This window comes from Pecten maximus, chromosome 8, assembly GCF_902652985.1.
Source record: "Pecten maximus chromosome 8, xPecMax1.1, whole genome shotgun sequence".
Classification (NCBI taxonomy): domain Eukaryota; kingdom Metazoa; phylum Mollusca; class Bivalvia; order Pectinida; family Pectinidae; genus Pecten; species Pecten maximus.
This window is the reverse complement of record NC_047022.1, coordinates 3,725,031-3,869,209: the sequence shown is the minus strand read 5'-3', so window position 1 is coordinate 3,869,209 and position 144,179 is coordinate 3,725,031. Positions and strand designations below refer to the sequence as shown.

The 144,179-nt window shown below is 36.8% G+C and overlaps 3 protein-coding genes across 4 annotated transcripts; 2 read left to right on the top strand and 1 right to left on the bottom strand.

Annotated features, from left to right (window-relative positions):
* The first annotated feature begins 30,896 nt into the window (after positions 1 to 30,896).
* LOC117332375 lies at positions 30,897 to 32,573 on the top strand. The gene has a single exon (XM_033891262.1). It carries the CDS (start codon positions 30,949 to 30,951, stop codon positions 32,521 to 32,523), a length of 1,575 nt encoding a protein of 524 aa, XP_033747153.1. The 5' UTR covers positions 30,897 to 30,948; the 3' UTR covers positions 32,524 to 32,573.
* Positions 32,574 to 70,069: 37,496 nt separating this feature from the next.
* LOC117332623 (beta-glucuronidase-like) lies at positions 70,070 to 96,043 on the top strand. 2 transcript variants are annotated; one of them, XM_033891599.1, is made up of 12 exons: positions 70,070 to 70,326; positions 75,320 to 75,496; positions 75,826 to 76,010; positions 82,258 to 82,400; positions 84,657 to 84,850; positions 87,155 to 87,301; positions 89,227 to 89,402; positions 89,738 to 89,887; positions 90,742 to 90,826; positions 92,769 to 92,945; positions 93,291 to 93,426; positions 94,713 to 96,043. In XM_033891599.1, the coding sequence occupies exons 1-12, from the start codon at positions 70,114 to 70,116 to the stop codon at positions 94,829 to 94,831; spliced, it is 1,902 nt and encodes a 633-aa protein (XP_033747490.1). In that variant the 5' UTR covers positions 70,070 to 70,113; the 3' UTR covers positions 94,832 to 96,043. The 2 variants fall into 2 exon arrangements, with proteins under 2 accessions (XP_033747490.1, XP_033747491.1); XM_033891600.1 differs by lacking the exon at positions 70,070 to 70,326 and adding an exon at positions 71,956 to 72,391 and having other exon boundaries at positions 74,126 to 75,496.
* Positions 96,044 to 96,674: 631 nt separating this feature from the next.
* Positions 96,675 to 102,409, bottom strand: LOC117333745. Its single transcript, XM_033893169.1, has 2 exons — positions 102,232 to 102,409; positions 96,675 to 97,924 (listed from the first exon to the last, which is right to left on the bottom strand). The coding sequence occupies exon 2, from the start codon at positions 97,746 to 97,748 to the stop codon at positions 96,906 to 96,908; it is 843 nt and encodes a 280-aa protein (XP_033749060.1). The 5' UTR covers positions 97,749 to 97,924; positions 102,232 to 102,409; the 3' UTR covers positions 96,675 to 96,905.
* Between the last annotated feature and the right edge of the window lie 41,770 nt (positions 102,410 to 144,179).

The window sequence follows — 144,179 nt, the reverse complement described above, 5'->3', positions numbered from 1 at the left end:
GTCAAGGCTACATTAATTTACATCCAACATATTTAGATGTGGTGACCTTGATAGGAAGATTCCAACACAGATAAATAGCATAGGGTATCATATATTAACGTGTCTTTTCAAGAAAAAGTTTGTTTAGAATAGACAAAATGCCCATTTCATTCGTCATAATTGAAATTCTGCCACCTTGTCGTGGAATCATTCAGATGCACACATAATGTAGGATACTGAGTCCCTTTCCCTATTGATTTCCATTGCTACTGTTTTTATTGACAATTTACCGTCATATAAAACATGGAGGACAGTTCATAAATGCTTGACACAGAATCATTACATTAAGCGGTAATATGTATATACCCGACACATACTTTATATCACGCCCATTTTTATTGATTTTTTATTCTTGTCAATTTACCGTATTTTAACACATAAACGGCAGTGTGTAAATACGCGACACATATTTTTTATCACGTATGTTGTGGCTGATTGGTTGTCAATTCACCGTAGTAAACACTAAAATAATCGTGTATATATAGCGTACATATATTTTAATTCATGATTTGATTTAAACATATTTTATTGTATCTTAATATATACATGGGAATTGGGCACAAGTTATCAAACTTATATTAAGCCCTTTCCCTATATAATTTTACATACATATAATACATTTATTTTTACAAGATTACATATATTTACATATTTGAGAGAGAGAGAGAGAGAGAGAGAGAGAGAGAGAGAGAGAGAGAGAGAGAGAGAGAGAGAGAGAGAGAGAGAGAGAGAGGGGGGGGGGGAGGGAGAGAGATAATGAAGATATAATTTAAAAAAATAATAATAATTATGACTATAGATTATCAAATGAATAAACAATTCAAGTGAACTATTCCAATAAACTATTCCGATGCAGATATCCGATAGGCGATTTAATTCATGTTAATTTTTACTGATCGACGAGTCGCTTTACAGTAATAGAACACATATATCACTGTGTATACACCAGACAAATACTTTATCATCATGGCTATAGTTATTGAACGTCTTGGTAGTTTTCATTAATTTAAAAATGAGTCGGCGATGTGTTTTATGGAGTTATGAATGCTTTACTAGTTTACATTGCTATAGTCAACAGTTTTGTATTTGGAAAGGGAGTTATCGTTGCCAATCTTAAATGTCTTGCACTGTTTAAGCGTTATAGAAATGCTTGTGAATCGTAGGTTTTTCGGCATAACCGTATAATATTCTTTTGGCCCCGGATATAACGCGACAGGTGGCGTTACTGGTCAAGATCAAGTATGTGATTGGTCAATGTAGCGGTAAATGCAAAATGCAGATATACAGTTAAAAACGAAACAAAGTTAAGATGGAATGCAGGCTGAATAAGTGGATGTATCTTTTCATATGGCACATTAATAATATTATATTCCTGATTCAAATGCTTATTAATTCTGATTATCACCAAAAATGATTCAAACTGATCTCATGTTGTTATCTGTGCTGAAAAGCATGAGTTCGTTGATTTGTTTCGCCAGCAGTTTTGCATTATAACCACCAGCATTAAAACTATGCCGTTTTTTTTAAAGATATTTCTTGTTTTCGTGTATTTATTGTTGACGATATGTGCAAAAGCAACATGTAAAGGAGAGCTGAATGAATTCCGTTGAATTATTAATTGCTGTTATAAGATCAGTAGTTGACAGTGTTGATCTTGTTCACCACTTAATTTTAATTGTGCATTATCTCTCTACGTTTCCTTTATCAATAAATAATGTTTTGAACTTTGCTACAATGTTTTCATCTTTCTGTTACACCTATATCATGGTTTATTCATGGTTCAGGAGACATGGTATAATTGATTATAACGTAGGCGATATTTAAGCAATGAACAGTGGTTTTAATGTTGTTATAGTCGATATGGCAGCAAGATGTATGGTGGGCAAATTGCATGGGAACCCGTTAGGGTTTCCATGCTACATTATATCGGAATATATATCGGGAATCAAACATTTAATATTGTATCTAAAAGCTATTATAGTAAATGTAAAAAGCTATCAATTAATATTCTTAATTTAACCAATCGTATCATGTTTGAATTTTGTCAAGGAAGAAAGTCTCAATTCTACTTGCAAATTTATTCCAAGTCTGGCTTCCTTGAACATAAAAGTGCTTGGACTAAATTGTGGTATGGTGTCTCGGTACCCTGATAGAATATCTGGACGCTTGTCTAGTACATGTATTACATCAGATTGATTACAGAGATATTCTGGAACAAATTTGTGTATACATTTGTACAAAATAACACCAATTTTGAATTTAATTTAATCACTAATTGGTAACCGCCTTAGAAATTAGAACAGTTTTGCGCATGTTTTATCATACAGAGTATTCCAACAGTGATCTTGGAGCTTGATTCAGTGCTTTTAACAGTTTTGCATAATATTTAATGACCAGCCTCTCCACCCTGTACATAAAGCGGATAAAAATGCATTGATGGAAAATTAGTCTCGCTGAAAGTGGTAAATTTTGTCAAATACATCGAAGTCAACCGAAACCACTGTTAATCTTAAAGATACCAGGAGTAAAGACAATTTCACTCTTAGAGAATTATTAGTTTCTGTTTTTTTCGGCAATCATCATTTTGTTTTATTCATATGTAGAGCCATTTTGTGTTCATTACAACAGTTTTGAACTTTACTCAGATCGGTTTGTAAAAATAATCATATAAGAGTTTTCGATTCCATATACAATTCGACATTAATGTATTATTCAACATTGGATAATCTTATATATATATATATAATTGGATTTCTATTTATATATATGTATGCATTTTCTTATTAAAATGCATCGTACATGCGTATCTAATTATTATATGTAACAGTCATTTCGTCTTAATATATATACATAGAAAATGCACTGCCCTCCAATAGATCAGTTACATTTGGAACACTTAAATTGAATGTCTAGCCAACAAAATTTTAGAAAAAGTGCTGTAATATCCGTAAGATAGTCCATAAATACCTCACTAATATTATGTGTAGCTTATGTACATGGACATAGCATCGTGACTAATCATAATCATACTAAAACTTATAAACTCGCAATGGTTTTCGTGTATGATTTTTTCAAATATTCATATATTACTTGTTGCTATTATTATTATCATTATTTTTGTAATTGTGTCATTATCTTGAAGTGATTGAGATCCTTGTGGTTTTACTTTCCATCAGTGTGCCGCCAGTCATATCTTCACTTAAAACAGGACTTCAAAAATATATAAACACGTTTGGAGAATTACGAATTTTCAAGCTTGAGTAGGTTAGTATACCGCTAAACAATTACCAGGTGTGAATTTACGGTCCACAAGCTCGTCACACCTGTCACTGCACCACAGATGTCTGATTTCTGGTGTTCTAATCGGCACACGCCGATAATTGCCTGTGGGTTGACGCGTTTGGTTTCCATGCACTTCACTTATACATACATATGACAACATTTTACATGTGTGCAAGACGGCGAAGAGCACAGCCAATGAAACACAAAGTATTATTCATTTCAATAAAGCATGTGTTAATATTTTTTGCCATCACAAAAAAAGTGTATATCATATAATTACAATATTATAATTGCAATTTTAAACTACACGAAGTGTTAAGACATAAAAAGACAATCACTTACTTGAAATTATATTCCTAGACATATTTTCTCTAGAAGGTTCTGATAAAGAAAAAACTGTTGTGCAATTACTAAGTAATTAACTATTAATAACATATATAAATACTTATTAACTAAGTAACAGTGACTTCCTTTTAGCCGTTGCCTGAATTAAATATTTTCCAAAATTTCTTAAAGTTTTTACATTGGTACTATAGGACAATTCAGTCATTTTGAAAACAGATGGACGGCGATAAAAATATGGTTTTAAATACTTCACCCTTAAATCCTAATAATACTTTCGACATAACAAAATAAATTGGACTTCATCCTTAACTTTAGATTATCACACAAAGTACACTGCCTTTGAGGTCTAGGGATACCACTGTATCTACCAATTTCAATATTCAACAAATGAGCATTTAATCTGTATTTGGATAGTATTCGTTTTATTTTGAAAGTTAATGGTTTACTGAGATAGTCCTGTATGATAAACGTATCAACGATGTGTTTATATATGATGCACTTAGAAGAGCTTTCTAAACTAGCTCTCATTTCTTGGATAAAAATATCTTGTAACCGTTGTTTATACAATAACAAAAATATGTTTTTATTTGGTACGTTCTGTGCATACCATATATCGCCAAAACCATGTGAACATAAGTCATTTTTCAAATGATGAACCCAATTTGCTTTGCTATTAGGCTTTTTAATGTTAAGTTCGAATAGCTCATTATAGCAAGCCCTCAATATACAGTTTTCAGTCTTCAATAGTTGTAGCCAATATTTAACAATAAAATCTTTCTCGTTATATAAAAAGGAAAACCTCCTAGTTCAAAATAAACCATATAATTGTTAACAGATCTTTTAACGCCCAAAATCGACTTTAAAACCATCAAGTGTAGTGTTGTGTACATGTATATGGTAGTATGGGCGTGATGAGATTACATAATTGTAAGAGTGTGGTCTAGGGGGAGATAATTTGTAACTCGTATTGTATGAGTTATCCCCCTTGCTAGACTTCTCTAAATAAAAAAAAGATATATTTGTCAGTCAATACAAGGACATGGAACAGAAAACATGTGTTTGCGTTGTATATAGGTATCTGATGATGTGAATCATAAACGAGTTCCCCACTCACCTCCCACATTGACATAACAGTAGCTTTTCAACCTGTGGCGCAGTGTTATAACCCCACACCTCACAAGCGTAATTCAAAATGCATGATACGTATGTATCAAACAGTGACAGTTTTGTATTTTCATTTAATATAAACTTTTTCATTTTATGATTAAGAAGATAATATGATTTTCTGCCTTGTATAGCAATATTATTTTGTGCTATTGTAAACTTACCGTTGTAATTAAAAACTAAACCCAAATAACAAAACTGGTCAACTACCTCAATAACTTTACCATCATATTTCCATTGTTCTTCGGAAACAAACGCTTATTTTTTCTAAATACCACAATCTTTGTTTTATCTACATTGACGGACACATTCCATCGATCAGAATATCGTTTCAAGAAGACTATAAGACTCTTTCATATGTGTATATGTAGGATAGGGATATTCCACCCGAGGGGTCACAAAATGTGGTGAAACCCGAGGCTTGCCGAGGGTTTTAACCACATTTTGTGATCCCGAGGGTGGAATATCCCTATCCTACATACACACATAATGAAAGAGTCTTTTTCTCTCATATCATTACCGAATTTCTGGCGAAAGTGTCCCTCAGCCATCCATTTTCTTCAATTTTTTAATTTCTTTATTTGACGTTTTTACTAAATATACTTGTGATATTCTGAAAGATCATACCCTATTTTGCCAAACTATGTTTGAACACAAATTTCATTCATTTTGTGGTTAAGTGATGAACGAATGAACTATTCGCCGATAAAAATTACCGTAACTTGACCGACTTTTACGTGGCCGTGATCAAATTGTCAACATCCGAGAAAAAGAAGTTCTATCAACAATACTGAAAGCCAACGCTGAAATGAGTTTTCCAACTTCACATATAATTTGATTTGCACCTCGACATATTTAATCATTTCACAGAACACACTGTACTTTTAAATGTCAAGTCAAATTTTTTTTTTTATAAAATACTACGTCACTGCATGACGTCACGACTGTCATTGGAATTCCATTCATGGTTCAAGGATATTGAGAGTGATGTCGATCTCGATCGCCATGACGCGGCGATGTTTCGTGGCTGGTAATTTTAAATTCACTGTGATTTTGGCAACTTCGTGTGTGAACCAGCGAACAGTGACTCTATACGAGTATTCGATCTTTTCTGTGACATAGGATTATATGTGTTTAACCGGTTGTCTTGATGGAATGACGAAGGTAGGTCAGTCGATAGGCTAACGATGATCATATTGAAAGGCTAGGATGGCAGTTAGTTTCATGGTTACTCTACACAAATGTAGACTCTGAGTTACAATTAAAATAAATATTTTTATATGAACATCGAGGGGTGTCATTTTTACCGAATGTTCGTTCATTTAAGAGCCAATTCCCAACTTCCAAATACACAGGTTACTGAGTAGGCCTAACAGTTACTGACAGTACAGTACAGTAGAGTAAACAAATTCCAGGGCCCCCTGCTGACGCAAACGGAATCATTTCATAGGTTGTGACGTTTGACATTTTCTTTTTTATATTTTTTTATGTATGGCTTTTATTTTACTTCCTGTCATTGCCAGGTGATTGTGTGTGTTTACATGTTTTTAATGACAAATGACAATTCTGTCGGGTAGGCAAGTCTGTATTGTACTGTAACTGTTACAACAGGCCTGTATGCGTAGTCTAACTGTTTGTTACAGTAACGGAGTTATGTGTTCGCTCAGATGAAATGTCTAATCGTTTAACCGTGTAGCCCTATTGATTTACTGCTGATATGATATATATTTATCTAAGAATGTATGTAGTTTTATAGTTAAGTCCAACGTTTCAAAACCGACACCGACGAAAAGGACTGTCGGATGTGAACACAAGCAGACGACGTTGTGAGAGTTGTCCCCCTTGAACGCAGATTAATCCGCGCGCGTGAAATGCTATGTAAGATCGATTTATCTTACATAGCTATCTTACATGGGCAAACTCTATCCAACATGGCGAGATATGAGAGAAAAGCATATTTTGAAGGTCATCAATATCCTCAGAGAACAAAATAGTATCGTCTGCGTACATGATCAAGAAAAGGTTAAGCATCTGTATTTGATAACTTTGACAATTAGATTCAATAAGTTCTGATTCCATATCGTTTACAAACAGGGAAAACATTATCGGCGACAAAGATTCTCCTTGTAATACACCGACCTCTAGGTCATACATAGGAGATATCTCGCCATGTAATTTTGCGCAAGATTTGATACTGCTATTATATACAGATTTAATAACATTTAACAAACGTCCTCTCACCCCAGATTTCCAAAGCTTTAGCCATAAATTACCATGTGATATACTATCAAACGCTTTTCTGTAATCAACGATGGCGTCTCTGGTACCACTTCCTGGCTTAAACCCGAATTGAGCATCGGATAATGACGCCCTCGCTCTTACTCCACTCTAACAAACGCTAATTCAAAAGTGATGTAAATAGTTTTGCTATATGACTAATCAAAGTGATGCATATAATTATTAACGTCATTTTTATCTCCTTTCTTGTGCAAAGGGATGATAACTCCTTCAGACCAAGCTTTAGGAAAATAACCAACGTGTAAAATCGTATTAAATAGTTTCAATAAAACTGGTGCAAAACACACTGTACTCAATGAAATATTCATTAAGAATCCCGTCTAGCCCTGGAGACTTACCTCCAGACAACCCCTTAATTGCAGCTAATAATTCTTCAAGTCTAAAAGCATTGTTAAGTTCAGGATATACACACTTATAATCTCCTATTTGATCCAAATTTACTTCAGAACCCTCAACTGTATTACTAGCGATACCTTTAAAATAATCATAAAACTGGTCCAGACATAAATTTCCTTCATTTTGACACTTTCTTTTTGAAAAATGCTTATAAAACGATTTGGGGTAATTTGTCTTTAATATGTTTAACATATCTCCTTCCATTTGGAGATAATTACGTTTTACCTTTGATTCGTAAACATACGTTTTATTTTGACGAACTAATATTTCTCTGTTGCCAGGGGATCTACAATATCAAACCACGGCTTATTTGGCTCTTGAACCTTACGTTTAGTCATCTGGTGGCATGAACAATCACATTTACACACAAATTTGTCATTGACACGAAATTCTTCAAAAACAGAATGTATATTGTTCGTCAACAATTCTAAGCATAAATCAATACTTTCTGCAGAATTCTCTAATTAATTGAATGAGGCAGTTATTAAAGATTTATTCTCATCAATTTTTCCAGCAGATTTATATTTTGCCTCTTCTGTCCATAATACTGAACTGACTTTACACCGCTCACTAGTGCCACAACAATTACAAGTATTACTTAAAGATGCCGACAAGTTGAAAAACAACGGGGCATGATAAGAAAAGTCACTGAAGTTTCCAACTTTAAAATCCCTCAAATCATCCATATGATCGCTATGAGAAAGTAAATAATCTATGGTGCTTGTACCTAAAGCGTTATAAAATGTTATTTTACCATTGCTGTCACCCGGTGTTCGCCCATTCATGATTCTAAAATCAGTTGATCTGCACATCTCTAGTAAGCGACGCCCAAATTGATTGACAACTGCATCTTCAGAATTACGAATAAGACTGCAATTTCCATCGTCATATGAGATAAAGCTCTCTAAAATGTTATGTATAGTATTCGGCATACTGTTAAAATTCCCTGTAACATAAACGTTACATAACCCAAACCCTAACATCAAGGGTCTTTGACCTGTTAGAAGGTGAGATTGCCAGATCTAATAATAAAAGTTGATCAAAAGTATTGCAGTATTTTTGGATGGATATTATATATTTTCTATATATTTTTTTTCATTACAGATTTGGGAATTGAAGGAAAGGCTTATGTTTCATTAGATCCAAGAGATATAACAAAAACAGTGTATTAATTGTCAAATAAAGATGTCAACAAACAATATGATATGGAGAAAATTGGATGATGAAAGCTTAATTCCTGCTCTGTAGTCAAGTTGTCAAGAATCAGATCATTTTACATACAATGTATAAATATATATTCGACTTAATAGTTGTAATAGTCGAGGATTTATAATCAAAGTACTGAAAGTACTGTAGGAGGCGTTAGTCAGATGTAAAAGGAGATATTTGAAATAAAGCAAGAATACAAATTAAACTGATATCAACATGACTAAACATTTCCACTTAAGTGTGTCAAACCAACCCGACATAATGGTTTTCACAGTCCTGATGAATGTAATGGTTTAGACTGTTCCGATATACATAATGGTTTTAACCATCTTAAAGTTTCAAACCTACTTCTAAAAGTAGTTAAACATTTCTTATTTCAATCAAACCTTTACTTAAGAAGTCAAACATTTTAAAAATTTTTCAAATCAACTTCTACTTAGGTACATGTCATTAACATTCATACTTTAAACCATCTTTTATACTTAAGTAGTTCAAAATTTGCATTTATGTGTTTAAAACAAACTTATATTTTATAGGCCTGGGTATTAGAAATGTCGAAACAATATGATATGCATTTCGATAAGTTATAACAATACACGATATGTATTGAAAATACAGGGAGTGTCTAATACTTTTTTTGTTGAAAGTGTGCAATGTCTTTCAATATCTTGTAAACAAAATTGTTTATTCCTTTCTATTTTGATCTTAGAATAATATCAAAATTAGATTGACGGCTTTTAAAAGTTATTAAACTTTTTTTTCAACAAAGACCTCATTTGTTAAGGACAATTATTTTTAAATTAGATATCAATTCCATCTATTTTAATAGATCCAATGTCAATATTAACAATAAACTGTGATTTGTGATTTGTTGCTTTTTAATTTACCACCAAGATGTAGATAATAGCCTAGTAGCTATAGGTACTTATATAAATATACAGCGTTTTACATGCAAAATATTGAAGAAAACTTTCATATTTGATATCAATTCAATATGATTGTATAAGTCCCTTGGGGTGGGGAAAGAACCCTGGGCCTATTTTTACATCAGGATTGTGTTCATCTCTTGGTCACTTTGGCTTAATTGACATAAATAACTTCTTCTCTGAAACTAAGCAATCGATATAGCTCATACTTGACTGGTAGCATCATTTTGGGTAGGGATTCAAAATTGTAACAAGAGATCCCAGAGGGATCTTGGCGCCCACCATTGAATGATCTTTATAGGTTCCATGTCAGATTGATCTTTTCTCTACTTTTCCCTTCCTCTAAGTCTTACTAATCTGTGTAAATTCAGAAACAGCCCTCTAGTACTTTTCAAACAAGGGGAACCTATATATAAAATTTAAGATTTAGCGATAATGGCTGTCTGTCAGCCATGTTGTTTTCGGATTGGTCCAAACATGCAACACCAGGGACCAAGGGGAACGTACATATGAAATTTGAGAAAGATTCCTTCAGTACCTTCTGTAAAATAGCGATAACAAACTTCAATTGTTAAAATACAAGATGGCTGCCTGTCAGCCAGGTTGTTTTCTGACTTGTCTCAAAATCCAATATGCATAACTAGGCACAGAGGGCAACCTACAAATGAAATTTCAGAAAGATCCTTTCAGCAATTTCTGACGAATAGTGATAACAAACTTCAATTGTCAAAATCAAAGATGGCTGCCTGTCGGCCATGTTGTTTTCCTATTGGTCTCAAAATGCAATGTGCATAACTAGGCACCGAGGGGAACCTACATATGAAATTTGAGAAAGATCCCTTCAGCACTTTCTGAGAAATAGCGATAACAAACTTTGATTGTCAAAATCCAAGATGGCTGCCTGTCGGCCATGTTATTTCCCGATTGGTCTCAAAATGCAATATGCATAACTAGGCACCAATGGGAACCTATAAAAGAAATTTGAGAAAGATCCCTTCAGTACTTTCTGAGAAATAGCGATAACAAAACTTCAATTGTCAAAATCCAAGATGGCTGCCAGTCGGCCATGTTGTTTTCCGATTAGTCTCAAAATGCAATATGCATAACTAGGCACCAGGAGGAACCTACATATGAAATTTGAGAAAGATCCCTTCAGTACTTTCTGAGAAATAGCGATAACAAACTTCAATTGTCAAAATCCAAGATGGCTGCCTGTCAGCCATGTTGTTTTCCTATTGGTCTCAAAATACAATATGCATAACAAGGCACCAAGGGGAACCTATATATGAAATTTGAGAAAGATCCCTTCAGTACTTTCTGAGAAATAGCGATAACAAACTTCAATTGTCAAAATCCAAGATGGCTGCCTGTCGGCCATGTTGTTTTCCGATTAGTCTCAAAATGCAATATGCATAGCTAGGCACCGAGGGGAGCCTACATATGAAATTTGAGAAAGATCCCTTCATCAGTTTCTGAGAAATAGCGATAACAAACTTCAATTGTCAAAATCCAAGAAGGCTGCCTGTCGGCCATGTTGTTTTCCGATTAGTCTCAAAATGCAATATGCATAACAAGGCACCAGGAGGAACCTACATATGAAATTTGAGAAAGATCCCTTCAGTACTTTCTGAGAAATAGGGATAACAAACTTCAATTGTCAAAATCCAAGATGGCTGCCTGTCGGCCATGTTGTTTTCCTATTGGTCTTAAAATGCAATATGCATCACTAAGCACCAAGGGGAACCTATATATGAAATTTGAGAAAGATCCCTTCAGTACTTTCTGAGAAATAGCGATAACAAACTTCAATTGTCAAAATCCAATATGGCTGCCTGTCGGCCATGTTGTTTTCCTATTGGTCTTAAAATGCAATATGCATAACAAGGCACCAAGGGGAACCTATATATGAAATTTGAGAAAGATCCCTTCAGTACTTTCTGAGAAATAGTGATAACAAACTTCAATTGTCAAAATCCAAGATGGCTGCCTGTCGGCCATGTTGTTTTCTGATTGGTCTCAAAATGCAATATGCATAACTAGGCACCGAGAGGAGCCTACATATGAAATTTCAGAAAGATCCCTTCTCCTTTTTCTGAGAAATAGCGATAACAAACTTAAATTGTCAAAATCCAAGATGGCTTCCTGTCGGCCATGTTGTTTTCCGATTTGTCTCAAAATGCAATATGCATAACTAGGCACCCAGGGGAACCTACATATGAAATTTCAGAAAAATCCCTTCAGTGCTTTCTAAGAAATACCGATAACAAACTTCAATTGTCAAAATCCAAGATGGCTGCCTGTCGGCCATGTTGTTTTCCGATAGGTCTCAAAATGCAATATGCATAACTAGGCACCAAGGGGAACCTACATATGAAATTTGAGAAAGATCCCTTAGGTACTTTCTGAGAAATAGCGATAACAAGAATTGTTTACGGAGGGACGGACGGACCACGGACCACGGACGCAGGGCGATTTGAATAGCCCACCATCTGATGATGGTGGGCTAAAAATGGTGGTGTTGACCCCTGGGGGCAGGGTCAAAAGGGGTCAATTGGTTTCTCTGAAACTAAGTTATGGATATAACTCACATTGGTGTGGTAGCAATCCCTATGGGGTTGTACCCAAAGTCAATTTCATTTCCTGGATTAATTGCACAATTTGGTATAAAACCTACATTTGTATGGTAGCATGGTTATGGGGTGGGTATTCAAAATTGTACGAATGTTGGGGCTAACCTCCCGGGGGATGAAGGATGGGACCAAAATAGGTCTGACATTTTTAGAATAACAATAAACCAATGTACATGTACCCATATAAAATGCTTATGATATATTGACATAGAAATACCAGCGACAAATAAACTTAAGCATCATTCTTGTTTCATATCTCATAAAACCAGGTGAGCAATACAGGCCCTCTGGGCCTCTTGTTTTATCTGTGAAACCATTCAGATCCCAACTCCATAATCTTGCTGGACACCCCTTTTGAGCCAACAATTGAATTGCAATTATGGATAATTTTTAATTTTGGCAAGAAAACATTCTTTAAAGGGCATGTCTGCATCATTTTTAATAATTTGCCCTTGAAACTTCGCACACACCTTCATAAGAGCCGGTTCTTTAAAATGTGAATGAAGGTCAAGTTCAGAGAGATAAACTCAATATTTGTAGCCAGTCACACATGTTACATGTATCTGTTTGCCAAATATCCAGCCTTCATGTGTATGTGCAGTTTTGGGTCATTTTTTCATTTTGGTAGGAATTTCTTGTTAAAAGTGCCATATCTGCGTCATTTTGATTATTTGACCTTGATACATTGCACACACCTTTAAAAGGGCCGATTATTTAAAATCTGACCCAAATTAATAATTTTGAAAGAACTTTGAATTTTTTTCATCATTTGACCCCCGTGACCTTGAATGAAGGTCAAGGTCAAATATAAGTATAACATTTGTAGCCAGCCATACGTTATCGATGCGCCAAACATCAAGCCTTCATGTGTATATAGATAAAAGAGCAGAAACCTTTATTCTGCAATTTTGGATTATTTTTTAATTTTGGCTGGAGAAAATAGCTTTATGATTCTTTTCCAAGTGCCATATCTTTCTGCCTTATTTTTATCTGATGACAATAAAATATGCACATTCTGTTTTAGTGGACTATGTTCTTTCATATGAAATGAAAAAAATAATCAATTTGAGATTTTTATTTTTGACATTCGAACCCATAACAAGTCGTTGGCCTTGACATTCTCTGACAATATGTCATTGAGAAAAGTTTGCCCTAACCACGTGCTAACCAATTTCCAATGAAAATGAAACAAATTATGCTAAAATATGTGTGATGAGTTTCCTATATAAACTATAGTAAAATGTATCCTCTCCCCAGGGAGAATGCGACACATAGGGGGCCATGAAATTAACAATTTTGATAACACAGCTTAAGAACCTTTTGTACACCATTCTGCGATATCTTGGTCTTAAGAAGACCGACGCATGACGACAGATCAAATTATAATGGTGTATATTATGAGCTGAATGTCAAAGGATTGTAAACTCTGTACAAATTGTATTATATTATCAGGCAGTCAGCCTAAATATATGTTTCATATCTACCATATTAGAAGTTTGATGTTTTGTACGATATATATATATATACTTAATTTTTACACATACATTAAATGAGTTAGCTACTTTCATAAATTAAGATGTTTTTTCTAGAGTTTACTAGGCCGGATGAAATATGATCATGAGCAATCAGTATGGTCAATATGAGATTTGATAAAATGCCTCTCGTAGGTCAACCACTCATGATCACTCAACTTCTTTTTGTAGGAGTCAATATTATATGTACGAGAATTAAACTCTCGCGATGTCTGTTGCACATAAGTACAAAGAAATACATTATCACTTAAGCCTAAAAAATTCACACTTAAGTAGCAATAACACATAATAGTCGAAAACCCAATATATGTGATCAGTGATAAGAAACAGTACTTATAAGCATTTTTGGCAATTTATCCTGAAACCAGCTATAGCCTTCCATATTTGACATCCCAGATTGTTGCTTGTATATATATAGTTTTAAAGGTCAACATTGGAAAAAACCTAAATGTTTATACATGAATTCATAATAAATAGAATTATTTACAAAAAAGTTTCATTTATTTTCACACTTTCTGGAGACCAATAAGGAGATTGATGATTATTTTAAGGGATATGTTCGCGACATGAAAATCAAACATTTTTAATTAAATTTCAAAAGCAAATAGAGATTTATTTTGAAAGTTATGAGGAATATTGATATTTGAGAAAGTCTTATATTATATGGATTTGATATCGATTGCCAATAGATATACATGTATTTATCATTTTACATGAAAACAACAAAAAGTTATATTACATGAAAACAACAAAAAGTTGTACTAATAGGTTAAAATGCAATTGGTATACATTTTGTTAATCTACAATTACTTTGTATTGTTTAAATATTCTATGTAATACAAACATTTCACAGCTTGGTGCATACAAATGTTTATATATATTACATGAAAACATTTGAAAAGGTTGAATCGTGAGCTGAATAATATATAAATAAGACAAGCTGGTTCAATAATAATTTAGCATTTTCATATATATTACGAGTGCGAGTAGCTACTGCAGTAAACCTTATCACAGAAATCCAGATTCTGTATATTGTCTCTGTCGGGGAAGGTACAGCACAAATGACCACCACGACAGATACGTGTCAGTTTTCTTAGTTTAAAAAAATAAACGATCGAATTCCATCACGCCATCACGTAGGTCTACCGATTCATGGATTTGAAACACAGGGACTTCGATCAGTTATCGCAGTAATCCGAAGGGTTCTGGGGTTGATATCGCCTTAAAGCTGATTAAAGTTTGCATATAGTATATAGCAGGATCGTCACAAAATTCGGACTATAATCGCAGTAGATATTGTGATTTTGTGGTCTGGCCAGGCTTGAACAACTTATCGTAAACAGTTCCGTCCTAAATAAACAAACACTTATTTCAGTGGGTCAACAAACAGATTTAAACTTTGTAAGCAACTTGCCTTTAATTCATGTTGATAGATATTCATTTCTAGCGACAAACATCATTTTAATGCTTCGTGTGAAGCCCGTGTCCACGTGCCTCCATTTTGACAGAGTGCTCACTCACGTAAACAGACGAAACACGTGATCGCTAAATATCGGACTAAATCTCATAAAATCTCGTGAACAAACTACCAAGTTGTAAACAAAAGAAATGTTGTTAGCCAAAACCTGGAGGGTATTATGAAAATCAGGAATTTGTTTGCGCTTGGTTGTTATGCCATCTTTATTTCTAGTAGTTAAACAAGTGTCCTCTGTAAGGTAACGTCAGAATCTCGCAGTTATCTCCCTTCAAACAGTATTTTCAATATAGATTTGCAAAAATCGATGCAGGTGTAGATATTTACAAGACATTATTCTTATTGTTTATTTAAAATAGTTCCTGAAATGTTCAAAACATTATCAGCATAGTTAATACATTTCTGTGCACATCTACTTTGAATGACGGACTACAATGACGTGCCTCATACTTGGAACTAATTATAAGCGAATCATTACCCCTAGTTACAGAAACTACCACCAGAGGTCTCAAATTCCGGGCTTCCGCCGAAGAGAAATTTATACTGAATATACCTTTTTTCATGTAATAGCACTTTACTTGTAGTCTTGATAGTTTTCATAAATGTATATATAGTTCAACTACATCATATATGAACTGAAAGAAACTACAAAATGAACTGTGAAAGGAAATATAACGAAAATGAAAGCGAGAGATTGTGACGTCACAACTCGTAGGTGATTGTAATATGGACTAAGACCACAATTAGCTTCGCTATATGTTTCATTGTAACATTAAAATTCATAATAAATTCCCAACATCTCATATGCAACTTTCCATCTCACCTGGCCAAGACCAACATCTGAGAAGCAAAATATAAAAGTTTCAACCCAGCATGTTGGGCATTTTCTGGAGATAGCTGTCAAAATGTGTCACCAACGTGGATTATATACATCCGGGTCAGGGGTAGAGGTCAAATCAGGACTCATCACACAGGGTCCTGGAGCACATAATAAATGATCAATATTATTATTTTACATCACAAAACATAGATTGACATCTCTGCTATAAATCCACATTAAATTCATCAACAGAAATCAAGTTCAAAGAGGCATTTGATTGGTTTTCCTGAGATACATACATTTTTGAGGGGACTTCATTCGTGGGGCCTGAACCCGGAAGTACTTAATTGTGGTCTTAGTCCTATTATAGGACACTATTTTTGTCAAAAACTTAAAATAATTATTTTCATAAACTTTGAGCTATTTGAAATCATGCTGTGAAAACAGAATTACTCTATGACACATAAAACAGGAATTACAGAGATCTAAAAACACCCTATTGACACTGAAAATCAAGACACAATTCTACACACAGCTACTATGTATATTTCTGATATCATCTGATAGATAAAATGAAACAGTTTTTTCAATAATTGAGATATTTCAATTCTGTAAACTGGTTTAGAAACTTTGATATTCACTGCATATAACTATATATAGTTTGCTCCCAATTTCAAATTTTAACTTTAATTTTTAAAGAATTTAAAATTTTGCTTCAAAATATTTTAATTTTGTTATCAGACTGATATCATAACTGTTTCAAAGCATTAATCAGGTCTCATAAGGACATGAAATAATCTAAATGCAACAATAAAGACTTGCAGTGACCAACCACAGTGAGTTACCACCAATAGACACACTAGCCAGCACTTGTTTACAATTACAACACCAATCTTGTACCCAAATACTGAGTTTCATTGTATATATACTGGTAGTAATGATGTTGAAGTCATTGGTTACCATGACATATTTAATTGTATACAAGTGGTCAGACAGTGAATACCTTATACCTTATACCTAATCATGATAATGGCAACATTATAAAGAAATATACAGCTAACAACAAAATTGTTATTATACAATAGATTGATAACCGATACATGCACAATATGATTAAATTCAGTACAATATTTATCAGTTCTGCATGTTTGTTTATACAAAACAAACTCATCTTACAAGCATATTTTGTATAATTAAGGCAGCTAATATTACAAGCAAGTCATAGTCCTCAAATTTGGACAAACTTTTTAAAAAATAAACGAAGAGCTTACAATATATGCGGCACACAATATTTCTCACGTATGTATGTATGGTTCCAGTGGAGGCCTAAATAAATACCTACAGTCAATTACTTTTAATAGTGTTCTAGGAGATTAGGCGGAATTGATATGAACTTGTTGTTTCCAATCTTCATCAGCACAAATTTCTTGATAATGTCATTCGCTGGTATTACACAGTGGACATCCATAACCACTTGTCTAATGTGATCACACAAAGCTTTTCCATAAGATTTATCTTTGACTAATGTGGCATTTTTCATAGATTCCTGAAATGCAACAACTACACCAACACTTTTGTACTTTTTCATTAAAGCAAAATTTTGCTCTTCACATTGCATGAAAAATAGGATTTCTCCAAGACACATCCTCTGCTCATGTTGAAATAGAACTGTGCTGTTGTTCCTGGTTTTGCTGGTATCAAATTGGGAAGATTTAAGGTGTTTATGTCCATAGCTATATCGTGGAAATTGATAGACTTCTTTTCCTACCATATTGCTATCCGCAATGCCTCCTGTACAATAATGCTGTGATTGTTGACAGGATAAATGGTTTTCTTGCCCAAAACAGCAATTGGCTCTTCATCGGCTGATCACCATCGTCCCTATTGTATATGAAAGTGTAAGTTACTTTGGTTTCAATGGATTGTTAACAGAACAGATCATTTCTTTAAATTATTATATATTACAAGGTAAATGTTGTGTTCAGAAATAAAAAAAAAATACATTGAATATCAGTGTTTCAGGTATGTTTTTTATATCTAGAAAAATAAGGCTAAATAATGTAAATACTGAAGGACAAGCAAATACTGTAAGCTTCAAACCTTGATGTTTTAGAAGACAATTGTTTAAGTAATCCCTGCCGACTGTCATCTGTGCTCTTGTCCCTTATTCGTTTTACAAGACATGGGAGAAACTTTGTCATTGCTACTGCAAAGGTGATCTGAAAAACATTTTTTTATCTTTATTATGCTAATTTAAAAATTTTCCAAAGTACAATATAATTATATTGTAATTCATGCGCCTATTATAAATCAGGCTGATAACAACTCTTTTTGTCATGAAATATTTCAGTGTAGAGATGATTTGTTTATCAAAAACAAAGTTCTTTGAACTCAAATATTACACTCAATCTCTAAATGCTGTGTTCACCTAAAACTATGCTTCATTTAACAGAATTCACAGAATTTAACCGAACTCTAACCTGACTGTTCACAAATTGAGTGCCATAGAAAATGCTTTTCAGAGGGGAGTTCATGGATTCAAAGCCAAAACAAGAGAAATAAAATAATGGTCCATTAAATGACCTCACACAGTCTGGCAAATGTCTTAGGAGGTGAAGGTTCATGGTTTGTTTCTTTACACCTGAAATGCAAATATGTTTATATGATCCAGCTATATCATATAAAGCATTAGATATGTTAAAAAATTAGTGTATTTCAGATATAAAACTATTAAAAATGTGTTTGAAAACTGCTCCTTATTGTATATACACTGTACCCGATATATTTGTTTTTTAATGATTGCTCCTGTGAAACCCATAAATGGTAGGGGAAATCCTGCAAAAGTCCAGAAGCAATTCTTCCGCAAAAAGTAAATCTTCTGAAGTTACACTCGCCTTAGTTAACAGGGCCATTGCTGATACTAGCACGGTGGTCGGGTGGCACAGTGGTAACACACCTGCCTTTCACCAAGGCGGCCGGGGTTTGATTCAATGATCGGACGTGAAAAGGTATGGGGTCACCTGCCCGACCACATGGGTTTTCCCCGGGTACTCCGGTTTCCTCCCACAGTAAGACCCCTCGCTCGCTTCCATCCGGGCCAACAAGCGTGATTAATATAAGTTAATATAACTTGTTTCTCAATTGTTGTAAAATAAATAAAGTTTACATTTTTTACTAGCAGACAGTAGTGAACAAAGGCTTCGGATTCCAGTATCCCTTTGAACACTGGCAAATCAAATCAAGTTCAAAAAGGCATTTGATTTGTTTTCCTGAAATACATACATTTTTGAGGGGTTTTGAGGGGGCTTCATTCATGGGGCCTGAACCCGGAAGTACTTATTGGGGTCTCAGTTCTATTATAGGACATTATTTTTGTCAAAAACTTCAAATAATTTTTTTCATAAACTGTGAGCTATTTGAAATCATGCAGTGAAAACAGAATTACTCTATGACACATAAATTTGAAACAGGAATTAGAGAGGTCTAAAAACACCCCATTGACACTGAAAATCAAGACACAATTCTACATACAGCTACTATGTATATTTCTGATACCATGTGATAGATAAAATGAAACAGATTTTTTAATAATTGCGATATTTCAATTCTGTAACCTGGTTTTTAAACTTTAATTTTCCCCACATATAGCTATATATAGTTCACTTCCAATTTCAAATTCTAACTTTATTTTTTAAAGAATTAAAAATTTTGTTTTAAAACACTCTAATTTTGCTATGAGATTGATATTATAAGTGCTTCGAAGCATTAATCAGGTCTCACATGAAATAATCTAAATGCAACAATAAAGACTTGCAGTGACCAACCACAGTGAGTGACCACCCATAGACAAACAAATCATCACTAGTTTACATGTACATGTACTGTTAGGCTGTCCAGCCATAGGCAGGGGAGGGGGATGGAGGGAAGTGAAACATAAGCTGGAATAACTGAGCTCAGAAGAACTATACAACACAGTATAAACCTGAAGTGAAGAAGAGAACTTTTATCACTATATACTAGCAGTACAGCACAAAGATCATGTGGAAGTGTCCAAGTCTGCTCGGAAGTCCGACTACAGGAGAGAGCAGCTAGATCCAGGAAATGCAGGGAGACAACCAGCTTCAGGATCATCTATGTTGAGAAGCAAAAACAAATTGAGTAAGAGACATTCAGAAACCTGAAAAAAAGGCATTGAATTCAAAATTCAAAAACAAATACGTAACAACAAAATAGATACATATACAAATATATATGACTACCTAAAGAGGGAGCCTCCCCGTGGCGGTGGTCGGGAATGTTGTGTCTGTAGATACAATAGCTAATACCCTCAACAAAAATTTTCTTAAATAAAAATAGATATATCTTAAATGTATTTAAAATTTTCAAATCCAACATTTATTTAACAGCCCCTGAAACATATATGACCATGTCAAACAAACAAAAATAAAAAAATTAATTTCAAAATTTAATTTAAAGTTAACTTAATGCTGATTTTGAAAAATAGCTTTACTAACAAACTAATTATACAACTGTCAATAAGCGTGTCAAATTGTATGAGAATCAATCAATTAATGTGGATTTGACAAAGGAAAACATGGATTTCAGAGCCTATCATATTAGGACTGAGACCACAATTAGCTTCGCTACATGTTTCATTGTAACATTAAAATCCATAAAATTTCCCAAAATCTCATATGCAGCTTTCCATCTCACCTGGCCAAGACCAACATCTGAGAAGCAAAATGTAAAAGTTTCAACACAGCATGTTGGGCATTTTCTGGAGATATATAGCTGTCAAGGTGCCCTCTCTTACTCTACATATACAGCTATTTTGTTTGCTTGGTTTATCAACCTGTGCACAGCTAGAGTCAGTTTGTGGCCCGAGTCCCTTTGTAGTAGTTAGTGAATACATCAATGAACAACATGCAGGAGGTCCTTCGCATGCCATCCAGAACACAACCACAACAGCAGTGAAAATAAGTGGCAAATATTTGCTTTGTTATTTTGGTTTGGATAAACACCCCGTGAACAGCCAGGGTCATTTTGAGGTGAAGAAGTGAAGTCTTGTCAAGATCAATAAAGCGTCTTGTTGCCAAAGGAAACAAGTGCAATCAATTATTGCGAAAGCTCACCGGCGGCAGCAATCACACTATGCATTCATTTTTTATGTATGTATAAGCATGTCATTTTGAAATTGTATGTCACATAATATCGCTCCTAGACCTCTAATGGATGCATAAACCAAATAAGAAAGGTGTGGACTTAAAAGCTTTTCAAAACTAACCCACAAAATCTTTAAAGTGAGTTACAGTCTGTAAGTCCACTAAATAGTAAAATGCCAAAATGCCAATTTGTTTCTGCATGATTTGCCACAGCATCACTCCTGGATCTCTAATGAATGTATAAACCAATTATAAGGGTGATAGGTGTATACTTTTGGACTTACCCCAAAAACTTTAAAGTGAGTTTTGGTTCCAAAAAAGTTAAGTCCACAAAATGGTAAAATGCGAAAAAATCACATTTTTTCTGCATAATTTTGCCATAACATCATTCCTAGACCTCTAATGAATGCATAAACCAACTTAGAAGGGCCTGGGGTGTATGCTTTTTGACTTACAAGCTTTCCAAAAACTTACTCCAAAAACTTTAAAGTTTTATGGTGGGACGCGGACGCCGGGGTGACAGCATTAGCTCTCGGTTACTTGTAACCGGTGAGCTAAAAACCACTTAAGCATAGACTGGTCTGTTTCTCAGCTTCTATTCCCTTACTTATGTAAACATCTGCAGAATAACTGTTCAAACTTTTAAATATTTCTGTATTTATATATTATGAAATGAGAACCATATTTTGTGAAAAGTTTGAAGATGTTTAAATATAATTTTTCTTAAGTAGAACATCAAGGGAAAATAACTGTAGTCTTTGGCCTTCAATTAAAATGCACTTCCTTATATATATATATATGCAAATATTTGTCCATTGTGGTGTGGGCCTCAAAATCGAAACATACAATAAACATTCCAAACTGTCCCTATGCAACTGTATTTTACCTGTGTACGGATGTCACATTTCGAAGAAAATCCTGATCATTGTTTGAATTTGTCAAACAATTTTCTATAATACCTATTGCAATAAGTTGAAATCAATTTCAATTGAAAAAAAAAATGAATATGACCTGTCTTGTTGCGAAATAAAGTTTGCATTTATATGTAAGACTACCTCAATTAACAACATACAGGAGGCCTGTTGCATGCCATATGTAGACAGCTGCAGGAAAACTGTTCAAATTTTCTAATATTTCTTGTAAATGAATTAATAGCAATCTCACAATTGCATTGATCAAACAAGAGGCCCGATGGACCTGTCTTACTCACCTAGCTCAAATTTGATCATTTGAAGTTGATTGAGGTCATTTCTACAGATACTATGCTGATCAACTCTTTATTCAAATATCAGAGTAAGCTAGGTTTACTCATATCAATAAATGTTCTAGTCCTTCATTCCAGCATACTATTGGCTTAATATCAGGTCTCAGAGACTCTTGGCTATTGCAAAATTATTGTTTACAGATTTAACCAGATTTCACCTTGAATGTAGGTCGAGGTCATTCATTTGAACAAACTTGGTAGCCCTTCACGCCAGCACGCTACAGGCTCAATATTAAGTCCCTGGCCCTTTTGGTTATCAAGAAGTTGTTTGAAGATTATAGCCTATATAACCCATGTATCCTTGAATGAAGGTCAAGGTCATTTATTTGAACAAACCTGGCAGCCCTTCACCCAGCATGCTACAGGCCCAATATCAAGTCCCTGGGCCTCTTGCTTATTGAAAAGTTGTTTGAAGATTATAGCCTATTTGACCCATGTGACCTTGAATATATTTCTCAAACCCTATTGTGACCGTTCTATGATAGATATCGAAAGATCGAAGATACTGTTTTCTTCATAATTCCTTCTACTTTTTATGTTTGGAATTTCAGTTTGTCAGCTTAAAGATTGAAATCTCCAGGCTGTGTTATACAGAAACCAACATCAAAGTGTCGATTTCGGCCTGTTTGACCCAAAATATCTCCTTAATTAGATTTATCCCAGATGTACTGGAAATGTCAGTGTGGAAAGTTTCATCAAAATATATGGAGCCATTTTCTTTGTGCCCAAATGTGCAGTAATCTGTGGCAAAGTTCGCAGAATTAGCTATGAATACATTTTGTTCCATAAGGAACGCTAACTCCAAAGAGTTATGGCAACTCGCTACACTTCATTCCACCCCGGGGGCCTGAGGGATGGGGCTAAATTGATATAAATGCCTTCTCTGAAACTAAGCAATGAATATCGCTCATATTTGACGGGTGTTACCCCGCCATTTTAACAACTTTAAATCCCCAACTCATAATGATGCTACCAGACAAATATGCGCAATACCCGTTGCTCAGTTTCAGAGCAGGAGTCGCTTATATCAATTTAGCTAAATTGACCAATTCTGATATCTGGGGTATTACAGTTATAGGCATGTTATAGTAGAGGTATTTATGTGTATAAACGAGGTGGGAAAGGGGAGGATATTTTTGATATGAAATATATGGGCCGGACGCACGGTTCATTACATTAGCAATGTGTGTATTTCATCATCATATTTCACCTTCTCATCACTATTACATTTTGAGTGTAATAAAATAAACTTTATCAGCAGCCAGCCATAAACGTTGAGACAGAACCACAGAGTTAGAGACAGAACCACAGAGTTAGAGACAGAACCACAGAGTTAGAGACAGAACCACAGAGTTAGAGACAGAACCACAGAGTTAGAGACAGAACCACAGAGATAGAGACAGAACCACAGAGTTAGAGACAGAACCACAGAGATAGAGACAGAACCACAGAGTTAGAGACAGAACCACAGAGTTAGAGACAGAACCACAGAGTTAGAGACAGAACCACAGAGATAGAGACAGAACCACAGAGTTAGAGACAGAACCACAGAGTTAGAGACAGAACCACAGAGTTAGAGACAGAACCACAGAGTTAGAGACAGAACCACAGAGTTAGAGACAGAACCACAGAGTTAGAGACAGAACCACAGAGTTAGAGACAGAACCACAGAGATAGAGACAGAACCACAGAGTTAGAGACAGAACCACAGAGTTAGAGACAGAACCACAGAGTTAGAGACAGAACCACAGAGTTAGAGACAGAACCACAGAGTTAGAGACAGAACCACAGAGTTAGAGACAGAACCACAGAGATAGAGACAGAACCACAGAGATAGAGACAGAACCGCAGAGTTAGAGACAATGTTTTCAGATTGGTCCAAAAATGCATCACAACGCACCAAGGGGAACCTACATATGAAAATTGAGAAAGATCTCTTCAGTACCTTCTGTAAAATAGAAATAACAAACTCCAGTTGTCAAAATCCAAGATGACTGTCTGTTAGCCATGTTGTTATCTGACTAGTTCCAAAATGAAATATGCATAACTAGGGACCAAGGGCAACAGATATATCAAATATGATAAAGATCCCTTCAGTTCTTTCTTAGAAATAGCGATAACAAACTTCAATTGTCAAAATCCAAGATGGCTGCCTGTCGGCCATGTTGTTTTCCGATCGGTCCCAAAATGTAATATGCATAACTAGGCACCAGGGGGAACCTACATACGAAATTTGAGAAAGATCCCTTCAGTAGTTTCTCAGAAATAGCGATAACAAACTTCAATTGTCAAAATCCAAGATGGCTGCCTTCCGGATCCATGTGTGTTATCATCCTCAACGTCAGAATCTTGCGGTTCACGTGATTTGGCATCATCTATTATTTTTGTTTCCCAATCACCGTTGTGTACTGTTTTGTCTGTGCGTTCTTACGCTTGTAACTTGTTACTATTTATAGTTCTGTCCATGTCTTACACGTGTCGTGTTAGTACGTACATGTGTTTGGTGGTTCGTGTCCTTATTTGGTGTTGTTTTCGAATTATATGTAAATGAGCGTGTGAGTTTGTAAGAAACATGAAAATGTGAGTGTGAGTTTCATAAAAACTAGGGTTAAACCGTGCCCGGATGCAGTTCGCCAGAAACAGTAGAAAGCAACATATCCTCTGGGGTTGCCCTACGTCTTACAATAGTCATGCACCGCTACATAAGAATACTACATTTTACCTGACTTAATTGAGTCATGGAAGGTATGTGACTTGACATTTATTTAATAATAATTATAATGACTATATTGAAATTATCATCTTTAAATTAGATGTCGGACGTACGTCATACATACTGTTCTTGTATTCACGGCTATGTATAATAACTAGGATATTTGTATTCTATTTGTAGGGTTGAAACTCTATAAAATATTCCTTTGTGGAACTGCTCCGGTGTAATAAACGACTTAAAAAGAACCAGCAGGTGTCAGTCATTTTTCTGTGTTTCTCCTGTGACATAAGGATTCTTTTTTATCACTTTTTAATGGAAAAAGGAAGAGAAGCAACCAAAGGTTTTTATTAACAAGAGGCCAAGGGCCACATAGTTCTCTGGGCATGGTATTAGTATTCAATTTACTGTTGTCAATTTTCTTTCATTTGGTAATTATAGTTTGTTTGTCTGAACGCTGCAGCCTTATAGTTGACCAATGAAGAGGCCATTGTATAGATACTTTTGTAATTGGACTTTAATCCAGCATTTATTATAATTTCATTGAAGGCATATATGCGGGTCAAAATGGCCACATAAATCGACAAGCCTTTAAACAATTTTGTTTTAATGCGCAACGAGGGCTTGTCATTGCTTCTTTACTCATTTTCCTCCCCTGTAGGTACATACATTTAGCTATATAGGGCGTGAGAATTAACATTGTGTCCCCTGCTAACATCACATGATTGTACGGTATCTCTGCCGTAGACCGTGAGTTCGAGGCCTGGTCAGGGCACGAGTCAGAAAGTTGTCTTCCTTATATAGATACATGTATATATATTTCTTATGATTTTAATTTTAATTCAAAATTCAAAATTCCAGCAGAGACATATTGGGAAATATATTCCAGTGATTAGTATTTCAAATGTATAATTTCTTCTTAAAATAACCTGTCCAATTTGATCCCTAATTTCACTTGGCAAACAACAATCAAAATGAACATTTCGAAGGCTTCCATTCTTTTAATGATTACGAGAATGTGAAACAGATATATCCACCTCACCAACTGATCATGATTGTCTTTTAGCTTTTTGTTGTAAATAATTAATTGTTTTGTATATATATCATCTCTTTTTCGTCCTGTATATTGTGAGAGTGACGAAGTACACAATTGGAATTAATTAGTTTTTAGGCCATATTGTTTTATCTGAACACAAACCAAACAAGTCAAGCTCCAGTATCCTGGCTGGTATGTGTCAGTCAACGCTGGGGCAGAGTAAGGGTAGAGTTTAGGTCACTAGAGGTCAATTTAAACAGCTTTAGTGTGATTAAGACCCAGAGTAATATGGCAGTTGATTTAGTTAATTTTAGATTAATATGTTTTTAGGTGGCCTGCGAGTGGGAGACAATGATGGTTTGGTGAGCTGGTGTTTCTATTTAAGGTGTACATACATGTTATGGAGTCTCTGATTTGGTGACCATATAGTACGAAGTTTTGTATGTTTTGATGTTCTGATGTTCTGATTTAGGACTTGTTGATGTGCGCACTCCGGCGAATGTGGATATGTACTAAATGTCTGTAAATAAACTGTAAATAGTGCATTAACATGTACATTTGTTTGTGGTTTGAACCCGGTGACAACAATACTAGGACACTAGGACAGGGATCATTTTGGAGGGGGCCATAAGGCCTTTGGCCCACAATTTTCCTGAATGACCCACGCACATGATTCAGATAATTCATTTAAAATTTCTATAAAAGGCCCATCAATTTCATTACAGATACATGTAGTTCTTTTTCTTGAAAATGACCCATCCATTTGGTAATCCAAAATAATCCCTGCTAGGAGTTAAATAACAATTAAAAGTATGTACATCTCCTGTTATATTTCCCTCACAAATTGTAGTAAACATGTATATGTGGTCTAGATTTAGTCTCAGTTTTCAATTAAATTTTTATCATCACATCTGGTATAATAGGTAATATATAATGTATGACACAATAAAATAAACATTCTCATACAATATCACAGCCAATAGCTAAAGTTTATAAATTTGAGTCTTGTATTCGACAGCCATGCTTTTCAAACTTTTTAAAGGTACAGTTTGTATGTACTAATCAGTTAATCTCTTGATAATCACGAAGTACGGCGGAAGTAGTACTACAGTATGGTGTTGTAAAAATCACATCTGTCAATGTATTTTATCAAATGGCATGCTCTGTTTGTATCATAAAGATGCACAAATGATGAAATCATGAAGATGCAAACTTCTCTTTAATCACTAGCCCAGGCCATGACTAGTAGTCCGACATAAAAAAAATGTACTCACCTAAACGTTAAATCTACCAGTCCACCAATTAATGAAAAATAAGAATTACGCGTAATTATATATTGCCTGTCCTGCTTTGTCAATATATTAAGCATTTTACATGGGTACTCAAGGATATATTTGAGGAAACTAATGAAATTCATTGATTTTCGTCATAAGTCCAGAAACTTTTTTTTTACCCAAAAATATAACAATGGTAGAAATGCTGGTAAATAGTGTACTGCATTCAGCTATACAACGCATGACACACCTACCGTATAACCCAAGCTTGTCGCAAACAGCCTAATACGTAAGAGCTAAACACAAAACCTTAGGGTACACCTCAACAAAAGGTAATCATTGTATAACATTTTTGAAAACAAAAAGCCAGGAATATTACCCAACAATTGCAGAAATCCAAGATTCCTGGAGCTGCAGCTGGAGTTGGATAATTTCGCAACTTTGAAATTGCCTTCCACTATTCTGCTAAAACAAGGAATTCAAGGAAAAGAATTCCTCAATAACTCACTTTCTATGTCTTTAAAATATCTATTTTTCTAAGTCGGAAGATGTTACCAAATCACTAAATCCTGTTGGGTTGGACAATTCAAAACACACTTTTTTAAAGGTCTGAAGAAGTCACTAAACTCTTTCTGGCCTGAACGTCAAAAGTATCCATGTAAAACTTACCCTAGTATTTTTGCACAGTCATCATAATACTTTATGGAGTTTTTCACGAGGCTGAATCTGTTAACATCACAGACATAAGATTTGCTGCTGGCCCCGAGATCAAATCCACACACATTTTGCTGTAACAGAAAAAATTCCCTGTGTTGGTGTCATCACTGATTGATCTAGTTGTGGTCATTACTGACTTCTAAACGTTAAACAAGGCACTGAATTCCAACCTAAACACTCAACTCAAAACATGAGGCGGCCCAGAGGGCCTGTATCGCTCATCTGGTTTCATGAGATATGAAACAAGAATGATGCTTGAGTATATTTGTCTCTGGTATTGCTATGTCAATATATATCATCAGCATTTTATATGGGTACATGTACATTGGTTTTATTTTAATACTAAAAATGCCACAAAGTGCATTAATCCATGAAATGAAATTGACTTTTGGCGCAACCCCAAAGGGATGCTACCACACAAATGTGAGTGATATCCATTGCTTAGTTTCAGAGATGAACTTGTTTAGAGTAGACCAATTGACCCCCTTTGACCCTGCCCTCTGGGGGGTCAGCTCCTTCTTTTATACAATTTTGAATCCCTACCCTACCCCAATAGGATGCTACCAGTCAAACCATTGCTAAGTTTCAAAGAATAAGTTGATAAGCAGAGGTTGTTTATATCGATTCTGCAAACCTGACCCCTTTTGGCCCCCCTCCTTAGCCCCGTCATTTGTACAATTTCGAATTCCTACCCCAAGGTGATGCTACCAGTAAAATATATGAGATATCCATTGCTTAGTTTCAGAAAAGAAGTCAATTATATGAATATAGCCGGATTGACCACATTTGGCCCCGCCCCTCAGGCCCCTGGGGGTCAGCCCCATCATTTGTACAATTTTGAATCCCCACCCCATAGTGATGCTACCAGGCAAATATGAGCGATAGCCATTGCTTGGTTTCAGAGAAGTCGTTTATATCAATAGCGCCAAATTGACCCCTTTTGGCCCCGCCCCAGAGGCCCCCAGGGGGTCAGCCCCATTATTTGTACAATTTTGAGTCCCCTTCCCATAGGGATGATTCTGCCCAAATTTGTTCAAATTCTGATCAACGGTTATGAAGAAGAAGTCAAATAAGTCAATTGTTGACGGACAGACAGACGGACGACGGACGCCACGTTATGGCATAAGCTCACCTTGGTCCTTTGGACTAGGTAAGCTAAAAACCTTGGACAGTTTTAATCTCCCCATAGTTTCTGAGTGGATCATTATTGTTTGTTGGGATATATCACATAACACCCAGGATCATCTGGAGTCAGTGTCTCTTTGTAGTAGATGGAGGCTACATCACTGTACAGAGGAAAACAACATATTAAATTTGAAATTTACTGCACAATGATGAACAAATTAGAGTCATAACTACCAAGGCATTGGGATACTAGACAAAATCTCAATTTGACACATGAAAGAGCACTGCACAGTTCTTATTGCCCAATACACTGGTGTATCTACCCACAGTACAGGTATGTCTTATTACCCAATACACAGGTGTATCTACCCACAGTACAGGTATGTCTTATTACACAATACACAGGTGTATCTACCCACAGTACAGGTATGTCTTATTACTTAATACACATGTGTATCTACCCACAGTACAGGTATGTCTTATTACCCCATACACAGGTGTATCTACCTACAGTACAGGTACATCTTATTACCCAATACACATGTGTATCTACCCACAGTACAGGTATGTCTTATTACCCAACACACAGGTGTATATACCTACAGTACAGGTATGTCTTATTACCCAATACACAGGTGTATCTACCCACAGTACAGGTATGTATTATTACTTAATACACATGTGTATCTACCTACAGTACAGGTATGTCTTATTACCCCATACACAGGTGTATCTACCTACAGTACAGGTACATCTTATTACCCAATACACATGTGTATCTACCCACAGTACAGGTATATCTTCTTACCTAATACACAGGTATATATACCCACAGTACAGGCATATCTTATTACCCAATACACATACCTATATAGCTAAGAGACAATACATCCCAGGTGAACCGTTGATAAACATGACCTACAATGGCCTACTACCTTTATTTCTATACAATTGTATGTCTGTCGGTTACCTCACACAACCAGGAAGTATATTAGATAACGCCAGAACAGGTAGATCTACACATTCCTGTGGGCGTTTATCACGAGATCCCACGTTTGTTTACATTAGTTACCAATCAGAAGGATTGTTCAATTCAGTTGATTTCAGTTTTGATGAAAAACTGGTATTGTCAGGATGAAAATAACATTGATGGAGTTTAAATTCTGGTTCAAACTTGAAATATTTAGTCATAAAGTCACAGATTTATCAAAAAGGAAGTTTATCAGTGTGGCTGTGAATTCTGAAGGTAGAGAAATATGGACAACGTTAATTAGTGTGACTGTGAATTCTGAAGGTAGAGAAATATGGACAGTGTAAATTAACATTCTGATGCTGTGGATGGACAACTTGGATCATCACAGTAACCCTGTGACATCATGAGGTAGTTATTCTCTTGTGTTTTTACGTTACTGATTGTTTAACATAAACATATACTGGACGGGACAGTATAACCAGGATTTCATTCAAATACATCAAACAAAACTCCAATATATTTGATAATAAAACAATAGTGCTATAACAACTAAAATTGTAATTTTCATCAAAATGGCAACAGCTAAAATACCTATCCGTACAAAAGGTCAGACAACCTGTGTTCATCACAAGGGGAAACAACTGGAATTCTATTGTGAAAAATGTCAAGAATTGGTTTGTCCAAAATGCCTTTCCTCTATTCACAAAAGCCATCCAGTTTGTGAGCTCAGTGAAATCACTCCTCAGAAGAAACAAGACATTAAAAACTTTATTGACAGAACAGAACAAAATGACCTGGTACAAATTGCTAACTACATCACCTCTACTGGTACACTCCTCAATGAAAATGACAACACATTTGAGAAACTGTCACATCAGTTGAGGATGCAAACAGACAAATTAAAACAAGATCTTGACATGCTCACAGCTGAGACACTCTCTCTTTATCAGGAAATGAAAGAGGACAATTCAAAGCTGATACAGAAATACAAACAAGACCTGGAGATGTACGACAAACAACTCAAACAACAAATACAGGAATGTAAGACAGCACTTCAGCAGGGTTCTGACTTAAACATTTACGATACAAGATGTGAAATAGATTCCCAAATACATTTCCCTGTAAAACCTGTCCTGGGTACTGCAAGCTTCACTCCAAACAAAAATCCTCAAGGTCACCTGACGCTTGCTTTAGGGAAAGTTATCATCTCAGGTCAAGGTCAAACATCAACTGACCAGGATCGGTCAGTCTCAACATCAGATGGTCAGGGACAGTCCTCTTCACAACAACAGTCAGGAGATAAAGGGAAGAAAGCAGTGACAAGGTATAAACTCCTGTCAGAGACCAAGGTGGTGGAGGAGTGGAAGTCTCCATGTTACATTAATTCTATATGTCCGACCACTGATGACCAGGCCTGGACCAGGTACTATAAAACATTAACTCTCCTGGACAGAAAGGGTACAGTAATACAGAACATCACACACAAGGCTGATATCAATGACATCAGTCTGTCACCAACAACATACAGACTGTGGGTCTGCGACACAAAACACAACATCCTGGAGCTGGTATCAGGACAACTAACACATAGATTCAGAACCAAGGGGAAACCCGAGGGTTTATGTGTCACAGCCAGTAACCATGTCATTGTGGGCATGCCCAAACACATCTCTAAATTTACCACACAAGGTCAGAAGGTGCTCACTACAAAGGCTGCTGGGACTGGAAAACCATTAGTGTGTACACCATGGAGGATAACAGAATGTCCTGTCACTCACAATGTTGCAGTGATTGATTTCAGTAATAAAATTAATGGTGGTGATGGGAACAAGCATGTTGTTGTCATGGATACAGACTTCCAGGAACTGTTTGTATACAGAGGTGACATCCCCAGTACATATAAAACACCACAAACAGGAAGTGAAACATTTTACCCCTGGAGTGTGGTGTATGATAGTGTGGGGAACCTCATCATAGGGGACTGTAACAACTACAGGGTCCTACTCCTCAGTGGAGGTGGTGAGTTCCTCAGGATCATATACACAGACATATACTGGACATGGGCTGTAGGTGTAGACAGGAAGGATGTCCTGTGGGCAGTGATTGGTGGTGACAATGTAAAACTACTACAGTACAGCAGTATGTGATAGCTATAATAAAACTACTACAGTACAGCAGTTTGTGATAGCTATAAACTACTACAGTAGAGCAGTATGTGATAGCTATAAACTACTACAGTACGGCAGTATGTGACAGCTATAATAAAACTACTACAGTACAGCAGTTTGTGATAGCTATAAACTACTACAGTACAGCAGTATGTGATAGCTATAAACTACTACAGTACAACAGTATGTGATAGCTATAATAAAACTACTACAATACATCACTATGTGATAGCTATGAACTACTATATTACAGCACTATGTGATAACTATAAACTACTACAGTACAGCAGTATGTGATAGCTATAAACTACTACAGTACAGTAGTGTGTGATAGCTATAATAAAACTACTACAGTACATCACTATGTGATAGCTATGAACTACTATATTACAGCACTATGTGATAGCTATAAACTACTACAGTACAGCAGTATGTGATAGCTATAAACTACTACAGTACAGTAGTGTGTGATAGCTATAATAAAACTACTACAGTACAGCACTATGTGATAGCTATAAACTACTACAGTAGAGCAGTATGTGATAGCTATAAACTACTACAGTACAGCAGTATGTAATAGCTATAAACTACTACAGTACGGCAGTATGTGACAGCTATAATAAAACTACTACAGTACAGCACTATGTGATAGCTTTAAACTACTACAGTACAGCAGTATGTGATAGCTATAAACTACTACAGTACGGCAGTAGGTGATAGCTATAAACTACTACAGTACGGCAGTATGTGATAGCTATAAACTACTACAGTACGGCAGTTTGTGATAGCTATAAACAACTACAGTACAGCAGTATGTGATAGCTATAAACTACTACAGTACAGCAGTATGTGATAGCTATAAACAACTACAGTACAGCAGTATGTGATAGCTATAAACTACTACAGTACAGCAGTATGTGATAGCTATAAACTACTACAGTACAGCAGTATGTGATAGCTATAAACTACTACAGTACAGCAGTATGTGATAGCTATAAACTACTACAGTACAGCAGTATGTGATAGCTATAAACAACTACAGTACAGCAGTATGTGATAGCTATAAACTACTACAGTACAGCGGTATGTGATAGCTATAAACTACTACAGTACAGCAGTATGTGATAGCTATAAACAACTACAGTACAGCAGTATGCGACAGTTATACACTACTACAGTACAGCAGTATGTGATAGCTATAAACAACTACAGTACAGCAGTATGCGACAGTTATACACTACTACAGTACAGCAGTATGTAATAGCTATAATAACATTACAACAGTACAGCAGTATGCGACAGTTATACACTACTACAGTACAGCAGTATGTGATAGCTGGACAATGACTGAATAATTGACCTGTGACATGCGCTGTCCAATTCTTTATTTTGGACACTATACAGATTTGTAAAATTTTCTTACAAAGAGTTAATGTCCTTTCTGCCATACACAAGATAAATCTTTGAAATTATATTTCAAACATGTCTATGTTGATGTAAATTGTTTATAAAGATAATTTATTCCAAATAAGTAATTTAACTGTAGTGTCAGATCAATCTCTGAAATACCCAGTAATAAATATAATTGGTCTCAGTCTTTCATGTTTAATCTATATTTATGTATTTAAGTAATGTATAGCATATGTATACAAAAGCTATACAGTATTTTTACCTTTTGTTTTCTTGTGAAACAGATACGTATTGTCTGTAGTGTTACTGAGTATTTTGTAAGTGTGTAATTGATTTAGACGTGTTCGATTGTGAATTTTATCATTAAGCTGTAGTAAAAAGTATTATTTGTATATCTTAGGGACTTAATTTGGTTAACTTTTGCCTCATATTGGTCACTATGAATTGAAAAATAAATATTCAAAAATAACTTCACATGGTTGGTTGTTTTGTCGGCTGGTCGACGATAAGAACCTGTGACTTCACCTAGTTGGTTGTTTGTCAGCTGGTTGACGATGAGAACCTGTGACTTCACCTAGTTGGTCGTTTGTCAGCTGGTCGACGATTAGAACTCATGACTTCACCAAGTTGGTCATTTGTCAGCTGGTCGACGATGAGAACCCATGACTTCACCTAGTTGGTTGTTTTGTCAGCTGGTCGACGATGAGAACCTGTGACTTCACCTGGTTGGTCGTTTGTCAGCTGGTCGACGATGAGAACTCATGACTTCACCAAGTTGGTCATTTGTCAGCTGGTCGACGATGAGAACCCATGACTTCACCTAGTTGGTTGTTTGTCAGCTGGTCGACAATGAGAACCCATGATTTCACCTAGTTGGTCGTTTGTCAGCTGGTCGACGATGAGAACTCATGACTTCACCAAGTTGGTCATTTGTCAGTTGGTCGACGATGAGAACCCATGACTTCACCTAGTTGGTTGTTTGTCAGCTGGTCGACAATGAGAACCCATGATTTCACCTAGTTGGTCGTTTGTCAGCTGGTCGAATAGATATATCGAAAGACAAATCACCAACATGTCTTTTCTATGACAGCTAGTCATTTTTATCAACATGCCATATATCCGATATATATAACAAGACAAGTCATCAACAATACGTTGTGAATTAATTGACGACGCTAAAAACTCCTAGATATTCATTGATAACTGAAAGCTTTTTTTCTGCATTGAAGTGAAATGATGACATGTGTATACACCAAAACTAGCTATCATTTTCATTCTGTGTGTTCTTATAATCTTTTACTACAGTAACTTACAGTAACTCACGATAATATTTAAATATGTATTATTGTATTATTAATCATCAGATATCTTTGTCTCATTGCCTTGGGAAATAGTTAATGTCTCGGGGGATAATAAAAGTGCTATTTCCCTCACACTTTTTTAACAAGAGATCCCAGAGGGATCTTGGCGCCCACCATTGAATGATCTTTGTAGGTTCCATGTCAGATTGATCTTTTCTCTACTTTTCCCTTCCTCTAAGTCTTACTAATCTGTGTAAATTCAGAAACAGCCCTCTAGTACTTTTCAAACAAGGGCAACCTATATATAAAATTTAAGATTTAGCAATAATGGCTGTCTGTCGGCCATGTTGTTTTCCGATTGGTCCCAAAATGCAATACCAGGGACTAAGGGGAACCTACATATGAAATTTGAGAAAAATCCCTTCAGTACCTTCAATTTTCAAAATACAAGATGGCTGCCTGTCAGCCAGGTTGTTTTCTGACTGGTCTCAAAATCCAATATGCATAACTAAGACACAGAGGGCAACCTACAAATGAAATTCAGAAAGATCCTTTCAGCATTTTCTGATAAATAGCGATAACAATCTTCAATTGTCAAAATCCAAGATGGCTGCCTGTCGGCCATGTTGTTTTTCGATTGGTCTCAAAATGCAATATGCATAACTACGCACTGAGGGAAACCTACATATGAAATTTGAGAAAGATCCCTTCAGTACTTTCTGAGAAATAGCGATAACAAACTTCAATTGTCAAAATCCAAGATGACTGCCTGTCGGCCATGTTGTTTCCCGAATAGTCTCAAAATGCAATATGCATAACTAGGCGCCAAGGCAAACCTACAATTGAAATTTCAGAAAGATCCCTTCATAAGTTTCTGAGAAATAGCTATAACAAACTTCAATTGTCAAAATCCAAGATGGCTGCCTGTCGGCCATGTTGTTTTCAGATTAGTCTCAAAATGCAATATGCATAACTAGTCACTGAGGGAAACCTACATATGAAATTTCAGAAAGATCCCTTCATAAGTTTCTGAGAAATAGCTATAACAAACTTCAATTGTCAAAATCCAAGATGGCTGCCTGTCGGCCATGTTGTTTTCCAATTGGTCTCAAAATGCAATATGCATAACTATGCACCAAGAGGAACCTTTATATGGAATTTCAGAAAGATCCCTTCATAAGTTTCTGAGAAATAGTGATAACAATCTTCAATTGTCAAAATCCAAGATGGCTGCCTGTCGGCCATGTTGTTTTCCGATTAGTCTCAAAATTCAATGTGCATAACTAGTCACTGAGAGGAACCTACATATGAAATTTCAGAAAGATCCCTTCATTAGTTTCTGAGAAATAGCGATAACAAACTTCAATTGTCAAAATCCAAGATGGCTGCCTGTCGGCCATGTTGTTTTCCTATTGGTCTCAAAATGCAATATGCATAACTAGGCACCAAGAGGAACCTTTATATGAAATTTGAGAAAGATCCCTTCAGTGCTTACTCAGAAATAGCGATAACAAACTTCAATTGTCAAAATCCAAGATGGCTGCCTGTCGGCCATGTTGTTTTTCGATTGGTCTCAAAATGCAATATGCATAACTACGCACTGAGGGAAACCTACATATGAAATTTGAGAAAGATCCCTTCAGTACTTTCTGAGAAAGAGCGATAACAAACTTCAATTGTCAAAATCCAAGATGACTGCCTGTCGGCCATGTTGTTTCCCGAATAGTCTCAAAATGCAATATGCATAACTAGGCGCCAAGGCAAACCTACAATTGAAATTTCAGAAAGATCCCTTCATAAGTTTCTGAGAAATAGCTATAACAAACTTCAATTGTCAAAATCCAAGATGGCTGCCTGTCGGCCATGTTGTTTTCAGATTAGTCTCAAAATGCAATATGCATAACTAGTCACTGAGGGAAACCTACATATGAAATTTCAGAAAGATCCCTTCATAAGTTTCTGAGAAATAGCTATAACAAACTTCAATTGTCAAAATCCAAGATGGCTGCCTGTCGGCCATGTTGTTTTCCAATTGGTCTCAAAATGCAATATGCATAACTAGGCACCAAGAGGAACCTTTATATGGAATTTCAGAAAGATCCCTTCATAAGTTTCTGAGAAATAGTGATAACAATCTTCAATTGTCAAAATCCAAGATGGCTGCCTGTCGGCCATGTTGTTTTCCGATTAGTCTCAAAATTCAATGTGCATAACTAGTCACTGAGAGGAACCTACATATGAAATTTCAGAAAGATCCCTTCATTAGTTTCTGAGAAATAGCGATAACAAACTTCAATTGTCAAAATCCAAGATGGCTGCCTGTCGGCCATGTTGTTTTCCAATTGGTCTCAAAATGCAATATGCATAACTAGGCACCAAGAGGAACCTTTATATGAAATTTGAGAAAGATCCCTTCAGTGCTTACTCAGAAATAGCGATAACAAACTTCAATTGTCAAAATCCAAGATGGCTGCCTGTCGGCCATGTTGTTTTCCGATTAGTCTCAAAATACAATATGCATAACTACGCACTGAGGGGGACCTACATATGAAATTTCAGAAAGATCCCCTTATTAGTTTCTGAGAAATAGCTATAACAAACTTCAATTGTCAAATTCCAAGATGGCTGCCTGTCGGCCATGTTGTTTTCCAATTGGTCTCAAAATGCAATATGCATAACTAGGCACCAAGAGGAACCTTTATATGAAATTTCAGAAAGATCCCCTCATTAGTTTCTGAGAAATAGCTATAACAAACTTCAATTGTCAAAATCCAAGATGGCTGCCTGTCGGCCATGTTGTTTTCAGATTGGTCTCAAAATGCAATATGCATAACTAGGCACCAAGGGGAACCTAAATATGAAATTTGAGAAAGATCCTGTCAGTACTTTCTGAGAAATAGCGATAACAAGAATTGTTTACGGACGGAGGGACGGAGGGAGGGAGGGACGGACGGACGGACGACGGACGCAGGGCGATTTGAATAGCCCACCATCTGATGATGGTGGGCTAAAAATGTGAAAGCATGTAAATATAGAGCAACTGAATTTAAATATGTATGCAATATCATAAATTGTCAATGGAATTATAAACCTACTAAAGTGATTAAAATATCAAATGTTCACTCACCTTTAACACACTGATAAATGTTTAGTTTAGTAAAAGCCAGCTTCCCTTTGTTCTCGGGGCCGCGGTGGCAGAGTGGTTAAGGTGTACCGACACTTTATCACTAGCCCTTCACCACTGGTACTCTGGCTTTCCTCCACCTCCAAAACCTGGCACGTCCTTAAATGACCCTGGCTGTTAATAGGACGTTAAACAAAAACAAACCAAACCAAAATTGTTCTCCATCATGGTGAAATGAGTCATGACTTCATTTGTCAACAGCCTGACAATTATTCATATCATAATGTAAATAATGAAATATTTAAGTCAATTATATATTCATAATATAATTCCAACAGGTTCATCAACTTATGAATACAGCACCTTTACAAATACACCCAATACATTGGTTTAATTGCTTCAATAATGTTCATTGAAACAGTTACAGGTACATGAATGGTTTTTATTTGCTTCATAACATGCAAATTAGCTAATTTTTAATAGAATAACAGTTGAAAGATTGCAATAATAGAGGTGAATGCATTATGAAAACTTTCTGGCACTTATTTACTCCAACAAGTTTTCTGACAATTGGTCCTTTGCATTGATGCCCCTACTGTGCTGATGTATATATATTGTATCTGAAACATCAAATTTAAATCCAGTAATTATAATAGAGCAAATATTCTGCCATGTACATTTTCCCCAAAGTTGTCAAAAATTTATGGACAGCAGAGAGCAGTATGCCATTTTTTATCAATTTTAATCAATATAAAGCAGTTTAAGTTTGAGAGCGATTCCCTTTTAGATTATGCAAAGAAGATTTAAATTTTGAAATTTCAGTGCATGTTCAGTACATCCTTGTTAGCCGATCCTAGAGCCTACAATCATAGTTTTGGAGAGTGGTAAAGTCCTTTGCTACCCTTTCTAATCTGATTGTTAATGAAACTTATTTCTACACACTACAGTCGAACCTGTCTATAAAGGACACCTAAGGGACAAGACAAAAGTGTCCTTTATAGAGAGGTGTCCTTTATATAGAGGTTCAACAAGTTATGTCCCTTATAAACGAAGAAACAAACCAAAGTCTGTTTATAGTACACTATATGTATATATGTTGAACAGGTAAAAAGTATTCCTAATCCACAAAACAACAAATGATTGTAACAGTCTGTTAGATTAGAGACATATATATACACAGAGATTGGTAACTCTCTATATGCCCTTGTGTTAACATAGTGGCCCCTGACCTTCCCACAATCCTTTCCGGTCGCTCGGTTCAGTCTTCACTTGACGCCATATAAGAGAAATCGTGAAAACCACACACACAATTATCGATAATTGCTATTTGAAATCATCACCAAGATCCAATTATGTGCTTTAATTTTATTAATATCAAAGTGCAGAAGTGTCATCAATATGAAATTTATCACAATTTGCTGTCCAAGTGTTTGTATTTTGAGTATGAAAGTCAAGCACACCGCAGGACAGATCGGCGGGAATCTCCAATTTTCGAAAAGTCCCTATGGGGTTTTCGAGAATACGGATAAATGACAACAATGTGCATGATAAACAAGGCCATATTCCATAAGTATGATAGTTTTTGGTTAATGTGGTAACTTTTGTAGTGGCCTAAATAAAACAATGTGCTTTTTGTGTGCGTTTAAAATTGACGATGTTTTGGTCTGACGTAATGGCTGCTTAATTACAAACTTGGACATGTCGAATAGGACCCAACGGATTTTCGAAAATACGGATAAATGACAACAATGTGCATGATCAATAAGACTCTATCCCATAAGTTTGATAGTTTTTGGTTAATGTGTTAACTTTTGTAGTGGCCAAAATAAAACGATGTGCTTTTTGTGTGTATTTAAAATGACGATGTTTTGGTCTGACGTAATGGCGGATTAACCAGAACATGTCGAATAAGTTCCAGTACATCGATACACACATGCGCAAAGCCCGATTTACCTGTGCTCGCGTATGTGTGATATTTTGTTTGAAATCCCGATGACCCCGACAACTACAGGGCTATTACTTTGATAAGCTGCCTAGGAAAACTATTTACATGTATAATCAATAACAGACTTTATATTTACGCCGACTCAGTTGGTTTGATATCTAAAAATCAGGCGGGGTTCCGAAAAAGGTAAATGTTTTAAAATAATATATAATATGTACCATGATATTAAATCTTGTGTAAACTTCCATTTGGAAACCTCAGACTTTTCCCCTTGCTTGGTCGGGGTCCGGCAAGGGGAAAATCTCTCCCCATTTTTGTTTTCCGTATTTCTTAATGACCTTGAAGAATTTATGATGTCAATAGGCAGTGTTCCCCTTCAAAATTTAAGTGATGAGATTACCAGAAAACTCCATATTTTTATTGAGGTATTTGTATTATTATACGCAGATGATACTGTTATTTTCTCTGAAACAACGGAAGGTATGCAAGCTGCTCTAAATAATTTTAATGAATATTGTAAATTATGGAAACTTGAAGTTAATATAAAGAAAACTAAGGTGATGATCTTTAGCAAAAGAAAAACTTAACGGCGACATAATTTCACGCTTAACGATCAAATACTAGAAACTGTAGATCTGCTTCACATATTTAGGTGTTGCTTTTAAATCGAACGGAAATTTTGCAAATGCTAGACGTAAGCTTATCGAACAAGCACAAAAGTCAATATTCTCAATTTTTTTTTTTATGGCGCGGGAAGGATGTCATAATTAAATATATTTGCCTAGGCAAAATTAATTTTGCCTAGGCAGAAGTCGAATTTTGCCTAGGCAGAAGAAGTCGAATTTTGCCTAGGCAGAAGTCGAATTTTGCCTAGGCAAAATTATTTTTGCTTAGGCAATATTATTTTTGCCTAGGCAATATTCGATTTCTGCCTAGGCAAAAATATTTAATTATGACATCCTTCCCGCGCCATATAAATCAGGCAATTCCTATTGATTTGCAACTCAAACTTTTCGATTCTCTAGTTGAACCGATTCTGTTATATGGAGCAGAAATCTGGGGATACGAAGATCTCAAGTCTCTAGAAATAATTTTGTACAAGAATACTAAATGTTATAGATCTAATACACCAAACTATATGATTTATGGGGAGTTGGGAAGATACCCATTAGAACTTAAAGTCAAGATAAGAATGTTAAATTTTTGGAATCAACTTCTGACAAATGAAAATAAATTAAGCAATATATATTATATAGGCTAATGTCGAGTTTGAACCGCCGCGGTCAAATGAGATTCAAGTGGCTAGATCATGTGAAACAGATTTTTAATGATACTGGATATACATATATATTTGACAATGAACTACTCATGAATACAAGTTTTTATAAGTATGATGTCAAACAACGTTTACGTGATATATTAATACAAAAATGGTTTTCGGACCTAGAATCTTATTCAAAAGGTCAGTTTTATTCACAATTAAAAAAAGAATTTACATTTGAAAGTTATTTAACAAAGCTGTCAGATCAGAATAGAATCACTATCACAAAATTGCGTACTTCAAATATCAAATTCCCCATTGAAACTGGACGATGGCATGACATTCCGAGGGAAAATAGGATGTGTAATTTATGTTTTAGTAGTATCGGGGACGAATTCCACTATCTGTTTAAATGTCCAAATGAAGAAATCACTTGTATTAGGAAAAAAACATGTACCTCACTACTTTCTCAAAAATCCAACTATGCTAAAATTAGAACGTCTGCTGAAAAATTGCAATATCCAAATTATGAACAAACTGGCACTGTTTCTAAGAAAGGTGATGCTTTTGATTTGAATGTATATCTATATTTACATACGTGTGTAGAGCACACTGGGGTATTATCGACCACTGGGTATTATCGACCATTTGTCTTATTAAAGCTTGATATAAGTCGTAAGAAGCTTTGTCTTGTCATTCAATCGCTTCTATCACTTAGAATACTCCCTTCGGAATAACTTGAGGTTTTCCTTAGATTTCTGAGAGCCTTTAAATTCCTAATGGATGACATTGTTGAAACTGGCAAGCGCGGGTCTTTCAAAACAACGTAACGTTACGGGATAATTTAACTGGAAAGAGAAAATGAAAGTGTATCTGGTTAGATCAAAATATGTACCAATTCTTGTTGTTCATCCAACGACTTCAGTTTATCGTCAAATCCATGAACTTCCTGCAACGTTGAAGCAACAACAGGAATTGTCTCACAGCCTGAAGCTGACGGTGCCAATACTTCGGGTGACCTTGACATCAATGTCTGAAGGTCCGACTTGATGTCAACCCACGGCTATTGTGGTCTAGTCTAGTCAACCCAGAGACCTATATACTAAGTAAAATATCGAAATACACAAAAATATTTGGCAAAAATGTAAACCAACAATTCATGAACAAATCTACCTGCATTTAAAGACTTGATTACATACCTTAAACTCTTAAACTTACCAGCAAAGAACGATTTAGGTACCCAGCTCAAAAACAGGTGAACGAGATGAAACGGTCTACCCGGATCTGCGCACGCATCAATGCTGCATCCTCAACCCTGAACTGAGAGTTATCTCGCTTGACGCAGTACCCGTACCCAACATTTGATAGACATAAATGGGTATCCATATTTCTAAAATACCTAGACTACTTTACATCAGCTTGTACAGTCGGTTCCAGGAACTGATGTACCGAGGGTGCACAGATTAAAAAAAAACATATCTGAAGCCAGCTTGTTTCTACTCTTGGCATGGGATCTGATGGCGAAAACACTCTTACCATTCTCTATATGCATCCCTACATCTATGAACCTGAAACAACTACATATGGACAGTATTTATTTATCACTTTTAAGTTCCATTTGTAAATGTAAGAATTTAGATGCAGACGACTTACTATGTTCGATTATATACAATTAACACCAATTGTACACTGTACCGTACACGATTACCTCAAAGTTTAGCCTTAAAAAACATGTAAACCCATGCCAACCCCCGACCCCCCCCCCCCCCCCCCCCCCAAAGTATTGCAAAATTAGCTTATAATAATTCATTTTCCGATTTTTTTCAAATTCCTGGAACCGCGCCTGTAAGCTAAGTCTTGTAATACAATATTTCAAAATATAGAGTACTGACAGGTCACCGGATGTCTCGTCATGTGGTAAGATATTATAATCATCTTGAACGCTGCTGAAGTTGACATTTGACGTTTGGACTTTAGAAACTTTAAAAAGGAAAGAAAACATCCATTATACATGTACTATCATATGACTTGTTCTTAGGGAAATGAAAATGTCGATGTAAAACTCTTGTATTGGCTCTGATCATTAAGATTTTTTCTTAATTTTTTGACCTTGCCCTCTGACCGAGTGACCTGAATCTTTGATAAGTTGACTTCTTGTATGTTTTGATACAACAATATGAAACAAATACCGTGATGGAAATTAATGTAACTAACAGTTTTGTAAAACTGAGGACTCTGACTTTAAAGAAGATTTCTATGAAATATTTTCAGTGTCAAAAATGTCATCTCCTTCACTTTTTAAATGTTCAATGATTAAAATGTATTGCTGTTGCTGTGATATAACTATTACTGCTGTGGCCCCCTGTAGCTCCCCTCCCCCCCCCCCCCCCCCCCCCCCCCCCCCCCCAGATGTTCTCAGATGTTGGTCTTGGCCAGGTGAGATGGAAAGCTGCATATGAGATGTTGGGAGTTTATTATGAATTTTAATGTTACAATGAAACATATAGCGAAGCTAATTGTGGTCTCGGTCCTAACACAGGGGCATGTCTAGTTTTATATTACAAAAAATAGTCATCAATACCTTTCAATATATATAGGTATTTATGACTATTTTTTGTAATATAAAACTAGACATGCCCCTGTGGTACGGTATACACAATACACTGTACAGTATACACGATACACGATACAGTATACACGATACACGATACAGTATACACGATACACGATACAGTATACACGATACACGATACAGTATACACGATACACGGTACAGTATACACGATACACTGTATAGTATACACGATACACGGTACAGTATACACGATACAGTATACACGATACAGTATACACGATACACGGTACAGTATACACGATACACGATAAACGGTACAGTATACACGATACACTGTACAGTATACACGATACACGATACAGTATACACGATACAGTATACACGATACACTGTACAGTATACACGATACGCTGTACAGTATACACGATACACGATACAGTATACACGATACACGATACAGTATACACGATACACTGTACGGTATACACGATATACTGTACGTTATATACGATACACGGTACAGAATACACGATACAGTATATACGATACACTATACGGTATACACGATACAGTATACACGATACAGTATACACGATACACTGTACGGAATACACGATACAGTATACACGATACACTGTACGGTATACACGATACAGTATACACGATACACTGTACGGTATACACGATACAGTATACACGATACAGTATACACGATACACGGTACAGTATACACGATACAGTATACACGATACAGTATACACGATACACGATACAGTATACACGATACAGTATACACGATACAGTATACACAATACACGATACAGTATACACGATACAGTATACACGATACACGATACAGTATACACGATACAGTATACACGATACACTGTACACGATACAGTATACACGATACACTGTACAGTATACACGATACACGATACAGTATACACGATACGGTATACACGATACACGATACACGATACAGTATACACGATACAGTATACACGATACACAATACACGATACAGTATACACGATACACGATACAGTATACACGATACACTGTATGGTATATACGATACACTGTAGGGTATACACGATACAGTATACACGATACAATATACACGATACAGTATAGACGATACAGTATACACGATACAGTATACACGATACACGATACAGTATACACGATACAGGACACAGTATACACGATACACGATACAGTATACACAATACACGATACAGTATACACGGTACAGTATACACGATACAGTATACACGATACACAATACACGATACAGTATACACGATACAATATACACGATACAGTATACACGATACACGATACAGTATACACGATACAGTATACACGATACACGATACAGTATACACGATACAGGACACAGTATACACGATACACGATACAGTATACACAATACACGATACAGTATACACGGTACAGTATACACGATACAGTATACACGATACACAATACACGATACAGTATACAGTATACACAATACACTGTACGCTATACACGATACACGATACAGTATACACGATACGGTATACACGATACACGATACACGATACAGTATACACGATACAGTATACACGATACACAATACACGATACAGTATACACGATACACGATACAGTATACACGATACACGATACACTGTACGGTAAATACGATACACTGTACGGTATACACGATACAGTATACACGATACAATATACACGATACAGTATACACGATACACGATACAGCATACACGATACACTGTACAGTATACACGATACACAATACACGATACAATATACACGATACACGATACAGTATACACGATACACGATACACTGTACGGTATATACGATACACTGTACAGTATACACGATACAGTATACACGATACAGTATACACGATACAGTATACACGATACAGTATACACGATACACAATACACGATACAGTATACACGATACACGATACAGTATACACGATACACGATACACTGTACGGTATATACGATACACTGTACGGTATACACGATACAGTATACACGATACACAATACACGATACAGTATACACGATACACGATACAGTATACACGATACACGATACACTGTACGGTATATACGATACACTGTACGGTATACACGATACAGTATACACGATACACGATACAGCATACACGATACACTGTACAGTATACACGATACACAATACACGATACCGTATACACGATACACGATACAGTATACACGATACACGATACACTGTACGGTATATACGATACACTGTACGGTATACACGATACAGTATACACGATACAGTATACAAGATACACGATACACGGTACAGTATACACGATACACTGTACGGTATACACGATACATTATACAGTATACACGATACAGTATACACGATACACGATACAGTATACACGATACGGTATACACGATACAGTATACACAATACACGATACAGTATACACAATACACGATACAGTATACACGATACACGATACAGTATACACAATACACGATACAGTATACACGATACACTGTACGTTATACACGATACACGATACAGTATACACGATACAGTATACACGATACACTGTACGTTATACACGATACACGATACAGTATACACGATACACTGTACGGTATACACGATACAGTATACACGATACACGATACAGTATACACGATACACGATACAGTATACACGATACACTGTACGGTATACACGATACATGATACAGTATACAGTATACACGATACACGATACACTATACACGATACACTATACACGATACACGATACATTATGCACGATACACTATACACGATACATGATACAGTATACACGATACACGATACACTATACACGATACACGATACACTGTATGGTATACACGATACACTGTATGGCATACACGATACACTATACACGATACACGATACAGTATACACGATACACGATACAGTATACACAATACACGATACAGTATACACGGTACAGTATACACGATACAGTATACACGATACACAATACACGATACAGTATACAGTATACACAATACACTGTACGGTATACACGATACACGATACAGTATACACGATACGGTATACACGATACACGATACAAGATACAGTATACACGATACACAATACACGATACAGTATACACGATACAGTATACACGATACACGATACACTGTACGGTATATACGATACACTGTACGGTATACACGATACAGTATACACGATACAGTATACACGATACACGATACAGTATACACGATACACGATACAGCATACACGATACACTGTACAGTATACACGATACACAATACACGATACAGTATACACGATACACGATACAGTATACACGATACACGATACACTGTACGGTATATACGATACACTGTACGGTATACACGATACAGTATACACGATACAGTATACACGATACACTGAACGGTTTACACGATACATTATACAGTATACACGATACAGTATACACGATACACGATACAGTATACACGATACGGTATACACGATACAGTATACACAATACAGTATACACGATACACTGTACGGTATACACGGTACAGTATACACAATACACGATACAGTATACACGGTACAGTATACACAATACACGATACAGTATACACGATATAGTATACACGTTATAGTATACACGACACACGATACAGTATACAGAATACACGATACATTATACACGATACACTGTACGGTATACACGATACAGTATACACGATACACGATACAGTATACACAATACACGATACAGTATACACGATACACTGTACGTTATACACGATACACGATACAGTATACACGATACAGTATACACGATACACTGTACGTTATACACGATACACGATACAGTATACACGATACACTGTACGGTATACACGATACACTATACACGATACAGTATACACGATACACGATACAGTATACACGATACACTGTACAGTATGCACGATACAGTATACACGATACACGATACAGTATACACGATACACTGTACGGTATACACGATACATGATACAGTATACAGTATACACGATACTCGATACACTATACACGATACACTATACACGATACACTATACACGATACACGATACATTATGCACGATACACTATACACGATACATGATACAGTATACACGATACACGATACACTATACACGATACACTGTATGGTATACACGATACACTGTATGGTATACACGATACACTGTATGGCATACACGATACACTATACACGATACACGATACACTATACACTATACACGATGCACGATACATTATACACGATACACTATACACGATACACGATACATTATACACACGATAAAGAAGCACATGTTCAAAATACCTGATACATATATACTGTACACCCTTCGATATACACGATACACGAATCTCGCTACAGAATACAAGCTCTCGAAGAAATGGTGCAAATACATGTGTTCTAAGTCTTCAGATTGTTTCGAGATAGAAACCAAGGTTTTCAATGTCAATGAGGAATGCCGGCAAAATACTCATAGTCGTACACGATACAGTATTCACGATACAGTATACACGATACACGATACAGTATACACGATACGGTATACACGATACAGTATACACAATACACGATACAGTATACACGGTACAGTATACACAATACACGATACAGTATACACGATATAGTATACACGATATAGTATACACGACACACGATACAGTATACAGAATACACGATACAGTATACACGATACACTGTACGGTATACACGATACAGTATACACGATACACGATACAGTATACACGATACAGTATACACGATACACTTTACGTTATACACGATACACGATACAGTATACACGATACAGTATACACGATACACTGTACGTTATACACGATACACGATACAGTATACACGATACACTGTACGGTATACACGATACACTATACACGATACAGTATACACGATACACGATACAGTATACACGATACACTGTACAGTATACACGATACAGTATACACGATACACGATACAGTATACACGATACACTGTACGGTATACACGATACATGATACAGTATACAGTATACACGATACACTATACACGATACACTATACACGATACACGATACATTATGCACGATACACTATACACGATACATGATACAGTATACACGATAAACGATACACTATACACGATACACGATACACTGTATGGTATACACGATACACTGTATGGCATACACGATACACTATACACGATACACGATACAGTATACACGATACACGATACAGTATACACAATACACGATACAGTATACACGGTACAGTATACACGATACAGTATACACGATACACAATACACGATACAGTATACAGTATACACAATACACTGTACGGTATACACGATACACGATACAGTATACACGATACGGTATACACGATACACGATACAAGATACAGTATACACGATACACAATACACGATACAGTATACACGATACACGATACAGTATACACGATACACGATACACTGTACGGTATATACGATACACTGTACGGTATACACGATACAGTATACACGATACAGTATACACGATACACGATACAGTATACACGATACACGATACAGCATACACGATACACTGTACAGTATACACGATACACAATACACGATACAGTATACACGATACACGATACAGTATACACGATACACGATACACTGTACGGTATATACGATACACTGTACGGTATACACGATACAGTATACACGATACAGTATACAAGATACACGATACACGGTACAGTATACACGATACACTGAACGGTTTACACGATACATTATACAGTATACACGATACAGTATACACGATACGGTATACACGATACAGTATACACAATACAGTATACACGATACACTGTACGGTATACACGGTACAGTATACACAATACACGATACAGTATACACGGTACAGTATACACAATACACGATACAGTATACACGATATAGTATACACGATATAGTATACACGACACACGATACAGTATACAGAATACACGATACATTATACACGATACACTGTACGGTATACACGATACAGTATACACGATACACGATACAGTATACACAATACACGATACAGTATACACGATACACTGTACGTTATACACGATACACGATACAGTATACACGATACAGTATACACGATACACTGTACGTTATACACGATACACGATACAGTATACACGATACACTGTACGGTATACACGATACACTATACACGATACAGTATACACGATACACGATACACTATACACGATACACGATACATTATGCACGATACACTACACACGATACATGATACAGTATACACGATACACGATACACTATACACGATACACTGTATGGTATACACGATACACTGTATGGCATACACGATACACTATACACGATACACGATACACTATACACTATACACGATGCACGATACATTATACACGATACACTATACACGATACACGATACATTATACACACGATAAAGAAGCACATGTTCAAAATACCTGATACATATATACTGTACACCCTTCGATATACACGATACACGAATCTCGCTACAGAATACAAGCTCTCGAAGAAATGGTGCAAATACATGTGTTCTAAGTCTTCAGATTGTTTCGAGATAGAAACCAAGGTTTTCAATGTCAATGAGGAATGCCGGCAAAATACTCATAGTCGTACACGATACAGTATTCACGATACAGTATACACGATACACGATACAGTATACACGATACGGTATACACGATACAGTATACACAATACAGTATACACGATACACTGTACGGTATACACGGTACAGTATACACAATACACGATACAGTATACACGGTACAGTATACACAATACACGATACAGTATACACGATATAGTATACACGATATAGTATACACGACACACGATACAGTATACAGAATACACGATACAGTATACACGATACACTGTACGGTATACACGATACAGTATACACGATACACGATACAGTATACACGATACAGTATACACGATACACTTTACGTTATACACGATACACGATACAGTATACACGATACAGTATACACGATACACTGTACGTTATACACGATACACGATACAGTATACACGATACACTGTACGGTATACACGATACACTATACACGATACAGTATACACGATACACGATACAGTATACACGATACACTGTACAGTATACACGATACAGTATACACGATACACGATACAGTATACACGATACACTGTACGGTATACACGATACATGATACAGTATACAGTATACACGATACACGATACACGATACACTATACACTATACACGATACACTATACACGATACACGATACATTATGCACGATACACTATACACGATACATGATACAGTATACACGATACACGATACACTATACACGATACACGATACACTGTATGGTATACACGATACACTGTATGGCATACACGGTACACTATACACGATACACGATACAGTATACACGATACACGATACAGTATACACAATACACGATACAGTATACACGGTACAGTATACACGATACAGTATACACGATACACAATACACGATACAGTATACAGTATACACAATACACTGTACGGTATACACGATACACGATACAGTATACACGATACGGTATACACGATACACGATACAAGATACAGTATACACGATACACAATACACGATACAGTATACACGATACACGATACACTGTACGGTATATACGATACACTGTACGGTATACACGATACAGTATACACGATACAGTATACACGATACACGATACAGTATACACGATACACGATACAGCATACACGATACACTGTACAGTATACACGATACACAATACACGATACAGTATACACGATACACGATACAGTATACACGATACACGATACACTGTACGGTATATACGATACACTGTACGGTATACACGATACAGTATACACGATACAGTATACAAGATACACGATACACGGTACAGTATACACGATACACTGAACGGTTTACACGATACATTATACAGTATACACGATACAGTATACACGATACACGATACAGTATACACGATACAGTATACACAATACAGTATACACGATACACTGTACGGTATACACGGTACAGTATACACAATACACGATACAGTATACACGGTACAGTATACACAATACACGATACAGTATACACGATATAGTATACACGATATAGTATACACGACACACGATACAGTATACAGAATACACGATACATTATACACGATACACTGTACGGTATACACGATACAGTATACACGATACACGATACAGTATACACAATACACGATACAGTATACACGATACACTGTACGTTATACACGATACACGATACAGTATACACGATACAGTATACACGATACACTGTACGTTATACACGATACACGATACAGTATACACGATACACTGTACGGTATACACGATACACTATACACGATACAGTATACACGATACAGTATACACGATACAGTATACACGATACACTGTACAGTATGCACGATACAGTATACACGATACACGATACACGATACAGTATACACGATACACTGTACAGTATACACGATACATGATACAGTATACAGTATACACGATACACGATACACTGTACACGATACTCGATACACTATACACGATACACTATACACGATACACTATACACGATACACGATACATTATGCACGATACACTATACACGATACATGATACAGTATACACGATACACGATACACTATACACGATACACTGTATGGTATACACGATACACTGTATGGTATACACGATACACTGTATGGCATACACGATACACTATACACGATACACGATACACTATACACTATACACGATGCACGATACATTATACACGATACACTATACACGATACACGATACATTATACACACGATAAAGAAGCACATGTTCAAAATACCTGATACATATATACTGTACACCCTTCGATATACACGATACACGAATCTCGCTACAGAATACAAGCTCTCGAAGAAATGGTGCAAATACATGTGTTCTAAGTCTTCAGATTGTTTCGAGATAGAAACCAAGGTTTTCAATATCGAGGAGAAATGCCGGCAAAATACTCATAGTCGTGCAAATAATTGTACATATATTTGTAGACAACGCCAACAGTTAGTCTATTTTAAGAGCATTACGAACACCTTTGTAAAATGCACTCACGAACTTCGTAAGTTTAGCGTAATTTTTTCATAAAATATTTTCAAAAAATTGTATGTTACGACGTTTGTGAAACGGTACCCTGTCTGGTGTTTCATGAGAGTTGTCTCCCTTGGTCCAGAATTAGTGGGGTCTCGTAACAGGAAACCAAAACTGAAAAAATGAATTTGGTTTGTAACAATAATACAAGCTGGATCAAGGGTTGTTAGTGATTACAATAATAATTAAAAATATATTTTAATTCTGATGATCTATCATCTTCTTTGGGAAATCAATTGATGTACATAATACTATTTGTAAACTAGTGCCCCTTAAAAAAGAACTTCCCTTATATTATTTTCTCTGTCTTTTCTCATTAAAGAAGATTCTATAAATGGAGTAACGTAGTTACAATAGTGAACAGGATATTTGATATAAATATACTGTTGTACATGTACAGTATAGAATATAACAACAATAAGAACACAACAATATCAATCAGAAGACTTGTTTAAAGAAAGCTTTAAATATAGCGCCTTGGGTTTATCTTAAACAATTTACTGAAAATTTAACATAAATCTTGAAATCAGGATCACTACTTATTCTCCTCATGCTTTTTCTTTTTATGAATTTACATTATCTTTTACTTTCGCTTTCCATTTACTTTTCACTGTAAATACTCCCTCTGATAAGTATTCTTGTAGGAATTTGTATAAATCGGATTTCTTTAGAATTATTATTATATCACTTGTAAACCCGTTATTGTACATATTTGTATCCATACACCAGGTATGCCATTGAAAGTTCACTGTTCGAAAGACACCTAAATTCACACCAATAATCTGTGCGTTCGACACTATAAACAATATTGTTTGACTTGAGTTATTTCTTTAACCACCGAGAGAAGATGCCCGTAAATGCTCGCATCAAGTTTACAATTCTTTTTTCTAGAGAAACACATTATTTTAATTTTTACCGAAGAAAAAGTGAAGCGGCACGCTTTACTTTCTCGAGCATATTCTGTAGGCTTTGTGAACTGACCAAACATATACCATCAGCTTGTGGTGGTATGTCGATTCTTAACTCGACAATAAGTGCATCATTTGCACATTTTTCAATCGTATGTAATAAACTGTTTATGAATACAAGATACATTTTTGCAGACAACCTACCCCCTTCAAAATCTCTCCATACAGATCCATCTTGAATTGAAACCATTAAATAAATACTACTTGTTATATCTGTATATATTGCTTTCAAAATATGCCATGACTTTGAAGTAATACCGATATCCTTTTGGAGAGCTTTAAAGCTTTAAAAAGGGCCACTCACATCACACATTTCACCATTTGAGGTTGGTAACGAAACCATACGTTCCCCTGTGTGGCTAATATGTGTCATTTCGTTATTTCGCCCAGCTAATCATCGTCTTTTCGCGGCGACAGAACGAAATAACAAAAAACGTAACGCGAACTAACGAACTGTTAAGGTCGCTGTTTAGGGACCCGAAATACTTCACCTCGCTGTTTATCGTATATCGCCCCACTAATAATCGTGTTTTCGCGGCGACAGAACGAAATAAAGAACAAAAGTAACGCGAAATAACGAAATTTTAAGGTCGCTGTTTAGTATGGTGGCTCGTTAGGTCCAAGTATCAAATCTCGCATTCTCGCACTCTCGCTCCCTCGCGTAAGGAACCTACATAATGATATACATTACGTTGGTTATATCCATATATATATATATATATGCGAGGAAGCGCGAGTGCGAGGGAGACCGTTATGGCATAACCTCGCATTCTCGCACTCTCGACCTCAGGTCGAAAACGCGAGAATGCGAAAACGCGACGGCGAGGGAGCGACCTCGCCGTCGAGTTTTCGCATTCCGTGTTTTCGACCTGTTTTTCCAAGATTTTATTTTTAATTTTTGTACATGTACTTTATGATTGTGTTAATCTTCATGATTTAACTAGTGATAATTTAGTGTGTAATTAATTCATGAAATTTATGGTATGAATTCAGTCCAAATAAAATTGTGTATCAAAATGAATTCATGACTACGTTCAGTTCAAACAATATTTTTTGGAAATACTGTAGCTGTTACGTCTTTGAAAGTTGATTTTAAATGTACCAGGGAAATTGTTAAAATGATTTTGCAATGGTGGTGGGAGATGTTTGTACAATGTATCCTGCATCTGCCACCGCATTGTCGGAATACACCCACCGTATATATTTTTGCTGTATACGGCAGTGACGGAAAACAGCTGTATTTTGGAATCCTAGCACGTGCGTCAGTTCGACTGACCTACTTCAAAGTGAAAGTCTACGTTTTAAAGGCGAACATACTTCTGTTATTTTTGACACCGATTCACTTCAAAATGATTATTTTTGATGATTATTTTTATGACTTTTGCAGGATAAATAGAATACATGGTCAGTGTCTTAAAATATAAGCTGTACTTTTGGCTCGGGACAGAAAGACAAAAGTGGCTCGCCAAGGCTTGTCAGAATATATCTGTATTGATGACGCTTGTCAGTCCGGATGGAAGCGTGCGAGGAAATCGGAGTACCCCGAGAAAAATCCATGTGTACCTTTTCCTGTCTGATCAGGGAATCGAACCCCGGCCATCTAGGTACAATATGTTACCACCGTGCCACCTGACTCTGTGTGAGATTTGAATTTCTGATTTTGTACTTTGCGGTTGCGCAATCTCAATTTTTTTACTGGTATTTCTTAACACTTATTCTGTTGAATAAATCATACTGGATGTTATATCTATTAGTCTGTGTTCATTTGCCAAAATCACTTCATGTTTATCGAATTATATAATACCCCAATGGGCCCCAATATTGATGAACCAGGATCAAATGGTAAACGAGGTTTAATCAAAGGAGACGAATGGTTAACGGGGATTGATAAAAAATGGTTAACGAGGTTTAATCAAAGGAGACGAATGGTTAACGGGGATGGATCAAAGGAGACGAACGGTTAACGATAATTGATCAAAGGAGACGAATGGTTATAAACGATGATTGATCAAAGGAGACGAACGGTTAACGATGATTGATCAAAGGAGACGAATGGTTAACGGGGATGGATCAAAGGAGACGAACGGTTAACGATAATTGATCAAAGGAGACGAATGGTTAACAATGGTTGATAAAAGGAGATAAATGGTTAACGATAATTGATCAAAGGAGACGAATGGTTAACAATGGTTGATCAAAGGGGACAAATGGTTAACGATGATTGATCAAAGGAGACGAATGGTTAACAATGATTGATCAAAGGAGACGAATGGTTAACAATGATTGATCAAAAGAAACGAATGGTTAACAATGGTTGATCAAAGGAGACGAATGGTTACCAATGATTGATCAAAGGAGACGAATGGTTAACGGGGATGGATCAAAGGAGACGAATGTTTAACGATGATTGATCAAAAAAGACGAATGGTTAACAATGATTGATCAAAGGAGACGAATGGTTAACAATGATTGATCAAAGGAGACGAATGGTTAACGGGGATGGATCAAAGGAGACGAATGGTTAACGATGATTGATCAAAGGAGACGAATGTTTAACGATGATTGATCAAAGGAGACGAATGGTTAACAATGATTGATCAAAGGAGACGAATGGTTAACGGGGATGAATCAAAGGAGACGAATGTTTAACAATGATTGATCAAAGGAGACGAATGGTTAACGGGGATGAATCAAAGGAGACGAATGGTTAACGATGATTGATCAAAGGAGACGAATGGTTAACAATGGTTGATAAAAGGAGATAAATGGTTAACGATAATTGATCAAAGGAGACGAATGGTTAACAATGGTTGATCAAAGGGGACAAATGGTTAACGATGATTGATCAAAGGAGACGAATGGTTAACAATGATTGATCAAAGGAGACGAATGGTTAACAATGATTGATCAAAAGAAACGAATGGTTAACAATGGTTGATCAAAGGAGACGAATGGTTACCAATGATTGATCAAAGGAGACGAATGGTTAACGGGGATGGATCAAAGGAGACGAATGTTTAACGATGATTGATCAAAAAAGACGAATGGTTAACAATGATTGATCAAAGGAGACGAATGGTTAACAATGATTGATCAAAGGAGACGAATGGTTAACGGGGATGGATCAAAGGAGACGAATGGTTAACGATGATTGATCAAAGGAGACGAATGTTTAACGATGATTGATCAAAGGAGACGAATGGTTAACAATGATTGATCAAAGGAGACGAATGGTTAACGGGGATGAATCAAAGGAGACGAATGTTTAACAATGATTGATCAAAGGAGACGAATGGTTAACGGGGATGAATCAAAGGAGACGAATGGTTAACGATGATTGATCAAAGGAGACGAATGGTTAACAATGATTGATCAAAGGAGACGAATGGTTAACGGGGATGGATCAAAGGAGACGAATGGTTAACAATGATTGATCAAAGGAGACGAATGGCTAACAATGGTTGATCAAAGGATACGAATGGTTAACAATGGTTGATCAAAGGAGACGAATGGTTAACAATGGTTGATCAAAGGAGACGAATGGTTAACAATGATTGATCAAAGGAGACGAATGGTTAACAATGGTTGATCAAAGGAGACGAATGGTTAACGGGGATGGATCAAAGGAGACATGGTTAACAATGGTTGATCAAAGGAGACGAATGGTTAACAATGGTTGATCAAAGGAGACGAATGGTTAACAATGGTTGATCAAAGAAGACAAATGGTTAACAATGGTTGATCAAAGGAGACGAATGGTTAACGATGATTGATCAAAGGGGACAAATGGTTAACAATGATTGATCAAAGAAGACAAATGGTTAACAATGGTTGATCAAAGGAGACGAATGGTTAACAATGATTGATCAAAGGAGACGAATGGTTAACAATGATTGATCAAAAGAAACGAATGGTTAACAATGGTTGATCAAAGGAGACGAATGGTTAACAATGGTTGATCAAAAGAGACAAATGGTTAACAATGATTGATCAAAGGAGACGAATGGTTAACAATGGTTGATCAAAGGAGACGAATGGTTAACGGGATGGATCAAAGGAGACATGGTTAACAATGGTTGATCAAAGGAGACGAATGGTTAACAATGGTTGATCAAAGAAGACAAATGGTTAACAATGGTTGATCAAAGGAGACGAATGGTTAACGATGATTGATCAAAGGGGACAAATGGTTAACAATGATTGATCAAAGAAGACAAATGGTTAACAATGATTGATCAAAGGAGACGAATGGTTAACAATGGTTGATCAAAGGAGACGAATGGTTAACAATGGTTGATCAAAGGAGACGAATGGTTAACAATGATTGATCAAAGGAGACGAATGGTTAACAATGGTTGATCAAAGGAGACGAATGGTTAACAATGATTGATCAAAGGAGACGAATGGTTAACAATGGTTGATCAAAGGAGACGAATGGTTAACGGGGATGGATCAAAGGAGACAAATGGTTAACAATGGTTGATCAAAGGAGACGAATGGTTAACAATGATTGATCAAAGGAGACGAATGGTTAACAATGGTTGATCAAAGGAGACGAATGGTTAACAATGGTTGATCAAAGGAGACGAATGGTTAACAATGGTTGATCAAAGGAGACGAATGGTTAACGGGGATGGATCAAAGGAGACAATGGTTAACAATGGTTGATCAAAGGAGACGAATGGTTAACAATGGTTGATCAAAGGAGACGAATGGTTAACATTGGTTGATCAAAGAAGACAAATGGTTAACAATGGTTGATCAAAGGAGACGAATGGTTAACGATGATTGATCAAAGGGGACAAATGGTTAACAATGATTGATCAAAGAAGACAAATAGTTAACAATGGTTGATCAAAGGAGACGAATGGTTAACAATGATTGATCAAAGGAGACGAATGGTTAACAATGATTGATCAAAAGAAACGAATGGTTAACAATGGTTGATCAAAGGAGACGAATGGTTAACAATGGTTGATCAAAGGAGACGAATGGTTAACGGGGATGGATCAAAGGAGACATGGTTAACAATGGTTGATCAAAGGAGACGAATGGTTAACAATGGTTGATCAAAGGAGACGAATGGTTAACAATGATTGATCAAAGGAGACGAATGGTTAACAATGGTTGATCAAAGGAGACGAATGGTTAACAATGATTGATCAAAGGAGACGAATGGTTAACAATGGTTGATCAAAGGAAACGAATGGTTAACGGGGATGGATCAAAGGAGACAAATGGTTAACAATGGTTGATCAAAGGAGACGAATGGTTAACAATGATTGATCAAAGGAGACGAATGGTTAACAATGATTGATCAAAGGAGACGAATGGTTAACAATGATTGATCAAAGGAGACGAATGGTTAACAATGATTGATCAAAAGAAACGAATGGTTAACAATGGTTGATCAAAGGAGACGAATGGTTAACGGGGATGGATCAAAGGAGACGAATGTTTAACGATGATTGATCAAAAAAGACGAATGGTTAACAATGATTGATCAAAGGAGACGAATGGTTAACAATGATTGATCAAAGGAGACGAATGGTTAACGGGGATGGATCAAAGGAGACGAATGGTTAACGATGATTGATCAAAGGAGACGAATGTTTAACGATGATTGATCAAAGGAGACGAATGGTTAACAATGATTGATCAAAGGAGACGAATGGTTAACGGGGATGAATCAAAGGAGACGAATGTTTAACAATGATTGATCAAAGGAGACGAATGGTTAACGGGGATGAATCAAAGGAGACGAATGGTTAATGATGATTGATCAAAGGAGACGAATGGTTAACAATGATTGATCAAAGGAGACGAATGGTTAACGGGGATGGATCAAAGGAGACGAATGGTTAACAATGATTGATCAAAGGAGACGAATGGTTAACAATGGTTGATCAAAGGATACGAATGGTTAACAATGGTTGATCAAAGGAGACGAATGGTTAACAATGGTTGATCAAAGGAGACGAATGGTTAACAATGATTGATCAAAGGAGACGAATGGTTAACAATGGTTGATCAAAGGAGACGAATGGTTAACGGGGATGGATCAAAGGAGACATGGTTAACAATGGTTGATCAAAGGAGACCAATGGTTAACAATGGTTGATCAAAGGAGACGAATGGTTAACAATGGTTGATCAAAGAAGACAAATGGTTAACAATGGTTGATCAAAGGAGACGAATGGTTAACGATGATTGATCAAAGGGGACAAATGGTTAACAATGATTGATCAAAGAAGACAAATGGTTAACAATGGTTGATCAAAGGAGACGAATGGTTAACAATGATTGATCAAAGGAGACGAATGGTTAACAATGATTGATCAAAAGAAACGAATGGTTAACAATGGTTGATCAAAGGAGACGAATGGTTAACAATGGTTGATCAAAGGAGACGAATGGTTAACAATGATTGATCAAAGGAGACGAATGGTTAACAATGGTTGATCAAAGGAGACGAATGGTTAACGGGGATGGATCAAAGGAGACATGGTTAACAATGGTTGATCAAAGGAGACGAATGGTTAACAATGGTTGATCAAAGGAGACGAATGGTTAACAATGGTTGATCAAAGAAGACAAATGGTTAACAATGGTTGATCAAAGGAGACGAATGGTTAACGATGATTGATCAAAGGGGACAAATGGTTAACAATGATTGATCAAAGAAGACAAATGGTTAACAATGATTGATTAAAGAAGACAAATGGTTAACAATGATTGATCAAAGGAGACGAATGGTTAACAATGGTTGATCAAAGGAGACGAATGGTTAACAATGATTGATCAAAGGAGACGAATGGTTAACAATGGTTGATCAAAGGAGACGAATGGTTAACAATGATTGATCAAAGGAGACGAATGGTTAACAATGATTGATCAAAGGAGACGAATGGTTAACAATGGTTGATCAAAGGAGACGAATGGTTAACGGGGATGGATCAAAGGAGACATGGTTAACAATGGTTGATCAAAGGAGACGAATGGTTAACAATGGTTGATCAAAGGAGACGAATGGTTAACAATGGTTGATCAAAGAAGACAAATGGTTAACAATGGTTGATCAAAGGAGACGAATGGTTAACGATGATTGATCAAAGGGGACAAATGGTTAACAATGATTGATCAAAGAAGACAAATGGTTAACAATGATTGATCAAAGGAGACGAATGGTTAACAATGATTGATCAAAGGAGACGAATGGTTAACAATGATTGATCAAAGGAGACGAATGGTTAACAATGATTGATCAAAGGAGACGAATGGTTAACAATGGTTGATCAAAGGAGACGAATGGTTAACAATGATTGATCAAAGGAGACGAATGGTTAACAATGGTTGATCAAAGGAGACGAATGGTTAACAATGGTTGATCAAAGGAGACGAATGGTTAACGGGGATGGATCAAAGGAGACAAATGGTTAACAATGGTTGATCAAAGAAGACGAATGGTTAACAATGATTGATCAAAGGAGACGAATGGTTAACGGGGATGGATCAAAGGAGATAAATGGTTAACAATGATTGATCAAAGGAGACGAATGGTTAACAATGATTGATCAAAGGAGACGAATGGTTAACGGGGATGGATCAAAGGAGCCAAATGGTTAACAATGGTTGATCAAAGGGGACAAATGGTTAACGATGATTGATCAAAGGAGACGAATGGTTAACGGAGATGGATCAAAGGAGACGAATGGTTAACAAGGATGGATCAAAGGAGACGACAGGTTAACGATGATTGATCAAAGGAGACGAATGGTTAACATTGATTGATGAAAGGAGACGACTGGTTAACGGGGATGGATCAAAGGAGACGAATGGTTAACGATGATTGATCAAAGGAGACGAATGGTTAACAATGATTGATCAAAGGAGACGAATGGTTAACGGGGATGGATCAAAGGAGATAAATGGTTAACAATGATTGATCAAAGGAGACGAATGGTTAACAATGATTGATCAAAGGAGACGAATGGTTAACGGGGATGGATCAAAGGAGCCAAATGGTTAACAATGGTTGATCAAAGGGGACAAATGGTTAACGATGATTGATCAAAGGAGACGAATGGTTAACGGAGATGGATCAAAGGAGACGAATGGTTAACAAGGATGGATCAAAGGAGACGACAGGTTAACGATGATTGATCAAAGGAGACGAATGGTTAACATTGATTGATGAAAGGAGACGACTGGTTAACGGGGATGGATCAAAGGAGACGAATGGTTAACGATGATTGATCAAAGGAGACGAATGGTTAACAATGATTGATCAAAGGAGACGAATGGTTAACGGGGATGGATCAAAGGAGGCAAAAGGCTATAACCAAGAAGGGCCAAATAAGAGATGTTACAGCTGTCATTACTATGACAAACTGTTTTCGACAGTTAAGTATATCGTATGTACAACTTAGCTTCTCCTAAGAACAACTTAGTATTTTGTACGTACAACGTAGTATATTGTACAAACTAAATTGTACGTACAAGATACCAAGAAGTATGTACAACTTAGTTTCCTGTACGTACAACTTAGTATCTTGTTCAAACAGCTTATTATATTGTACGTTCAGCTTAGTATCTTGTACGTACAACTTAGCTTCTCGTACTACAACTTAGTACCTTGTAGGTCAGCTTAGTATTTTGTAGGTACAACTTAGTATTATGTACGTACAACGTTGTATCTTGTACGTACAGCGATATAGTTTGTACATACAGCTTACTATATTACAAGTACAACTCCGTATGTTTATATTATGCAGTTTACCTAACACGGCGCCGCAGACATGTGGCGTTAACTCATTTTACTATTTGATGATAGTTTATTACATGTTTCTATTTTATACAAAATTATTTGGGTCCTTCGCTACTTTAACCAGCATGATTTTGTTTGTTTTTTTAATTTCAATTCATATCAATATTTCTAAAGGAACTCAATCAACTAAAATGCCGTGGCATGAACCGATAATATATATATATATATACATGTATTAGGTAAATTATTTTTTAATTACTAACTTGTATCTGTATGGCTAAGTACATGTGGTCCAAAGTTTACTGTCAGTGTCTTGTCTGTTTAGTATTCGTTACTGTTCGTACGTTGATGTGTATGTCCATATATGGTATGTTACCACCTGTCGGTAGTGTTCGTGTGTGTCTATATTTGACAGTGTTATGTGTCCAGGTGTGATAGATGAGAATGTCGTGCAAAAGGTGGGAGATGTTTATACAATGTAAGTGTATAAGTTGTATATTTTTATTTATCCTGCAACTCCAACCGCATTGTCGGAATACACCCACCGTATATATTTTTGCTGTATACGGCAGTGACGGAAAACAGCTGTATTTTGGAATCTTAGCACGTGCGTCAGTTCGACAGACCTACTTCAAAGTGAAAGTCTACGTTTAAAAGGCGAACATATTTCTGTTATTTTTGACACCGTTTCACTTCAAAATGATTATTAATGATGATTATTTTTATGACTTTTGCAGGATAAATACAATACATGGTCAGTGTCTTAAAATATAAGCTGTATTTTGGCGAGGGTAAAGCAAGACAAAACTGGCGAGCCTTGGCAAGCCACTTTTGTCTTTCTGTCCCGAGCCTTGTTCTCGTGCGTGTGTATGTTGACAAAGCCCTAATACTTTCGCGGTACAGAGCAGTCGGTCGGTATAGAGCATCGAGGACGTATCCTCTGGGGTCCTTTGCTCAGGAACATATACATATTATATGTAAACGACATTTTGACACAACTATGACCAGTTGGTGAAAGGGTTTTGTCTATTTCTTGTTGTCTCGTCCACGTCGGGGGAAAATAAACGGAACTATCAGCAGCAGGGAATGTTATTTTGTTTTTCAGTTGGGCTGTGACATATATATAACTACATGTTAGATAGGTTCTACATCTCAGAAGTACTGTTCCTAGATGTATGGAGCAAAAGAAGCTGTCGCAGAAGACATGGTACCCTTTATTCAAAAGTTCTGACGCACAGATGTCATGAACAACATTAGTGCCTTGAAGCTAGCCTCTTGGTGTCGGATCAAACTATTTTCCTCCGTAGACGGACATCTGCATAATGTAACCTGTAGTGGCTTCACATAACATCCAGAACTTAACGCCATATTTCGATGCTTTAGATGGAATATACTGTCGCATGACACTGTGACCTCTACTTCCAACTAACGTTTCATAGACATATAGTTCTCTTTTAGGGACCACGTAACGTCTGAAATGGTTGTTACTAATTGATGATAAGGGCCGAAACCAACAGGCTGGATCATATGCTGGTTTCAGGAAATGAGAATACCTCTAAACACATTCAGTTGTTATTTCTCTATCAGTTCACGAAACAGTGGCCGAGGTATTGTCTCAGATTTATTTTATCTACAATCGCAGTTTGAAAGGTCAAGTGAGGTCACAAGGATGCTATGTCAATCTATAGGTATATACAATAACAGTATATGACTGCATAAATATAAATACAGTGTATTACCCTACTATGCTTATGTTATGGAAAGAATTTAAAAAATAGGGGAGGCAAACTACCGCGAGGTAAATTTATAAAAAAAAAAACGTTTTGCAGTGTCTTTTATTTAAAACATTACAATAACAACAGGAAATTCAAATCTTTGGATCAACAACAAATAGCGTTTATGACATAATATGTTGATATGAAATATGAAATATAGAAAGAAGAAAGACAATTTTATGACTCGTGTACTGACCGGGCCTCGAACTCACGATCTTATTATAATGGTAAGCTGCAGAATTTCGGGCTAGATGACAAAGTGCCGTAGATCGTGCGATCGAGGCTCGGTCAGGGCACAAGTCATAAACAATTATATCTTCGTCATTTGTATCAGTTTTTTTTTTTATTTTCAGTTACCTGTCTCGAAAACATTCTTTGAAATTCTGCTACATGAAATTTCATAATGTTTTGGAATCTGTTCCTAGACATGACCTTCCTGAACCAAACAGATACTTTTCTCGGTAGCAGAACGTTCCAATATTCCGCGATAGACTACTTCTTAAGAAGACACATGTTGAGGACAATTGCTAGAAGGATAGAAAGTCCTTCATCCCAAGGGGCTTTCGTGTTCTTGAACGCGAATGCCTTCCAAGCGTGTTTCTGTATGTTGACAAATGATTACTGGCATATCTTAAATGGACACAATAGATAGTTTGACGTCATAGAAATGACGATGACTGTAATGATTTTTCAGACTTGCTGTTTACTGTCATATATACGAATTGCTATTCAATTATAAAAACGTTTACTGTGAATAATCAAAAAAAAAAAAAAAAACAAGGAGCCGCAAAGCTCGGCATTATCCCCCGCGCCTCGCAGTTGGTATGAAAACCCAAATACATGTACATTGTATATATCAAGCTCAAAGTAACAGTTATTAAGGAAACAGTAATTTGGTATTTTTGATTAAGTCTCCATGGTGACACAAAAATACCGAAAATGGAAGGTCCGCAATAGCAAAAGGCGTAACTAGTCTGATATACATGTATTCAGAAAGCTTCAAGCAGCTGCGTTGAACAGTTTTGGAGTTATAGCCCAGAAACAAAAGGAAACATAAATTTGGTATTATTGATTAAGTTTCCATGGTGACAGAAAAAATACCGAAAATGGAAGGTCCGCAACAGCAAAGGCACAACTAGGGCACTAGTCTGATATATACAGAAATTGTGAAGGAGCTGCGTCGAACGGTTTTCGAGTTATAAACCGGAAACAGTAATTTGGTATTTTTGACTAAGTTTCCATGGTGATAGAAAAAACTACAGAAAAATGGAAGGTCCGCAATAGCAAAAGGCACAACTAGGGTACTAGTCTGATATATACAGAAAGTTTCAAGGAGCTGCGTTGAACGGTTATGGAGTTATAGCCCGGAAACAAAAGGAAACAGTTATTTGGTATTTTTGATTAAGTTTCCATGGTGACAGAAAAAATACGGAAAATGGAAGGTCCGCAATAGCAAAAGACACAAATAGGGCACTAGTCTGATATATGCAGAAAGTTTCAAGGAGCTGCGTTGAACGGTTATGGAGTTATAGCCCGGGAAAGAATTTCGGACGGACGGACGGAGCCCAATTTAATATCCCCAGCAAACGCGTTTTGTGGGGGATAAAAAAAAAAACATATATCCCCATATAATCGGCGCTCTGGCACTCTGAAAAACAGAAGATTGGTCAAAATATATAATTTTCTTGTTTTTTTTTTCAACATATTTTTTCATCACTCGCTCCGACTTCATTCATAGTTGTATTTTATTGGTGTGTTTATATATGTAGAAATTGCTCATGTAAAAAATCGATGAACATTTCCCCGTAGTTCAAATGTAGTAACAAAACCAAATTACTCCTGACACCGTCATCATTCATACATTTACCAAAATAATTGCGAAAATTCATGTAGTAAATAAATTTTGAATTTTCATGTAAACGGCAACAAAATTAAATGGAATTATTATGAATATGAACTTGAAATTATTTTTTTCAGTGTGCAAACTTTTCTTAGAATCGGCCAATCAACAAAGTCAGGAAAACTCTTTGAAAAAAGTACATGGGGTATATATAGCAGAAGTAAATTGTGTGAAAAGACTATTGACCCAGCAGTGTAAGAAGAAGAAAAAGAAAAAAAACTGCAGCTCTTTTATAAAATGTATAATCATCAAACACCTGAATATCTTTCTTCCTGACTCCCCTCTACAGTACAAGATCATGTTGGCTATTCACTAAGAATTATGGGAAACTATAGAACCCCTTTTTACAGGTTTTCATCAACAAATTCTTCTTTTTTCCCTTCTACACTTCGTTGTTGGAATAACCTTGAAAAATCGATAAAGTCATCAATATCGCTAAATGTATTAAAACAATTCTTAAAACCCGTTGTTGCTTTTTCTCCTTCATATTTTGGCATGGGGGATCGTAAATTAAATATTATACATACGAAGCTGAGATATCAATGTAGTTCTCTTAACTATGACCTATTCCGGGTAAATCTTGTGGAAACATCTAGCTGTTCATGTAAAGATACATGTGTGAAAATGCGCATCAATTTTTATTTCAATGTAGCCTTTATACTGTTGAGAGGAACGTCCTTATGTAACAGCTGAACAATATTAATTTATAAATACCTTGTGATTTAGATTTACTTTTATTCTGTTACGAAGATTTATCATTTGAATGTAATTCAGAAATATTCTTTCCATACTTTCATCAAAACTAGCAATAGATTTAAATAATAAAAATACTGATTTATTCTCTTCCCTTTCTCCTCACCTTCTGTTTCTCCTCATCCCCTTCTCTCTCCCTCGCCAACCCTATCCCTCCCATTTTCTCTTTTTCTCCTCCCAAAAAAATGGTTTAATGATGTAAATTTATGTATAATATACCAATTGTATATTCTTCTTTATTTTGTACATTATTAAGGAAAGGGTGATCACATAAGTTGTGATAACTTGTACCCAATCCGTTTGTAATTTTTTTGCAATAAAATATGTTTAAACTAAAGTGTAATTTCCAAGGAAATATGCTTTGGAATCTTGGAGAATATGTATAGACAGACTACCTGCTTTCATTTGTTAAGTTTATCTGAAATAAATAATACCACCTTTTTTCCTCCTGGGCAGAACGTTCTTTGGTTCTTTCATCGAGCTAGTTTTCTCCCTCTTCTGGTAAAATCTTTGGCAATTCATAGCTTTCAAATATGGCTGCTGTCCTTTTTCAGACGACACTATTTGCACACGGAACTTAACAATTTCACGCCTGCTCAGCTAAACTTCAAACACGCAATTTTATTTGACAGGAAATGTCCATTTCGGGGCGTGGCAAAATATTAGCCTGACGACATTGACGAGATTATTCTTATGGTGGCATGGATCTGCCATCACATAACGAGATAATTTTGTCAACATAGCGAGATAAATATACCAAATAGCGAGATGATAAAACGACATAGCGAGATAAAACAACCGACATAGCGAGATAATTTAATGCGTTTACGATGTCGCTATCTCGACATCTCGCCGCATTAGATGCTACTACTGACATGGATTTTTTTCTTGTCAACGTCACGTGACCCCCATTCGGAAGTTCAGCGCGCCAGTGCACACGAGGCTTGGACAGGGAAGCTGAACGGCCCAACACCTACAACAAACAGGTAAACAAAGCATGCTAGATACCTATGGCAAATGTTACGATTATCCCTGTCCAAGCCTCGTGTGCACTGGCGCGCTGAACTTCCGAATGGGGGTCACGTGACGTTGACAAGAAAAAAATCCATGTCAGTAGTAGCATCTAATGCGGCGAGATGTCGAGATAGCGACATCGTAAACGCATTAAATTATCTCGCTATGTCGGTTGTTTTATCTCGCTATGTCGTTTTATTATCTCGCTATATGGTATATTTATCTCGCTATGGTGACAAAATTATCTCGTTATGTGATGGCAGATCCATGCCACCATACGAACGGACTGGTATACTCCTTCATGACCTAAACCAGACTTGTGATGCTGTCAATCATCAGGTTTACTCCATAAAATGAAGTGGAGTCTCTAAAAAGTGGCTTAGCTTTTTACGTCATAACTGGAAGATGGAACCTTGTGTTGATTTTAAAGGTAATTAATTGTCTAAGTTTGAACCCATCGGTGTTCCACAGGGGTCCATTATTGGGCCATTATATTTTATTTGTTATATTAATGACTGTACAAAACATGTCCATCATAGTTTAGTTACTACATGTATGTACACTGATGGTACCTCCCAAGACGTAGTAGGTAATACTGTTGTAGAAGTAGAATTTTGTTTTTCAGAAGACCTCGAGCGTACCGTAGAATGGAAGAAAGTTGGAACGTTATTAATTAATAAGACCCAATGTATGTTGTTAGAGTCATCACAGAAATAATTATGGAACCTCCGTCAAAAATGACGATTACGGTCACAGGATCGTTGGATGCTTTTAAAAGAAGTAAAAAAAGCACGGGGATTTGGGTACAGTGAGAGGGTTTTTTTTATTATTTATTTTTTAGTGGAACCTATAAGATAAAAACATTATGAGGGTGTGTTTACAGTGTGTGCCAAACTTTCAGGTGTTTTTTTTTTTTTTTATTAATGAATGTCTAACTTGGAAAGAACACATCAATTTCCATCATTAACAAGACTTTCCCAAAAAATGGTGTTTTTAAACTTGTTAGAGTTATAACGCCGATTTCATTGTAGTGCACTACTATATAGCTAGTATACATGCACGTACATGTAGTGCATTGGGTGTAAAAAGACCTAATATCAACTCCCTGTGCCTCTTGGTTATGGCGAACAAGTCATGATAAAATCTAAGCCTATTAGACTCCAACGACCTTAAGTTGTCAAATTTGGTGGAACAGGGGGTTAACACATTCCTATGAATAATTTAATAACCCCATGCCAGCGCCTAACTTTGTGGTTAGTGGTGGTGGCAGATGAAATCCAGAACTCCTCAGGGAAATTTCCTACACATGCTTCGAACGACAACGAGGTATTCCGGAAAGGATCATGTGACTATCCAAAATGGCCGCGTCCATGTAAGATGGTGTTAACGGAGGGGAAATGAATTGCTACCACTATTTCGTTGGGTTTTTATTGCATGTCAGCTGCTTTCATCAATGCACATGTCTCGATCCCTTTGGAATGTTGTATCCGAAGGACTCTGAAAGCCGGACAGTCAAACATTTGGACGGGATGTGGGATTTCCGTGTGGATGATTCGCCGAACAGAAACAGGGGGTTTGAGGAAAAGTGGTATTCCAAACCCCTCAGACAAGTATGAATACAATACCAATTGACGATATTAAAAAAGCCTTTTCATTAGATCTGTTGCTAATTGATAACGTTAATCACGTTCGGGAAAATAACTAATTTAACAAGTACTTCCGTTCCAAAGTCAATTCATCATCCGATCTTCAAGTGTTGAACCTTGTTGAAATAGTAGTAGTAAGGAATACTATTTTTTTTAATAAATACCAACCAGATACAGGTGCCTGTGGTGAAAGTCATGTTTGTTACTATTGTACCATCAACCTCCAAACTACAAAAAAATGTATGAGTAATTTACTCTCGATACTTGTGTTTCCATCCGCATTATTGACAATATTGACAGTGTACCACACTAGAGGGCTTCAAGGCACACATAACAAACTCAGTCCTTGAACCCCTCATAAACAAATACTAGGTCAACAAGTTCTTTTTTATCCTTTTAACTATACTAAAAAAAAACAAAAAAAACACCTCTTTATCTTTTTAATCGGCGCCCCTGTGCACCCAACTCCACGAAATCGTCATTATTGACGGAAAGGAGTTAACATAAGAAGAAGATTACTTAAGCGACCGCGGTTAGGGCAGACACTACATAACCTCAGGTGAAGATCCGAGTGGCGTGGTTCAATTTCATTTCATTAAAAATTAAATTAAAAAAATTGAATTAATTTACATACAATATTTCATAATAGAGATAGAATTTAGATATAAAAATGGATTGGATAATATAACAGGCCAAGCCTATACAGGTCCTTTTCGTACTTTCGTTATCACAGATATTATAAATAATCTTAGTGGTATAGTTGTATTTCTAATTATGTAACGATATATATATTATATGTTTTATATGTTTATTATCAGTTAATGGAGGAAAAGAAAGATCATAATTGAGAGGAAAGATTTGCTTTATAATAGAGAAGATAATTTATTGAAGAGAAAGTATAACAGAGAAGAGAAAAGTTTGATGCTCCCCACCCGTGTCTGTTTGTGTTTCTCAGAAAGCTGAGAAAAGTGTCAGTCAGTGTGTTGCCCTGGCTTTGTCCTTGGGTAGCACACCACAGTAAGACAGCCTGGCCATGGGCATTTTTTTTGTTAAGCAAATAACTCCTCACCTGTATTATGATATGCATAAAAAATGAAAAAATAAAAGTACACTATAATTGGTATATTCAGTATGAAGTAGTACATACAGGCTTCACATTTATTAAAACAAAAATTAATAAATTGGTTCCGGATTTTAAATATCCGGATTTTCCGAACGTGTGTTTACACAGGAAATTTAGTTTCGCCTACAGCGCAAAATGGAAGCCCACAGAAAAGGTAAGATAGCGGAAAAACTTAATTTACAACATATGTCCAAACAAGATTAATTCTGTCTTTGGGATAGAGATATTCAATTTTAAACAGGTTTCAGAAAAAAAATTGTGTAGAGAATTGTGCCATTTTGGGTCAAATATCATAATATTTTGCAATTTTTGAGAATTTTTTAAGCTGTTACCATGGTATTCACAGCTCTAAAAATCACAGAAAATATCAGTTTACTTATCCTTCAGAGCTCTATTAAAATTGCAAATGTTGTACAGATTTCAAATATATATACTTTATTAGAGGTTATATGTAAGATTAACTGGCAATGTTTACATATCTAAAACATGTGCCATATTTTTCAGAATTTGGCATTTTTACTGTACACTGCTACCTTGGGTAAGGCATATTTTACTTTAATTGCTCTGAATGGCAAGAGAAAGGACTCATGTATGTTGTAAGTGAGGTATATAGTTACCATGCTACAAGGAGACCCAACCTCAATATGACCTTGGCTGTTCAGGGGTCGATGAAATAATTTAATATAAATTAATTTTACGAAACTATGTTTTGCTGCCAATTAGGCTAATCAGCTACAATTTCAATGACGTCATCAATCTTGACGTACCCCGCCAATTTGCATTGCTAGCTATTTTTGCAGGCCATGCGGCCATCCTAATGTTTGCAAGCTGATGGACCGACGACCAAGGTCACCATAACCAACACGCCAGCATCGGTGATCAACACTCAACACACAGCAAATCCAGGTACGAAACAAAATGTCAGAAAAATTCAGGACTTTGTATGGGTCAGTGCTAATGAATTGATTAATGACATCAAGGTGCGGTTAAATAACCTCAACTATACAGCATGGCTTGAACTTCTACCGTATAATGACCCGGATAGGACCTATATTTTGGATGGGGTCAAAGATGATTTCCGTATAGTTGACTGGTCAGTTGTAATTGATAAACATAAGTTCACAAAATGTTCAAATTATAAATCTGCTGTCATAAATTCAAAAAAGGTTGAAACTCAAATTAAGGATGAATTAAGACATGGTAATATGTTATGTGTGAGGCACCTAAGAATATCATAAGTGCCTTGGGGGCAGTCCCCAAGCCAAATGGAGATATTTGATTAATACATGATGCCAGTATGCCCATTGGGGAATGTTTAAATGATTTAGCTTCAGACACCTCGTGTAGTTATATGGACTTGAGAGATGCTTGTGCTTTGATTCGGCCAGGTAGTTATTTAGCAAAGATTGATTTAAAAAGTGTGTACAGGTCTGTCAATATTCACCCCAGTAATTATGCTCTTACTGTCAATATTCACCCCAGTAATTATGCTCTTACTGTCAATATTCACCCCAGTAATTATGCTCTTACTGGTCTTATTTGGCAGTTTTCAGGTGACAACTCACCATCATATTTTTATGATGCAAAGTTCCCCCTTTTGAGCCTCCAAAAGTCCATGCATCTTTCAAACTATCAGCAGCTCTGTGTGTCGCATAATTAAACATAGGCACAATGGTACAGTTATAGTGTATATCGATGACTCTCTAATTATAGAGGACAATTATGATAAGTGCTTAACTACTATGAATTGTCCCATTGAAGTGCTGAGGACATTAGGAATTCGTGTAAGCTGGAGTAATGTAGAAGGCCCTTGTCAGAGTCTTGATTTTCGGGGTGTCCTTATTGACACTGTTGATCTTACACTGTCGCTACCCAATGACAAACTCACAAAGTTCAGTGTAATGATAGGTGACTTTTGTCGCAGGAAACGTGCTAGCAAGCATCAGCTGGAATCATTTATAGGCTCGCTCAACTGGGCATGCCAAGTGATTCAAGGAGGGGGTGTACCTTTTTAAGTCGTGTCATTGATTTAAAAAAAAGTCTGAGAAAAAATAATGACAAAGTGATTTTAGACTGGTTTTCAGGATGATCTTAGGTGGTGGTCAGAGTTTATGTTTTCCTTTAATGGCACAACACAATTTCTAGATCGTCGGCCAATAACAACATTGTCTACAGATGCTTGCACAGAAGGAGGTGGGGCTTTCTTTGAGGGTACTATTTCTATGTAAATTGGAAAGTGGATATGCCTCATCGTCATTGTGAACACATCAATATCAAAGAAACACTCATGATTGTGTTAGCAATGATTCGGTGGGCTCCAACTTTTGTCAACAAAAAGTCTTTGTGTACACAGACAATATATCGGCCAGAAGTTACATTAATAAGGGCAGTTCATGCTATGTATGTATTATGACATATTTACTCTACTGGTTTTGGATTCAGGCAACATTTAACTTCAGCGTGACTCCTAAATACGTCAGAGGATGTGATAATACTATAGCTGACGCCCTATCAAGGATTCATAACAATAATATGTTTAGAAAAATGTACACTCTACTACCACTTGAAAGTGCGGGTATGTTGCCTTATTTTGACTAACAATCTTTCCAGACATATGTCTCTTGTCTATGTATATTGCAGGTGGGGGCGTGCTTCAACACAGACTGGCCACCACTGTGTCTCAACTTAAAATAAATGGATGGGCTGATGGCACCAAAACAACGAACAAGGCACAACTTGCGTGTTACCTAGAATTCTGTGATAAACTGAACAGTACACCTCTTCCAGTGTCTCTGTATACTATTTCCATATACATTGCAGATATGGTAGACATACGTGGCTTCCACTACAGTACTATTCAGAATTATCTAACCATTGTCAAACATTTACATTGTGCTGAGGGGCTACAGGATCCTCTAAAAGGTGACTGGATCATCCAACATGTCTTAAAAGGGGCCAAATGCGAGTTGGGTGATGCTCAAAAGGGTGCTGCCCCTATTACCCCACATCTGCTTTTGTGTATCCTTCAGGGACTGGATTTTACACAGATTCTGGACCCTTTTGGATGGGATGTTTGATTGGTGTTTTTACCCCCCATCACGCCCTGGAAATTTCCTTACACATGGAGTTTTTGACAATACTAGGGACTTGTGTATAAGTAACATTACCTGTCACTCAAGTGGCGGGTTTGTGATCTCTCTGAACTGGTCAAAAACTATCCTAATGTTTGCAACCCTCCCTCCTTATTCCCAGTAGAATTATTAACAGGAGGAGAGGCACGACTTTTGACATTGTTTATATATTACAAGCATTTCTTTGTATCCAATGTCAATTATTGGATATATATTTACTTGTGTCTTATTTGATTCATTACATTGTAGTTGATATATCAATATAGCATATCTATTATTATAAAATGATTAGTCAGCATCTGTTACATGTCATTTTAAGTCTTGATGCATTTGTAGCCTAAGGGAGACAATCATTAATACTGTAGCATGTTAATGTAAGGGAGACAATCAATTTTTGAATTACATGTACAAAATGTACCTATAATTATACGGTCATTTATTTAAACCAATCTATTTCCTGTATTTTGATACCTGATGCAATTAGCAATAAAATTTAGAATACCTAGTACTTGTTTTTGTATTACTATCTCACTGTGTAGTAAACAAACAAATCCTTTCACATTAATTATATAAGTGACTTCAATTTGGCCAATAAGATTGTCTTATAATTAATTAATTGGTGTCAGTTAAAAATGAATGAAATGCGTTATTGTATAATTACGAAATGTATATCAGTTGATATTGACAATATCCTTATCATCAGACAGGGGAGGTTATTCCGATGCCAGTTCCTTCCAGTTACAACGATATCACACAGGAGAAGAAGATCCGTGATTTTGTGGGCTGGGCCTGGTATGACAGAGATTTTTTCCTGCCTCAGGAGTGGACTTCTAAGCGTGTTGTACTTCGTGTGGATAGCGCCCACTACAATGCTATTGTGGTAGAGTTTAAAAATCTTTACAGAAATATCACGATAAAATCCCTGAAGAATCTTTGTATTTCTATTTCATCACCTGGTTTATATCAGTGGAATTTTCTGTTTTTATCTTGGTGATGTGATAACATTGAAAATGTCGTCAGGTTGAAGTAAAATAGTGGCTAGAGATGTGGGATATAATGACACTAGCTACATATGATATCCCTGTAGACATCAAAACTAATGTCTTTGGCAAAACTGCTTCAAATTGATAATTTGTTCTTATTCACTGACTTGATTGATCAAAACTATTTTTTTTTTTTGATCAAAACTATCCTATCTCTATCTTGTAGTGGGTCAACTCCATAAAACTTGTTCAACACGAGGGAGGTCACTTACCATTTGAAGGGGAGATAACTCGCGGGGACATACCCGTTAAATTTGGAAGTGGCAACAGAGTGACAATAGCCATCAACAACACATTGACTCCCACAACCCTTCCACCTGGAACCATACAGTACCAACATGATATTAACAGGTATGGACCTCTCCCCCTCACACCCCAGACTATCCAGTACCAACATGATATTAACAGGTATGGACCTCTCCCCCTCACACCTCAGACTATCCAGTACCATCATGATATTAACAGGTATGGAACTCCCCCTCACACCCCAGACTATCCAGTACCATCATGATATTAACAGGTATGGACCTCTCCCCCTCACACCCCAGACTATCCAGTACCATACATGATATTAACAGGTATGGACCTCTCCCCCTCACACCCCAGACTATCCAGTACCAACATGATATTAACAGGTATGGACCTCTCCCCCTCACACCCCAGACTATCCAGTACCATCATGATATTAACAGGTATGGAACTCCCCCTCATACCACAGACTATCCAGTACCAACATGATATTAACAGGTATGGACCTCCCCCTCACACCCCAGACTATCCAGTACCATCATGATATTAACAGGTATGGAACTCCCCCTCATACCACAGACTATCAAGTACCAACATGATATTAACAGGTATGGACCTCCCCCTCACACCCCAGACTATCCAGTACCAACATGATATTAACAGGTATGGACCTCCCCCTCACACCCCAGACTATCCAGTACCAACATGATATTAACAGGTATGGACCTCCCCCTCACACCCCAGACTATCCAGTACCAACATGATATTAACAGGTATGGACCTTCCCCCTCACACCCCAGACTATCCAGTACCAACATGATATTAACAGGTATGGACCTCTCCCCCTCACACCCCAGACTATCCAGTACCAACATGATATTAACAGGTATGGACCTCTCCCCTCACACCCCAGACTATCCAGTACCAACATGATATTAACAGGTATGGACCTCTCCCCTCACACCCAGACTATCCAGTACCATCATGATATTAACAGGTATGGACCTCTCCCCTCACACCCCAGACTATCCAGTACCAACATGATATTAACAGGTATGGACCTCTCCCCTCACACCCCAGACTATCCAGTACCATCATGATATTAACAGGTATGGACCCTCCCTCTCACACCCCAGACTATCCAGTACCAACATGATATTAACAGGTATGTACCCCTCCCCCTCACACCCCAGACTATTCAGTACCAACATGATATTAACAGGTATGTACCCTCCCCCTCACACCCCAGACTATCCAGTACCAACATGATATTAACAGGTATGGACCTCTCCCCCTCACAACCCAGACTATCCAGTACCATCATGATATTAACAGGTATGGAACTCCCCCTCACACCCCAGACTATCCAGTACCATCATGATATTAACAGGTATGGACCTCTCCCCTCACACCCCAGACTATCCAGTACCTACATGATATTAACAGGTATGGACCTCTCCCCCTCACACCCCAGACTATCCAGTACCATCATGATATTAACAGGTATGGACCTCCCCTCACACCCCAGACTATCCAGTACCTACATGATATTAACAGGTATGGACCTCTCCCCCTCACACCCTAGACTATCCAGTACCAACATGATATTAACAGGTATGGACCTCTCCCCCTCACAACCCAGACTATCCAGTACCATCATGATATTAACAGGTATGGAACTCCCCCTCACACCCCAGACTATCCAGTACAAACATGATATTTACAGCTATGGACCCCTCCTTCTCACACCCCAGACTCTCAAGTACCAACATGATATAAACAGGTATGGACCTCTCCCCTCACACCCCAGACTATCAAGTACCAACATGATATTAACAGGTATGGACCTCTCCCCTCACACCCCAGACTATCCAGTACCAACATGATATTAACAGGTATGGACCTCTCCCCTCACACCCCAGATTATCCAGTACCTACATGATATTAACAGGTAAGGACTCCTCCTCCTCACACTCCAGACTATCCAGTACCTACATGATATTAACAGGTATGGACTTCTCCCCCTCACACCCCAGATTCTTCAATATTAACATGCTTTTAACAGGTATGGACCTTTCCTTCTCACAGCCCAGACTATCAAGTACCAGCATGATATTAACAGGTATGGACCTCTCCCTCTCACACCTGACTTTCCAGTACCAACATGATATTAACAGGTATGGACCCCTCCCTCTCACACCCCAGACTATCTAGTGCCAACATGATATTAACAGGTGTCGACCTCTCCCCCTCACACCCCAGACTATCCAGTACCAACATGATATTATCAGGTATGAACCCCTCCCTCTCACACCCCAGGCTATCCAGTACCAACATGATATTAACAGGTATGGACCTCTCCCCTCACACCCCAGACTATCCAGTACCAACATGATATTAACAGGTATGGACCTTCCCCTCACACCCCAGACTATCCAGTACCAACATGATATTAACAGGTATGGACCTCCCCCTCATACCACAGACTATCAAGTACCAACATGATATTAACAGGTATAGACTTCTCCCCCTCACACCCCAGACTATCCAGTACCAACATGATATTAACAGGTATGGACTTCTCCCCCTCACACCCCAGACTATCCAGTACCAACATGATATTAACAGGTATGGACCTCTCCCCCTCACACCCCAGACTATCCAGTACCATCATGATATTAACAGGTATGGAACTCCCCCTCATACCACAGACTATCCAGTACCAACATGATATTAACAGGTATGTACCCCTCCCTCTCACACCCCAGACTATCAAGTACCAACATGATATTAACAGGTATGGACCTCTCCCCTCACACCTCAGACTATCCAGTACCATCATGATATTAACAGGTATGGAACTCCCCCTCATACCACAGACTATCCAGTACCAACTTGATATTAACAGGTATGGACCTCCCCCTCACACCCCAGACTATCCAGTACCAACTTGATATTAACAGGTATGGACCTCCCCCTCACACCCCAGACTATCCAGTACCATCATGATATTAACAGGTATGGACCTCCCCCTCAAACCCGAGACTATCCAGTACCAACATGATATTAACAGGTATGGACCTTCCCCTCACACCCCAGACTATCAAGTACCAACATGATATTAACAGGTATGGACCTTCCCCTCACACCCCAGACTATCCAGTACCAACATGATATTAACAGGTATGGACCTCTCCCCCTCACACCCCAGACTATCCAGTACCAACATGATATTAACAGGTATGGACCTCTCCCCTCACACCTCAGACTATCCAGTACCATCATGATATTAACAGGTATGGAACTCCCCCTCATACCACAGACTATCCAGTACCAACATGATATTAACAGGTATGGACCTCCCCCTCATACCACAGACTATCAAGTACCAACATGATATTAACAGGTATGGACTTCTCCCCCTCACACCCCAGACTATCCAGTACCAACATGATATTAACAGGTATGGACTTCTCCCCCTCACACCCCAGACTATCCAGTACCAACATGATATTAACAGGTATGTACCCCTCCCCCTCACACCCCAGACTATCCAGTACCAACATGATATTAACAGGTATGGAACTCCCCCTCAAACCCGAGACTATCCAGTACCAACATGATATTAACAGGTATGGACTTCTCCCCCTCACATCCCAGACTATCCAGTACCATCATGATATTAACAGGTATGGAACTCCCCCTCATACCACAGACGTTCCAGTACCAACATGATATTAACAGGTATGGACCTCCCCCTCACACCCCAGACTATCCAGTACCAACATGATATTAACAGGTATGGACCTCCCCCTCACACCCCAGACTATCAAGTACCATCATGATATTAACAGGTATGGACCTCTCCCCTCATACCACAGACTATCCAGTACCAACATGATATTAACAGGTATGGACCTCTCCCCTCACACCCCAGACTATCCAGTACCATCATGATATTAACAGGTATGGAACTCCCCCTCATACCACAGACTATCCAGTACCAACATGATATTAACAGGTATGGACCTCCCCCTCACACCCCAGACTATCCAGTACCAACATGATATTAACAGGTATGGACCTCCCCCTCACACCCCAGACTATCAAGTACCAACATGATATTAACAGGTATGTACCCCTCCCTCTCACACCCCAGACTATCCAGTACCAACATGATATTAACAGGTATGGACTTCTCCCCCTCACACCCCAGACTATCCAGTACCAACATGATATTATCAGGTATGGACCCCTCCCTCTCACACCCCAGACTATCCAGTACCAACATGATATTAACAGGTATGGACCTCTCCCCATCACACCCCAGACTATCCAGTACCAACTTGATATTAACAGGTATGGACCTCCCCCTCACACCCCAGACTATCCAGTACCATCATGATATTAACAGGTATGGACCTCCCCCTCAAACCCGAGACTATCCAGTACCAACATGATATTAACAGGTATGGACCTTCCCCTCACACCCCAGACTATCAAGTACCAACATGATATTAACACGTATGGACCTCTCCCCTCACACCCCAGACTATCCAGTACCTACATGATATTAACAGGTATGGACCTCCCCCTCATACCACAGGCTATCCAGTACCAACATGATATTAACAGGTATGGAACTCCCCCTCATACCACAGACTATCAAGTACCAACATGATATTAACAGGTATGGACTTCTCCCCCTCACACCCCAGACTATCCAGTACCAACATGATATTAACAGGTATGGACTTCTCCCCCTCACACCCCAGACTATCCAGTACCAACATGATATTAACAGGTATGGACCTCCCCCTCATACCACAGACTATCAAGTACCAACATGATATTAACAGGTATGGACTTCTCCCCCTCACACCCCAGACTATCCAGTACCAACATGATATTAACAGGTATGGACTTCTCCCCCTCACACCCCAGACTATCCAGTACCAACATGATATTAACAGGTATGGACCTCTCCCCCTCACACCCCAGACTATCCAGTACCAACATGATATTAACAGGTATGGACCTCTCCCCTCACACCCCAGACTATCCAGTACCAACATGATATTAACAGGTATGGAACTCCCCCTCAAACCCGAGACTATCCAGTACCAACATGATATTAACAGGTATGGACTTCTCCCCCTCACATCCCAGACTATCCAGTACCTACATGATATTAACAGGTATGGAACTCCCCCTCATACCACAGACATTCCAGTACCAACATGATATTAACAGGTATGGACCTCCCCCTCACACCCCAGACTATCCAGTACCAACATGATATTAACAGGTATGGACCTCCCCCTCACACCCCAGACTATCAAGTACCATCATGATATTAACAGGTATGGACCTCTCCCCTCACACCCCAGACTATCCAGTACCATCATGATATTAACAGGTATGGAACTCCCCCTCATACCACAGACTATCCAGTACCAACATGATATTAACAGGTATGGACCTCCCCCTCACACCCTAGACTATCCAGTACCATCATGATATTAACAGGTTTGGAACTCCCCTTCATACCACAGACTATCCAGTACCAACATGATATTAACAGGTATGTACCCCTCCCTCTCACACCCCAGACTATCCAGTACCAACATGATATTAACAGGTATGGACTTCTCCCCCTCACACCCCAGACTATCCAGTACCAACATGATATTAACAGGTATGGACCCCTCCCTCTCACACCCCAGACTATCCAGTACCAACATGATATTAACAGGTATGGACCTCTCCCCATCACACCCCAGACTATCCAGTACCATCATGATATTAACAGGTATGTACCCCTCCGCCTCACACTCCAGACTACCCAGTACCAACATGATATTAACAGGTATGGACTCCTCCCCCTCACACCCCAGACTCACCAGTACCAACATGATATTAACAGGTATGGACCTCCCCCTCTCACACCCCAGACTATCCAGTACCAACATGATATTATCAGGTATGGACCCCTCCCTCTCACACCCCAGACTATCCAGTACCAACATGATATTAACAGGTATGGACCTCTCCCCCTCACACTCCAGACTACCCAGTACCAACATGATATTAACAGGTATGGACTCCTCCCCCTCACACCCCAGACTCACCAGTACCAACATAAAATGAAAGGTACCTCTATATACACCTGAGTTTATTTATGCTGGGATTCTCTGTTAGGAGCGTTCATGAAGGAGAAAGTAAAGCCCTGTGGAGAATTCTATACCCTTCCATTTTGTGAAGTTGTGTGCTGAACCCTATACATTCTTCACTCTGTGAACTTGTGGAGGGTTTGACAAAAACTTAATGTGATGTTTTTCTTTTACAGATATCCTGAGGGTTATTTTGTCCAGAATTTACAAATGGATTTCTTTAACTATGCTGGATTACACCGCCATGTCCAACTTTATACCACGCCGAAGTCTTACATAGAGGATGTAATCATTGTCACGAGTCTGCAGGGCCTGAACGGTATAGAGCTTTGAGAATCCTTCTAGAGAAACAAGAGTTTCTCAGATAGCTGTTACTTCTTTCTATATCCAAGAATTTTTTTTAATTTTCCCTGTAGTTTCCATTTCTATTGCTCTATGATTTTCTTCTCTTTTGTATTCTCCAGAGGATTTCCTCAACCCCCCCCCCCCCCCCTCCCCCTCCAAAAAGTGATATACATATATGTATTTATTGTTTTTCCCCAAATAATTTTCTTTCATTTTTTTCTCTGAGATTTCCATTTTTTCACCATTTTGGCAGTAATCTATATAATCCTGCTTTGTTTGGAAATATCTAAAACAGAATTATTGTTATGGTGTGATGCTATATTTTTTTTCCACTTTGATTTCCTCATTTTCCAGCCAATCACAACCCAGCATATAAATAAGATAGGCATATTACAGCTGCAAAAATAAACCCTCTCTTGTCCCTAGACACCTAATCAGAAAAACGAAAAAAAAAAAAAAAAAATATCCTATCAAACATTGTTATGCAAATCAAAGCATCATTTGTCTCCCAAACAAAACAAAAAGACTTTTAAATTTTCTTTCTAATGTCCACCATTTTGAAAATATCATTTTTATTGATTTTTGATATACCGGAGGAATTGATACTGTCAAATAGTTGTAACCTCTGAATACAAAATATTAAACTGTATGAAGAAGTGATACAATACAATGTAGTGAAGGTTTTCAGAATGAAACATGCCTAAACTGCCACTAGGTAGGTAAAGCAGATTTATCTTATCTTACTATAGCTAAAACAGAAGCATAGGAGAAAACTTAATCAGGTATTGGTTTTAATCACCACTAATCCTGTTGTCACAATCCTGTTGTCACTCTATCCAGTCAACACAAATCCTGTTGTCCCAGTATCCTGTCACCACTAATCCTGTTGTCCCAGTATCCAGTCACCACTAATCCTGTTGTCCCAGTATCCAGTCACCACTAATCCTGTTGTCCCACTATCCAGTCACCACAAATTCTGTTTTCCCACTATCCTGTCACCACTAATCCTGTTGTCCCACCATCCAGTCACCACTAATCATATTGTACCCCTATCCAGTCACTACTCATCCTGTTGTCCCAGTATCCAGTCACCACTAATCCTGTTGTCCCAGTATCCAGTCACCACTAATCATGTTGTCCCACTATCCTGTCACCACTAATCCTATTGTCTAACTTTTCTGTCGCCACTAATCCTGTAGTCCCACTATCCAGTCACCACTAATCCTCTGTAGTCCCCCTATCTTGTCACCACTAATCCTGTTGTCCCACTATCCTGTAACCAATAATCCTGTAGTCCCACTATCCAGTCACCACAAATCCTGTTGTCCCTCTACTCTATCCTGTCACCACTAATCCTGTAGTCCCACTATCCTGTCACCACTAATCTTGTTGTCCCACTATCCAGTCACCACTAATCTTGTTGCCCCACTATCCAGTCACCACTAATCATATTGTCCCACTATCCAACCAACACTAATCCTGTAGTCCCACTATCCAGTCACCACAAATCCTGTTGTCCCACTATCCAGTCACCACAAATCCTGTTGTCCCACTATCCTGTAACCACTAATACTGTAGTCCCCCTATCCTGTCACCACTAATCCTGTAGTCCCCCTATCCTGTCACCACAAATCCTGTAGTCCCACTATCCTGTCACCACAAATCCTATAGTCCCACTATCCTATCACCACTAATCCTGTAGTCTCACACTCTGTTACAACTAATACTGTTTTTCCATTTATGAAGCCATCACTACAGATTTTATATTGTCCAATTCCCATGCTTTCATGGCAGTTTTATTATATAAGTAAAGTAAATATCTAACAAACAGTAAAATATTTTAAAAAGATAAAAGATCCCTCGTTAATCTGGTCCCTGTTCCCCTGGTACTCTGATTTATTCTTATCAAATAATGACTCAGTCTCATCTTACAGTTTCCTTACTATAGCCAAGTTGTCAAATATTAGTGTACTAAGTGTAGAAACTCTCATGCCGTCTTGGTAATTCATGCATATAAATATTGCTGATATCTACAGAAGAAATAGTTTAGATGGATAAAAATTGAGGTAAGCTCTAAAAAATTGAGAGATTGATGAATTTCTTCTCTACGCTGATGAATCCCTCTGGTATTGTAGCGTGGATTTCCCGTTTTAGACAGTGGTCGGTTTAGCCAGGTTATCTAGTGTGTCACAAGGCTGACACCTTATCATGATCTCTCCAAATTTTACAGGCCTGGTGAAGTACACAGTGGTCACTAGCGGTCAGCCAGGAAATGTCCGGTTACGTGTAGAGGTCATTGACCGTGAAGGACAAGTGGTGGGACACAGTAACCTGTTTCAGGACACCATTACAGTGGACAGTGGTCACTTCTGGTGGCCGTACACAATGAACAGTTCACTTCCGGGATACCAATACACGTTTAAGGTCAGATTCAGCATGTGGCTAGGAAAACCCACATAATACTAATACCATATTTATCTGGCAATAATTAATTTTCAATTGTTTGTTCACAGATTTCGGCTTTTTGATTAGTTGAGATTTTTTTCATATCTCTATCCAGAAATGGCGTGAAAAATGTAATGTCACAATGCGGCGTTTCGTATTGATTTGTGAAAAAAATCCCTTATAAGATCAGTTTAATTGAACATAAAACATGTTTGAATTTTAAAAATCAATTTAAGAAATTATAAGGGTTTTTGTTGTCAATCATTTTTTAGTTTCGTTGGGATATGAAAAAAGGATTGTTTGCAAACTTCAGTAAGAATCCGCTATGTGGATTCGTACAGATTGCAAACAAAATTTGAAGCTAAACAAATTTAACATCCATGCTAAAATGAGCCCATGTCTGGTAATGAGACCACCACTATCTGTAGTAGTGGATCAGATAGTTATTGCTGGTCCCCGGGGCTAATTATAGGAAACTTACGGTAATATGATTATTATAATAGTGGTTTGAGCTGGTGTTATGTATTTATGATCTTAAACTCAGATTTAGATCTTTCAGCTTAATACGCTCCAAAGTTTTAACAAAAAGTATGAATATTCCGCTTAATAGACATATTGTGGTTGAATTATGTACTGAAGTATTTCAAATTAACTGACCCATTGTTTAAGATTAAATATGGAACTTGCTTTTGATATTTGAGATTGAATTTGGAACATGACTTAGATGTAGACATTTGAGATTGGATTCGTTACAAATTAACTTCATGCACGGTTCATCTTCGCTAGCCAAGGCTTCTGATTACGTTACACTCCACGAACCCTTGGCAGATATAGGCGTCAGTTCTGGCCCTCTAGCGGTGATTCGAAATTACCACCCTTCACGCATGAAATTTTCGACCAATCAAAACAAGCGTTACCGATTTACTTCATCGGTGATGTTTACAAACACACATCGAGGTTTGGTGTCATTTCGATGAGATATGTGATCAATGACTTATATGAATTGATCAAACACTGCGAATGTTCCCCCAAAGATTGTGATTTTTGTATTTAGGTAAAATGCCATGACATAGTCGGCAATGTAGCTCTGTACTGGGTGCCGCATTTTTTGTTTACTGCGAAACCAAGCCAGAATGTAAAACGCGATTTGATTGGGTGCCCTGGGATTCCAGGGCGCGACGGTTTGAACACGACTATATCCGCCAAGGGTTCGTTGAGTGTAACGTAATCAGAAGCCTTGGCTAGCGAAGATGTGCACGGTTGAACTTATACCTAATATTTGAGATAAACTTTTGGATATTACTGATGAACTGACCTTGATGTTTAAGATTGCATTGGGACCATTTGAAATTGAATTTTGAGCTTTAATTAAATATCATAACTTGATTGTGAAACTTGATCTTGAAATTTTAAATCGATTTTAAAGCTTGACCTATATTCGGAGGGTGAAGTTGGCCTAGACATTACGGGTGAACTTTGTATTACAGATAAACTTGACCTCTATTCGGAGGGTGAAGTTGGCCTAGACATTACGGGTGAACTTTGTATTACAGATGATCTTGACCTATATTCGAAGGGTGAAGTTGCCCTAGACATTACAGGTGAACTTTGTATTACAGATAAACTTGACCTCTATTCGGAGGGTGAAGTTGGCCTAGACATTACGAGTGAACTTTGTATTACAGATGATCTTGACCTATATTCGGAGGGTGAAGTTGGCCTAGACATTACAGGTGAACTTTGTATTACAGAAGATCTTGACCTACATTCGAAGGGTGAAGTTGGCCTAGACATTACGGGTGAACTTTGTATTACAGATGATCTTGACCTCTATTCGGAGGGTGAAGTTGGCCTAGACATTACAGGTGAACTTTGTATTACAGATAAACTTGACCTCTATTCGGAGGGTGAAGTTGGCCTAGACATTACGGGTGAACTTTGTATTACAGATGATCTTGACCTCTATTCGGAGGGTGAAGTTGGCCTAGACATTACAGGTGAACTTTGTATTACAGATAAACTTGACCTCTATTCGGAGGGTGAAGTTGGCCTAGACATTACGGGTGAACTTTGTATTACAGATGAACTTGACTTCTATTCAGAGGGTGAAATTGGCCTAGACATTACAGGTGAACTTTGTATTACAGATAAACTTGACCTCTATTCGGAGGGTGAAGTTGGTCTATAGACATTATGGGTGAACTTTGTATTACAGATGAACTTGACCTCTATTCGGAGGGTGAAGTTGGTCTATAGACATTACGGGTGAACTTTGTATTACAGATAAACTTGACCTTCCTGAGCAGTGGAGTGTCTGATGTCTATCGCCAAAAATTTGGTATTCGTGAGGTCAAGGTCACCGATAAACAGCTGTTGATAAATGACCAGCCATTTTACTGCCATGGAGTGGCAAAGCACGAAGACTCTGACGTAAGAAAACCATATTATCGGCCACAAAGTTGTAATTCTCACAGGCAATTTGTAATTCCTGTCAGGTGAAGTAGGTAAATGTATCCACCCTTATTCAAAACATTTTTGCCAGTCGTGCATATTTTAACAAGAACACTGGAGACAGATTGATGCATGGTATGCTAATCCTACTGTTTAGCCTGATTTTACAGGCCCTTCTGGCATTTTCTGACTCCTATATTTCAATGTTTATTCATTTGCCAATATAGAAAATACATGGTCGATGTTTTAAAATATAAGCTGTATTTTGGCGAGGGTAAAGAAAGACAAAAGTGGCTTGCCAAGGCTCGAGATCGCCACTTTTGTCTTTCTTTTCCGAACCAAAAAATACAGTTTATATTTTAAGACACTGACCATGTATTCTATTTATCATGCAACAGTTATCAAAAATAAGCATTTTAAGTGAAAAAGTGTCAACATAGCCACAAATATATTTGCCTTTTAAATGTGGTTTAACTTGGAAGTAGGTCAGTCGAAATGATACACGTGCTAAGATTTCAAAATACAGCTGTTTTCTGTCGCTGCCGTATGCTGAAAAAATATATAAATGGTGGGTGTATTCCGAAAATGCAGTGTCAGTTGCAGGATAAAAATATATACATTATGTATCAGATGCACTATGTGTTGTTGATGTGGAGGTAAAGATTTGAATTTCCTGTCGTAGTTGTACTGTGATAGATATATGTTTTATGTGTACAATTTACATCCATGTATATATGTACATACATTACGATCCAGGAATTGATATGATGTAATGGCCGATATGTCACTATCATTATGTCAGGGTATTGGGCCGACCATCATTGTACCATTGAAACATTCTTTTTAGGAATGTGGATGTGGCCAAGTGGTTTAAACTGCAGTTATTTCTGTCAATGTTGTGTAGTTTTACTTATATGCTGTTTGTGTAAAACAGCGAACCCAACAAGGAGATTCCTTCGATTGACTGATTTTAAATAGAGAGGGTTGTTTATATGTTTACAGCACTCTCTATTAAAAACGGGTCGATCGAAAGAATCCCGTGTTGGGCTGGGTATTTTACGCAGACATTACCTGGATTTTTGGTGAGACCTCTCGTATACACCTATATCCATGGCAGGTTTGTCTGGATTTCTACAATTCACTTCCTTCTGGGATGTTGTCTTCCAAACCCTCCCCCTCAGTATATATGATAATATTTGTGAAAGATTTAATTCCCCTACATTATCAGTAATTGAATATAATGTGAAAATAAATTGATATAATTATCTTAATAAATTATATATACAGTCAAACCTGCTCTAACAACCACCTTGAATAATCGGCCAGTCTGTTCTGCCAGATGGAAAATACTATATAATGAACCTTAGATAAGCGGTCACCTGTCTAACGCGACCAGCAGCCACAAAAATCTGTCCCGAGTCGTTGTATGATCCTGTATTAAGTGACCATTTTGTCTGGAAGTAGACATCCGCAGTGATCACATGACCAGGTATTTTTTTCGATGGTCAGGTCACATGATTTGATCATTCATCAAAACTTTGATATTTATTAGTTTTCATTTCAAAATACACTATACATGGTATATTGTTATCAATATCAAAATACATGTATGAATAAGGCATTATAATATGATAAATTCAATAAACTGTTGAAAAAAGAATTGGGCAACTGGGCGTTTCTGGCCAACCTGGTTTAAGCAGCTAACTGTCTTAAGCAGCGAATATCTGTCGGTCCCTTAGATGGCCGCTAAATGCAGGTTTGACTGTATAGAAATGCATAGAAATGTTTTCTTCATATTGATTACCCGAAATCTAATTCTCCTAAAACATGCCCAGCTGGCACAACTGTGAGATATTAGCCCCATAAAATCTATCCATTATCCACTATACAAACTGTTATTACAGATAAGAGGTAAAGGACTGGACTTCGCTCTCATTGCTAAAGACTTTAACCTACTGAAGTGGCTCGGAGCTAACTGTTTCCGGACATCACACTACCCCTACGCGGAGGAGATCATGGACATGGCTGACGAGCAAGGCATTGTGGTCATTGACGAGAGTCCAGGTGTCGGAATCAGAAAGTAAGACTCATGGTAAAAATGGTACCAAGAAAAAGGATATACCATATTCAACAATGCTATCATGTCATGTCAACTATGTAATGTAGAACATGAAAAGATTTTTCGTTGTTTGAAGTTTTCAAATTATTTTGCATTCTTTATTAACCCATGAAACAATAATATAACAATAACTTAAACAACATTCATTGTATTTATATTCATGTTTCCATAGCAACCATGGAAACAACAAGCAAACATTAAGCATTATACTGTACAGCTTTGATTGGTTAAAAAATATTGGAAAGTCCTGTTATTTTAAATATATTTATATTTGTATATCTATCTTAACCTTATAGAGCTAACAACTTTGGCAATTTGTCCTTGGCACACCATCTCAAGGTCATGGATGAGATGTACAGGCGTGACAAAAACAGACCAGCGGTCATCTTGTGGTCAGTTGCCAATGAACCGGACACCACACATGATAACTCTATATATTACTTCAAGTAAGTAGAACATTTTTGTGGGTAAAGGTTTGGTAAATGAACCGGATGGGTTTTTATTGTCACACATGATCATTTTATATAATACTACTTAAGCAAGTAGAACATTTTTGTGGGTAATGGTTTGGTAAATGAACCTGATGCCCTAATTGAAGTAAGTAATTTTAATATCATGTTCATTGATACATTTCTCACTGTTTATGTAGTGTATGTAACAATTAGTGACCATGTGATTTAATTGGTCTGAGAGAAAGTCTGTCAGTGAGTTTACAGATTCTAAAATCCCATCCTATCGATATGTTGCTCGACTATAATATCAATATGTATCATACGAGTCAAGAGATTTGTCCTTGTTAATGAGCTCAAAGGTCACAGACTTGAAATGTGAAGTGTTAACTCCTCACATGATGGAGAAAGCTAATGAAATTCAAAAGACTTATCAGGGAAAAAAAATGATCTGTCATTTACTTAAAGATATTTACCGAAAAATTGAGATGTATCACAGAAATTTGATCAAGATGAAATTATTGTGAAACTATTTATTGTAAAGAAATATTTATATCATATGGTGATTCTTGTATATGTATATATTGATTTGAGAATATTATATTTTGATAATCTGTATCATATGATATCTTTTTTCAATAATCTGTATCATATAATATATTTTGTATTCGGTGTATTGCAGCACACTTCAGCAGTTTTTGTGAACTGTGAATGTGGATGGTCTTGTTATGAGAACAAGCTTATTCAAGTTATTAAAAGATAGATATGACATATTTTGTTTGTATTTTGTATTGTACCCGTACTGTAGTACAACAAGATTGTATCAATGTATTTATTATCTCCCTTTGCAGAACTCTTCTGTCTCATGTGAAGTCTATTGACAGTTCGAGACCAGTTACTTTTGTTGCCAACTCTGACTTCAGCACGGACAAAGTGGTACATCAATTTTTATCAATTTTTCAGTTTCAAGCAACTTTGAAACAACCATTTGTGAAAACTATCATGAATTGAATATACATATTTAGGATATGACCTTTGACCTTGCAGTCCTAATTCACACATTTAAAAACCAGAATGAATAAACATTCTCCTTGTCATATATCAAGGCAGGAAACATTAACCTTTGACAGGTAGGCATTGTGCACTTGAACTTTGACCTATACAGACCTACCAGCCAGAGTATTACACTTGACCTTTGACCTACACAGACCTACGAGAAAGGTTGTTACTGTTACACTTGACCTTTGACCTTACAGACCTACCTGTACCAGCCAGGACATTACCCTTGACCTTTGACCTTACAGACCTACCTGTACCAGTCAGGACATTACCCTTGACCTTTGACCTTACATATCCTACCAGCCAAGATATTTCACTTGACCTTTGACTTACACAGACTGAAGAGAAAGGGTATTACCCTTTACCTTTGACTTACACAGACCTATCAGCACGGATATTATCCTTGATCGGTGACCTTATGAACCAATAATGATTTATTTTAAAATTCATTAGAATGATGTCAAATTATATCTGATTTGAAATCATTTTTGACAAAGAGACGAATGAAGTATAATGATTTATTTCAAATTTATCAAAATTATTAAGATTACAGAAATTTATATTCAGATGTATTTTAACCTATACATGGTTATGTCCAAAGGGCAGTATACGTGTATGCGTGGCTACTACCTGTTGACATGGACACTGCCCCTGGGTATACAATGTAATTTTTCATCAGAACTCTGTCTACTTAGACACGAGTTATATATTTACCTTTAGTATTTAGTGACTTGGATTATGTAATTCACATCGTCCCTAGTATATAAAGAAGCAAGAGATAGGGCATCTTCGCTAGCCAAGGCTTCTGATTACGTTACACTCCACGAACCCTTGGCAGATATAGGCGTCAGTTCTGGCCCTCTAGCGGTGATTCGAAATTACCACCCTTCACGCATGAAATTTTCGACCAATCAAAACAAGCGTTACCGATTTACTTCATCGGTGATGTTTACAAACACACGTCGAGGTTTGGTGTCATTTCGATGAGATATGTGGTCAATGACTTATATGAATTGATCAAACACTACGAATGTTCCCCCAAAGATTGTGATTTTTGTATTAAGGTAAAATGCCATGACATAGTCGGCAATGTAGCTCTGTACTGGGTGCCGCATTTTTTGTTTACTGCGAAACCAAGCCAGAATGTAAAACGCGATTTGATTGGGTGCCCTGGGATTCCAGGGCGCGACGGTTTGAACACGACTATATCCGCCAAGGGTTCGTGGAGTGTAACGTAATCAGAAGCCTTGGCTAGCGAAGATGGAGATAGGGAGGAGAACAGAGAGCCTTAGGACCATAGGCGACTGGTCCTCGGCTCATTCCCGACCAGTAGGCTGGTCGGCATAGCCATGAAACACTCTCACGGGACAAACATTGTAAATACCTGACATGTATATAATGTGAAACCTGTACATAATAAATATGAAGAAGAATAAGATTCTACAAACTCGTCATTCATCATCATTCAAACAACAACAAACCTTTTTAAACATTGAAATATTATACTTACAGACCTACCACCCAGGGTATAACACTTGACCATTGGCATCTAGTAAAATGTACCTAGTAATGAAGAAATTCTAAACTTGACCTTTGACTTATATAATCTATGTATAGTTGACATTTGACATTTACAGACTGTTTTACTGACATTTAACCCCCTATAGATATTCGGATGATGTTTGATATGTGTTAACATTGTAAAAAGTATTACTTACTGTACTAAATTTGTGTACACTTATTTTCTATTCACAGCCAAAGCTCACTATTTGGGTCTTTCTTAGCTTATGACCTTTGACCTTTTGACCTTTTATTACAGGCCCAGTACACAGACATCATCTGTCTGAACCACTACAATGCCTGGTACCAGGACTGCTCTCACACAGAGCTCATACAGAGACAATTGACCTACGACCTCCGCCAGTGGTACGCGAAATATCACAAGCCTATTATGATAACGGAGTACGGGGCCGATACAATTGAGGGTTTTCACCAGGTACGTACCTTCGTCATACCCTGCAAATAGAATGTTAGAAAGAGCTAACCAGAATGTCCATCAAATATGTGTATACAAAACTGAAAGAAAAACAAATGAAATACTAATGGTACATGTAGCTTGCTTAGTATTTCCATATTAATCCTCAAATAAGACTATCTCCTTGCATTTGCAGGCATCATTTCAATTAGATTTAGGCTTCCGATTAGGTGTGTCTTTAGTCAATTCATGCTCAAAATTCTTGCAGGACTTTTGAAATTTTCTTTTGTGTCGGAAATCTCAATTTTTGTAATGAAACAGATTTTAGCTAACAGACTTCAATGTTAATTAATCTTTTTTTTCTAGGATCCGTCTATCGTGTTCACAGAAGAGTTCCAGGTTGAATTTATGACAGAATATCACAAAACATTTGACAATTTGCGACAAGAATTCCTCGTCGGAGAAATGGTTTGGAATTTTGCAGATTTTATGACAGCGCAAGGTAAAGATATTTGATGTTTCAGATAAAACAACTGTATGGTGAACTGAATTCATTTCTCGGCTGTATCTAACTCATTTGAATAGCGACCCATTTTAGAATATCCACATGTCCGTAACATTCTCTTGAAACCCAATACATCTATGTATCTATGTAATATACGGGAGGTGGGAGATCCAACGTTAAAAGTTCAGTATGGTTCTGTGTTACTCAGCCGACAGATTCCACAAGGAATACAAGAGTCAGGGCCGTAATGTTGAGTAGTCAAAGGGTCAAGATGACCATAAACAACATCGTGCTGGGTGGATCGGGTTTAATTAAATAGTTGACTAGTTTCGACACTTAGGCGTGTCGTCATCAGAACCAATGACGACACGCTTAAGTGTCGAAACTAGTCAACTTCCTGATTAAACCTGATCCACCCAGCAAGACGTTGTTATGGTCAGCTTAACCCTTTATCTATGTAATAATTAAAGAATTCTGAAATTTATTTAATTATGGGTCTTTTGTTTCTCCACATCCAGATTTTGACATATTTTGTATCTATTTTGAGGTGTTTGTCACCTCCTAAGTATCAACATTTTAAACCCTTAGCATCACTGATGGCTCGACTGTATCCTGTCACAATTGGAGATTTGACAAGTATGACATTCATTGTATCAATGAGTTTTCACCTTAAAGTTTTACCTCTGAGAGTTTTTCCTTTGATTTTAAGGTAACCTGAGACAAAGTCTCAAGTCTCAAGTGACCTATTGCAATTGTCTGGCCTGGTCCGGGCATCGTCTTTGTATGGGGTGCCGTTTTACTATTTATTCCCATTTGGTGATATCACCTATTCATTTCAATAAGTGATATCACCTATTCGAATAGGTGATATCACTAACTGAAACGAATAGGTGATATCACTTACTGAAACGAATAGGTGATATCACTTAATGAAACGAATAGGTGATATCACTTATTCGAATAGGTGATATCACTTAAAAAAGTTCTAAAGTGATATCACCTATTCGAATATCACTTTACAATCAATACAAACGACTGCTCCCAAATACAAATAGGTGATATCACTCATTTGAATAGGTGATATCACTTAATAAAACGAATAGGTGATGTCACCAAATTGGGATAAATAGTAAAATGGCGCCCCATATCGTGTGGCGTTGTCAGGCATCATCCAGCATCCGTCGTACACAATTTTCATTTCCGACTTCTAAAACCATTGAGTACCATCTATTGAGGATTGATAATACTACATACATATTAATGTGATGTTGTGTTCATTCCAGGCATCACAAGGGCTTTTGGCAATCGGAAAGGAATATTTACTCGACAACGAAGACCAAAGATGTCCGCTCACCTGCTGCGATCTAGGTACCAGGGAATGATAAACAGCTGTCGGCCATAAAGATTCACCACCTTAGACAGGATACCTACCTCTAAAATATTATATCCAGATAGCCACACTGTGAAGGAGTTTAAGAACTAATGCTAGCGCATTAGCAAACACAATTGACTGGGTTTTTTCATGAATCAAATAGGACGATATCATGCATACTTGCCAACATTCCCGATTTATTCTGGACTTTCCCGATTTCAGACTCCCTGCCCGGTCTCCTGATTGTATTCATCAAATATAGGGTAGTCTCCCGATTTTAGTGAACCTGTCTTGATAACCCCGCATAGATGTGGAACTCCTAGTTTTGTCAATATGACGGTAATGCTTGCCTGCTTGCTCTAAGCATATATGTAGGACATTGGTCAATTAATAAATTAAACAGTTTGACTTTTTCTGTGATATCTGAAATGTCTGCTAAGTGTACATGCAAGTGCTCGTCGATCCACTTACTTGGGAAGCGTTTAGGTATTTCTGCATAAATATAGCCTAAAATAAGAGAAACACCAAAATGGACTTTAATTTATAACAGATGACTTGTGATATTAGTCAGCAAAAATGGCCTACTGAGTTCTATTTGGACACTGCTAATTATGAGTCCATTTGGAGACTGAACAATAGTACCCATTTGGTATGTAGGTATAAATAATAGGATCATTTTTCTGGGACTTCACTTCATTGCCACCAATCCCTGCCATGTTAGTACTTCTAGTAACAATTTATCAAGAGGACCATATATTTATAATTACAATTTATCAAGAGGGACATATATTTACAAATATCTTATTCTCGTGTCACCAGCCAGTTACATACAGAGTTATGTCCCTTAGTCCATGCACGGTTTATGATCTACTGTGATCAGTATGTGGATTAGATGTTGAAAATATTTTCATATTTGGGATGAATATTAATGTACGCGTGACTGATAGGATTCATATGACAGTTGTCTCCCTTGAGGGTGTGTGACTTCATAAAAGAATACCTTCAGTTCGTGTCAAAGACTTATCTCCCTGACATCACTTGACAACTTCAAAAAAGCCTTTGTCTTTTACAATTTCCTTGAAATGTAAAACGAATCCTCATTCCTGTTCTTATGTGCATGGTGTTTTTCTCAGGAAAGACTTGTGATCGAATTATTCCTTGTAAGTATTACATCAATTAAAACGTTTTTTTCATGTACAAAAATTCTTGAAAAATGAAATAAAAAACACCTAAAAAATTGGATTTTGACTTGCAGTTGTTCAATGTTCAGCAAAACAGGACGAATAGTAAAGGTCCTAAAACTGATCCTTGAGGCACACCTGATGAAACATGACTCCAATCCGCTGTCTCTCCACCTACTACAACACGCTGTGATCTATTTACTAGAAAACTTCTCGTCCAAGCTATGATTTCATACCACAGGCGTCTGCTTCTGGTCAGTATTTATACAAAAAGCAACAAGTAGTTTAGTAGGATTAGGGGCTAATAGTTTCTCTATTATAACCAGAAGCATTCGATGCCTGTGGTTATATGGCCATGCCATATTTACACTATTGTGACGTCATAAAGCCAGCATTTGAGCATATTCCGCATATTTTTCCATAAATATGATTCATATGATAAATAGAATCTTGCTCTCGTGTCAATGTAATTATTTTATATTTTGATGTGTCACGGGCCATTTCCATGTTACTGTAATGTTTATGCTTGGCTGTGAGGGAATTATCTAAAATGTATTCTAAAACAGGAGAACCTTTTTTGACACTCGTGTGAGGTCCTCTCTCTCTCTCTCTCTCTCTCTCTCCCTCTATATACAGGCATTTCATCTTATATACAATCGTAACTAGTAAAATAAAAACAAGAATTGTTTTGCTTTCAACATTTTAATGAATATACACTAACAGCATTACACAAGAAACTTTAAACAAAACAGTTTAAATATTAAAACAGAACATATTTGGGATGAAACAAAAGTCTAATGACCAGAGGTCAGTTAAGCTGCTGTCCTGCATTTCTATCCGAAATCCCTCCTTTTTAGCTGTTTGTGGAACCCTTGCCTACTCATGTTAGTGTTCTAGATGTAGCAGCATTCGAACTATAAGTGTTAGTTGTCATGGTTACCAGATACGCTGGAGTACTGTAGAAGTTTGACGTTGCTATACCCAGTAACCGTCCACAGGACATCCTCTTTGGCAATACCAACAGCTGAGATACAGAATATGTCCGTGTGTATGATCCTGAGGAACTCGCCACGCCCACTTATAAGTAGGACACGGTTGTTGTTGCTGTCCCCAATGATGAGGTTCCCCACGCTGTCATAAACCACACCCCAGGGGTCAAATGGTTTGTCCTCTGACTGCGATGTTTGCTGATACGTACAAGGGACTTCACCATGATATGAGAAAAGCCCATTTAAGTCTGTATCCATGACAACGACACAGTCTTCTCCTTCATCAAGACCAAATATGTTATACAAATTAACGACAGCGATGTTTTGAGTGACTGGACACTCGGCCATCCTGTGTGGTCGTCCTAGTAACGGTTTCCCATCCCCTGTAGAGTCTGTGGTAACTAACTTTTTACCGCCAGTTGTAAATTTTGTCACGTGGTAGTCCCACCCTACAATGACGTCATTACTGGCTGTGATACAGATGCTGCATGGCTTCCGCTCGGTATTGAATCTGTTTACTAGTTTTCCAGACTCGAGTTCTAGGACGTTGTTTTCGGTGTTACAGGCCCATAGTGTGCTGTTGTCTGGTGAGAATCCAATGTCCACGATTCCATTAGTGTGTTTGATCTCCTGTATAACGTCACCCGATTTATCCAGTAGTGTAATGGTGTCACTGTAGTAACAATTGGTCCAAACCTGGCCATCAGTGGTCGGGTAAATTGATGTGACAAAACATGGAGACTTCCACTCACTCAGTATTGTTGTCTCTGACGTCATCAGGCCTTTCTTGTCAGAAATAAAACTTTTGATGGTGTTGATTGTTGATTAAACGGCAGAGGAGTTAGTTATATCGCGGTCAATAGTATATCCAACAAAAAAAGCTTGTTCCGACATTCAGAAGGGAATCCATTGAAATCAGGTTACCAGATGGTTGGTCCAAGGAATTTGCCAGCCTATTAATTAGAAGAAAAAAGGAAAATACGATAAGATTATATGGTTCTAGCACCTTTCAAAACAAATTAATTAGACACGTTCTTGTAAAATGTACACGTTTACTAATGCAGGTTCAGCATTTCTCCCTGAATTAATGCTAAATTGACATAGTTAACTGAGCTTGACCTTGACCTTGACATTGACCTTGACGTTTAACAATACATGTTAACTGAGCTTGACCTTGACCTTGACATTGACCTTGACGTTTAACAATACTTTAACTGAGCTTGACCTGGACCTTGACCTTGACATTGACCTTGACGTTTAACAATACATGAAAAACGGGAAGACAAACCATGCATAATTAAGATGACCGAACAAAATATGGTTAGTGTACTCAGAGACTTGTAATACACAAATGGCGATCGAGAATATGGCGCGAGGTATCCATACATTGTGGAATGTCGTAATTCTAACATTTGAATACATTCCAGGCTTTTCATATCGTTTATCACACTGATACGCCTATCGGTGATGGATAATAATAATCTGGATAATTCTTAATATTTCTAGACACTCTATATATCCAATATCGTAAAACGGATACAAAAACTAATGGCCAGCTCTATACACCAAACATCTGTTTTGCCTCTACAAACGGTTATTGATATATTTATTTTGTATATTTATATTATATTATAAGTCTTTTTTTTTTTGTATCTAATATCGTCAAACATATATATCAGGATGTGTTATGGTTGCTAGTTTTGTTGTATCTGTTTTTGCCAGAAATATAATGTGTTTATATGACTTTTTTACTAGTGCTATTTCGTATATTACTATGTTAATTCGGTTGCTAGGGTACCGCCATCAATTATACACTTACATCTGAAAAAAACTACAGTTATGAGATTTGTTCTTAAATACATATTAACAAATATGATTTCACAATATAAAAGCCATTAAAGGGGCATTCCTTCGTTAGGACATCAGAAAGATACACAAATTCTATTGATGAAATCCATGCCCGAAAGATGAGTATATGAGTGTGTGTGCCTACAAGCAATGAAATTAACGCCGAGATGTAGAGGAAAAAGACTATCGTACACAATGTCTTTGCGGTAGTTAGTTATATACTTCGGGGCGAATTAAGGATTTTCAGGACTTAATACTCGAAGAAGTTTAACGAATTTTCTTAGGTCATAACTTTTACTTCTTGGAAAAAATATATATTTTCCAGTAAGTTTAATTTTGACGAACTAAACTTTATCAAAACGAAAGAATATCCCTCTAAAAATAAGTGAGATCAGTGAAAAATAACTGCCGATAACATTTATTCACTTATTGTTTAAAATAAGATATACCGTTGAACATACATCAAAAGTACAGATATACTATTTGTAGTTACCGTACTTATAATTAACTGTATAAATACACTTATTCTATAATATTAAATTTTGTTTATATGTATTTAAGTACAAATATCTTAAGTGTAGTTTTTCAGATATGAGTCACGGTATAATTGATGGCAAAAATGCTCTTCCGTACCATAGGAATATGAACTGTTGTATCTATATCTGTTAATGAAAATAGTATTAATCCAGTCCCTTCCTAAACCGGCTAAATATTACCTATCGGTGTTATCATAACACGAACTATATATTGCTACAATGAATAATGACTTGTATATATCTGAAGTAGAAGATCAGGGTTTAAAAATCTTTCTGACCAGAGAGTAGGGGTTTAGTTTACCGTAATACCGGACAAGACCTTTGGAAGCGTATTATGATATTTGAAAGTTCGATATACAGAACACAGAAAACACTTCGGTATTGACAAAAGCTTGACCCGAGGAAGGCGAATTACGTTTTGAAAAGCTGCAAATTGATCGGTATTGACCTGACACAATAGCCGGACTTTAACGTTAGTACTGAACACTGAAAGTTAAATCGGTATTAAACTACCACAATGGATGCCGTTTGTACGACTCTACCACAGACCTGTGTAGCGTACATGTAATATCATCTAGTGTGTGTCTTTTGATAAAAACGCAAACTCTTATATTGTATAAGTCGAACTGACGAAGGAAATAATTTGTTCGTCGTGCTAAGATGATTGTTTTGAGGAAAAAACAATGAAAAACTAAATCTTATTTTAAAATTGATCATTAAGTGTCTTGAAGTAAGTTCGACCTGACCAGCAGTTTAAATTTTTAGTCCTCTACCGGTGAATCGAGTGGAACCACAGGTTTTGCGTTTTAGCACGGATAACAAAATTGAATCATTTTTGATGATAATAAGACTGCATTTGAATCAGGAATATAATTTTATCAATGTGTCATTTGAAAAGATACAACTACTTATTTAGCTTGCATTCAATCTTAACTTTGTTTCTTTTTTAACTTTATCTGCATTTTGCATTTACCGCTACATTGACGAATAACATACTTCATCTTGACCAGTAACGCCACCTGTTGCGTCATATCCGGGACCAAAGGAATATCATACGGCTCATTCGGCTAACCTCGGCCGATTCCGGTACCCTTCATCTAACTAGTTAGATGGAGTTACGGAGTCGGCCGAGATGTGACGAGTGTCATACGGCTATGCCGAAAAAAAACTGTGGATGATAAATCACTCGCTACCACGGTCCACTGCTCACACGACTCCCTTTTAGAGGCAACATGATACAGTATATGTCCATGGTAGGAGGCTGTGTGCAGTGAACTGTGGTAACAAAGACTTTAATAAGGGGAGATAATCGACAAGTAAGATACATGTACGATGAATTCAGAAAAACTGTTAAAAAGATAAATTTAAGTGATAGAATCATAACAATGCAATTTCATTTTTTAAACATCTGTCACACATTTACCGGCTTAATTTATTAATAAAATTTCCTTAACGTTTCCCGGAAAAGTTTGTAGCACAAATAAATAAATACAGTATGCCATCTCCTAAAAGGAAGTTTGACCAAAATATGTTGACAAATTACGTCGCTGGAGGGAATTTTCTTAGTAACAGTGATCCTTGTATTGGACCTTTTCACTGGAAACACAAGTTCTTTCCACATGTTCTCCTCTTTGACCAATTTATGAAATTTGATTAAAATGCATTGAATAGTAAACTAGCTAGAGCGCTGACAATGAGTATAAATATCAACGGTGACCTTATCTTTGACCTTTGCACTCTGAAACACGAACTCGTTCGAGGTTTTCTGACACTGACAATTAGATGAACTTTGATTAAAATTCGTTCAAAAATGAAGCTGATAGAGAGTTTGAAATCGAACACGAAATGTTAAAATAAACCCAAATGCGTCTGATTCTGGTTATTAAATGCAGAAAAAATAGCCCCTACTCCTACAATATCAAGAAGTGCCACACTTGAAGATCAGACGATGTATCGGCTGTGGAACGGAAGTAGGCTGTTTATCTAAGACTATTTTAAAACCGACAGTCTGATTGGTCGACAGTTATAGTAAGTATTGTTAACAGAGCTTTTGACCAATCAGATTGGCAGTTTCAAAACCGCTTTAAAAATGAAATATATAGCTTACTTCCGTTCCACAGTCGATGCATCGTGTCGGCTATTTTGGTCCATTTTCTCAGTTAGTGTAAAACGACAAAAAACAACAACAAAAAAACAACAACAACAAAAAAAAAAACAAAAAAAAAAAACGTGCACTGGTATTTAATTATTCCAAACCAAGGTACGTTACTGAAGTTTGCGCGCATTTGATATTTTAGTAGGGTCGAACTTAAATACAAAATGAATCGAAGCTACGTAACCCACACTTCCGGTTTTTCGACTGTTACACCTTGTTGATATACATGTAGTAGGAGTATGGGCTAATATTATTCTCCTTTAAATTCTAACCAGAGACAGACACATGTGATACTACTGATATACTATAGAAACACTGAAAATAAAACCCGCATATTTAGCGGGTTATCCATACTACTCGTCCTCTGTAACTAAACTCCAGGTTTGGTTGAAAAAAAAAAGTTTTTTGAGAAACCGAGCTAAATACAAAACTATTCAGTTCAAAGTTTACAAAGGTTCCGAGAATTACAGTTTTCCAGTCACAGGACCATTCTGGATGATGTTCCTCAAATGAAGGGTGTGTTGAGATGTTGTGATCTGAATACATTATTTGACCGACGGATCTAAATACACGGCTTTAAAGAGAGACGTTGACGCCGCAGCCGACGGGACAAATATCCTGTAATTAGGAATAACAGATGACATTTGTCTGTCAGGGTAATTATCAATTGGACATATTTGATGATGTCAACAAACAACAGTAGTTGCTTAAAACCACTCACCTTGTTTTCTATTCCAGCTCGTCTACATACATTAAACGTCTTGGATACATTCATCCAATCAAGCAGAATATCCCAAGATATATATCACATGTTGAGCCCATGATAAATGTCGAGGTAGCTGCAGTCTTTTAAAACACGTCTAACATATTTCCCGCGGACGGAGGTTTAAGATATTTCTGACCCTACAATAGGACTGTACTTTTACCGGGTCAGAAATAAGTGTTTAATTGTGTTATACAATAGTCCAATACACACATAATTCTACCGAGTTATCGTAAACGCTTAGCTTATATTGGGCTTCTGCAAAACATTAACTGGTCTCAAATTGTAGGTCTGTTCCCGTCTGTACTCCAATATGGGCATCGTCTGGTCACAAGATATAGGTGTGTTAAGGTTTGTACACCACTAATATAGACCTCATCTGGTCTCAAAATTCATTTTTATTTAATTTTTTTTTTCGTTACTAAATGTAGATATATTGATCAGTGAATACCAACGCACCGATGTCTTGTTTAAGTAATGAACTGATCACTCGATATAATATCGATCAGAGAGAGCTGTCATGTAACGTTCTCCGGGGGTACAACGGATCAGTATCTCGGAGCGGTCACCCATCCAAGAGCTGACCACGCTCGATGTTGCTTGTCTTCGGTACAGCCACAAAAACTAGCTATTGGAACTATGCAGCTGAAATGCCCATATCCATGAACCATCAAACAGTTAGTAATATTGATATGTTGTCTGTGCTGACATTTTTCGAATAATTTATTAGTAACTTGTGATGGATTTTAACTTAGGTTCCTTGTGACAGGAAGACGGTAAGTCGTATTTAAAATTCATCAGATCTAAGAGACAATAATTCAAATTCCCCATAGGAAGGAATTATTGGATTTAACTAGGTAAAAGAAATCATTGTTAAGGAAATTTCCTTAAATTCTGTAATGGCCTTCATATCGGGAAATTAAAAGATTAGGAATATTAATGAAACAACACAGAACATTTTGGGCCGGGTGAATGAAGCCAGACCATGTCTTATAACAAGCCTTCAGTAAACATGTATGAAGACCTTTGTCGTCCCGGGGAAGTTGTAAATGGTTTATTCGGCGGATTAAAATGCTGTCATTGAATATTTATATAGTGACTGATTGATTAATTGATAACATAGGCATTTGAAATATATTTTCATTTAAGATATATCAAGAACTTAATATTTTCAACAATTGTATTAAACTTATGGTGATTTCGCGTTCCAAGATTCAATTTCTTCGGGTATCGAACGCACAGCTTTGATGGCCTCGTATGAAAATGAGAGTGTCCTGTAAAAATCACGATGTCTGTCCCTCCGACTGTCTCTCACGTTAATAATTTATGATATGTCTATGTGCATTTAATTACAATACAATGTGTTTTTAATTTCACTACAGAGATTAAAGGCATATTTAACAAGAAATATCTTTTAAAAAAGATAAACGGCATAGTTTTAATGCTGGTGGTTATAATGTAAAACTGCTGGTGAAATAAATCAAAACTAATGCGTTTTAGCACGGATAACAACATTATATCAGTTTGAATCATTTTTGGTGATAATAAGAATGCATTCGAATCAGGAATATAATTTTTAATAATGTGTCTTTTGAATAGATACATCCACTTATTCAGCTTGCATTCAATCTTAATTTTGTTTCGTCTTTAACTGCATGTCTGCATTTTGCATTTACCGCTACATTGACCAATCACATTCTTCATCTTGACCAGTAACGCCACCTGACGCGTCATATCCGTGGCCAAAAGAAAATTAGACGGCTATGCCGAAAAAGTAATCAAATGTCGATGCAAATACAGGGAGAGCACAGGTTTAGAGAAGATGGCACTGCAGGGCTATTTCTGATGTATCAGTATTCTAGTTAAAGATTAAAGCGGAACATACATACTTGGGCTAGTTGTATGTTAATTCTACGGCTAGCACCCGTATGTTCTAAAGATGCGGACGGTTACTAGGGAAACCGTTCTATTGTAACACAACAAGGTGCGGGCGCTTGTTAAATATTTGACATCACATGTACCAGAGCATCTGTTACAAACTCACAGTGACCGCATAATATCCTCTGTTCATACAATTCCCTAATATCGTCCATGACTGACCCCATGGTTTAGTTTGTCCGGAAACGCTGTCATGTTTACCGGTGGTCTTGTCCAGCCGAGCTCTCTGCCTCTTCCTGCGTCTGCCCCAATGAACTGTGAGACATGTATCCAATCATTTACTGCCCTGTGTGCTGGGTGTCGATCATCTTGTGATACTGTTTTACCTATCCTACAGAGATGTTCACTCTAGGTCCTGACGTCTTAGTGCTAATCTAAGACCGTCTTTCAAACAATCCAGTAATAACATTGTCCTATACCGTAACGTGATATAATATATAAAAAAAATTATTTGTACTAAACAATAGCATTGATGACTAAAAAGTTAATTGATCAAGTATATGCCAATGACTTTGTAAGTCTATGTATCTATAGTTGTTATAGATACAGATAGACTGGGACTAGTATAATTATACCGTTACTAGGGAGACCTGTTCTATATATCTATAGTTGTTATAGATACAGACAGACTGGGACTAGTGTAATTATACGGTTACTAGGGAGACCTGTTCTATTTATCTATAGTTGTTATAGATACGGACAGACTGGGATTAGTGTAATTATACGGTTACTAGGGAGACCTGTGCTTTGTATCTATAGTTGTTATAGATACAGACAGACTGGGGCTAGTGTAATTATACGGTTACTAGGGAGACCTTTTGTTTTAAAGCTTTGAAATAGAATTACAGAATAAAGAATTGATGGTACTGTTCATATGTAACAGAGTTCAGGATTAATTAGATTTAAATCACTGCCTCCGCTAGGGATCGAACCCAGGACCTCTGGCTTACTAGTCTTACGCTCAACCGATCGAGCTAAAGAGAAGATCTCTCTAGCCGAGCGGTATATTGCGGATAGTATCTACCAGGGTTACACATATATATGTTATAATGTAATCCAGTTGATGGTTTAGTTCCGTTTCAATCGATATCTTAGATTTCTGTGAAAACGTGATGACATCTCTCTATTTTGAATTAACGTTTAATGACAGTATTAACATTGTTTAAAAGTAGAAGTATTTCTTCTGATATTCTAAGTATTTACCTAAAAGATACAATATTTCAAATTTTCATTTAACATCATGCATGTACATGCTGACAAATGGTTAGTTGATAAATCACATGTATGGTCGGTATAATTATTAGATAAGGAATGCTGTGAACAAGGTTTGGTTTGTTTTTGCAGAAAATATTGAAAAATATTGTAATTAATCCTTATGAATAAATCCACTGTTTTTATTTTGAAATAGTTCAACATGTGTACCATTGCTCACCAAAACGTCGAAGAATGGAAATCTTTGTAAATGTTGAAATTGTTTTATGGCATTAATACGAAGACAGTTATAGACTGTAGGCGATGGACAGTACGTGTCACTGCTAGGTGGGTGTAAGTTATAGACTGTAGGAGATGGACAGTACGTTTCACTGCTAGGTGGGTGTAAGTTATATAATGTAGAGAGTGAGTCGGGGTATATTTGACATCTAACCAGAAAAATAATAGATTAGACAAGTATCATTTTACCTTTAGCTCATTTGATATTACTGAAATATCTTTCATGTAATAATTATACCTACTAGGTATTTTATGTTATTTTTTTAGCTGTAGCTGTTGTTAATCAGTCAATAGTTTAGTTCTAGTTTATACAAGATTTCAGATAAAACAAATTTTGTTTACATAAGAAAATACACAATGAAATGTAATTGATAAATTTTTGTAGTATAATTACATGTATCTTTGATTTCATATCCAAATGGATTCGGATATATATCAATTAATTCATTTTCATAACACATATTTCTACAAAGATGTTTAGATTTGTACATTAACTATAGGTGACATGTTACAATCAGCTTAAAACCCACAGTTTGTATTGTTTATGCATAATGGTTAACGTTTTCTTCCAAAATCAATGAAAACACAATTTAAAAACCAACCTTACCAAGTGACAATGTTAACAAAGTAAAAATGATTGACAAAAGTGACACCGATGTGACTGTTATGTGACAAGGCAGTGACACCGATGTGATTGTTATGTGACAAGGTAGTGACACCGATGTGACTGTTATGTGACAAGGCAGTGACACCGATGTGACTGTCATGTGACAAGGCAGTGACACCGATGTGACTGTTATGTGACAAGGCAGTGACACTGATGTGACTGTTATGTGACAAGGCAGTGACACTGATGTGACTGTTATGTGACAAGGCAGTGACACTGATGTGACTGTTATGTGACAAGGCAGTGACACCAATGTGACCATCATGTGACATGGCAGTGACACTGATGTGACTGTTATGTGACAAGGCTGTGACACCGATGTGACTGTCATGTGACAAGGCAGTGACACCGATGTGACTGTTATGTGACAAGGCAGTGACACTGATGTGACTGTTATGTGACAAGGCAGTGACACTGATGTGACTGTTATGTGACAAGGCAGTGACACTGATGTGACTGTTATGTGACAAGGCAGTGACACTGATGTGACTGTTATGTGACAAGGCAGTGACACCAATGTGACCATCATGTGACATGGCAGTGACACTGATGTGACTGTTATGTGACAAGGCAGTGACACCGATGTGACCATCATGTGACAAGGCAGTGACACTGATGTGACTATTATGTGACAAGGCAGTGACACCGATGTGACCATCATGTGACAAGGCAGTGACACTGATGTGACTGTTATGTGACAAGGCAGTGACACCGATGTAACTGTCATGTGACAAGACAGTGACACTGATGTTACTATCATGTGACAAGGCAGTGACACTGATGTGACTGTTATGTGACAAGGCAATGACACTGATGTGACAAGGCAGTGACACTGATGCTACTATCATGTGACAAGGCAGTGACACCGATGTGACTGTTATGTGACAAGGCAATGACACTGATGTGACAAGGCAGTGACACTGATGTGACTGTTATGTGACAAGGCAGTGACACCGATGTGACTGTCATGTGACAAGGCAGTAGCACTGATGTGACTGTTATATGACAAGGCAGTGACACCGATGTGACTGTTATGTGACAAGGCAGTGACACCGATGTGACTGTTATGTGACAAGGCAGTGACACCGATGTGACTGTTATGTGACAAGGCAGTGACACCGATGTGACTATTATGTAACAAGGCAGTGACACCGATGTGACTGTTATAAGACAAGGCAGTGACACTGATGTGACTGTTATGTGACAAGGCATCGACACTGATGTGACTGTTATAAGACAAGGCAGTGACACTGATGTGACTGTTATGTGACAAGGCAGTGACACCGATGTGACTGTTATGTGACAAGGCAGTGACACCGATGTGACTATTATGTAACAAGGCAGTGACACCGATGTGACTGTTATAAGACAAGGCAGTGACACTGATGTGACTGTTATATGACAAGGCAGTGACACCGATGTGACTGTTATGTGACAAGGCAGTGACACTGATGTGACTGTTATGTGACAAGGCAGTGACACTGATGTTACTATCATGTGACAAGGCAGTGACACTGATGTGACTGTTATCTGACAAGGCAGTGACACCGATGTGACTGTTATGTGACATGGCAGTGACACTGATGTGACTGTTATGTGACATGGCAGTGACACCCATGTTCCCGTCATGTGACAAGGCAATGACACTGATGTGACTGTTATGTGACAAGGTAGTGACACTGATGTGACTGTTATGTGACAAGGCAGTGACACTGATGTGACTGTTATGTGACAAGGCAGTGACACTGATGTGACTATTATGTGACAAGGCAGTGACACCGATGTTACTATCATGTGACAAGGCAGTGACACTGATGTGACTGTTATGTGACAAGGTAGTGACACCGATGTGACTGGTATGTGACAAGGTAGTGACACCGATGTGACTTTTATGTGACAAGGCAGTGACACCCATGTTACCGTCATGTGACAAGGCAGTGACATTGATGTGACTATCATGTGACAAGGCAGTGACAACGATGTGACTATTATGTGACAAGGCAGTGACACTGATGTGACTGTTATGTGACAAGGCAGTGACACCCATGTTACTATCATGTGACAAGGCAGTGACACCGATGTGACTGTTATGTGACAAGGCAGTGACACTGATGTGACTGTTATGTGACAAGGCAGTGACACTGATGTGACCATCATGTGACAAGGCAGTGACACTGATGTTACTATCATGTGACAAGGCAGTGACACCGATGTGACTTTCATGTGACAAGGCAGTGACACTGATGTGACTGTTATGAGACAAGGCAGTGACACCGATGTGACTGTTATATGACAAGGCAGTGACACTGATGTTACTATCATGTGACAAGGCAGTGACACCGATGTGACTGTTATGTGACAAGGCAGTTACACTGATTTGACTGTTATGTGACAAGGCAGTGACACTGATGTGACTGTTATGTGACAAGGCAGTGACACCGATGTTACTATCATGTGACAAGGCAGTGACACTGATGTGACTGTTATGTGACAAGGCAGTGACACTGATGTGACTGTTATGTGACAAGGCAGTGACACTGATGTGACTGTTATGTGACAAGGCAGTGACACTGATGTTACTATCATGTGACAAGGCAGTGACACTGATGTGACTGTTATGTGACAAGGCAGTGACACTGATGTGACTGTTATGTGACAAGGCAGTGACACTGATGTGACTGTTATGTGACAAGGTAGTGACACTGATGTTACTATCATGTGACAAGGCAGTGACACCGATGTGACTGTTATGTGACAAGGCAGTGACACTGATGTGACTGTTATGTGACAAGGCAGTGACACCCATGTTACCGTCATGTGACAAGGCAATGACACTGATGTGACTATCATGTGACAAGGCAGTGACACCGATGTGACTGTTATGTGACAAGGCAGTGACACTGATGTGACTGTTATGTGACAAGGCAGTGACACCGATGTGACTGTTATGTGACAAGGCAGTGACAGCGATGTGACTTATGTGACAAGGCAGTGACACTGATGTTACTATCATGTGACAAGGCAGTGACACTGATGTGACTGTTATGTGACAAGGCAGTGACACTGATGTGACTGTTATGTGACAAGGCAGTGACACTGATTTGACTGTTATGTGACAAGGCAGTGACACCGATGTGACTGTTATGTGACAAGGCAGTAACACCGATGTGACTGTTATGTGACAAGGCAGTGACACCGATGTGACTGTTATGTGACAAGGCAGTAACACCGATGTGACCATCATGTGACAAGGCAGTGACAACGATGTGACTTTTATGTGACTAGGCAGTAACACCGATGTGACTGTTATGTGAGGAGACGGTGACACTTCAACCAGTCAGTGTTCAAGAAGCAATACTGCATATTATATGAAGAAGTTCATATTACCTGTATTTTCCAGAAATGAGAAATGATTGGTCGTTAGTCAGTCAACTTCTTCAAGAAAACTATAAGTAACTTGATACTGATATTTAGCTATGATATAGCTAAGGTACAGGAGAGTTTTTATGATGTGACAGAAGTCAAATAGCTTTAAATTTTCAAAAATATTCTTCTGAAGCTCCAGAAACCCAGAGGGCTGATATTATATCAGCTGTATTAAAGATGGAATGATGGAATGAACCGAGGTCAAATTACCAAAATGGTAAAGTGAACCGCGGTTCAATTAACTATAATGGTGACTAATCTGACAAGTCCCGTTAATGGGAAGCAAAATGGCAGTAGTTCAATCTATAGGATAGTGATTCAGCTGAAATGTTTCCTTGAAAACAAATCAGAGGTTATTTACGTACAGAAATCTCCATTCTTTGAAAGGAAATACATTTTGTCATAAAGTACCCTTAACCACATCATAAATATGATATTTCACCATTTGTTCTTGACCTTTAATCCCTTCACCTTTAACCCTTTAGCCTCGACCTTTCATGTTTTATCGTTGACTGATGGTCAGAACAATGGTTTTACTTCGGAAGTGGTAAAGTGTGTTTGTTTTGCTTTTATCCTTGACATATTGTCCGTCAGATTGTGATCAGGTGTAGAACTTGATGTGGTTATACTCTGTTATACTCAACTAAGTTGGTGACATTCAGGATATGATTTGTTGATACTTGGTTTTAGAATACAAACCAATGGACGAACATTTGTTTTAGAGGTGAAATTCAGAATAAGTAACCAAGAGTGATATTACAAAATCTTTATTGTTACAGTTAAAATGTTGTACATATCGTAATGTCTTAAATAGGCTACACGACATGATCTATCTTATGGTCGTATATATACTTTATAGTACTTATTATTTATCTATGTCCAGTATTGAACATAAAATCTACAAGAAAAATATATTCCTTGCTATTTATTGAATTATGGATATTTTACATTGCGTTTCCCTTTTAAGCAAATACAGCATGATTTCATATATAAAAACATGCTCAATGCCTTCTAACTTACAAAAATACACACAAATATCAAATTAGACTGATGTTTTTTTTCTAATAAGTAATATATAATGTAAAAATCTAAACATAGGTTATCATATAAGACATTCAATTACGTAAATATATATAAATATTCACAACTAGGTAATCATAAGGTCATTCTATAAAGTATATTTATAGAAAATAATCACACAAAAATATTTAAAAACGTTTATGTTTCAAATAAAAAAAAAAATCATCTTCAATTCTTGTTTTACCAACAAGAATTTTCTTATCATAGCATGAAAAAAATAACATACATTACATTTCTTTCAGATTGATACAGGTTGATGTCAGATACAAAAAGACCCACAAAAATCTTAAAAATGAAACTACAAAACTCACACGTTTTGAATAATGTGTATGTCTTAAAAAGAGCTAGAGTTTAGCCGTACCCTAGCCCAAAATAGACAAGTGTACACTATGAATTCCCTTACAGGGACTATTTTTTCGATATATCTGATCGAGTTCATTTCTGATTAGAAAATATATTTAATGAAAGAAAATGAAAAAAGCAAAAATATTAATGTGCATCAATTTCAATATTATAACTTGTAGGTCATTTTCTATTTTCCTTACTCTCCTTCCGGAGTTTCACAATTTCGGTCTTTACCATCACTGACAAGTTCTGCTCTTTGGCAGATTCTTATCTAATTCTGAATGCAAAAATGCTTTCATACTTTTTCTTTACAAAACTATTAAATCATCGTTTCGTTTGCTCACATTTCAAAGACCGATCTTTTTTTTGCAACCTCGGGATTCATAAGGCTTATTCAAGGTTAAATCATTACTTTGCCATTAGAACAATGACAAATAATGTCTATAAAGAGTAAAAGTGACCTTGACCTTGATACCCTGAACTGCGAACTCGTTCGAGATGTGCTTGACCTTCACGTAAAATTTGATATGAATACTTTTAAATGTGTACCCTTAAACTCAAACTCGTTCAAGGTATTCTCATTCTTGACAAACTATTTCATTCTGAAATGAATTCGTCCGAGGTATATCCGTATACGTATTTAACCAATATATAAAGTTAGACCAAAATAAAAATTATAAATAGAATCGCTATTGTAATGACAAGAACTGTGTATAGCGATATAGTCTACCTATAGTATACTTAGTATCAATTATTCATGACAAAAGCTTGGAACAGATTAAATTTGTGATTAGATATGTCTGGTTACTTATAGAATTAATCATCATCAAAATCTATGACTGATAATACCTTTTTGAATATGTCATATACTTTCTATGATTAATTGTAATAAAACTTTATGACTGATCACATCTTTTCAAACATGTCCAGGTCCTTGTATAATAAATCATCATAAAAGTTTAGAACTAATGAGATCTTTTCAAACATGTTCAGTTCCTTATAAAATAAATCATTATAAAAGTTTAGAACTGATCACATCTTTTCAAACATGTCCAGGTCCTTGTATAATAAATTGTAATACAAGTTTAGGACTAATCAACTTTTTTCAAACATACTCTTTTTAAGATATCATGAATCGTAATAAAAGAAATTAATTGTAATTAAAGTTTGCGACTGATTATTTTCTAGATACCTCCAATTCGTCATAAAACAGATCGTAATGAAAGTTTAGGACTAATCATATCTTTCAAACATGTCCAGTTCCCTTATATAATAAATCGTAATGAAAATTTAGGAACAATCATATCTATTTAAACATGCTCCATTCCTTATAAAATAAGTCGTGATAACAGTTTAGGAACGATCATATCTTTTCAAACATTCCCCTAACATTCCTTATACAATGAGGAAAAAAATAAAGTTCTGGTTATAACATCGAGAATATTAATGTTCAGGTATATTTAGTTCAAGAAAATAGTTAACATCTTCAACATAATAAGTTAACTTAATACATGGGTTTTTTACCCAGTTTTTCTCTTTTGTTTGCCTAAGAGATCATTCATTACATGAATTACATCATGCTATCCTAACAGATTAAACTCCCCGAATAAAAAGATGATAAACATATTATTCATAATATAATTATTGAAAAGATATATTATTTAAGGAAGGATTATATTTAATAAAGATATTATAGATTTAATATATACGTTTTCAATTTGAAGCAATACAATATATACATATGGATTGAATAGATTTTTTAAAATTTTCATTGCGGCTATGAATACCAGTAGCTAGCTACATACCCCATGGCGCGCGGTAGTGCGCCTCGGAGGATATGTAGCTAGCTACTGGTATTCATAGCCGCAATGAAAATTAAAAAAAAAAATCTATTCAATTCATATATTTACAATTAAAAATTAAAAAATTTATGGCGAGAAAATGAGAAATTTTACTAAAAAGAAAAATTTGTCATGTATACGACGAAACGCCAAATTATTAGAACAGCCGGGAGATCCCGCCTATGCACCACGCCATTGTTTTAATGTCGTTCCACATTTTGCGGTCTTTTTTAATTTTGTATAAAACAAAAAGAAAGAAGTATTAAAGTAAAAATGACATTAAATACAATCATTCAATTCAAATCATAGTTATTTTCGTACCAACGTTATCGATCCAAGGGAAGCTACTCTTCCTGTCTTACTGTCGATGGCGTATTTATATATGACCCGATTAATCAGGTGATTTGCACGAGAGACAATGTTTTCATACGGTTTTCATAGTGTATTCATGGTCATATGTTTATTGTTTTCACTTGGTATTTTCATATCAGCAAACCACATTAGGAATGTAAATATATAAATATAGCAATAAGACTATCTAATACTATAACATAACACAAGATAATGTATGAACGTATATCTCAAATGTTTTACATAAAATCTATGTAGGTGACCTGTGTTTCAGAACTTAACAATACAGTGATTTGGTGTATTAAAAAATAAAGTCAGCCATCTCAAAGTCTCAACACCTCAAACAATAAACAATTACTACAACAAAAATGCTATTACAAACAGAATTTCAACAAACACTGAGTGTTTGATATAGACAAACATAATTTGGTGAGTCATACTTATATATATATATATATACAACATAGTAGGTAATATATATCAGGAACAGAAATAATTTCGGAAGTCAGTAACCAAGTGTTATGCTCATTGATACGCTAACAAAATATATAACCCATAATAAAAACAAAGAGTTACATAATCTAAAAAAAAATCATACTTACACTGCATATGTACAAAAATCATCAATAAAAAATAAATTTTATTTTAATTAGTGTAAATTATGGCAACCAAAGTTTTCATTTATTCACGGAGCACCGTTGTTCCAGGATTTTACCAAATTATATAAGATCTAATACAATTTATAATATATCTTATACAATTCATGAGATCTCTTGTATAATAAATGAGATATCTTATATACTTTTTTTTTTATAAAATACAGTATATAAGATGTTTATAAAGAAAATTAAATAAGATATCTTATAAAGAACGAGATTTGAATTTGAGATAAAGAACTCTCCTTCACTCGATGAAGGAGGCGAGATGAAGCTGAAGCTACATATAATGGTTTGAAACAGATTTATAATTGCCATATATTCATGTTTGCTCCAACACGACACCTTCTCTGTGTCTAGCCGATCGTGGTTGTGACAGAGGGTTGATTGTGCATATTTCGTATGCCTTCCAACAAAACGGAAATTACCTTACAGAGGGAGCAGTCATTCACGAACTTTTAGGTTTTGCCGGTGGTCTCACGAGAGTCTCGTTCTTTATAAGATATCTTATAATTTTCTTATTAGATATCTTATAAGATATATAATATATATCTTATATATTATATAAGTTTGGTTTGGTTTTATTTGTTTAACGTCCTATTAACAGCTAAGGTCATTTAAGGACGACCTCTCGTGTTTGCGATATGCATGCGTGTGGTGAGTGCGTGTGTGTTTTGGGAGGTTGCGGTATGTACGTGTTAAGCTTCCTCGTGATAGGCCGGAACTTTTGCCGATTTATAGTGCTACCTCACTGAAGTATACTATCAAAGACACCCAGCAGGAGACCCCACCCGGTCACATTATACTGACAACGGGCCAACTAGTCGTCCCACTCCGAAAATACTGAGCGTTAAGCAGGAGTAGCAACTACCATTTTTAATGACTCAGGTATAAATATATCTTATAAAGAAAAGTTTACAAAATATCTTATAAAATATCTTGTATCTTTTATGAGATATCCTATACATTATATAAGATATCTTATAAACATAAAAGATATCTCATAAACATATAAGATATATTATATAAAGTATAAGACATCTTATATATTTTGGTAAAATACTGGATCAACATTGCTCCGCGAATAAATGACAACTTGGCTTGCCATAATAAATACTTACAAAAGGTACATGCAAGGAAGGTAGCTTGCACAACGTCTTATTTACAACATATTGACACGATACATATGTATCTAGCGAGTCCAATGTACAGGGTAATGATAATTGCAATCATCATGATAAGATAACTCATTTTTATCGATTACACATGAAGTGCATGTATATGACTCTTTTAAGGTTTGGTCGAATACAAAAAAATAATAACAATATTTACAGCAAATGTCGGAACCTGTACATATAAATAAGAATTAAAAACTATAGAGATAATTTAACTGGACATATAAATATATAATAAGTAACGTGATCTATTTACAGACAGACATTATTACCAGTGTTTACGACACATTGAATGATTGACTCTTCTCACGTTTGGTTGAATATGAGAAATATATACTTGTCGTGTCGTAACTACATATAAATGTTAACATAACTAACGTGATGTAAGAAAATCAAATCAAATGTTTCATTTTTAAAATATACTATTTCCTTTGGCACGTGAACATGATAAACAATGAAATACAAGTATCAGCAGCTCACACAAACACACGGAAACATATCAATTTAACTTATTTCCCACTTAATAAGTATAATAAAGCAAATATGTATGCACAATTTACATTGCAGGCTAGTTGTTAGGGGAGATAACTGGCACACTGGTTTATATGCAACGTATAGACACTAAATACTCAGCGAGTCCGATAAACTTGATACCAATGATAACTAGAACTGTAAGCCGATGACTGACTAATACCCCCTAGCTCCCTGTTATTTGCAAAATACAGTTTACATTTTGAATTTTACAAACTAAGAATTAATTTTGAATGCATATGCATATGTAAATTACAAACTCTTTCCTGGCAACAAAACTTATGCAGTAATTTTTGTCATCACTTAATACCCCTATGTACCAAATTTAGTCGATATTGGACTAAATTCCGATCAATCACATGCCACCATTTGCCTGAGGATGGTTGTCATGGCATCAAAACATATAAAGTGTTGTTCAGCATATCCTAATACTCTATATACGAAATTTGGTCAAAACGGTTCTTTATATTTGTGTAAAGTTTCATTGGAATCGATTCACTAGTTTAGGAGTTTTCCAGCGTTGTTGTTAAAATGTCATTTGTGAAAGGCAAACTGACATTTCATGTACGAACACTTTGCACATTTCCACGTGTTTTGTCGAATAATGTCTTGCCGTTGTTGTCTTTAACATTTATAATGAACCCGTCTCTTTCTTCCTCATGCTTGCCCTTCTGAAAGAGCTGCCACTAATTTAAAGCATTCTATATAGCCAGGTTATGTACGATAATGAAGACAGTGATTGCCGTATTGACTTTGGACAGTAAACATTGGAATTCACTGATTGTCCTCTGCTGCATGCGTGGCGTAAAATTGTATTTCTAATATTTTCTACCAGTGTTTCCATCAATCGAAATCTTTCTGCTTTATTCATTTATTTCAGACCTAAATCAGCTATTCGTAGAAAACATTCTAAGTAACCAGAAAATACAGTGAAATGAAGGCAGAGCATATCACATGGGTCTTTTTGAGTAACCATGTATTTCACTTAACAAGTAAAATCAAACATCTTTATGTCCTTTCAAACAGGCATAATGTAAAACTGTTAATCCATTTGTGTATACCATTGTCTCCATGAACAATACGAACGAAATATACGCATTGACCTTCTTTCATCGTATTTTTCAGAAAGCAATCTAGGATATTCTTCTATCAAGTACAAGCACATATCTTTTTTTCCATTCAAACAGGCATGATGTAAAACTGTCAATCCTTCGTCGTCTTTTAGAGCCACCATAGGTATTTTTCTTTCTGTTTTGATAACGCCTTTTAGAACAAAGGCAGCCATTGCTTTAAAACACTCCACATTGCCGGATGCTGCGATGAGGGGAAGGCAGTGCGAACCCCATCGGAATGTTTCAGAAAGTAACCTAGGATAATATCTGATCAAGTACAAGCACATATCTGTGTGTCCTTTCAAACATGCACGATGTAAAACTGTCATTCTTTCTTTGTCTTCTTGGGTCTCCAGGAACATTTCTCTGTCTGTTTTGCTCTTATCTTTTAGAACTAACGCTGCTATTGCTTTAAAACATTCTACATTGCCGGATTCTGCAATGAAATGCAGGTAGTATTGATCAAATATGTATGTTTTAGAAAGTAACCTGGGATATTCATAGATCAAGTACGAACACATATTTGTGCGTCCTTTCAAACAAGCACAATGTAAAACTGTCAATCTATCTCTGGCTATTTGAGTCTCCATGAATATTTCTCTTTGTCTTATGTTTTTATCTTTGAGAACTAAAGCGGCTACTTCTTTAAAACACTCTACATTGCCGGAGTCTGCAATGAAATGAAGGCAGTGTCGAGCATATCGGTCTGTTTTAGAAAGTAATCCAGGATGCTCTTTCATCAAGTACAAGCACATATCTATGTGTCCTTTCAAACAGGCATGATGTAAAACTGTCAATCTATCTCTGCATTTCAGGGTATCCATGAATATTTCTCTTTCTGTTTTGTTCTTATCTTTGAGAACTAAAGCTGCTACTTTTCTAAAACACTCTATAATGCCGGATTCTGCAATGAAATGAAGGCAGTGTCGAGCATATCGGTCTGTTTTAGAAAGTAATCCAGGATGCTCTTTCATCAAGTACAAGCACATATCTATGTGTCCTTTCAAACATGCATGATGTAAAACTGTCATTCCATTCATGTCTATCAAAGTCTCCATGAACATTTCTCTGTCTGTTTTGCTCTTATCTTTGAAAAGTAAAGCTGCTATTAATTTCAAACACTCTACATTGCCGGAGTCTGCAATGAAATGAAGGCAGTGTCGAGCATATCGGTCTGTTTTAGAAAGTAATCCAGGATGCTCTTTCATCAAGTACAAGCACATATCTATGTGTCCTTTCAAACAGGCATGATGTAAAACTGTCAATCTATCTCTGCATTTCAGGGTATCCATGAATATTTCTCTTTCTGTTTTGTTCTTATCTTTGAGAACTAAAGCTGCTACTTTTCTAAAACACTCTATAATGCCGGATTCTGCAATGAAATGAAGGCAGTGTCGATCATATCGGTCTGTTTTAGAAAGTAATCCAGGATGCTCTTCCATCAAGTACAAGCACATATCTATGTGTCCTTTCAAACATGCATGATGTAAAACTGTCATTCCATTCATGTCTATCAAAGTCTCCATGAACATTTCTCTGTCTGTTTTGCTCTTATCTTTGAAAAGTAAAGCTGCTATTAATTTCAAACATTCTACATTGCCGGATTCTGCAATTAAATGGAAGCAGTGTCGAGCAAATCGGTCTTTTTGAGCAAGAAACATAGGATATTCTCTTATCAAATACAAACACATATTTGTCAATCCTTTCTCACAGGCAAAGTGAAAAACTGTTAAACCTCTATTATCTTCAAGGAATTTTCCGCTAAATGCCATGATGCGGAGAAAGCTAAGTCCACTGCGGTTTTGAAAAAAATACACCGGACATATGGGTAATAGATTTACACATAGTTCTATATATCCATACATGCCCGCCCAATGTAAAATTGAGTTACCATCGTCATCTCTCAGTGATTCCATCATGTCGTTTTGATAAATACTCTTTACAACGTTTTCAATGTCTTTCTCTGTGAGTATTCCCAGCTTACAAGCGTTTACTATTAAGCAAAGACCATTGACACCCATTACATTTTGAATAAGTAACAGATAGGGGTATTGTTTCATCAGAAACACTATCATCTGTCTTTGTCTTGATTGAACTGCCAAATGTAAAACAGTAGAGCCGTTTTGATCTGTTAATGATTTAATTGACTGTTTTCTCTCTTCGTCTGTCTTACAGTCCTGGATAAAAGCATTGACTAGTATTTGAAAGCATTCAATGGATCCGGTTTCTACAGTAATGTGTAACAAATGACTATAGTCGTTTTTGTCCCTTTGTAACAGCAGGGCCGGAAATAACTCTAAAAGATAGGCACATATCTTATGTTGTCCAACAACACATGCCTCATGTAAAGTGGCCCACTTTTGTCTGTCAGTGAGTAGCTCTAGTGATGTAACGAGTTTCCTCATTATATTGACCATTCCGCCTCGTGCAGCAAAAAGACATGACCTCCCATCAGGTTCTATGTTTCGTTCAAGTAGGTAGGTGGAACATTCAACATTTCCTTCTAAGAGTGCTACGTCTAATGCATATTTCATATGGTTGGCTAACTCGTGTATCTTTAGATTGTTCAATAAATGAATAAACAGGAAAACTGCATTCACTTTAGCAGCGTAGCTAAGAAAACAACTGTAACTGTCTTCTATGTTATTCGGAAGATCAGAGAAAGCGGCCGAGTTCTTATCTGAAAAAACCAAGTGTTCACTTGTGACCCTCTCTCGATCCGAATGCATTATCAGCGGCACGTTTGTTTCCCATCTAACGAAATATTCTTCTGCGGAATATTTGTTTGTTTTGAACCAATCAAAAAATCCAGTGAGAAATTCTTTGTCATTCCATGGTGACATAGAGGCTACTGCCATATAACTTGAGTGCTGCTTTGAAACAAGTTCTCGTACTATTCGCTGGTAGGCGATTTCATAGATATCCTTCTCTATCACTACCTTATTTAGTTTATCTTTATATTCACTTGTAGCCACGTAATGTAAATACTTGCTGGGGCAGTTATTGAGGAAACCACTTGGCGTAATTTCCCCATAGAGGGTAGCCATGGCGTCTTGCATAGAGTCATGGAAGAATCTATATATACCATTCTCTTTACGCACAAATGAACCACATAAAACATCAAGGCTAGACTGGAAACGCTGAAGCTGTGTTGCATTTGATTCAGTATTTTGATTTGAATCAGGAAAGACATGGGAAGCCACGCTGAATGCACGCTCGATTCCTTCTTTGTCAAAATGTTCATTTTCAAAATCCAGCCTTTCGGTTGAGACAGGTTCTGTAGATAACAAAAGATACAACAGCGTTGTTTGTTTCGCTCTGTTAAACTTCTCCCTGATAACAGCTCTAATACTCTGTAATGGTGTACTGAAATAGTTCGTTCGTTTTGGATGCAAATCTGGAGTGATCGAAAATATACGGCAACATTCAGGAAATCCGATTGGCAGAGAAAAGGCAATGATTTGATTAATCTCATTTTCTGAAAATGGTTCGAAATTATCTATCTTCTGTGTATATAAGCGGAGCAGCTTTTCTCTCTCCTCCTTTAAAATGTATTCAGGAGAGCTGAGATCAATGACATTTTCTTCATCAAACAGTGAGACACAATCGAACTTAGATTTGAACTCGTGATATATGTCATTTCTTAATGTAATGATCAAATGGTTTGCTGATTCCTTCCCTACTATGATTGAGTTGAGCATTTCGCCATGCTGTTTCCACCATGTCAAATCTTGTGATACCTCAGAACTATAACCTAACAGGTCATCCAATAAAATGGAAAGATTTGAATTAGCTGAAATGACCTTATCCCAGCGCTGCAGACTTGGGAGGCGTAAGGGTTTCTTGCAGTTAAAAATGTGTTTTTGCTCAGGAGAATGAAGCCAATCTAAAAGTTCAGTAGCTAAACGTGTCTTTCCCGACCCAGAGTCTCCCCTTATAACCACAAACCTCTTCTGTTTTATTTTCTCTTTGGCGATTTCAAAGGCTTTTGTCGTTACAAACTGCGATTTACTTCGTTGTTCATCTACCCAGCTCTCTGACTGACCTGAAGATATAACGATTTTATTGTATTGATCTAAATTGGGGTTTGTATCGGAGTAAATGAACTATAAAAAACTCCATTAATTATCGAATAACAACAATGGCTCAGATATAGAAACGTTAAACACAGTGACGAATTTTTCCCAGGTTAGACAATATATACATTGATACAGATTCCTATATTCAAACAAGAGATCAGTATGTGAGGCTTCAATGACTTGTCGCTTTTTAAGCGTAAACGTTGGTATGAATATTAGGTTTTCTATACTATTAAAATATGTTTTTGTTGGCTGTTGTATGAATGATTGTATGACACACTGGAAAATTGTTCACAGTCAGTAACGCCTACAGCATTTCAGATAAGAGGCCTATAAGCCTAAACGCTCACCTGCTGTGATTATAGCCCCATATCACTTTTTTACATCCCCCCTACGAACCAACTAGAGGCTGATGGCCGCATAGCTGGTTGGCAGTATATTACCAAGGGTCTATATCAAAGAATGTAAGGTTAAAATTTCTGGAGAATGTGATTCTGGAGATGGCAAAAAAAGGTGGATATCTTGAATGATGTTGTTATTTCAAACACAATGGAAATCCATCTGTGTCCGATGCTGATCATCCACAGGAAGCTTCAACAAAATTCATCAAGTTTTTGTTTTCATCATTTTCATCATCATCAAAATGTCGAATGGCATGTTTGCAATATTTCGATATACATATACACATTAAGTTGAAGTAATGACATTATTGTATATTGTCAGCTTATTGAGGCAATCTAGACAAAATAATTACCTAATATAATTATTGAAAAAGTAGGTAACAGTGACCTAATTTAGCAATATTAGTTATCGGCATGTCTTTTTCATCCTAGATGTCCATTTCTGTTGCTCTAATAAATTCATTGAAAAAGAAGGTCTCGGTGAAATAATTTTGCAATATTTGTTATCGACATGCCTCTCTCATCTTAAGTGTCCATTTCTATTGCCCTAATGTAATAACTAAAAAAGTAGGTCACAGTGACCTAATTTGGCAATATTTGCTATCGGCATTCCTTTCTCATCTTATATGTCTATTTCTATTGCCCTATCATAATTACTGAAAAGGTACGTCACAGTGACCTAATTTTGCAGTATTTGCTATTAGCATGCTTTTCTCATCCTAGATGTCCATTTCTATTGCCCTGAAGTAATTACTGAAAAAGAAGGTCACTGTGACCTAATTTTGCAATATTTGTTATCGGCATGCCTTTCTTATTCTAGATAATCATTTCTATTGCCCTATCATAATTACTGAAAAAGTAGGTCACAGTGACCTTGTTTTGCAATATTTGCTATTGGCATGCCTTTCTCATCCTAGATGTCCATTTCTATTGCCCTCATGTTTTTATTGAAAAAGTAGGTCACAGTGACCTAATTTTGCAATTTTTTTTTATCGACATGCCTTTCTCATTCTAGATGTCCATTTCTATTGCCCTAACATAATTACTGGAAAAGTAGGTCACAGTGACCTTATTTTATAATATTTGCTACCGGCGTGCCTTTCTCATTCTAGATGTCTATATTTGTTGCCCTAAAGAAATCATAAAAAAGTAGGTCACAGTGACCTTATTTTGCAATATTTGCTATTGGCATGCCTTTCTCATCCTGGATGTCCATTTCTATTGTCCTAATGTTATTATTATAAAAGTAGGTCACAGTGACCTAATTTTGCAATATTTGTTATCGGCATGCCTTTCTCATCCTATATGTCCATTTCTATTGCCCTAATGTAATTATTGAAATTATTGAGTTATCTTAAACAAAGAAATGTTCTACAGTACCCCCCATTTGGGACCCCTAGCAGCAATGTTCACACTGAAGATATATACAGTTGGTGCTGTTAGCAGCCAAGCTAGTCAGCTGCCAGTTCCCCTATTACGGACCCCTAGCGGCAGTATACAGACAGGTACAAACCATACAATTAAATTAATTAAAAATCAAGCACTCATTATACGTATACGTACTCCAAATTAAACTCGTCTCTTTATCATCACTATCTGAACCTTGTTATCGAAAATCAACTCTAAACAATGTTCCAGTTTTTAGATATCTTGTTCACGAACAAAAAATAAAGTACTTTTCCATAGTTCATCAGATGATAATTACTGTGGTGGCCATCTTGTAAATTCAAGGAATTTTTGAAACACCTCTTGTTCAGAAATGTCACTAGAACATTCCTAGAAAGTCTTTTTACTGCGAAGCAAATAATATTGGAGTGATAAGGAAAAACATAATTTCAAAGATGGCGACCATGGCGGCCATATTGAATTTTATTTTCGCTTAATAAATACAAATATCTAGTCAGGACCTTCTAACTAATCATTCAATGCAAATTTCAACACTCTCGGTTAAAAAAAATTAACGGACGACGGACGACGCACGACAGACGCCGGATGATACCCCATAGCAAAAGCTCACATGAGCTAAAAATGGTATGAAATAATGAGATACTAGTTAACAAGAGGACCAGAGGGCCTGTATCGCTCACCTGGTTTCATGAGATATGAAACAAGAATGATGCTTCAGTATATTTGTCGCTGGTATTGCTGTCAATATATATCATAAGCATTTTATATGGGTACATGTACATTGGTTTTATTTTAATGCTAAAAATGCCAAAAAGTGCATTAATCCATGAAATGAAATTGACTTTTGGCGCGACCCCATAGGGATGCTACCACACAAATGTGAGTGATATCCATATTAGATCTTGTTAAGACTAATTGACCCCTTTTGACCCTGCCCTCTGCCCCCTGGGGGGGGGGGGGGGGGGTCAGCTCCTTACTTTATACAATTTTGAATCCCTACCCCTATAGGATACTACCAGTCAAACCATTGCGCAGAGAAGTCGTTTATATTAATATAGCTAAATTGACCATATTTGGCCCCGCCCCTCGGGCCCTCGGGGGCCAGCCCTATCATTTTTACAATTTTCAATCCTCACCCCCTAGTGATGCTACCAGGCAAATATGAGCGATATCCATTGCTCGGTTTCAGAAAAGAAATCGTTTATATCAATAAAGACGAATTTACCCATTTTGGCCCCGCCCCACAAGCCCCTGGGGGCCAGCCCCATCATTTGTTAATTTTAAATCCTCACCCCATAGTGATGCTACCAGGCAAATGTGAGCAATATCCATTGCTCGGTTTCAGAGAAGAAGTCGTTTATATCAATATAGCAAAATTTACCCCTTTTGGCCCCGCGCCTCAGGCCCCTGGTGGGCTAGCCCCATCATTTGTACAATTTTGAGTCCCCTACACATAGGGATGCTTCTGACCAAATTTGATCGAATTCTGATCAGCGGTTATGAAGAAGAAGTCAATTGTTGACGGACGGACGGACGGACTGACGACGGACGCCACGGTATGGCACGGTACACCTTCGGACCAGGTGAGCTAACAATACAAAGCTGGTTTGACTTAATTTGTTTTGGGAATAAAATTTTATTTTCTAAAGGAAATACCAAATTACATAACGAAAATGCATTGCATTAATATTTATAACGATACTTACTGATAATTATTTGTTGCTCCGTCTGATTCACATTTTCATTTCCTAAGACAGAAATGAAACATTTTTTAGTTGGAACTCTACGATATGTCTCCATTACTTAATTTGTATAAGAAACACATGATGAATACGTGGATGTTATCCAACGGACCACCGACAAAATTTTGAAACTGCTATAAGATAGTGTTCAATATTTCTTTATATCATCAACTGAATACAAACAATGTCAATGATTTGAACATTGCGTTTTCAAGACTTGAGTTTTAAATCATACCATTGATGCACACATATAACAAAGCCCCGATGCATATAGGAGCCGGAAGTTGGTTCCGAGTTCCGAGTTCTGTTTAAGAAAAACTGAAATACTATGTATTAGCTTTATTGGTTTTGGTCCCAGTTTCGAGTTCCGTTTAATATAAACTGAAATACAATGTATTGGCTTTATTGGTTTTGGTCCCAGTTCCGAGATCCGTTTAAAAAAACTTTATTATTATGTATTAGTTTTATTGGTTTTGGTGCCAGTTTCGTGTTCCGTTTAATATAAACTGAAATACAATGTATTGGCATTATTGGTTTTGGTCCCAATTCTGAGTTCCGTTTAAGAAAAAACGGAACTGCAATGTATAAGCTTTACCAGGTTTGGGCCCAGTTCAGAGTTCCGTTTAAGAAAAACTGAAATATTATGTATTAGCTTTAATGGTTTTGGTCCCAGTTCCGAGTTCCGTTTAAGAAAAACTGAAATACAATGTATTAGCTTTATTGGTTTTGGTCCGCGTTCCGTTTAAGAAAAACTAATACATAATATTTCAGTTTATCTTAAACGGAACTCGGAACTGGGACCAAAACTCGTAAAGCGTATACATTGCAGTTTCGTTTTTCTTAAACGGAACTCGGAACTGGTTCCTAGTTCCGTTTTTCTTAGACGGAACTCGGAACTGGTTCCTAGTTCCGCTTATCTTAAACGGAATTTGGAACTGGTTCCGAGTTCCGTTTTACTTAAACGGAACACGGAACTCGGAACTCGGAACCAACTTCAGGCTCCCGATGCATATTTCACTCACTTTTGATAGATGACATTATCATTTCCTCGTGTTGTTTCAGTCTCTGTTGGTGTCCTGGTATATCACATAAGTCCTGCATCTTTTGTTTCTGTTCTTCGTTTAAGTCGAAATTCATCTCTTGGTAACACCCATAAGTAGTAGATTCACCACGATCTGAACCTGAAACATTTGGTAGGACTTTAATACATTTATTAACAAATACAGTTTTAGAATATGGAAGCAATATCTGTATGCACAGTTGTTGAATGGTGGCATATCACCTACACACTATTTTGACAGATAAAGGTTACACATTACATAGTTCTAATACGTATACTGTCTTGAAACATGTTACCTTTTTGACATTGAAAGTAGATGAATGTCTGTTCATTTGAATTTACATTGTAGCACTTCATTCCAATAGTAATATATTTTAATACAGTTGACCCCTTTGACCTTGAAAGAAGGTCAATTTCATGCATTGGATCATATTTTTTGTCCCGTCTCCCCAGCATTCATCAGGCCCAGTATAACGTCTTTGGGCCTTTTGATTTTTTAGGAAAAGTCATTCAAATATAGCCTATTTAGCAAATGTGAACTTGGATATAGCTCAGTAGGAACTGATATATCAAACATCTCCTCGGCATACAAACATCCATATGCCCAGTATAACATCCAGGATAAAGGTATTTGTGTACCTGACCGGTGTTAGTACTAGTAATATTTGATATACAAGCTTAAGACAGCCTTTAACCCGAAACCTTAAGTCATATACGCAGCAAAATTGACAAACCACTTTCAAATGTTGTTGGTCAAGTTGATGCTGCATATTAAGGTCGTCCCGGTATTATATTACGCCCATGTATACCGCATCCAAGCTCAGGGGACAGGTATATTTCTACCACAATACGCCGTGTTATTCCACTCTCAAGACATTGTATACATATGCCGACTGTTGGATAGATATATGTTATATACCACTAGTGGTATATGATGACCTTCCGGTCTTTTGACTGGTCAATAATTCGAACTTTGACCCAAACTGCAATTGTTATTGACGTCATCAATAATCGAATGACGTCACATCATCGGGTCCCGATCGTCACCGGTATATTTTATTTGCATACGCAAAATTATAATTAGGCACGTTTCCCTTTGATTCAAGCCGATATTATTAGTTATTTTTTAAAAGTTGCAAAAGACAGTCGCTAAGCGAAGTCCATATCCAACGATCACTCGTTGTGTAACCTCTATATACATATATTTACATAAATGAGTTCGTGATTATAAATTTTCGGATTTTCTGAAAGCGTTGTTACATCGGAAATTTAGTTTTGCCTACAGACAAGGTACGATAGCAGAACAACTAAATGATGAACATATGGCAACACAAGATTAATTCTGTCTTTGTGATACGGAAATTTAATCTAAAATAGGTTAAAAAAAACATATGTTTGCTTATCCTTCACAGCTGTATTAAAATTGCAAATGTTGTATAGATTACAAATATACATGTATATACTTTAGTACAGGTAATATGTACGGTTAATTGGATACAGTGTATGTTAACATATACCTTAAAACATGTACCTTATTTTTCAGAATTGGGAATTTTTACTGTACAATGCTACCTTAGTAGCATTTAGTCAGATGCCTGTGAAACATATCAATGTTGATAAACTGAATAACCTCACGTGACCAGGGCAACTGCATTTGACAATATTGGAAGCGTTTATCCTTCCTGTTCATTGTTTAGGGGCCAAAATAAAAAAGTAGCACATTTTTTGTTGATGGTCTGCTAAGGACTGCCGCCGTGTGGCCCTGTATGACATAATTGTTATGTTACTATATCTAATTTTATTATATATGCCCGTCGCTTGACTGTTAAGTCTGCCGTGTAGACCGTAATGCCATTAGGTTCATGGGCTGTAATTAGTAATTACTGTCATGTATATAAACTGTGTGGCCCTGTATGACCTTATTAGATAAGTATGTTAAGACTATACCGAATATATACTGTATGACTTTTTGCGATCGATTATGATAGGGTTGATATCTTATCGTTTCAAAAATATGGCACATGAAGTTCCCGTGCAAGTAGGAGACACAGGTTAAGTCTGACAAAATGACGTTGGGTTGCGTTACCATTCATCCCCACTTATGTAATCTCTAGAGACATAGACTACTGAAAATTGATTTTAAATTACAACGTATGTTCATCTAATTCACAACATATGTACAAAGTGGTTAATTAGAACAGTGATCGTTTGACCTTGACCAATGGTCATCAATAATTATCGATATTTAGACCTTTACGTTAAATTATTATGATGTAATGTTGTGATGTGTAAGAGTTCAATACAAATAATACCCTTGATTTGGAAAGACAAACGAACAAACGGACGGCATTCTGACCAGAGTAAGTTCCATTCGCTTCACTGGTAGAATTCAGCGATAGCTTGACAGCCGATACAGGCCGAGACTGGACGGACTGACGGGGAGGGACGCACACACGAACTCTCTCAATAAAAGATCCAAATATGGTTCAAGTTTTTTTATTTCTCTTTCACTAAAGAACAACAGCATTTTGTCCCAAGTACCTGCTGTGCATATATATTGAACCACACATTACTTACAGTTCGGAATAATTTTTAAGTTCTTCGCAAATCATATTTAATAACGCTTAACCATAGCTGTATAACATACCTCTGATGTTTAATGAAATTAATTTTGTGGCATCGGTATCATCTTTTATATCAACGTCTTTCCTGTTAGCACTGACAACTTCCATAGCATCATCGACTCCTTCCGGGTAACTACCAACATCTTCCATCACAGCATCAGCATGTTTCCCAATAACATCTTCGTCTTCGTTTATCCTTACGCCAACCCCATCGTCAATCAGAGCATCAACATTGCCTGTCAAGACGAACATATCAATTTCTGTTTACCTTCAATTCAAAGCTTGAAATACGAGATAAAACCTTAATGAGACAATTTATCATGAATTAAAACAGCTTTGCATAAACTTCAGCAGAAAACAAAGCGTACTGAAAGCATTCAATGTGGAGCGGGGACACGGTCGACTGAATTTCAACCGGTGAACATTTTTACAGTGTACTGAATTAGCTTGTTGTGAAATTTTGAATTCAGACCATGTGTCTAAAAAGGTATATATATATATATATATATATAAGAACTTGCGTTTCTTTTTTCCGCTACTACATTTTTGAGTTTCATAATATTGTTAAATCCATATTAACCTATGCTTATCGATGAGAGGAAATCAACCTGCAGGATTTGTAGAGGATTCATGAATCTTTAAAACTGTGAACATGACTTTCAGTTCTGGTCTAACGAGAATATTGCAGGTCGTTATCCTACATTAAAGTTTAGTCGGTCCAAAAGGTAATGAAATTGACAGTTTTGATGTAATACCTTAATCTGAAGAGGATATGTTTCTTAAATAGGTGAGAAGTCGAAAATGAAAAGGTTAACAGACGTATGACAGACAACGACAGTATAAAGAAGTTTTCAGTTGACCTTAAAAATGTAAACTCTTCTCCGCATTGGGTTGGGTTACCATTCATGTTAATATGAACTATGTAGACGGAAAGGTTTCTGATAAACCTTATACGTACATTTCATGTGGACAGTGTGACCTATTATAGCATGGTAATAATTCCTACTGATGGGTTTAAAGTCAGAAGTGTTTAAGACAAGATGGAAAGAGGCTGACGGGTTAAAACAGTTCCATGAGTTGTGATGTGTACACATATAGTTAACTTGTAAAGCACATTTGACCCCCGAGACTAAAACAAACCACTTCGTAACTCGATATCATCATTGCAGCTACTGGCAAAATAGCATGACTCTTGCTATTTTGTTTATTGTGAAGTGATTAGGTATTTTAACATATTTGACCCTTTCACCTTGAGAGGAAAGCATCGAAAGAGTTCAATATAAATAACACCCTTGATTTGGAAAGACAAACGAACAGACGGACGGCATTCTGATCAGATTAGTTCCATTCGCTTCACTGGTAGAATTCAGCGATAGCTTGACAGCCGATACAGGCCGAGACTGGACGGACTGACGGGGAGGGACGCACACACGAACTCTCTCAATAAAAGATCCAAATATGGTTCAAGTTTTTTTTATTTCTCTTTCACTAAAGAACAACAGCATTTTGTCCCAAGTACCTGCTGTGCATATATATTGAACCACACATTACTTACAGTTCGGAATAATTTTTTAAGTTCTTCGCAAATCATATTTAATAACGCTTAATTATAGCTGTATAACATACCTCTGATGTTTAATGAAATTAATTTTGTGGCATCGGTATCATCTTTTATATCAACGTCTTTCCTGTTAGCACTGACAACTTCCATAGCATCATCGACTCCTTCCGGGTAACTACCAACATCTTCCATCACAGCATCAGCATGTTTCCCAATAACATCTTCGTCTTCGTTTATCCTTACGCCAACCCCATCGTCAATCAGAGCATCAACATTGCCTGTCAAGACGAAAATATCAATTTCTGTTTACCTTCAATTCAAAGCTTGAAATACGAGATAAAACCTTAATAAGACAATTTATCATGAATTAAAACAGCTTTGCATAAACTTCAGCAGAAAACAAAGCGTACTGAAAGCATTCAATGTGGAGCGGGGACACGGTCGACTGAATTTTAACCGGTGAACATTTTTACAGTGTACTGAATATGCTTGTGAAATTTTGAATTCAGACCATGTGTCTAAAAAGCTATATATATATATATATATATATATATATAAGAACTTGCGTTTCTTTTTTCCGCTACTACATTTTTGAGTTTCATAATATTGTTAAATCCATATTAACCTATGCTTATCGATGAGAGGAAATCAACCTGCAGGATTTGTAGAGGATTCATGAATCTTTAAAACTGTGAACATGACTTTCAGTTCTGGTCTAACGAGAATATTGCAGGTCGTTATCCTACATTAAAGTTTAGGCGGTCCAAAAGGTAATGAAATTGACAGTTTTGATGTAATACCTTAACCTGAAGAGGATATGTTTCTTGAATAGGTGAGAAGTCGAAAATGAAAAGGTTAACAGACGTATGACAGACAACGACAGTATAAAGAAGTTTTCAGTTGACCTTAAAAATTGTAAACTCTTCTCCGCATTGGGTTGGGTTACCATTCATGTTAATATGAACTATGTAGACGGAAAGGTTTCTGATAAACCTTATACGTACATTTCATGTGGACAGTGTGACCTATTATAGCATGGTAATAATTCCTAATGATGGGTTTAAAGTCAGAAGTGTTTAAGACAAGATGGAAAGAGGCTGACGGGTTAAAACAGTTCCATGAGTTGTGATGTGTACACATATAGTTGACTGGTAAAGCACATTTGACCCCCGAGACTAAAACAAACCCCTTCGTAACTCGATATCATCATTGCAGCTACTGGCAAAATATCATGACTCTTGCTATTTTGTTTATTGTGAAGTGATTAGGTATTTTAACATATTTGACCCTTTCACCTTGAGAGGAAAGCATCGAAAGAGTTCAATATAAATAACACCCTTGATTTGGAAAGACAAACGAACAGACGGACGGCATTCTGATCAGATTAGTTCCATTCGCTTCACTAGTAAAGAATAGCGATAGCTTGACAGCCGATACAGGCCGAGACTGGCCGGACTGGCTAGGACGGACGCATACACGTAACTTTCTCCATAAAAGATCCAAATATGGTTCAAGTTTTTATATTTCTCTCTCACTAAAGAACAATAGCAGTTTGTCCTAAGTACCTGCTGTACATATATATATATATTGAACCAAACCTTACTTAAAGTTCGGAATGATTTTTAAGTTTTTCATGAATCATGTTTAATAACGCTTGACCATAGCTGTATAACTTACCTCTGGTTTTTAATGAAATTAATTTGGTGGCATCGGTATCATCTTTTATATCAACGTCTTTCCTGTCAGCACTGACACCTTCCATAACACCATCGACGCCTTCCGGGTAACTACCAACAATTTCCGCCACAGCATCAGTATCCTTCCCAATAACATCTTCATCAGCGTCTATCCCTGCGCCAATCCCATCATCAATCAGAGCATCAATATTGCCTGTCAAGACGAAAAGATCAATTTCTGCTTATATTCAATTCAAAACTTGAAATACCAGATAAAACCTTAATGAGACAATGTATCATAAATTAAAACACCTTTGCATGAACTTCAGCAGAAACCAAAGCGCACTGAAGGCATTCAACGTCGAGCGGGGTCACGGTCGACTGAGAATATTATATAGTCTAACGAGAATATTGCAGGTCGTTTTCCTACATTAAAGTTTAGGCGGTCCAAAGGGTAAAGAAAATTGATGAAATACATTAATCTGAAGAGTATATGTTTCTGAAATAGGTGAATACGAATTCAAAGAAGATGATTGTTGGCATTTCACCAAATTTTAACCGCTATCGATCCTGCCCTTCAAAGCCTCTGGTGGCGAATACCATATAATCAAGAGCTTTGTCGTGGAAATTTCCTTCATTTTTTTTATGAATATTGCTGAAACTGTCTTTTAGAAGTCGAAAATGAAAACGGTTAACAAACGTATGACAGACAACGATAGTATAAAGAAGATCTCAGTTGACCTTAAAAATGTAAACTCTTCTCTGCATTCGTAATAAACGTTGTTTATCGTTAGCATTACTGAATTTCGTTTTAAAACAAAAAATCATGCTTACCAGATTGTATGGACAGGACCGTAATGTTACTCGAACCAGTTCCATTACTATTGGTAGCAGTACACATGTACTGTCCTTGATCATCGATGTTTGTCTTGCGGATAATTAATGTGGGAGAACCATCACAGCCTCCGAAATATCTTTTATTGTCTATTTCTATTGGAGTGTGGTTATCATCGTCTATCTTAAACCACTCTATTGATGTAGCCTTTGGAGATGCGATGACGTAGGTTTGAATGATGGTCGTTTTTCCGACAAGAACAACAAAATTGGCATGACTGATGTTCACGAACGGTATGCCTGATAAAAAAAAAGAAATATAAGGTACATCTATCAAAGAGAATGTGTTCAATAAATTCCGTCTCATTATAAGTGATACTACCATCACAATGTCATTATAATGACAAACAGGCTTGTACGATACAACGAAGCATATTCGACAAGTAGAGCGAAGACATCTAAAATGAATGAATACTGACAGTGATATAATTTTGGACACCAATGGTTGAAACGCAAAATCGTACAAAATGGGGTAGTTGTGAATATATGTCAATACAGTTTCTGGATAATTGATGAAGCCGGAAGAGCGAGGACGTCGAGAATCTATTGAATGTATAAAGGACCCCTATCTAACCCGAGGTGGTTAAAACATAAATAGGGATAATATTTATGAGTAGGTGTATTAAGTTCCAGAGCATTTGGATCATTTATGAAGCTTGTAGTGTGAGGATGTACAACAGTCTATAGTAATCGTTAGTATGCCCCCTTCTCCCAGGTGGTTGAAACGCATACTCTAACATACTATAATATACAACTGGATCATTAATGAACTCAGTAGATGGAGGACGCATCCTGGATTCGTATTCTAATATCCTCTCTCCGACTCGTTTTGTCCATTGGTTTCATTTGTACTTAATGAAAGAGCCTACCCCGGGGAAACGCCATGTTTTAAGAATGTGAAGTGGAGTCTTTAACCGGATGTTATTGTCTGAAAGCTATATGTTGAAATGCAAAAAACCTGGTCTTGGGTCCAGAATAAAGGCTACTGATCCGTCACCAATATATACATGTATATACATTTTAATTTTCATCTTATAACACACATTTTCGGCAACTTGGAAACATTTGCTTTCATTATGCATGTATCGCTATGGATGCAAGGTAATATGAAGGTTTGTTTACCCGAAGGTAGCATATTTCACGAGGGCTAGTATCCAAACAAGGTTATGATGAGATGCCGGAAATTATGTAACATTTCTTTTTTTTTGCATAAAAAGAACGGTATCAACAAATGATATAATCTCTGTTTAATCAGGAAACCATGAAACGTTTAAAAAGGTAAAGATTTTTCCAGTTGATGCCAAAAATAAGGGGAAAAAATGAACGTTTGTTTTTTTGCACGACGGTGCTGTTGATTCGATGACACAGCAGCGAGACATTTCCACTCTGTGATATCTAGAGTTCGGTAGATATTTACTTACCATCTTCGAGAGCATTATGTGGTGTTATCTGGAAACTTTCCTCGTCTACATCTAACATCGTGCGTGATTCATCAGATAATTGTATGGTTCCACCATCCAATAGATAATGCTTGAACTCTTCAGCCAGATGTAGCGAAGATGGTTCTGACTGATTTCTAGCAGCCGTGATGTCAATACATACTAGTACGCACCCTGAAAAATAATTATATGCGTTCAGTTATACAACAAAACTCATTATATCTCACACATAATAGCACTCTTTTAACACAATACTTCAAAATTAAGATTTTAATCCTGTAGACTGGGTCTAAAAGTCACATCAAAACTTATGCAGGCATACAAAATATATCCAAGATCACTTAAAAGTCAAACCAGGTGTAGAACCTAATGGTATGAGATCATGGTGTCAAAACACTTGTATGTGAATGTAGCACCAGTGAAGGTTACAACTAATATGTATCATAAGCATGATAATTTCAATTTCCCCAATTGTTAAGTTTCCATTTCTAAACAGTAACATCCTTGGGCCCTATGGTTTTAACATGCCCCATACAAGGTCTCAAAAGATGCAGGATGATGAAGACCATAGGAAATATGAGAATGGTTTAGCGAGTGGCTTGTGAGCGTTTACAAGTCTAGCATACGTATATCGCACCGTACGTTTGTTTTTGGCTGGTTTACACCAGCCTACACAGGACGCCGTACGCTAGTAGGGAACAACCAACCAATCGAAAAAAATGATTTTTGAAACATCCATATGTATAGAAAGTTAAGCCAAGGATGAAATATCTGGCAGCCACTGATTGGCCAGTATGTTATGAAGTAAGAAGAAAATAGATATGTAGCCTGATAGGTAACTATCCATAAGAATTGTTGATATAAAGGGCCTGTTTCCAAAATGGCCCCTTCTCTGATTCAAATTTCCTGTTGGTGGTGCCTTGCCCATGCCGTTGTGGTGGTCACAAATCTATAAAGTACAGTTGCATAAAGATTTAGGTCACTTGGTTTGTTTTTTATGGCTCCTTAAACTTGTACCTTTCAGAAGCTGTCCAAGTGTTGATAAAATGTGCATATTATGTAGAATATTAATGAAAATCTAATCAAATGATAGTCACCGTAAAGAATACATTCATGGCATGATTGTGACAAAAAAAAATGTTTCCATCGCGGCATTTGGCTGTTTTATGGAAGAAACAATCTCAAAAATGCCATTTTCGATGATAACATTTTAGACACAAAAGCTGTGAATACACCCTTATATGGGCGTTGGATGCAAACCAATTGTTATCCTATTAAACAGTACGTAATATGCTATTGATGAGAGGAAAAATCATCAACATGTAAGTGATGGAATATTTTCAAATCTTGGGTTGAATTGCCGATTTTCGACTTTCTTTGGATAATTAACAAAAACACGAGAGTATTTGCTCGGTATGTTGAGAATGTGTACACAGATATGAAAAAAAGTGAGAGAAACACTTTTTCATAAAAAAAATCCAAGATGGCTACTTCACAAGTCCCCGTGGTTGAAGACATTAGCTGACAAATAGACAGAATAACAAACAAAACGTGTTCCTTATGATTTTGGTTGGTTTTCGCATTTACGGGAGTGTTCATACATGTAGCTACGGGCGATAGTATAATACCTATATTTATAAGTTTGGTTAGTCACATGGTAACGGGGATCTTTCATATCGAGCCCCAAACACACTTTCGACATATGCACTCCGTTGCCGCATGGAAAACTATTTCAAGTTTTGTCGGAATTTCTTCACCTGTGGTTGTAATGGTCGAGGGGTTTCCAGCGCCCTGTAATACCCAAGGTAGTACAAGATACGGGAGATATGCGCACACATTCCCATCGTTCCCATTCCAACTGGGCACTGGCAGTAGTAGTCCTTTATTGGGGCCTCATCATCGGGTGAAACGGTGAACCGTATCCAAACGTTATATTTCGTTTGGCTTTTGTGTCGAGAATGTATTTGACATCGGAGAAGGTCAGGAGAGTGCTGGTAAAGTCACAACTCATAGTCTCCGTCATCACTTAAATGTTCGGCGATGTAACCAGGAGCCAGAGATATCTGATACGTTCCACACGTAATGGTTTTCAAGCAATCGAAATCGAGACGGGGAAACAGTACGGAAGATGCATCCATCTTGACAAACTCGTACCTTGCCCGTCTAGATAGATCCGGTTCTGTCTTGACTCTCTGAGCTAAACCATTCGGTGTTGTCAAACGGTCCTTCATACGTTCAGCCATTAGCCTATCTTTGGCATCTCTCTTGACTTGGAAATTCCAAAAAGAGAAGAACACTGACTCCAGGAAATGTCGGTTTTCAGTTTTACCCAGAACAGTAATAGAGCATCGTGTGTAGTCTTGGTATATATACCAGATGAAAGATATGGGGAACAGTGCGAGTGGATTTCGAGGAACTGATCTTTGGACCAACCTGTCCAAACCATGCATGCCGAGTCATCAAGAGAAGAAAAGCTTTTTGCAAACGCAGACTGGTTCTGTGAAAGGATATGGGACGGGGAGTCGTCTTCTTCTTCTATTTCCTGGTTCTGCTCGGGTTCAGGTTCAGGCTGATTTTAAGATACTTCATATAGCACTTCTTGCAAATAAGTGCATGTTCCTTTGCTGACATCAGTCCTTGTTGCACCAGCGTATCTAGGAGCCATTTATATTGTCGACTATTTACATTGCGTGCACTTCTGTTCTTATTGCCACTACGTTTCTTGAATTATAGTTGACAGCCTTCTCCAACACATTTACCCTCCATCTTGAAACAATAACGATTGGTTTATGAAGCGTCGATAAAGTAACAAAATAGCAGGCCACCGATGATTGCTGTAAACAGCTAATACTTAGTAGTTTGGTACAATTATGTGAAAATGTGTGATAAATAACGAACAACTAATTACACAAAATAACAAGACAATATAATAAATCACATTCAATACCTCCAAGAAGCGCAGAATTGATTTATTACTTAGAACAAAATAAAGGATTTCATATGGATAATCTATCTATTCGATGTGGCGTGGTCGGCAGGCACAATGAAAGTGAGACATGTCAGGGTCCCAACCCTGACAGAGCCACAACGCTTTGGAGATGGGACAATAAAACAAGGAAAGTGAGACAAGAATAGCTAGCGTCAAGTCAATGATTCCGTAAACGTATAGACAAAGACAAGAAGATACGGATAAATGTACAAGGCCACACGATCAGAAAATTCAAAAGAGGACAACTTGAGATAGAACAGTATTCATTTATCAGGGTGTCTTCAGTGTAAATCTTTATATCGATACTGTTTATTTAGTCGTTAGATATCATAAAACTGTCATGATATTCAATATACAATTTTGTATATAATAAGCTATATAATAGGGTTTCAGACAAGGTTGTTACTCATTTCCCCCTTTCTTTCAATTTACAACCACATTCAGGCGGCGATATGAGGTAGCACACCTGATTTATTACCCCGTATCCATGGAAACTATTACAGTAAGTGTTATTTTTTGAAATATTTGGTGAAACCATTATTTTCAGTTTATTTATACAATGGTAAGCATGTAATTTCAATTGATTGAGTGTACGGTTGATACAATATTGTCAATTTTTGTCATTTCCTTCGGTAAAGCAGAAAAAATAGCATTTTCCGCATAAAATGGGATCAGTGGACACTTTCATATGATCATTGGTACATATCTGAATTACCGGGGTGGAAACAAATGACTTTGATGTCATAGGCATGACATTTTGAACTCTTGGATGTCATGTCATGATTTATAAGTTAGAAAATTGCAAGTGTTGCTAAGCTGAGGTTTGGAAAGGAATTCGGTTATTTATTATGACACCATTGAGTATTTATGACGTCATATATACCGTCTGATGACGTCATAGTTACTGATGACGTCATGATAAATATGACGTCATATTACACGGCTAAATTTGATAGATGTATAGTATTTTTTGCTTGATTACATGCAAAGAGACTCAAAGTACCACATTCAACTCAAAACACAACTTTTTTCAAGAGATAAACAGAATTATGGGAGTTTTCATCTTTAAAAATACCTCCTCTTATTACTGGATTGGGAGAAAAAGTTGTCAAAATTCACCTCTCAGGGAAATCAGCAATACTCGGTGACTATTAAAGATACACAGTAACCCGATATGTCATTTTGTTCGTCGGAACATATTCTTGACGTTCATTTTTAGTAAAATTAGAATTTAAAAAAGTAATGTATAAGGTAGCACACCACAGTAAGACAGCCTGGCCATGGGCAATTTTTTTGTTAAGCAAATAACTCCGGTATTATGATATGCATAAAAAATGAAAAAATGACTGTACACTATAATTGGTATATTCAGTATGAATTAGTTCATACAGGCTTCACATTTATTAAAACAAAAATCAATAAATTAGTTCCAGATTTTAAATATCCGGATTTTCCGAACGTGTGTTACACAGAAAATTTAGTTTTGACTACAGCTCAAAATGGAAGCCCACACAAAAGGTAAGATAGCGGAAAAACTTAATATACAACATATGTCCAAACAAGATTAATTCTGTCTTTGGGATAGAGATATCTAATTTTAAATAGGTTTCAGAAAAAAAATTGTGTAGAGAATTGTGCCATTTTGGGTCAAATATCATAATATTTTGCAATTTTTGAGAATTTTTTAAGCTGTTACCATGGTATTCACAGTTCTAAAAATCACAGAAAATATCAGTTTACTTATTCTTCAGAGCTCTATTAAAATTGCAAATGTTGTACAGATTTCAAATATATATACTTTATTAGAGGTTATATGTAAGGTTAACTGGCAATATTTACATATCTAAAACATGTGCCATATTTTTCAGAATTTGGCTTTTTACTGTACACTGCTACCTGAGAACGTTCCACCACATGGAATTAGCTGATTTTTGGTACACATATGAAACAAGTAAAGCTCTATCCGATTTTGTGATGGAATTTTGCATCCAAAACTATATAACGGGAGAAAATTGCAATTTTATGGCATTTTTCTTCATAATTGTGTCTCTGCAAGTTCATTTTCATCCAAGAAAATTTGTGTTTTATGTTTTATGAATAAACACGATGTTTTGGAAATATTTATCAAAAGAAATTTATACTATGTTGCGAATAACAATTTCGAGATAACCTTTTATTTACGACCTTATGTCTTTGATGCTCAAAATGGCAACTTTATAAAAATATATTTTCACTGACATTATGGAATCTGTGTGTCTGAAAGGTGTAAAATTATTCTTCGGAAAAGAAAAAAACTGTAGTTGAGCTAGATAAGAAATTATACGGGGGCAGGCTCCTATGGAGAATTAACATTCTGGAAACAGTCCCTTTCGTAAGTCCGATTGAATTTGTTTCCAAAAATTCAGGTAATAATAAATTAACAGGTAAACATTAAAGATTTATAAAAAAAAATTACTGCGAAATTCACCCATTTTCAAGATGGCTAACATGGGGAAAATTTGAAATGAAGGACCCAACTTTTTTCAATTAAGTGTTATATGAGACCCTAAACTTTTGTTATAAAGCGTAATTGTCATATTGAATTCAAGAATTTGAATGAAATACTCCAAATAGTTAACATTAACGTCTAAGGAAAAATAATTGGTTGGGTGTCCCCTAGTACGACCTGCTAGTGTTTTGGACTTTGGTAGCGTTACAGTTTGTTAACTAGGGTACACACTAACGTGCGGAAAATAACGCACCGATAATATAGCTATATATTAAGCTAGACAACACGCATGCATTTTATATATTAATATAATCAGATTCACTGTATATTATTCGTATTAGGTATAGTTATAACAGCTGCCAAGAAAGCGGCTCATGCTGTATTTTTATATTTTTCATACACCTTATCTCGGAACCAGACACCATGTGTCATATACATATTGAGCTAATCAGAATCATTGTATATAGTATATTAGGTATTTTAAATTGAGATAGTATAATTGCTGCCAGCAAAGCAGCTCATGCTGTATTTGCAAAACACCGTATCCCGAAACTCACCGGATACAACACCCCGTAAACGTTAAAGATCTGACGACAGTGGTGGGATAAGGATGTTGTTGGCAAATAATCATATATTTTCAGTTCATCATTAAAATGTCGGAAGACGAATAAGACAAAGAAATATGTGAGCTAGACAAGCGATCAGAGCAAACGCGGGATGAAAGTGTTAGAATCCGAGGGGCGCATGCGCACTCAGAATCCTTGGCTCGGCTCAAGACCATTCAGCAGTGTAAATGATATAACGATGAGGAACACTGCAACGGGGACAAAACCAAATGCACGGCTAAACCTGCGGAGTCCTCTTGGCTAAGAATATCAAGGAGGCAAACTTAGTATTGACATATTCGGCGGATACCCTTAGGGCAAGCGCTAATGCGCTTAATACACATGCAGTAGAGATGAGCTTTATAGCAAATATGCACGCGGCAGATTTAGGGCATGCGGCGAATATGCATGCAGATGATTCATTTATGGATGATCAGTTTACTAGTAGAATAACGAAACGCAAAAGACAGCTACCGAGCTTGGCAGCAGTAAGAGAACGAAGTCCAGAGCAAGGCTTACCTGTTAAACGGAGACAGCTGCGTAAAGCTATCAAACCCGCTACTTACGTCGGAACCAGATCATGGATAGATTATCGCAATAACTTTGACACATGCACCAATGTTAATCGCTGATCACAAGAGGAAAAAGGAAATACGTGATCACGCAAAAATAGTATTGGGTAACATTCCTAATGAATCCAGAGACCACTCTGCCGAACTAGTATGTTCGTTAGAGGAACGCTTTGCTCCTCAAAACCAAACCTATCAGTACAGGGAATAACTAATTTACGTATTTAGCAAACGAACCAGCGCCAAACGATTTACAGGAAACGTTGGCAAAGGAACAATTAATAGACGCTTTACAGGACTCTAAGATGCGCGTGTGCATTAAATAGTCCAGGCATCGTACGTAAAACGAAACTTTACCGCTTGCTATGGACTAGAAGGCATATAACAAATCAGAAAAAAGTTCCACACCAGAGCTGCTGTCGTTGATGAGGAAAGAAAATATCCGAGCAGAGCTCAGAAAGTCACTATAAAAGCTCAAGACGGACAAAAAAACTTTGATGGCGGTGATGAAGGCTAAACTTCAGACGCAGAAAAAACGTGCGCACGACACGAAGAGAAAAAAATGTGCCTAGTCGTAACACATACATTCAGTGTTTTTTTTTTATCTAAAACAATAGTCACATTATCAAGAACTGCCCGAAAGAGAAGCACAATATGGGATAGAAGTCGGCTGGAAATATGAATGCAGTTCAGGGGGAACCTACGCACAAGACGGATGCGTCTCACAGCGCAGCACGAGACGCTCGTAGATGCATAAAACTGTCAACGGCGGAGAAGTGAAAGTTTTAGTAGACATGGGGTTACGGTAACAATAGTTCTTGACATGATTAGAACAAGGACAGCCTAGCATAGAAAACACGGACAAACTGACCAAGACAGCGAATGGCAGCAAATTGAATTTTGTTGGTACCGGGTTATTATAATATTCTCTAGGATGCCGTATCGTAGAAATTGCGACTGAGATTGCTGACCTAGATATTGCTTAGTATTCTGGGAGTGGTCTTCATGATAGAGTAGGACTGTATGGTCGACATTACTCAGACGTTATTGCGAATGCGCGACATGAACACCCCTTTGTTATTTGGAGCTTCCTACGGCTGTTGCCGGGTCGCCGTTTCTGTGAACATCTGTCTTCCCCCAGCCAGTTAGGTGATTCTCTTGTGGAATGTGATCGCCGAGACCAGATCAAGTGTACAAGATACCTTTGTGCTGGAGCCGGCATATGAATCTATGAACGCTGATGGGGCACTGGTTGGTCGTGCTGCTGTTTCTGCTAAAACTAAATGTAACTGCAACAATGATTAATGTTACAGAGGAGCCAATGAATGATACCGAGGAGCAATAGTTTGACTCACCGCTGGAGCGTTTAGCTTGTAAAACCACTACAGGAAAAGCGATGTTGAACAGAGCAAAAATTGATGAGTTACTAGATCATCTACCAGAAAAGTCTCGGCTGTATTTAACTAGAGAGCAGATACAAACAAGAATTCCCCGGAAGTGGAGGTGTCGCCTGTGTATGCGAATAATTAAAGGGTCATAACTCTTTAAAACTAGGACTTGAATTAAAAAAAACAATAACAAACTTGTCCAAAGTATTATGGTAACGAACATTCTATTTTCGCAAAAAAAATTAAAGGGCTATAACTCTTTTAAAAAGGTCCGAATAAATTTGGTTAACGAACTTGCCCACAGTATTATGGTAACGAACCTTCCCATACAGTTTCAAATTAATCCAGTAATAATTATTCAAGTTATTGAGTGGAAACCATTTTCGCAAAAAATTAAAGGGCCATAACTCTTTTAAAATGGTGCGAATAAATTTGGTAAACGAACTTGTCCACAGTATTATGGTAACGAACCTTCCCATGAAGTTTCAACTTAATCCTGTAATAATTATTCAAGTTATTGAGTGGAAACCATTTCCGCAAAAAATTAAAGGGCTATAACTCTTTTTAAAAAGGTGCGAATAATTTTGGTTATCAAACTTGTCCGAGCTATCATGGTAATGAACCTTCCCATGAAGTTTCGAATTAATCCGTTCTAAACTACTAAAGTTATCGCGCGAAAACCATTTTCCGGACGACGCCGCCGCCGACGCCGCCGAAAAGTAATTCCTATATGTCTCCTTTTTCAAAGGCGACACAAAAACGAATGAGTTTTTTTCATATAAAACTGCAGACGCTCAGCCTATAAAATAACCCTGATGCAAAGTACCAATTCATATGACAGCTAATAGTACAAAAATGTGGAGGATAAGCTAAAAAAGATAATTGAGCCATCTACGGGGCCGGGTTATCTGGCATTGTGCTAGTTCAAAAGACTACACGGTTTCGAGTAGATAACCGCAAGCTCAATGCCGTTAACTCCAGGGCCGCTTATCCACTGCCGAGTTGTCACTTGATCATCTATCGGGAAACATGGTAGACCGTATGTATTTTAAAATGTGATAGTGATAATTACTGCTAGGTAAGCACCTCCTGCTGAATATGTGTAATCATCAACACACCTGGTCCCGAAATAAACCGGGTACGACACCCAGTCACCAACGAAGCTCTAATTTGAAGGATGTACACTGTAGCTGAACCCGGATATAATATTGATTTGCATAATGGATGTCATCAATGAACCTGTTCTTAGTCTCCTTGCACGAGTGTATATATACATATTTTTTTGTCGATCTTCAACCAGAACTAGATTACTGAGAGGACAGAAAGAGCCTAGCAATTACTAAAAGGAGAATAACATTAATGCCAAAATACATCTTATATGGTCCAAATATTACATCTTACACAATATTTTGATATCCAAAAGCTATGTTGAACTAATTTATCGAGTGGCTTTGAGATGTCTTGTGAATAAAAATTTCATTTCATATGTGGTCTAGCGTGACAATTGACCTTTTAAACTTAGCAATGACCACTCAAACGTACTAACAGTGACATTTGCCGTAAACATTAGACTACTACGTAGTTGTTACATGACTATTTTTGTCATTAGATAAACTCGGTCTCATATTGTAAAGACAACATTTTATTGTCCCTTTTATGATAGTTTGATATATCCATATAAAGGTACTCACCTTTCTTTATTTTGACGTCCTTCACTCGTTGCTTTTTCCCAATACATCTTGCAAAAAAATTTAAAATGTCACCTTTGGAAGCTTTCCTTGTTATGTCAATATCATTTCTAGCTTTAAATGAAATCCCGGTACCTAGATCGGCATTTGCAGGGGTGGCTGTAAAAAGGATGGAGCTTGAAGTTATAACGAAATATTTTAATATTTGTTCAAAATGGAAGGCGTTAAGTTGATTATACAAAACAGATCCCAAGCTCCATGGACCTATGGATTTTTATTTAGCTCTGACATACATGTACTGTATTGCAACTTAAATATAAAAGTGTGTTTAAATATCAATTAATATGAATCTTTGACCTTTATTTTAGCTCGAGAAATAAAAGTATAAAAGTAAAGAGGTTCAAAGTTAATATTTGTGAATAATCACAAGTCTATGAATACCTTGTTTTTGCTTGGACTGTTCACCATCAAACACAGGCGGCTTGCTGTAATATAAATACAGAAACAGTTTAATATCTCAGAGAAAATAATTACTCTGTAGTTGAATTTAATATATATATATAGTGTTCATGTTGATCAAAGTATGAATACTTTAAAGGGGGGGGGGGGGGGGGGGGGGGGGCTGCCCTATAAATAGCTCGAGATCTCACGAGATTTCCATAATGGACGTGGCCATTTCAAAA

Excerpts from the sequence above, each read along its gene's own strand:
- LOC117332375 (XM_033891262.1), top strand. The coding sequence starts at position 30,949 with ATGGCAACAGCTAAAATACCTATCCGTACAAAAGGTCAGACAACCTGT.
- LOC117332623 (XM_033891599.1), top strand. The coding sequence starts at position 70,114 with ATGAATTGCTACCACTATTTCGTTGGGTTTTTATTGCATGTCAGCTGC. Across the intron at positions 70,327-75,319 it reads ATTCCAAACCCCTCAGACAA|ACAGGGGAGGTTATTCCGAT; the intron begins GTATGAATACAA and ends CCTTATCATCAG. Across the intron at positions 84,851-87,154 it reads GATACCAATACACGTTTAAG|ATAAACTTGACCTTCCTGAG; the intron begins GTCAGATTCAGC and ends TTTGTATTACAG.
- LOC117333745 (XM_033893169.1), bottom strand. The coding sequence starts at position 97,748 with ATGACGTCAGAGACAACAATACTGAGTGAGTGGAAGTCTCCATGTTTT.